We start from the raw sequence: 144,179 nt of genomic DNA, 5'->3' as shown, positions 1-144,179 counted from the left end.
CAAGCACTCATTTTTGATTTAATGAAGACAACTAAATGTAGGTACAAATCTTTAAAATTGTAATCTGAAATAGGCAAAATCCCTAATAATCAGTGTGCTAACTGTTAGGCAGAATAGCAGATGTCCATGTCCTAATCCTTGGAACCTATAAACATGCTGCTTTGCATAGTAAAAGGAATTTTGCAGATGAGATCAAGCTAAGGATCTTGAGATAGGGAGAGATCTTGGATTAGCAAGTGAGCCCAACACAACTACAAGAGCCCTAATAGGTGAAAGAGAGAGGAAAGAATGGCAGAGACAGAGGAGATGCAATGATGAAAAAGGTCAGAGATGTAATGTGAAAAGGCTTGACTGGCCATGGCTGGCCTTGAAGATGAAGGAGCCATGAAACCAGGAACATGGGCAGCCTCTAGAAACTGGGAAAGGCAAGAAAATGGATTCTCCCCTTGAGCCATCACCAAGGAACACAACTCTGCCCACAGCTTGATTTTAGTCCAGTGAGAACTATTTCAGATTTCTCATCACCAGTAAGATAATAAATTTGTGTTGTTTTAAGCTACCATGTTTATAGTAGTTTGTTCCAATAAGAGAGGAATACATTAGCCATTTGTGGTTAACATACTCTTGCATGTAGGTGAGTTCAGGTGTCAAGAAGAGTCTGGGAATGCCTGAGAACCAGTCATGCTGGATTCTAATCATATTGACTAGCTCAGGGATCATGGACAGTTTTGCATTCAAGCCTCTGGGTCCCAGATGTCTTCTGCAAAATGAGGACAACAGCAGCCTCATTTTTCATTTATTCATCTGAAATAAATCCTTATCTGAGATCCTTTTCTGTACTACCTTATGCCCAGGACAGCACGTGCGCATGAGAGAGAGAGTGAGAGAGCGAGAGAGCGAGCTTTGGAGTTAGTCAAACATGTATTCAAATGCCAGCCCTTTTATTTACTAGCTAATGTCTTGGGCAAGCTGCTTAACCTTTCTGAACTCTTTCTTCTTCTGCAAAATGAGAATGATAATTGTGCATGCTACTCATGGGGTTATTTGGAAGATTAAACAGTTCAATGCATATGAAGTTTTTAGAACAGGACCTGACACATAACTTGTGCTCAACATACTCAGTAATTTTGTTTCCCATCTCTTCTACTTCAGGAAATCTTGTACAAAGAACTTTGCCTGTAATGTGGTTGTATGCTACGATATATCACTTCATCGATTATTGGTTAGGGAATAGTGACTAACATCACTGAACAAATTTTACTTCCTTTTCTATTGTGCTTGTGCACAATATGTGGTAATTTCTTAGACACGTGTCTAGAAGAAAGACTTGGATTTGAATGCCATATAATCTTTATGACTTTGAGGAAGTTACTTAACCTCTGTGAGTCAAAGTGTTCTCACCTTTAGGATTTAGTAGTTTAGTCTTTAGGATTATTTTGTGATTTAGAATACAGTGATTAGTATATTGCATACCATAGCAAACATTCATTAAATGGTAGCTAATATGGTAGAGGGACATTGTCTGACTTTTTTGAAGATCAAAAGAATACATTTTTGCATAGTCACTCAATAAACATCAGTTGAATGTAATTACATTTAGAAAATAGTTCTTTTTGGATGAATTCTTATCTTGGGGGCTCATTTGGTCTTTTAAAAAGTTATGTCTTTTCCACGATTACTTAAATTATTGACTAGTGTTATGAAAAAATGAAGGACAGAAAAGAATAAGAAAATTTGAAAAATCCCCAAATTCTACCAACCAGAAATAATCATCAATAATAATTTGGAGAATGTTTCTAGACCTTTATGCAATAAAAACATATGAAAAAATTTGTACAGATACAGATGCACATAAATAGTCCCATGTATGGATCCACATAAACATACCATTTTGTAATTTGCTTTTTTAAATGTTTTACTATTTTATTTATTTATTTACTTTTATTTTTATTTTTGGATATTCATGACAATAATAGAGTACATTTGGACATATTATACACACATGGAATATAACTTCCCATTCTTGTGGTTGTATGTGATATGGAGTTATACTGGCTGTGTATTCATACATGAACATAGGCAAGTTACATCTGATGTAATTTTCTCCCAACAATATGTCAGGACATTTCCTTAGGTAGAGAATATTGATCTTTCTAAGATTGAATAAATAGCATTCTCTTCTACAGATATTCTGAGGTTTGGTAAATCAGGGAACTGAACACTAGATGGCGGTGTTGAAATAAAAATTTTGGAAAATAAATACCTGCATTAACACGAGAACAAGAAGCCCCTGGGACTTTGTTCAGTTGAATCCTGTTATTGACTTTCCTGATAATTAATAACTGGTGAAAGAACATTTATCTGATTAAGATTGTATTACTTTGGAGGCTCCTTATTTCCCCAGGTTGGGCCGAAACATCAGCTCCCAAGACTGAAGGATTTGTAAAACTACATTCAGGCATCCAGGTCTGTTTCAGCATCCATCTGTGACACTGAGAAATTTCACTCCATGGAAGCCATACGGTGCTTGCCATCTCTTTCACACTCTCTCTCCTCTGATGCTCATACCAGACATGGCAGATGGACTGACACTTCAATGCCTTCTGCCCCAAAAACCGAGTCTGATTTTTGTACCATGTTCATCACAGCACGGGAAGCCCTACTCTGTGATAGTTGGGTGAGAAATAGCTTCCTGTCTGGTCCAAGGTACTCTGGGGGGTGGTGCTTCACTCTAGAATTCCAAATTCCAGAGACTTGGATCCTGGGAATGTGTATTCCACATAGTAACTCTGTGCACAGAGATGCCAGGTCAATCTTGACCTTCAGAATCCCTGTCTTCCTTGAGTCAGATTAAGTCACCTTGTGTTTTATAGATACTTTCCACCACTGTCCCAATACCTGCACACATTGTGTACACAACTAAGTATATGGGCAGTGTAATCTAGTGGAGAGAATGTAAGATGCAAGTCTAGAATTTCAGTTTAACTACTAACTAACCACATAATCTTGGTCAAACCCAGTAGAGTGTCTATTGTCTTAGCAAAAACAATGCTTGCCCCCATTCTGAGATTTCAAATATATACATTATACCTGTGCTTAGGGCTTTCCCATATCCACCCATAAAAATAAAAAAAAAATATTTTTAAGGAATTTGATAATTCTATTTTTCAAACATTCATTTTGGAGAAAATAAGAAGTTTGTGAGTTGTTTTTCTTTACATATATTTGTTTTTTATTTTGGACAATGGTGACTTCTAAAACCACTCCAGGGTAGAGGCTTCTAAACACGTAATGCTGTCAAAATATTCTGTGATTTAGAACATGAGGGTATTTCCAGAGTCAGAGCTCAGTCATGTCACATTCCCTGATGGTTACCCCTGGGTCTATTATAGCACTGAGTCATGGGCAAAAAGTTCATCCTATGGGAATCAGCAAGGGGAGGAGAAGCAGCTTTGCTCACACAAGCTCTGTGAAAAGCCAGGTGACGCTTGCTCTGGGAGCTGATTGTCCTGGCTTTAGTCGGACCAAATGGAGATATCCGTTTGAAACTGAACCTGAATAGGATGAGAGGTGGAGGAGATGGTTTGGGAGAAGTTTCCTATATTTCTAAGATAAAAGGGAGAAATAGTCAACCATATATTCCAGAGATTTTTTTTTACCATAGTAAAATAAGAGGTTATATCATAGTTTATCCAAATGGTCCCTTGGTGATGAAAATTTGTTTCTTTACAGCCTTTCACTGCAGTGAATTTCCTTGTTCAGTACTACTTTGTAACATCATGGAGGAGGTTTGTGTCAGTGCTAAGGGATAAGAAGTATAAGAAGATACTCAATCTCTTCAACATGGCAATATCTTAGAACTATTAAAAATACTTGGCAAAATTTCTGGATGCAAGATCAACTTATAAAAATAGACACCATTTCTCTCTAGGCCAGTAATTAGCAAACTTGAAAATAAAATAGAAATAAGATTCTGTTGACAACAGTAATAACAACAGCAGAAAATGACTTGACAATTAAAATATAGTGGATAGAGCCTGAATTAGAAGCTCTGCTGTATCTTAAAAGTGGTATATAAACAGATTTAAATGATATTTAAAGTACATGCACAACACCACATGTTTCATGAGGATATATGCTTATTTTATGACATTTTATGAAATACATCCATTAGTGACTTTGGGGTCAAGAATGAAGAAGGAAAATAAATAGATAAAGTAAGAGAGATGCTTTTCATGGACTGAATATGATAATGTGCTAAGAATGAGGACATTGTATTTAATGAGACGATTCATCTAAGTTAGAGCAAAACAAAACAAAGCCTCTTAAACAGACATCCCTGCAAATCCACAGGGACAAGGCTCACCTTACACAGGGCAAGTGAAGTTTACATAAATGGATCATTAGAAATTGCATGGCATGCTGAGAAGCCGTCTGACAGATTGTCTAAGCATGTAAACACTTTGTTGAAATAAATTCAACAATTTGTTAAATCAAGCCCTCTATGCCTTAACTGAAATGGCAGATGTGATACCCATGACATCTTGTTCCTCCTGAGATCCAATCATAAGAAACTCACTGCATTTTTTTCACATGGGACCTGGTCTGCAAAAAATAGTTTTCTATTATTGTGTGGTGATTTTCACTCCATAGGATTTAAAGTGGGGAGCAACTGTCAGTAACCCTGAGTCACCAAGATTCATGGTTGGAATATTTCTGCCTGCTGGAACATTCAGCACCAGCACCACCTCCTGCTGATGGAATGCACATGGGGCCCCTCTCAGTGACAATATATAGAAGGTGCATAGTCCTACAGAAGGTTGAGTTTCAATTGGTTTATTCCAGTTGTCTTGAATAATGAGCTCTAGGTACTGTGGTCGAAACAAAGGTATCCAAGGAAACTGTGTTCCTTTGACTCATAAAACATTATTTTTAGAAGGAATGTATTAAATGGTCATCCTGTCCAGTTCTCCATTTGATGCTTGGCTCTGCTTAGCAAGATTCCATTAATTACCCATTTGATTATGATTAAATATCCTTGTCTGGAATGCTTACTTCAACGACAGGGATAGTGTTACCTTTTTCATACCTTGATGGATTCATTAGTTCAACAAATATTTATTAAATATCAACAATGTATCAAGTACTAGGCGTACAAGGTTGAGCAAGAAAGATAAATTTCCCACTCTGGGTCTTTCTGGTGAAAGAAGAGTTAATTAACAGGTAAAGGATATGTTACTGAGTAATAAGTGCATGATGATATTAAAAGAGAGGGGGGGTAATAGGGCAGGCAGTGGGATGATTACTTAGGTGGGGTGGATGGAAAGATCTCTGAAGAGACTACATTTAAACTGAGAGATAAACACTAAAGAGACAATTATAGGAAGTTTCAGGGAACATAGTTAGGACTAAGGCAGTGGCTGGCACATACATAATGGTTAGAGTTGGAAAAGCTGGTATGTTGGAGGAAGAGAAAGACCTTGATTTGAGGGACAGGTATGTGCTGGTCATTTGGCATTTCTCTTTTGTAAATCCTCTGTTCATAGTTCTTTACCAAGTGTGGATATCCTTTTTTAAATTTCTTATGTTTTCAGGTGGCCCTGGCATACGGTGGGAATCCATTCCTTGTTGGCTTTTTATATTATAAATATATCCTAATCTGTCACCATATCATTTACAGGTATATGTGCTTCCTTGAACAGAAATCTGGACTTTGATGTAGTCAAATTTCACCAACTTTTCTCCTGATGGATTTTTCCTTGTTTAAGAAATCCCTGAGTTTTAAGATATTTTCTTTCATTTTCCCCTTTTTATTTGCTTTATGAATTTATCTTTCGTGTATCATTATTTAATCCACCTGGAATTTATCTTCATTTGTGGTATAAAGTGTGGATCCACATTAATTTTCTTTCCATATCATGAGACATTGTTTTTTCCAACACCATCTTTTCCTCTTGTTTAACGATGCCACACCTACTATGAACCAAACAAGACTGGGGCACCAGTGACTCTTCTTGTTACTGACATGTTTGTTTATTGTTGAAATTATGAGCTCATGCTAAGGCTCCAGTACCATGCAGCACAACAGATTTTCCTTTCTATCCTCCATTCCATTGCTGTGTCTCCTTTCTTTCACAGTTCGAACCCTGGCTTCCTCAGACTTAATCACATTCACTCAGACTCACATCTACAATAAACACAAAATAGATTCAAAACTATTATATTTTTACCACTATGAAAAACAAAACTGCTAAAAAAGGTTTAGATTTGTTTGGTATTTCCTCACCTCCTACCTTGACTAGACTGATGATTGAGGATTATGGTCAAAATATTGTGTTCAAAAGTGATTATTATGTACAACTATAATGCACCAATAAAAAATGTGGGGAGCTGGTGTGGTGGCATATGCCTGTAATTCCAGTGGCTCAGAAAGCTGAGGCAGGAGGATCGCAAGTTCAAAGCCAGCCTCAGCAATTTAGGGGGGCCCTAAGCAACTCAGTGAGACCCTGTCTCTAAATAAAATACAAAATAGGGCTGGGGATGTGGCTCAAAATAGGGCTGAGGAGTGGTTGAGTGCCCCTGAGTTCAATCCAGAGTACCTGCCCTACCGCAAAGAAAAATGGGGAAAAAGTGATTATTCACTCCTGCCATCCCCTGACCATGCGCCTTCAGTGTGATCATGTTATTTACTTATTTTTTTTATTTTATTTTTTAGAGGAATAAAAGTTTATTTTGGCTTGTGGTTTCAGAGGTTCAGTCCACGGAAGGCCAACTCCATTGTTCTGGGCCCTATGTGAGGCAGGACATCATGGCAGAAGAGTGTGGTGAAGGAACACTGCTCCATTTATGGTGGCCAGGAAGTAGAGAGAGTGTTATTATTTATTTCAAATACAATTGGGTTCATTTGTTTTTGTGTGTATTCAGTTTTAGATCCCCTCCCATTTTTGTTGATTCAACTTTATTATTTATGTATGTAGAATATTAACATGCTTCCAAAAATTAACACTTCACTCAGAGAAGCATCACTTTCTCTTGCATTTATCTTTCTCATTCCTACTTTTAAGTGGCCAATTTCATTGTCTTCTGGTTGCCCTTCCTGTATTTCTTTTTGCAAAAAGACAAAATAGTACAAGTTATGCTTCTTGTCCCCCTAGTTTTTAAAATCACAAAATGTAGCATACTATGTGAACTCTTTAGCATTTTACTTTTTTTTCACTTAACATATCTTGGAAATCACATTTTCTCAGCCTTTCATCAATTAGATGTTATAATGATGGTATATATTTTATGCACCATGCTTTTTTTGCTATTTAGAAAGAATTTCTATTAGCACTTAGTTTTATAATTAGTTCTGATAGTTATCTTTGTTTTAAAATCATTTCCAATCCCCTTTTCCCCTTTCACTATCCACTGACTTTCAGTTGAAGACAGCGTCCATTTTCTGAATCTTTTTCTATTTCCCCCTTGTCTCTTCTCACCATTATTTTAGTTGCACTGTTTTTCTGTTTTGTTCACATATTATTATTCTTCCTTTTCCTAACCTTTATTTTATTCCCAGTTTTATGAATAAATATGTTAAATGTTCATTTTCAGTTCTCTTCCCATGTTTTTCTCAGTTATCCTGTGGTTAAAGAAAGCATTCCTCATAGGTTCCCCTTTGGTGAGTACTAGAAGCAAGCTTGACTCCATATAAAATCCTGGTTCTGTCTGAGACCTCTCACGGAAGCTGTTAACTGTTTCCTTCAGTTTCCCACAGACTTGAGATGTGCTGAGACAATCTCAATTAACAATATTTTGCTGCAGCATCAGACCTGTGTCAGATCACATATTGTACTTTGGGGTTCAATACATGGTCACCAAAGCTCTAAGCCTAGTATAGTTAAGAATTAGTGACAATGAGGTTTTAAGTTAAGGCTTTTGGCTTAAAATTGGGGAAAGGAAACAGTAGCAGGATGTCCAGACCCCATCACTGTACAAACTTTGTGTGGAAGCTGAATTTAGATAGAGTTCCCAGAGTATAAATAGATGGGACACTAATTGGGGAATGCCTGTGGGGTGAGGCTATGTGAAAAGAAGCAGCATTCACAGTTTAAAAAAAGGTTCCATGGCGTCTTGTAACAGCTGACAGTATATTTCTAGCTCCTTCCCAGAATTTACTTGAATAAAAGGTCACCTGTCTCTAAGCTCTTCAAAGCCTTTGAGATTTCAAGGAGACTACTGTGTCAGGGCTGGAAGGGATCTTAGACATGATAAAATCTACCTTTTCTTCCATTAACAGATTAGGAAGCTTGCAGAGTTAAGTCTGAAACATTTGAAACTTCCTTATAAAATGCCAAGCTTATTAAAAATGTTTTGAAAAGAAATTGTGTTGCAGAAATAAATTGGAGCTAAAATATTTTTAATTATTCAGCTCAGATTTTTGAAAAAAAATTAAGAAAAATAAAGAGCTAGCAAAATTGGAGTTCTTATATTTCTCACTCCTATTTATTTTCCTCCGTTTCTAGAGGTAACAATTATCAGGAATTTGGTATATGTTCTCTCCATGCTTTTATACTTTTCATATATGTATTAATAAATATTTTATAATCATTCTAATTTATAGAAATGGTAACATAGTATATAACATTTCAAAATTTGTTTTATTTTCATCTTGGTGGCAAACAATATTTCATTGAACTCCCTTGTACATACCTCTGTAAATATGTGTGAGTCATAGAAGATCATAAAGCATTTTTTAACTTCATTAGATATTGTCTGATTCACTCCTGAAGTGTAATTCTTTCTCATCCCATCTTTATCAATACTCTTTTTAGACATTAAAAGTTAATAAATCTGGGGTGAAAAGTTATCTTATTGCTTTAATGTGCACCTCAATTAATGATGAGTATTTTTCATATATACTTCCTTGGCCATTAAGTTTACTATTTTTGTGAGTTGCCTGTTCATATCCTTTGCCCATTTTTCTATTAGATTATTAATCTTTTTCTTATTACTTATAGGAATTCCTTGGATTTTTTTTTTGGTGGTTTTGATATGAAATTGGTTTTTTTCTTTAACCAGTGGCTTATCTTTTAACTTGGTTTATAGAATCTTACTTTTATAGACATTTCACCATTTTATATAGCCAAAATTAACAATTGTTTTTTTTTACTTGTAACAAGGCTAATTTACAACTGGACACCAAATAAAGGCAAGAGTCAATAAATCCCTATGATTCCATCTCTCCCCAGTCTGTTGGCAAGTGAGGCATTCAGCACAAGTGTTCTGGTAATTGGGATGGCTATGAGTAATTAGCAGTGGTCTGTCCCTATGAGGTGTCAGAATGCGCTTGCATGTTGGCTGAGGAGCCTTCTGTGGCTGGATCTACTCCTTCAGTTGTGACTGGTAGAGAGCAGGGGCATGGCAGGAGGAACCCTGAGCAGACACCGGGAGACTGGACTTCCAGCTCTACTGCTAATTCCATCTGAACCTCATTTTCTGATCTGTAAAAAGGAATGATGTTGTTCCACAGGGCTGTTTGTTTCAGGTTGGATAGTGATGAAAACACTTTGTAAGATGATGAATAAGAGCAAAATACTGTTACTATTAACCTCTGTGGACTTCAGTGTCCATATTTGTAGAATAAGAGGGATACAACTAGGCATTAGAGACCCCTGTCAGCTCTACAATAGTCTGTGATTCTATGACTGGGGGTAAAAACAGATCCTACAAATAAGATGGGGTAGCAGGTGGCCTTTAGCAGTTACAGGGCTCTTGGTAAAGCCACATTCTGGAACAAAGCAAGAAAGATAATGTGGTATCCCCTGCTTCCTCTCTTCATTGCTTCTTCTACCTTCTCCTTCCTCCCTTTCTTCCTTTCTTCCTTCCTCTTGTTTCCTTTCCTCCTCTCCCCTTCTTCCTTCTTTTTTCCATTCTCCAAACTGCTATTCTCTCTGGAGCACTCTTTAGCCCTTTCCTGGTTAACTTTCATTTAGTCTCAAGATATTCTTTTTTTTTTTTTTTTTTTTAAATTTCTGGGAAGCATCTTCTAGGAGGCTTTTCCAGAGCCCTCCCATTTTCTTACGTTCTTGTAGGAGGTCCTTCAAATAAGCCCTTCTCCTTTGCTCCCATAGTGTGCTCACAACCTCCATCATTGTACTTATCACATTCACTTGAATTATTTGCAATCCTTGATAGAATTTAAACTTGGGGGTAGGGAAGGTTCATGTCTTATTCACAAATGTATTTCCGGAGCTGTTCCAGGATACATACCTAGCAGTTGTTCAAATTCTGTCAAATACATGAATAATAATAATAATAATAATTAATAATTAATAATAATAATAAATAGGCACAATTCTAGGTGACATAGGTACAGAGATAATAAAAGACACAGCCTTGGCCCTAGACAGGCAACCAAGTAACTGCAGTACTGTGGTATAAGAACAAGTAACAATAATCTGTTCAAATTGCAGATGTATGAAGAGAAAGATTTGGATGGGTCAAGGAAAAGTCTACATGAGATAGATGAACTAGATTTTTTTTCTTTCTTTTTTTTTTTTTAGTACTGGGGATTTAACTCAGGGTCACTCAACCACTGAGCCACACCCCCAACCCTATTTTGTATTTTTATTTAGAGACCGGGTCTCATTGAATTGCTAAGCACCTTGCTTTTGCTGAGGCTGGGTAGGAACTCAGGATCCTCCTGCCTCAGCTCAGGAATCACTAGGATTACAGGCCTGCACCACCGTTCCCAGCTATGATGAACTAGATCTGGATGGATGAACAGCAATGGGTCAATCTGAGAAAAGTAAAATGCATGCCAGACAGAGAAGCAGCATATTTATTCAATAATTTATTTAACGAATATTTACTGAACCCCTGTTACGTGCCCAGTACTGTTGCAGGTGCTGAGCGTACAGGAAACAGGCCTCCTGGAGCCCCTCCAGTTCCTTGCAGAGGTCCTCTTGCACGGATGACTCATGTCATATGGTGCCGCTTCAACTCTTCTAGAACCTGGGTATCTGCTGCATAGGAAGTCTATGAGAAGTTGACATGCCTTTAATTGATCCAGGAAAATAGAGTCCTGGCTGGTTTTGTGCCAAGGAAGACGTGGAGGCTTGAGTTTCTCAGTGTTTGGATCAAAGGAACACAGCTGTTACATGAGAACACCGTGGAAATGTAATCTGATTGCCCCAAGGCGTGGACTGGGCCTCGCCATCTGTCTCAGGCTACAATTTGACCGAGAACTGTCTTTGACTGAACACCCTTGGCATGCATCTGCCAAGGGAAATAACAAGATAAGAAGAAATAAAAATGGAATAAAGCCTGGAGGAAGTCTCATAAATCCACACACACCATTACACAGAGCCTTTATGGAGAAGATCAATAGAAAAAAATACAGGGTTACATGAAGATGAAAAATAAATCATTTAAGGGGTCATTTTGTGACAAAAGCAGAATTTCAACTTGCAGAAATTTTTGATTCATGTGGCATCCTAGAAAGGAAATGATTTTCTTTCTTGTCTGATTGGATTCTTTTATTTTATCTGAGTCAATCTGATATTTAAAATAACTTAAACATTCTTCTTCAGCTGACTAGCTGAAAGGGCTGACATGAGATTTATAATTTGAGGAGAGGTGTGCCCTTAAATATTTCTTTAAGTTTTTAAGAAAATTTAGTGGTTTAGATTTTCCAATAATATGTGCAATAGTTTAAAGAGACCAATAGCTTTATAATAAACAGCAGCCATTTTCCACTCACTCCAGTCTCTTACCCTGATGACCACCTTCTCCTCTTGGTTCATTCATTTCATGTGCCTTATATAATTGTTTTTGCTTATCATTTCATGTTTACAAATTAAAATGATATTTTTCAAAGACACAAAGATTTATTCAGGAAAGCAGGGACACATTTAAGGGCGAATGTGGCCCATCGAGAGAGAGAGAGAGAGAGAGAGAGAGAGAGAGAGACAGCCTTTATATGTTTTTAAATAAAATATATGCATTAGTTCTTGAATTTAAGTTTTTGATTTCTCACTATGGTAAGAAGAAGCTATTTCTCTTTACTACTTTTCCCTTAAAATCCCAATAAAATAACATTTTAATTTTGTTTAGCTTATTATTCAGCATTTACTTTAGTAATATGAAAATGTTCTTCTTGGCTGAGCAGTGTGATAAACTAGGCTTTCTTTTTCCTTTCCTGGACAAATTGTGATTTTTTTCCCCCTGGGGATGAAAACTGCCATCATTCTGTTGGTTTGGTGACTTTTCTATGTACTTATCACTTATTCAACCCTGAACTCCACACATGCTTGAAAACACCCCTCAAGGTTTTGGATGCATCAGGTTTCTTAGTGGTTTGCATTTTCCTGAAGGCATCTCTTATAGTCTTCTGATCTACTCTAATCTGCACTGGGTTGCCCTTTGTTCCAGATACATAGATGTCCATTTGCTATCATCTTGGGATTTCTTCTGCCTCTTCTGTTTCTTGGATCTCGTGTCTATTTTCATGGCCAACTTCCTTAGGGGCTGAAGCCATTGGAGGTAAATTGTTTGAAACCAAGAGTACCTAAATCTTTATTTTGCCCTTCACTTGGGCATAGACTTCCAAGTTAGGTACAGTTGTCCTTCAGACTTTTGAAGTGATTTTTTCATTGCCTTGTATTTTTCAATGTTGCTCAGAAGAAGTTGGAAAGCAATCTGATTTCTTCCTCTTGCATGTTTTCTTCTCACTGTGTAGTTTCTGTTTCCCACAAATTGCTTTCCTTCTCCTTATTTTGGACTTCCACACTTTATGTTAATATTTAAGTGCATAGGACTAAAAATTTCTAAGACTCTCCAAGTTCATGAGTGAGGCTTAACTCTGTTTCTGTTTTTAATGAACTGTTGGGGCTGTTTCTTTGGGGGGAATTCCAGTGCTGGTATCTTATCCCCTTGGGCTGCTCAGATTCCCCAGGAGAGGTTCTCCAAATCTTCTGCTTGTCACTCAAGTGGAGGTCTAGCTTCCATTCTTCTGAGAATTGAGTGGGAGAAGAGGGCTGAGTGGAAGGTGGACTCACCACACATATATATATATAGTCGCACATCACTTAACGATGGGGCTATATTCTGAGAAATGCATGGTCAGGATTACATTGTTGTGCAAATACCATAAAGTCTACTTACACAAACCTAGGTGTTGCAGTCTCATCATTCTCTGTGGCCTCTTGATTGCATCAAGCAACTTGGTGCGATGAGCTATGAAGCTGCTGTTGGTGTAACATATCATATTGTTTTACAGTAAATTTTTTACAAGTAGAAGAATTACACTCAAATAACAAAAATATAGCACCATAAATACATCATCCCATAACAGTTGTTTATCATCATCAAGTGTTATGTACTGTAAGTAATTATCTGATATACAGATATCACAGACTGGCAGTGCAGGAGGTTTGTCTATACCTGCACGTGAGTAATACCTTGCACTACAATGTTCCCTCAGCTTCTGCATCACTAGGCAATAGGGCATTTTCAGCTCCACTATCATCTTATGGTCCCACGTTGACCAAAACATCAACATAGAGTGCACAACGTCACATTCTTTTAAAACCTGTTTTCAAAAGGACATTTCTGCCTTCAACTGTGCCTGGACAGTCCAGTAAAACTCCAGTCCTTTGCTTCTTAAAGCTAGAGTCAGAAAAGGGATCTTGGGACCTAACAATTTCTTCACAATTTTTCAGTTACTTCTTATTTTAGTCCCTCATCTCTTCTCCCAAGTGCCACCAATTTAAGCAGTGTCAATGGGGTAGGCTCTCAGTTACCGAGCACCAGTTCTGGATGCAGCTGTCTTAGCTTTGCTAAATCAGTTACAACTGTCCTTTTGTTTTATTGCTTCCAGCATTTGTTTGCTGCTTTCTCTTTCAGTTCTCCTTGCTCTCATGGCATTTTGCCTTTTAAAAAATCATCTACTGCCTGGTGTGGTGGTGCACGCCTATAATCCCAGAAGTTTGGGAGGTTGAGGCAGGAGGATCACAAATTCAAAGCCATCCTCACCAAGTTAGTGAGGCCCTTCAAAAAATAAATAAATAAATAAAAAGGGGTGGGAATGTAGATCCATGGTTAAGTGTCTCCGCCTGGGTCCAATCTGTGGCAACAACAACAACAACAACAAAAAAAAACCCATTTATCATTTTAGGTGAGTTTTGAGGGTCTAAAATTAGAAATATTTGTTTAATCTGCTATTATTAGCATACTAACTCAGAAGATCAGAAAACTTTTGAGGGTAAAAAGAAACTATTCCTATTACTGAATCTCAAACTCAGATAACTAGGACATTAGCAAGCAATAGCGAAAGTGTCAGATCTTAGACCCTAGCATCAAACCTGAAGATTGAACGCTGTGTCTGTTATTTGCTGTATGTTTTAGGCTATTTTGTGGTTGCTGTAACAAAATAGCTGAGGTTGGATACTCCATGAAGAAAGAGAGATATCTGGCTCACAATTTTTGTGGCTGGAAGGTCCAAATAGCATGATGCTGGCATCTGGGGAGAGCCTTATAGCTCTGTCACAACAGGGCAGATGGCACCATGACAGGTACTTGTGTAAAAGATGAGTAGCATGTACAGAAGAGATTACGTGGTGAGAGAAGAAGCAAGAGACCAGGGAGGGGTTAGCTAACTCAATATAACAACCTGCTCTTGAAAGAACTAATTTATTCCTGAGAGAATTAACTCACTTCCTTCATGAGGTGGGCCATGACCCAGTCTCCTCCCTTTTAAAAATCCTGCCACCTTTCAATACATTATATTGGGGACCAAACTTCCAGCACATGAGCATCTGGGGAACTAACCATAACCAAATTATAGCACTCAATTTCTGACGTTTCGAATTTTCCCTACCTCTCTCAGCTTTAGTCTGTGACAGAGATAACAGTATAGCTAATCTACATGTTTAAAGTACATGAACATATAAACCATGCTTCTTACATTGTCTCAATTTTAGAACACAGCTATTGCCAATAAATTGATATAACTTGGGTGTCCATGAAAGAACGGTCATTTAGTGAATCAGTCAACATCTTTATGACCCTCTGGCTGCATGTTACCTAGCACCCATTGCACACCAGGCACTGTGCTAGGCACTGCGTTTTTTTTTTTTTCAACCTCCCTATGCTACCTTTTCCTTTCTTCTACAAAAAAGCCATTTGAAGATTGCACATATATGGCCAAACTGAGACCTGGCTTTAGTGGGCTCAAGTGAAGAAGAACAGGATCCTGAGAGTGCATTACGAGACAACCCCTAAATGACCACACTGAGAACAAGGCTTGATCCTGCATATGGAACATGTCTTAGGCACTGAGTTTATAGTGGAGAATTGAACATGTAGAAGATTTGCCTTTAAGGACTTCAGGGTCTGGTGGGGGAGAAGACAATAGATAAGCAAAAAGTAATATATAATTAAAAATCATGGTGCATGCTGGAAAGGAAAGGAACAGAACACATATAAAAGGGAATAACAAGAATTAGTTTGAAGTTGCCTGTTGGGTAAAAATCTCTTAATGAGAGAGAATACTGCATATGTCACACCCAGATTAATGTCAAAGTGTGTTGGTAAAATGCATACACATTTTAACTACTCAAAGTAAATTAATATTAATATGTAACATTAAGGTCAAAGGGATTAGAGATGTGGCCTTGCTGTCTAGTTATGTAACTTGGTTTAATTTTCTCATCTACAAAATAGAAACTGGACAATTGTAATCTCAATTCACCTCCAGTGCTACAAATCTATGCAAATACAAGACAGTAAGAATAATTAACAAGGCTAAAAATAAAGAGAACAGATTTCCCCCCTGTAGTCCTCACTACATAATTTTATTACTGAATTTAATTTTATTTAATAAAGCATAAATACAGTTTAGGAGTTACCAAGCCAGAAGTGAATCATCCTTTCTCCCCCTCCAACCTCTGTCCATAGGGACCACCATAACTAATTCTGTGCCTTTTCCTCTGGTGTGCATTTTTTCATTTGTTCTGAGTATTAGGCATTATATTCTTAGAAATGAAAAGCATAAGTGTGTCTTGGAGACTGGAAGATAAGTGACAAAGTATTAATAATAGTTAACAATGCTATTTTCTCCTCAATTTTTCCTTCTAACATTTCTCCCCTTTTCCAGAATTTGCAAATATTACTTTTAAAGTAAAAGTTACTTTTAAAGTAAAAGTTCTATTTAAATAAAATGTTAGTTGTGATGAATAACAACAAAAGTATTTTATCTCTGTCTTATTCTTTTTAAAAAAATTTTTTTTAGTTGTCAATGGACCTTTATATTATTTATTGATATGTGATGCTGAGAATCGAACCCAGTGCCTCACACAACTTAGGCAAGTGCTCTGCCAATGAGCCACAACCCCAGCCCTGTCTTAAAGAGAGAATAAGAATAGACCTATTCATTTCATTGACAAATTTGCATGGAGATAGTTCTAGCTAGTTATTAAATTTACTCTGTTAGTTTTAAAAAATGTGATAGTAAGTCCATGTTTCCATCTCCAATAACGATGTAAAATATTCATAAAGACAATACTGGCCTCTGTCAGCAAAACATTCTTATGTAATGAGTTCAGGACAGGTTTGTTTGGGGGGGAGAGCTTCTCTAATATCTTTCAGTAAATAGTTGAATTGAGAATTTATCAGCCTTGGAGGAGGGATGGTCAAATCTCCATTATGGTCTCACACTTTTTTTCTTTTTAACTTAGTTTTATTTCAGAGTTATTATTTTCTAGAAGTTAAAAGAAGGCCAGTAGGATGTAGTGGCCTTCCCTCTGAATTATTCATTTTGGAATCTACCAGAATCCAGTTATATCAAGGATATTCTAGCCTTTGAGAAGTTCAAGGGGAGTTTCATGATGTCATATTGTTGATGAAATTTTAATGGACTGAAGCTATTCCATGAATGTCACAGATTGGGTCAATGCTGGGTGTTACTGCTAAAGCTTGTGAATCCATATTCATACTAGTCACAATCTATAGACTGAACACATAACTTTTATTACTATTTCCCAAATATTTGTAGATAGGATTTAATAAATGTGAATTTATTTAGAACTATTATTATTATTTTTTCTATGTGTGTTTTTTCAATAAATATTTTCTAAAAGGTTGGGAACATTTAGTGAAATGAGCACTTGATTTGGAATCTGTTTTTTTTTTTTTTTTAAGTACTGGAAAATGAATCCAGGGCTTCACACATTCTAGGTAAGCATTCTACCATTGAACTACATCCCCAGCCCAGGAATCTTTATTTTGAAAAGACAATAAATACTACTTTTATATATAAAAGTTCATTCTGGGTTGGCCATTTAACTAGCTATGTGGTGCATTTTCCTTTTCTTTTATTTGAAAAATTGAGATAATAATATAATCTGTATTTATTCCTATATGAATTTTGTGAGTCTTCAAGTGCTTTGAAGAAATCATGTTTTGAAAGTTTTAGATGTCTCTATGATGAGAGTTATTATCACAATTATTTATATTGTAATATGAAGTATGCTTGAGGTCAGAAAAATCAGGTTTAATTTCCTGCTTTTTAAGTCCATGAAAGTGCATTTTTTTGCTATTTCCTTCAATAACTTATTTTAAAAATATAAGTAGGAGGAGTCATGTCAAAAGAAATTCAGAAAAACCACCTTCAAGGTGCTACAGGCCTAAAATGGAACAAATTTGAGCAGCAGAAATAATTAATCAGGGGGCTGGGATTGTGGCTCAGAGTGAGAGTGTTCGCCTCACACGCGTGAGACACTGGGTTCAATCCTCAGCACCACATAAAAATAAAGAAATTTTTAAAAAGCCAATGGAAACCTTTAAAAAAAGAAATAATTAATCATCATTAATTAAAACAGCAAAAATAGAAGAAACTCTAGTTCATAAGCATATCCGTGAAATTTATTTGGTTTATAGGGCATTAACCACAGCCATGAACATTGATATACAAAGGGGTTCCTGCCTTCCTGTCTGAACTATGTTTTTTGGATAACCCAACAGAATTTGATGAAGGAGACTGCTTTGTGGAAGAATTTTAGTAAATAAAAATTTGGATATTATATCTACAGAAAGAATTAAAATGTTACTAGTTTGAAATCCCCACTATATAATGTCAGGGCAACTGTTTATTATGGCTCCTAAAGCAATCAGAATTTACTAATCAGTCTTAGATATACTATAGCTGGGAAAACTAGACATCATCTGCCTTACAATTTTATGTCATAAAATGTATATTGCTGCAAAAATGAAATATTCGTTCCAAAAAAAAAATTGAGCCTGAATCTATTCATCAGTTTAGATGAACTTAGATCTAACTAGCATTTTGTGGTAAATACAGAAGATAAAGGAATAAGTTAAATGACATCACAAGGAGAGTACAACCAATCTAGAATGTGGACACTACACAATATATTAGCCCTATTTATCTGACAAATTAATAGTGCACATTCATGAATGCTCAAGAGAGAAAGAGAGAGAGAACACTATTAGAGAATAAAGATATTAACCAAATACAATGTATGAATCTTGTTTGAATACTAATTTATACAAACTGGAAAAAAACATTTTTGAGACAATCAGAGAAATTTGAATATAAATTCTTAAATAGAATTCAGAATACTATTAATTTTGTTAAGAAACTGGTGTGTGGCTGTGTTTAAAAATTTTGTTAATTAGAGATTCATATTTAATGATCATGATCACTGGGCTTTCCATTAAAACATTCTAGAAGAAGTCCAGTGCAGTGACACATACCTATAATCCCAGTGACTTGGGAGGCTGAGGCAGGAAAGGAAGATTGCAAGTTCAAGAGCAGCCTCAGCAAATTAGCAAGGCCTCTTAGCAACATAGTGAAACCTGTTTCAAAATGAAAAGGGCTGGGAATGTAGCTCATGGGTAAAGTGCCCCTCGATTTAATTCCCACTACCAAAAACAAAAAAAGTTCTGGAAGAAATAATAACAGAAGTAAAGAAAGAAAAGGGCGGCTGTGTGTGGGGGGAGTGTGAGGGTAAGGGTAAATGTAAATAAATGTAACAAAGTGTGAGGGTAAGGGTAAGTGTAAAAAAATGTAACAAGATTGGCAAAATTTTCATCATTATTAAAACTTGGGTTCATTATAATTTTCTTCAATTTTTGTGAGTTTAAAACTTCTATTATGAAATATTTTTAAAAGGGGAACAGAAAAATAGATGAGAGATCTTTAAAATAGAGTCTAGGCAAATATAATGTAAAGTGATACCACTAATAAAATACAAAAAGATTGAATGGATAATTTTCTAGTAATATAATAAACGCCAGAGTTAACTTGAAAGGAAATAGGAAAACTACTCAATAAGACCTATAACCATGAAAAATCACGATGTAAGTAGTTAAAAATTTCCTCCAAAGCTCCAAAAAGGTCAGATCCCTCTACAGTTTAATGTTGTATAAAAACCAAAAACCAACCAAACAACAAACAAACCCCAAATCCTATTTTATAAAAACTGTTTCAGAAAAGAAAGACTAAAACCTACCTCTCCAGTTAGCATAATCTGGATACTAGGTCTAAAAGGGTTAATTATAGAAAGTTGTATTATGCCGCAAACTTATAACAGCTGGGGAAGTGTATCTGGGGAGGTGGAAGGAGCACAGAACCTCTGATTTAGTGGGCCCCTGCGTTTATCTAAAGTATTTTAATTCTTTTATTAAAGAAAGACTTGAAGCAATATGACAAAAATGTTAAGAACTACAATTGTGTATGATTACAAACATTCTAATTAGTTTTTGCTTTTTTAAATTAAAAAATTTTCTAAAAAAAAAAAAAATCCACAACGAATTACATTGTTTGCTGCTCAACTTTAACAGCAGAGAAAACCAACCCTTTAAAGCCTATTATGTGCCAACCAAATAAACAGCTGTCAGGCCTGCTTGGTGGTAGGAAGCCCAGAATATGCTATTCTTAGATCAAGAAATTCTGGGTAGTTCAAGTTACTTACAGCTCTGGTAAACATCTGAACTTAAACCCATGAAAGGTTAGAACACTTCATTTTTAAAACCATTCACCGATATGGAAAAAAAAAATTGCTACAACTCCCCAGAGTTTAAAAGTTATTAGTTAACCACTTTACATCCACGTATTTATTTATCTAAGGAATGCTATGGAGTTCCTACCTCCTACTGTGCACTACATGTTTAGGCACTGAGTCCACAGGGGTGAGAGACACAATCCAGTTCCTAAGGAGAGGTGATGGCAAGAAGGCCAAGGTTGACTACATGGTAAAACCAGTAGTGGATATGGCTCCATAGGTCATAGAGGCCTAGTTGTCCTTGCCTTGAGAGTTGGGGAATGTGGCACGTGAACTAAATGCATTTGTCAATCATCAACTCATCAAACAAGGTGGGAGCTGTTGAGGAAATGAAGGAAAATGTTCTGATAAGGGAAAATAGTAAATGCAAATGGAGATGAAAGTTGAGGAACTCTTCAAGTTTGGAATTACCAGAGAGGAGGGCCAGGATTTTGCCTTAGAGGATTCAGAACTTAATCTGGGAACTATAGAAACCATGGTGGGGTCGGGGGTGGAGGGTGGGGTGGGGGATGGGGGAGGGACACAAAACAAACATGTTTTTTATCTGGAGTTCAGAGAAGCTACTTTATACTCGGACCCCAAGTTCATTGGTAGAGACCACGACAAGGCTGCAGATTCTGTGCAGGGATATTATGTGGTAGGGCCTCAGCTGGAGTGCAAGGTGTGTCTAGTTGTATAGTTCCAGATTTGTCAGCAGATGTCTCACATACTAAGAGCAAGCCTGGGCGAAGTTGATATGCTTTGTGAACCTAGATGCCTCCTGAGACAAGGAAAGTCATATCTATTCCTGCTGTGTAGTCCCTGGATGAACTTCCTTATGAACTCCTGTGTGGGAAGATGCTGGAGTGAGGGTGAGGTAGTATTGCTTCATTCTTGTGATGGTGAATTTTATGTGTCAGTTTGACTGGGTTCAGGGATACCCAGATAACTGGCAAAAGTTTTCTGGGTGAGTCTGTGGGAGTGTTTCTGGAAATGACTGGCCTTTGAATAGGTGGACTGAGTAAGAAGATCACCCTCATCACTGTGGGTGGGCATCTAGAATCCACTGAGGACCTGAATAGAACAGAAAGGTATAGGAAGGGCAAATCCTCTCTTTCTCCTTGAGCTGGGGCCCCTGTCTTTTCCTGTGCTTGGGTATCCTAGTTCTCCAGCCTTGGGCTTCTGGGACTTACACCATTGGGTTTGTTGGCTCCCAGGTCTTTGGACTCAGACTGAATTACACCAACAGCTTTCCTGGTTGTAGATGGCATATTGTGAGATGACTTGGCCTCCATAATCTTGTGAGCCAATTCCCAAAATAAATCCCCTCTTACACATCTATAGCTGTCCTATTGGTTCTGCTTCTCTGGAGAACCCTGACCAATGTGGTACTTCTCAGCAGGGTGAAACACATCAAAAAAGAGGCCCACTCCCCACTCCCACCTCCCATTTTGCTCCAGAATTAAGAGTAAGTTTGGTATTTCCAATGGTCCAAAGCATGGAACCCAGCACAGGTGGTGTCAAAGGAAGGACACTTTGTAGGCATGGAAAATACCCCAGGCAAGTTATGGTGGTGCTTGGCAGATGTAATCACATCCATAGAGGGTGCCGTGGGGAGGTGGTGTGCATGTGTTGGTCCTCAGTGGGAGTAGCAGGCCTGAAAGTTTGCTGTAAATGTCTGGGGAGCAAAGTAACATCAAGAAAAGAAGGAGCAGAATAGAAGAAGAGTAAGAAAATTTGGCTAATTGAACTTTTATTAGCACAGAAACTATGCCTCCAAGGATATAATCAGTGGCCTGAATGTGTGGGGTTTTCTCTTTTATTCTGGCAAGCGGGGGCAAGAACCTGTGAAAATGTGGAGCTAGAATAGGGCTGAACTACCTCTCCCCGATGAGGTGCCCAAATTCACAGAATACTAGCCCCTAGCAACCTCACATTTGCTCTTACTGTAAAAGTGTAAAAGGTTAGGTTACTGTCCAACCTGTCGATCAAGTGCCAGATTGCCTTCTGAGATGGCACATCCCTAATCCCAAGGGAAACCAAGCCTCTAGCTTGCATCCAGCTAATTTTCCACATTGCTGCCACCAGGCAGTTCAGTTTTCTCATTACCTTCATGGACAGCAGAGATAGATTTTTATGACTCTTCAAGACTCTGTTCTGTATGCATTAATAGCCAAAGGCTAAAGTCAAATGAACTCTTTCACAGGGAACAAGCAATTTTGTCTGATCCTTATTATTGTTGCTAAAATAGCAATTGTGTTATTCTGACTGACAGATTCTCAGAAGAGATTCAGTGAAAATACTGTTGATCAAATTCACTAAAGAACAGAATGTTTCAAGTGGGCGTGTCTGGCTAGAATCTGAACTGCTCAGTAATAGCACATCCCAGGACTGCTGAATTCTTACTTCCCATCAGAAAAAAATAACAAAGCAATTGAAATCTGGGAGTGTTTTGAGGGCAGATGGTATTAGCCTAGTAGTAAACACATTTTTGGCTGCTTCTTCTACGCCCCTTCCCTGTAGCTATGTTTAATGTGCTGAGGGAAAGCCATTTGTGGGCATAATCTTATTTTAGAGCAGAAATATACTTGTTCCAGAGAAAAGAAATTTAATTGGTTCCAAGTCAAATAATGTTAGCAGAGGTCACCTCACCAATCCAGGACTTAAGATGGGTCATTATAAATAGAAGAAACAAAAATTTCTGGCTCTCGCATACGTCTCTTAACGTTCCTCCTGATTATTTTCCAGCAACTTCAGGGGTGGCTCATGTGCGTTCATGAATAAGTATTGTCAGTGCCTACTGTTTTCTTGCTCCTTAGCTCTGGCTCTTCTCAGCTGCTTATAGAGTTAATATGCTGCAAGTAAGTACTGGTCAGTATCAATGCTTCTGCTGGGCTCTGTAACACTTCAATAGAAGGACAGTATGTTGCTGGTTGCATGGATAGGCTCTGTAACACTTCAATAGAAGGACAGTATGTTGCTGGTTGCATGGATATGCAGTGATCTGCCAGAGGACATATGAAGGGGGAATGTCTCTCTCCAATTCATCATCAGACACTGAGAGTTCTGGAGTTTTGACCCATAGTCCTCTCTCCTCCCAGCAGGGGAAGTTGAATGGGTAGTTTATCATTCTGGAGACTGTGACCACGCACAGTTCAGATCCCACTGCATGGTAATCGAGGCGGGTCCAGTAGCTGGGCTCTATCACCATCATGCTTGCACTGAGGCCACACTTCCAGCAGGCTGCTCCCTGTTGACCATGCAGCACAGGAGGGATACTAAGGCTGACTCATCCCTGGGAGATATGGCACAGCTCTGACAGGTGATTGATTTGAGGTTTCCTGCCAGCTTGTCCAACTTTCCTAAGAGCTGCCTTGTGTTTAACCTGCTTCCACTGGACCTTCCTTCCCTTTTCTGTCTCCTCTTGGGGATGGATCTGCATTACTGTTTGATGACTCTCTGCTCCCCCTGGATTTTCGATTAATCCTTAATACAGTTAGTTCCATCTTGGCATCTGCTTCTCATAAGAGTGTCACGAAACTGTAAAATGTTTTCTTTTTTAAGAGCCTTGAACCAGTCTTCCTTCTTAAAGTTAGAAAAAAAAAAGGAGGACAATTTTTATTTTCTCTGGTCAAGCTAAATACAATTCCTATTTTCATTTCTGTAATTATTAATCGACAATCTTCTTATCTTTGTTATTCTGTGTAATTTACAAGCTTGATATGCAGAACTGTAGATTGCTTGAGGGTCTACCAGATGTCCACCCTCACCAAGCAGTCTGAAAATTTTGATTTTACCAAGATGTGTGAAACTACCCAGCAACTCCGCCACCCCACCCCTCCTTCCCCTTTCCCTTCTGCAGCTCATAATCATGCTTGCTGGGGTGAGGTGGATTTGGCACCTCCCCTGCCTTCTCAGTGGTATCTTCTTGTTTGGTACCTTCTGGATTAGATTAATTTTTCTTTACTTTGACCTCCACTGTTCAGTGATTGCTGTGCATCTGGCATCGGAATTTGATTTGGGCATTCAGTACAGGACCTGGACTAACACAGAGCATTTCTGTAATGTGCTTTGGAATCCTTGTCTTGTCTCTCTGCTGCGGAGCCATGTGTATCTTCTGGATTCACTTCCTTTCAGAAGAGTTTTCCCTCCCGGAGGTTTCTAGGTCCTTTCATGAGTAGATTTGATGTTGACCTCAACTTCTCCACTGGTATTTGCCAGGCACGCTCAGGCATGTCAGGATCTCAGCGGGGTGAGATGGGAGGGGGGCTTTTAGGCCTTTGTTATGCATTTCAGAGCATCTATTTCGCTTCTTGACTGATTCAGTGCACAGGTAGGAAATGAGAAACACAGGAATTGTCTCTGGTGGGAAATTAAAATTCAGGTAGTGAGATAAAAATCACACATGTGCTACAAGTGGATAGTGTAGATAATGACATCTAGTTTTCAAGAAAGATTAATTGATCACCTGTCATGATTCAGTGTATAACCACAGCTAAATTGTATGGAATTCATTTTTCAGTGCCATAGGTTATAGCATGTTTCCAAAATGGGGGGAAAATATTCTCCTGGTGTGAAAAAAATAAATAAATAAAATTTTTATTTCTCTTCCTTTTTAGAATGAATTCCATACAATTTAGCATATTGTATCATATTTAATAATGTTTATTTTGGTGGGCTGTAAAATACACACAAAATACTAGTATGGTAGCACTTACACGTAATTCATAAAAAATACACATATTTTCTGTTGGTGATCATGCTAAATTTTTTATTAATAACGTGTACCATAAAAAGAGGTGGAGGTGGGGCTGGGCTATAGCTCAGTGGTACAGTGCTTATCTAGCAAGCATTAGGCACTGGGTTCGACCCTCAGCACCACATAAAAATAAAAGTATTGTGTCCATCCACAACTAAAAAAAAAAAAAAAAAAAAAAAAAGATGTGGAGGTGTGGGAAGCCACTCCTGAGCTATTTGGCGTCTTTAGTGGGCGTTAAGCCAAGGAGATTTGGGTTTGGCATTGCAAGTCATTTTGTGGCTCCTCCCACTTAATAGAGTACTCAGTGCTCCTGACCTCAGTCTTCACTTGACTAGGAAGGCTGCTCTCCTAGTGCCAGAATTGGATGTGACCCATTGGGCCTGGACAGCCCACCTGCTACCTTATTTGGCAAAAGAACATTCCATGGAAAACCTTTGAAGTTCCCTTGTATGAGTAAACCAAACATGGGCTCTTGTTCTCTCTCTCCCCAGTGTGGAAGCTCAACCCCTAAGGTCAAAGAGTCATCCCACCCCTGCTTTTAAAATTACTTTCTGTGTAGTGTGGTTTTTCGCTGCCTTCTTTTCTTAGCTTGATTTTGCAGCCAGCCCTTGTCACAGAGGAAACCCAAATTCCACCGCCTGCCCACGGTGAATTTGGGTGAGATGGAGGATTTTGGGCTAGAGAATACTTTTATCACTGTACCGACTACATTATCATGTGGTGGTTAGATGTCCAGGGCAGGGTCCAAAGCTGGGTCTTTAAATCTCATCCCTGCCATTTACTGACTCCTTGGACTTTTGTCTAGGTACAGAAATGTTATACCCACCTCACAGAGATATTGTAGGGATTAAATAAGGCAATGCATATTTAGTGACTGCCAATTGACATGATGATGATGATTTATTGTTATTCTAGCCTTAAATAACTTTGTTTTTCTCATTTTGAAGTTCAACTCAAGCCTTCTAGTTGATTGCCCATGAGTTTGCTTCATCTTTAGGACCTTATGTTTACTCTTTTAAGGAAGCTGCTCTGCTTTCTTATCATCTCAGGGGAAAGACATCTCTCTTGTTCTGGAATTCCTACAGATTTTTTTTTTTATTTTATTCTGGTTCCATTTATCTTGTACTGTCTTGTGTCCTATTGTGCACTTAATTTTTTAAAAATCTTACTGTATGGACAACTTACAACTATATATATTTATGAATTCAGAGTGATGTTGTTATGGAGCAATTGCAAAAATCACCCAGCTGATCTTAAAGCAGGAGACGGAAACTTTATTCACCAGTTAGCGGTCCGGATCCACCAGCTGGCGGGCCAAGGGGAAGGCTGCAAGTCTATACCCATCAACGCCCTCCTGGGGTTTGAGTACACCTATTATAGTCCAAAACCACATTAATCATAAGTGGCTGTTGCTATGATTCAAAACCATAAACAAACATCATGAGATCTAAAATCATAAGCAGAAAAAGGAGTGGGCCAAAATGTCTCTAGTTGAGTACAAGTAAAAGAATGGTTACCAACATCTAGATAATCAATCTCTGAAAGGGCACATTGTCCAAGAAAAATAGGAACCAAAGAGAGAACACTTTTACATTGTATAAGAATTGCCATTCTGTGTTGCCAAACAGGCTATGCTAAGCAAGTATTCATGGGTACAGAGACAGGGCTTTCTCTGGGAGAAGCCTTTCTTACATGACATGGAGTCTCAGGGTAAGATGGAATCGGTTTGGTCATTGCTCATATAGCCTGAATAGAGTGCAAGCTAATTAACCAAGCTAACATATCTGTCACTCAAATACTAATTTTTTTTTGTGTTGAGAACATTTGAAATCTATTCTTATCAGTTTTGAAAGGTATACACACTATTATTTACTATACTTTCCACACTGTGCAAGAGATCAAACAACAACGACATTCACTCATCCTGTACCCTTTGACCGTCATCTCCTCACTCCTCCCTTTGCCCCCATCCCCACTGCCCCTTGGTCACCTCTGTAACCACCGTGTACCCTCTGCTTCTATGAGTTCAGTTGTTTTGGATTCCACATGGAAGTGAGAACACGTTGAACTTGTCTATCTGTGACTGGCTGATTTCACTTGGCATAATGTTCTCCAGTTCCAGCCATGTTGTCACAAATGATAGGATTTCCTCCTTTTTAAAGGCTTAATAGTATTCCTTTGTGCATACACACCATATGTCCTTTGTTTGTTCATCTGTGACACTGAGGCTGATGCCATAACTTGGCTATTATGAGTGGTATGAACTTTTATTAGCTTTCTCCTTTTGGGGGCAATGGTCCTATTCTGTGTCATTATGACTTCCTGTGTGTGTCTAGAACACTGTTTTGTATGTAGTAGAGCTCACCTGATACCAGTTGAACAATCACAGGAGCAAAGGTGGAGGTGGTGACTTTGGCCTTTTGCAGTAAACCTTTCCTGCTCTTCAGGAATAGTGGGCAGTAAATGAGGGGCACATGGATGGAAAGAGGAAAAGCCAGGGAAGCCATGCCTGCTTCAACTCTGTATATAACCACACTTATGCTTATGCTCCCTTCATTGGATTTTTACAATAAGTGACCCTCAGCCTATTCTCTTTTGATCCTAAATGAAAAGAGAAGTTTTGCACTTATGTTAGAGAAAGGCGTTCCTTGTCATTTGTTTATTTATGTGTATTTTAAACTGTTACAAATGAAAGAAAAGAAGCCCAGTGTGATTTAACTTATGGGCTAGGCAGATTCTGTACTTTTTTTGTTCTTTCTTTTTTAATTTTTTTGGCACTGGAGATTGAACCCAGGGGTGCTCTACCACTGAGTTTTACTTTTTATTTTTTAGAGACAGGATTTTGCTAAATTGCGGAAGGTGTGAGGCTTGAACTTGAACTTCCCCTGCCTCAGCCTCTGGAGTTGCGCTAAATCTTAGTAGTAGAAGGGAACAAGAGCTTTTACACACTTATCAGTTGGATTCTGATTGCATGCAAATGTTTTTAAAAGCATTGTTAGTATTTTCATCTTATAGATGGGGAAATAGACCCAGAAAGGATAATTTTCTTAATGTCATTTAGTAAGTGGAACATTCGGAATATGGACATAGGTTTTTGTCATTCCAAGGTCCCTGTGCTTTCCACTTTACTACACGGGACTGAGTGGGAGAAGTTTTCCCCAAATGGTAAAAGGCTTGAGTTGGCAGTTCTGTGTAGACTCTGTGGCTGGTCACCCAAGTGCCTTCGTGACCTTTACTTGGATTTTCCCTGTACTTAGAAGGGCAGCCTTACACAATGATTGTAGATAGTGACATGGAGACAACTTCAAGAGATAGAGCCTCTTTTTTCTCTGGACTTGTCCTCATGTGTTTGGGACAGTGAAAGAGAAGAGCAGAAACCCACTTCATTCCTTTTTGAGCAGCTGGATGTGAAGACATGAGGTGAGAGGGCTCCATGATGATCACACTCAGGTCTGTGATGTTCAGAAAGCTTAGCACCTTACATCATGGCCTGGTGAACTGTCCTATCGTGTCATGGACTACAGAATTCAGAGACTGACATAGGTACTTACTTTTTAGTTCTTAAAGTACAAAAGAGGATGGGAATGGGGAGTGACTTAAACAAGTAAGTTCAACAACTACTCAAGCACAAGAGCTTATCACTGCATCTCAGGGGGGTCTAATATTTTATACCTGAAAGTGCATATGGTGATGGTGGTGGGAAAGATAAATGTCAATCAGAGCATTGGTGCCACTGCCAATGTGCACTCTGTTTCCCTGACATTTGTGGCCCTTGGCTAAGTTGTAGATGAATAGGCACAGAAATAATGTCAAAGATTATTTAATATGTCCTCCTGCTGACAGGCAGAACGGCACCTTGAAAGAAAGTTGATATGGAACGAGCTTGGCTAAGTCATGGTAATTGCTCACAGGAAGGAAAGTATCAGCAGAATGAAGTAAGGTTAATGGAAAGGGATGGATTTGCTTTGGCACTGAGGTTTGAAGCCTGGTCATTCTCAGCCTTTTACATGAACGCAAAAATGTTGATTTTTTTTTTTTTTAATGGACTTGCAGATCCTGAGAGCTAAACTCTCCCTGAGGCCTTTGAAGAGTTGTCAGGTGATTTTAGGTGGCCTGCATAATTTTCCCAAGTCTAAGTCAAAGGAGTGACAAGCTGAATTCTGAGTGTAATTCTACCAGAGAAACCACTGAAAGGCAGAAGTTTCTGAAGCCTGGGACTTTGTCAGTGTGCTGGGCACAGCAGTCCCTGTACAATCTAAGATACTCTTGAGCGAGATAAACAGACAAAGTAGCTGACTCATCGATTCAGTGAAAAAACAAACAAAACCAAAAAACAAACACTTGGATGTTTCCTCCAAATTACATAGAAATTAACAGTTTCAACTAAATCGACAGTATTGGCTAGCAGTTCCAAAGATGAATTAACATCTCCCATTGTCTTTTTAATATTTTCAACATTGTAGAGCTAATCAACATTCCAACATGTACAAAATAGATACCTGTCCTGTGAACCCAATACCAACACATGGTATAACGTGAATAATTTGATTCTAAATGAGTCAAAAAGGAAAAAAAAAGTTATTCAAGTGTCAGATTCTTTTACTAAAAATACCCTGGGAATTTGAGAATTTTGTCTATACAGCTCAAAACATATAAATAAAAAATAATATAAAGTTTTTCCTCTCTGAGGTGGTGAGATAAGTGGAATTGGAAATTTTCATATTTTTACATATTTTTGAATAGTCTACAATAAATGTTACTTTTTAATTGGACAAAAAAATAGTTTTGAGTGGTTAAAAAAAAAAAAAAAAAAGGAGAGAGGTATCTTGGTGACCAGGAAAACATTCCCAGTATTTGAAACAATCTGGCAAGAGCTTGGAAGCAAACGGCAGAAATCTGACTACATTCAAGGAGTTTGCCAGATGGCAACAAATGACTGCCAATGTTCAGTTGCACTATAATTGTTGTACACTATCTGTCACTTCAGAGAGCTATCTTTTTACCAGACAAGTGGTGACAGAATGCTGTATTAAGATTACCCAAGAAATGAAAAAAAAATGAAGTGGAAAGTCCTTCTTTTAGTAATAAGCCTGGGGTATAAGGACTTGTGGGAAAGGTTTGGCTGAACACAATTTACAGATAATTTTTTTAATGCCTTCTGAGATTGCATTATTTTGATTGACCCTAGTTGGGAATTCAGAGGGGAGATTTGTTCTTTTATCTATAGAAACTCCTTATCTGGAGTCACGGTTAAAGGGTTAAATTAATCTCATTTCAAGTCCAGTTAAATGTTTCAGAGATTCCATTTACTTTCAAACATCTGATTTGTTGATTGCAAACTCATTTTAGTCAGTTAGGGGTTATATTTGAAAATTACATATTTTATTTCTTTCAGACATATTCTATGTATCTTTATTATAGTTTATATCTCATGCCTTTACTATCTTGACCAGCTCCTCTTTGACCGCCCCCCCCCCATCTACCCCAATGACTGAGTCTTGCTGTCCGATTTCACTCCTATGTTAGTGTACTGACAGAGATATTCAAACCAGGGCTTTCTCAGCTGTTTCCGATGAAACTGTAGATGAATGTGTAAACTTGGAGCGCCTGGCTTAGCTGGGAAGTTATGTGTAGCAGGTGACGGGGGGAGAACTTTCACTGCCGGAATTGAAGTCAGTTTTCAAGGAGTGCCTATGGAATTCTTGTGTGTGGGGGAGACTGGCGGTGTGGGTGCAAGACAGAGACCTCTTCACATGTCAGATAGATAAAGATGTGGGTGGTGAAATGAAGTCACATTTCCACACCTTCACGTGCTGAGTGGGGAGAAGAGCCAAATGCAGCATCGATTGGTTAAAATTAGCCTATTGCTTTTGATTTATGATGTTTTAAAGACATGCTAGAGATATTCATAAAGATGTAAAAGATAAATTTAAAATCCACATAAATTACACTAAAAGGTCACTGTGGGGTTAATACAAGTTGGTAACCAAAGGAATAAGGTCTTAGTCAACACATTTCCATGTCCCCCTGAACACAAATAGCCTCAGACCTTCGGAGGGTGTTCCTTTGAGATGTTTCATCACTGACGTCAGAGTGAGTGCCACCTCCCTCAGACTACTTTAGGCCCTGCCCAGAGTCGGGGAGTCCAGACAGCCTGGGAGAGGAACAGGAGTTGGGGCGCGAGTGGGAGAGAGCAAGGAGAAGTCTACTCAGCCAGGGCGTGTCCTAGACCCTCTTCAGGTAACCCTGAACAGGATTTCCTGCTCAGCAGATGATGTGTGTTTGTGTGCACAAATTACTAATGAGGGAGACAGAGGAGAGCTTCTATATCTCAAAAATAGATGATGCTCCTTGTACATGGCATTTGAAAGTGAATATTATTGATTTTTGCTTTTTCTTTGGTGTGCATTTTCTTTTTCCATATCATGGAAGAAAGTTTATCTTCCATCTTCTCAAAGTTTCTAATGAAAGAAAGCCAATGTCAAGCTTTTTGTACAATCTATTCATAGCCTTTTGGTGTTTGGTTCATGTATATGACAATCACTTCAGATCACAAGACATGAACTTGATGCTGGGGAAGGTTTAGAATGAAGTCAAAGCTGTTTGGTGTATTAACAGCAGAAAAATAGAACACTGCTGATCTGAATTTCTAACTTTGGTCTGTGCTTCTTAAAAGGGTGAAAATAAAGTCTACACCTTACATTCAACACAGACATGGATTGGATTGGGTTCCTTGAAAATTCTCACTTTAATTCTTTATGTTTTGTTCATTTTAAAATACACAAAACAATAAATATTTAAAGATGCCACTGAAGTGCAATAAATTGTAAGAGGTGAACCACAGTAGACACAGAAGTGTGATGGGTAACCTGGTAACCTGTCAATTCAGAGAAAATTGAAAAAAAAACTTGTGGCGTCCATAAACATATGCAGTTTAAACAATAATTATAAGTTTCATCAAGAAACACGTTTTTGCCAGCACCCAAGGAGTCCAATCCTGATCACCCCTCTTCTGCTCCTAAAATGTTAAGATTGTCTTGTCCCTGCTTTTCTTTAAAGTTTTACCATGTCTGTATTCCTATACAATATTCTAAATTCTCTATTTCTGATTTTGCCTAAATGGAGTCATATTCTATGTTCCCTTTGTAAATTATTTTTTTGTTCAACAATTATGCTTGTGAGATCCATTTATCCTGTTGTGTGCAACTGTAGTAGTTCCTGTACTTTCTTTACTCTGTAGCATTCAAATATATGCACCACTGTACTGCTGATGAACATGGGAGATGTATCCTGTTTGGGTTCTCGTGAACAATGTAGTGAACATTCTTGTGTTTGTACCTCAGCACGTGTGTGCTTGAGCATCTGGGGGTAGAAGGGAAATTGTTAGATATTAGGAAGAAAGCATTTTCCACTTTAATTTTTTAAATGTCAAATTATTTTCCATAGTGGTCGAAAATTCATACTAACTTTGTTTAGCCATGGCAGCTAATTGCAATAATAATTTGTTCTTGTAATACGTTGGTGGAGTGATCACAATTCTGATAACTAATTCTAGTCTCCCACTTTTATCTCTATTTCCTACTTTCTGAGAGTCATTACACAGCAACTTCTCTCTAAAAGTTAATTTCTCAGCTGTAATTTTGGCAAAGACAAAAATCACAATAATACTTGCCCTAGTGTACAGGTAACATGAACAGAGCTGTTGGAACTGCTTTTAATAGCATCTTTCTCATTATCCAAGTATATTCCTGTAGAATCACTATCCATAATTCCCTTATATAATAGCTTAATCTAATAAGCAGATTTGATGGGAAAGTTATTTTGCTTTCCCTAGATTGGATTGTTTTGATCATTATAAATAGGGTTTCATAATTTCTGCTTCTTCCCCCTGCCCACCTTTCTTCTCTCTCTCTCTCTCTCTCTCTCTCTCTCTCTCTCTCTCTGGGGGGGGGGGTACAGGGATGAACCCAGGGGTGCTTTACCACTGAGTCACATCCCAGTCCTATTTATTTATTTATTTATTTTGAGACAAGGTTTTGCCAAGTTGCTGAGGGTTTCCCTAAGTTGCTGAGGCTGGCCTTGAACTTGTGATCCTCCTTGGACTTGTCAGCCTGCTGCCTCAGCCTCCTGAGTTGCTTGGATTATAGGCACACACCATTATACCTGGCTGTATCTCTGCACTTCTTGAGAACTTAATCCCAAAGTAGGCATTTGGATCAGGGTTTGATTTCAATTAGTAAGTTCATGAGGAAGAGTCCATATTTGATTCTCATTCCTTTGCCTCCAGCCTCCTTGGCTGGATTCATTCCCTTCCTGCTCTCCTCTGCTCTTCTGTGCATTCTTACACATTCTCTGTTATTTCTTTACCCATTAATCTTCTGTTTACTTTCCTTCCCAAGCAAATCTTTGTAAAGTTTTTCATTGGCAAATTACTATTTCCTTCATGCTGAAGGTCAAAAGATGGATAAAAATTAAATAGGAAATTAAACATAGATTCACCATTATTGGCCATTTAAAAACCCAACTCAACAATCTACTGGTTGAAATAGTCTGGTTTGAACCTATATGTCATATTAACATAATTTAAAATTTGATTATTCAGCTGAAATTTACACAGCTAATTATTTGGTCTATTGATGATATAATAAATATTATTAATAATTGAGTCAGTTTAGATGGTTAAAAATACCATTCAGGTCAAAACCTTGCTAACAAACCTCTCTGTTCCTTGTACTCCTATCCTTAGCAAATAGAATGTCCTTTCTGCCTAAACTTTTTCATTCTGTAGTAGAATTTGGTCCAAGATATCTAAAATATATGTATCTACATAAAATTATTTAACATATAAATCTTCTATTTTCTTGGGCTGGGGCTGTAGCTCAGTGGTAGAGTGCTTGCCTTGCATGTGTGAGGCACTGGGTTTGATACTCAGCACCACATAAAAATAAAATAAAAGATACTGTGTGTCCATCTACAACTAAAAAAATTCAAAAAAAATCTTATATTTTATTTATATTGCAAAACAAAAGCCAATTATAATACATCACTGAAGCTAATAATTTGATTGACTGCATTGTAGATGTTCTTCAAGTTTGATTTCCTGCAGGTACAATCTGTACACACTCTCAAGATACCATCCCTGCTCTTTGAAATGTTTACAATTTAGGCACATCCTGGGCCTAACTAAAAATAGCTGGCACAAGCATTTGTTGAAATAGGAATACCCATTAAGTTAACACATGCTTTTTGGACTGAGTACCTGTTATGTGAGGGACTTTTGTTTGACCCCAGTAGGCTTTGTGCCCAGTGTAGGCTTATACAAAAACCATGCAGCTGTTGGAACTACTTTGTGCTTTCATCAGGGTTAGATAAAGACCTATAGCAGCCTGAAACCTGAAGGATTATGGTATCCCACTTCTAAATGTTACCCAAAACAAGAACAATACTAAATTATAACTTTTTTTTCTGTTTTGATGTTCCTACTTAGTGATATTCAGTTAGTAAAGTGAATACATGCATACACCCGCAGAAATTGAAGAGAGAAAAATGTAATATTTTATATTTTATTGAAAGCACCAATACAATCATCCAAGAAGAAAATCAGAACAAAAGTGTTGGTGTTTATCACAATGGGCAGAGAAACCAGGCTCTCTGTATTAGAGTTCTTCAGAGAAACAACTGTGTGTGTGTGTGTGTGTGTGTGTGTGTTTAAGGAATTGGCTCATGTGGTTGTGCAAGCTGATAAGTCCAAAATCTTCAGGATAGGCTTGCAGGCTGGAGACCTAGGGAAGAGTGATGGTTCTGGTCAATGAATCTGAGGCTACATGTTAGAAATCAGACAGTCGGCAGGGTTGGTTTCTTCGGATACTACTCTTTTTGGCTTGGTGACGTTCATCTTTCTGTGTTTTAACATGGTCTCCCCTCTGTATGAGTCTGTCCTAATCCCCTCTTCATATAAGGACACCAGTCATATTGGATTAGGGATTGCATGAATGACCTTATTTTAACTCAGTTACCTTTCAAAAGACCCAAATACAATCACATTCTTGGGTCCTGGGGGTTAGGATCTCAACATATGAAATTAGAGGAAGACACAGTTCAGCCCCAAACCACCTCCTTTCCCACAATACTTCTATTTCCTTCGGGAAAGAATAAGCATCATCTTCCAGGAACACTTGTTCATCTCCCCATGTTTTCTTTATCACTTTCTGTTAGGAGGTGAGGACAAGCCGGAGGTCTTGCTGTGCCCCCAGAAGTCTACCTGAAGGTCTCATCCAGCCACTCTGAGGATGGAGCTATCCACCCGGGAGCTGTTTCTCAACTTCACCATTGTCCTGATTACGGTCCTCCTCATGTGGCTCCTTGTGAGGTCCTATCAATACTGAGAGGCCATGCCTCACTCCTGGGACTGACTGAGATGCTCTGGAGCTGCCTGCTGCATACCCTGAGGTCCCACTGCTGTCACTGTCATGGGAGGCCATTCTGGACACCCCATGGCACCTCTGATCTGCGCTCACAATGCCTGACATGCCCCAGCACTAGGATTGATTGTTTTCTCTAAGATGCTGCTCTCACAGGCTGCCAAGTGCTTGCCAGTGAGTGTGAGATTTATTCCCCAACTCTTACTGCAAACGTGTCAGACAAGCCTCAAGGTTAAAATTAAACGGGATTCATGATGATGTAGAATTATAACAAGCCCCTGATCTGTCTCACTGCACATCCCTCCAACCCACACTGTCTGCAACCAAACTCTAATTCAACCCTCTAGAAGAAATGTTAGAGGAAGTCTTTGTCAATCTCTCCAGCGATCATGTGAATAAAGTTAAGTCAACCACAAAAACAGCTTTTAGAATTTATTTTAGTTACTAGGTGTGATACAGCATTTGACCCTTGGCTGGGATTGAAGTGACAAATGCTACAGTATTTCTAGCATTTGAGATAAGCCAAGATGCTCCAACTGCTGAGGATTTGAAACCAAGTCAAGTTAGAGTGTCACATTTCAAATAATCCCATTGGTTCAGAGCTCCTCAAAGTTTTCCCTTAACTTGTCCAAGGACAGAAGGAGAGTAAGTTTATTCCACTATGAGATCTGGACCGGAACCTGAAGTGCCCACTAAAAGCAAAATATCTTTGAAGTATTCTGTTTTTTCCTTAGAATTCACAAGAAATGTGTATTCTACCCTGTAGTATCTCCATGTTTGCCTTAGCGTTTTTAAATTTTTAGAATTCATTACCCTATTTTACCACTGAGTAAAACAAAGTCATTTCCCTAACAGCAGCATATTCGGGTTTACTGTTTAGATACAAAGGGAGCTAGTCGATAACTACCATTAAAAAAGGAGGAAAATGGAAAATACACATTACATATGTTTAGGAAAGAGACATGAAATGGGCATTTCTTAAACATGTTGCTAGAATTAGATGTTACTTGGGTCAGTTCGGAGGTGACATTGGGGACAGAGGAATGTGGTTAGGCCTCATCTTTCCTAGCACCCCTCATGGAGGCATTCCTTGCTGTGAACTGGACCTCTCCTGGGGAACTGCCTGTGTCCCATTATGGTTCTCAGGCCTGGTTGGATTCAAAGAAAGTCAACAAATCTAGGGCTGAGTTTTCAAGATCCTGACGCTGGGTTCACTTCAGACCAACCAAATCTAAGGGGGCAGAACCCACACATAAGCTTCATTAAAAAAATACTCCCTGGGCTGGGGTGGTGGCTCAGTGGTAGAGCGCTTGCCTAGAATGTGTGAGGCACTGGGTTCGATTCTCAGCACCACATATCAATAAATGAATAAAATAAAGGTCCATCGACATATAAAAGAAAATGTCCAGAGGATTTAAAAAAAAAACTCCCTGCCCCAAACCCCCAAAGTTCTCTAGATGATTACATTGTGTAGCTGCGTTGAGAGTCACGGATACCCACTAACCATTGCTTCTCAAACTGATGTGATTGTGAATCATCCTGGGGTCTCATTTAAATGCAGATTCCGGTTCAGAACTGATTCTGATTGTCAGAGGTGGGTCCTGTGAGTCCACGTCAAATATGCTCCTAAATAATGCCAGCGCTGCAGCTCCACCGGTCACTACACTTGAGTGGCACCTCAGAATCACCTGAGAACCTTTGGAAAAACACCCAAGCTTGGGCTGTGCTCCTAGGAGTTTCTAATTTAATTGGTCTAGAGGTAAACCTTATTTTTGAAGGGGTCCAGGTGATTCTAATGTGCAGCCAGCATTAAAAACCTGAATGCAGTTAGAGGAAAAAAAAAAATGGGTATTTTGAGAGGTTCTCAACAAAAGTTGGGAAATAACAGTGTATGGTCCTCAATATCTTGGGCCTAATTTTGGAGTTGGACTACACACATGGGTGTACAACTGCTAATGATTCATATACAGCACACCTGCTCAGAGGCACGTGGCTTGAGGGCCCTTTTGATGGTTAGCAGAATCTCCTGGCGTGTGAGTGTTTGAGAAGGTGCATGTGTGCTGGTGGGGAAGGGAATGGACAAGACAAAAGGAGTGACACATTCCCTCCAGACACTGGAGCATCTGATTTTTCCCTGAAGTCTCTGTCCTGGTGCCACATTTACAGGGGGGCACCATTTCTTGAGTCCACTGAATGTAAGCCCCGTGCTGGCCACTTTCCACATATCAGGCCATTTTGTGGATGGGGGAACTGAGGGTCAGACACCTGGCTAACCAGACATAGGTGGTGAAGTTAGGATGGCAAATAGTGTCATCTCATCATTGAGGACTGTTTGATGATAGATCTCCAAACCATTTGACCATGTTTTAAGTTTTATTCTCATATGCTTTAACTTTTGAATACACCAGCCTAATTAGGTAAAGGTGACAATTGTAATTCTCTGTTATTTCTCTTTGTTTATCAATTTTCATCTTTCTTTTCCTAATTTCCTGTGAGTAGATCTATTGATAATTTTAGGTCACATTGTGGTCATCTTTTCAGAGGTAGGACATCCATTAACAATTTTCAGTTGTGGGTCTAGGAATCTATGTCTAATATCTTCCATATACAGGAGTCCTTGTCATTATGGCTAAATAATGACTGACTCAGAAATCTTTGATGCATAACCTTCCCTGGGACTTTGGGATACTCTGAATCATTGCAGTACTTTTTGCTTCCCTCTTGGCTCTGCCCACTCGAAAGGGACCTGGTTACCCTAAACCAAATATTAGTTCTTCTCTAGAACCAGACCTCTGAATCCTAGTTGTTAACTGGAGTTCTAGCCCATGAGCTTGAGTCTACCATAACTTCTTTTAGTTCACTCATTCATTCATTTAAGTACTTATTGTGAACTCATGTAGAGGGAATTGTGTTAGACACTGGGGATAAAATGGCTAATAAGACAGAATTGAAACAGGTGTGGTGGCACCTGCCTGTGATCCCAGAAGCTCTGGAGGCTGAGGCAGGAGGATCATCGAGTGATCAAAGCCAGCCTCAGCAACAGTGAGGCACTAGCAACTCAGTGAGACCTTGTCTCTAAATAAAATACAAAATGTGGCTCAGAGATCGAGTGCCCCTAAGCTCAATCCCCAGTATCCCCTCCCCCCCAAAAAAAGACAGAGTTGAAGCATAGAGCATCTCTCCAACTGCTGGCAGTAATGATGCTTTATGAGGGCTGGTCTCAAGATTCTGACGACATCTGTTTGACTTCCAAGTTGGACCACTGCTGAGATCCTTTGGCACCATGCTTCACACACTGGAAGGGACCTCATACCACCAACAGTTGTTTGGATCATGATTATGTTTACAGAGCGTTTAGACACTGGGCCTTGGACCACCTGGCCATCTCTATTGACAGCAGCCAGACCAGTTCTCCCCAGTACCATCTCACCAGTGGAGCAGCTCGATGCTGGGTGATGTTCTCCTCTTTCTGTCATAAGTCCTGGGATGCCAATACACATCACATTATTGGTTTGTTTGTGCCTCCCATGTGTATTTCTTGTCTATGGGGACTCTTCAGTTTTTAATTTTTTGTTCCTAAAATTGTCTTGGAACTGAGTTGCCCACATTACAATGCCAACCAACTATTTGAATTAAAATAACATCTTTCAGAGCTGGTTTGGATTTTCCTTCCAGTATTCTCTAAACTCAAATAAATGGGACATTTTTAGAAACATCCTGTATTTTTCTAACTATTCTCTCACATTGAAATAAATAAACAAGCTTCTAAATCCATTTCTGGCAGTTCCAACACTATATCTTCCCCCAGATCTTCTCCCTGGGGCCAAAATATGGTTGTCTCCATAAGGTATAAAAATTATTCAAGTAATACCAATACTCTTCAAATTATTTTGTGAAATAGAAAAAGAAGGAACACTTCCAAACTCATTGTGTGAGGTCAACGTCACCCTGATTCAAAAACCAGGCAAAAACACATAAAATTCAGACCAATATCTCTAATGAACATAGATGCAAAAATCCTCAATAAAATTCTGGCAAACTGAATACAAACACATATCAAAATGATAGTGCACCACAATCTTGGTTCAACATCCGGAAATCAGTAATTGTAATTCATCACATCAATAGACTTAAAGATAAGAATCATATGATCATCTCAATAGATGCAGAAAAAGCATTTGACATCATACAACACCTCTTCATGTTCAAAACACTAGAAAAACTAGGGACAACAGGAACATATCTCAACATCATAAAAGCTATCTATGCTAAGCCCCAGGACAACATCATTCTAATTGGAGAAAAATTGAAAGCATTTCCTCTAAAAACTGGAACAAGACAGGGATGCCCTCTTTCACCACTTCTGTTTAACATAGTTCTTGAAATACTGGCCAGAGCAATTAGACAGATGAAAGAAATTAAAGGGATATGGATAGCACTATTTACCGATGATATGATTCTATACCTAGAAGAACCAAAGAATTCCACCAGAAATCTTCTAGAATTGGTAAATCAATTCAGCAAAGTAGCAGGAGATTTCTTGGAAAGCTGGGAATTGAACCACCATTTGACCCAGCTATTCCCCTTCTCGATCTATTCCCTAAAGACTTAAAAAGAGCATGCTACAGGAACACTGCTGCATCGATGTTCATAGCAGCACAATTCACGATAGCAAGATTGTGGAACCAACCTAGATGCCCTTCAATAGATGAATGGATAAAAAAAATGTGGCATTTATACACAATGGAGTATTACTCTGCATTAAGAAACGACAAAATCATAGAATTTGGAGGGAAATGGATGGCATTAGAGCAGATTATGCTAAGTGAAGCTAGTCAATCGTTAAAAAACAAATACCAAATGACCCCTTTGATATAAGGGGAGTAAACAAGGACAGGGTAGGGACGAAGAGCTTGAGAAGAAGATTTACATTAAACATGGATGAGAGGTGGGAGGGAAAGGGAGTGAGAATGATATATAAGAGGAAAGGAGGGGTAAGACAAGATAATACAAATGGAAGAAATGATTTACAGTAGAAGGGGTAGAGAGAGAAAAGGGGAGGGGAGGGGAGGGGAGGGGGGATAGTAGAGAATAGGACTGACAGCAGAATACATCAGACACTAGAAAAGCAATATGTCAATCAATGGAAGGGTAACTGATGTGATACAGCAATCTGTATACGGGGTAAAGTTGGGAGTTCATAACCCACTTGAATCAAACTGTGAAAGATGATGTATTAAGAACTGTGTAATGTTTTGAACGACCAACAATAAAAAAAAAGAATCAATAAATGGGATGGATTCAAATTCAAAAACTTCTTTTCAGCAAAAGAAACAATCTGTGATGTGAATAGAGAGCCTACATTTTGTGAACAAATTTTTACCACATGCACATCAGATAGAGTGCTAATCTCTAGGATATATAAAGAACTCAAAAATCGTAACAACAAAAAATCAAATAACCCAATTAATAAATGGGCCAAGAAATTAACAGACACTTCTCAGAAGAAGATATACAATTAATCAACAAATATATAAAAAAATGTTCACCATCTCTAGCAATTAGAGAAATGCAAATCAAAACTACTCTAAGATTTCATCTCACTCCAGTCAGAATGGCAGCTATTAAGAATACAAAAACAATAAGTGTTGGTGAGGATGTGGGGAAAAAGGCACACTCATACATTGCTGGTGGGACTGCAAATTGGTGCAGCCAATATGGAAAGCAGTATGGAGATTCCTTGGAAAACTGGGAATGGAACCACCATTTGACCCAGCTATCCCTCTCCTTGGTCTATACTCAAAGAACTTAAAAAGAGTATACTATAGCAACACAGTCACATCAATGTTTATAGCAGTACAATTCATAATAGTTAAACTGGGGAACCAACCTAGATATCCTTCTGTAGATGAATGGATAAAGAAAATGTGGTATATATATATAAACAATGGAATATTACTCAGCAATAAGAGAGAATAAAATCATAGCATTTTCGGGAAAATGGATGGAGTTAGAGAATATAATGCTAAGTGAAGTTAGCCAATCCCAAAAAAACAAATGCCGAATGTTTTCTCTGATATAAGAATGATGATTCATAATGGGGTTTTGTGGGGGCATGGGAGATAGGGCAAAGGGGTAGGAGATAGGGCAAAGGGGTGAGAGGGTAGGGGAGGGGTATCGAAGTAGAAAAGATGGTGGAATAAGATTGACATCATTACCCTATGTATATGTATGAAGACACAAATGGTGTGACTATACTTTGTATATAATCGGAGATACGAAAAATTGTGTTCTATATGTGTAATATGAAATGTAATGCATTCTGCTGTCAAATATAACAAATTAGAATAAAAATTAATAAAAAATTATTTAGATAATTCATGTACTAATCCATGGCTCTAAGAAAAGAGTCCTGTGGTACTTCAATACAGAAGACAGGTTCCATAATTACATTTTCATCTTTGCCTCTCTGACTCATAATAGGGGTGTGTGAATATGGTCATAAAATTGTAAAGATTCCATGGTTCTCTAGACTAATTTGGGGCTCTCAATCAGTCTATAAGAAATCTCAAGGAGATAGTCCATTTTTTCATTCTGCTATTTCCTTAGCCCTCCATTGTCCCTTTTGTTCCCCTGGAACATAATTCTTTCTGCCATTCCTGGCTGCCTCCAAAGATGTTTTGGTGCATGATCCTTGCCATTTCTACCTGGCATCCCTAGAACCTTCTTCAGCAGGTGGGTATGTCCATTCTCACCTTGAAATCCCAATCCCCAGAATCCTGTTTTGAAGTCCTAGAGAACCCCAGAAAGTACATAGAGACAAAATAAACTAACCATTTAGTTCTATTACCTTTTTCTCTGATGTTATTTAACATTTTATAACTTTCCTATTTTTAGACTCTGGAAAAAAAATTTTTTTTGGCCCAGAAGACCCTTCTTAGCTGTGCCATGTCTACCTGTAACTTCTCTTTTGTTCACCTGTCCCATGTGCCCCCCTCTACTCTTATTTCCAAATATTTATCACTATTTGTAATTTTCAAGTATGGCCTGGTCTCTTCTGCTGTGGTTTCCTTGTAAGGCTATTCCTTTTCCTGAACTTCCTACTTTTTCTTTTCCTGGCTATCTCCTGATCATTTGCTAAGATTTCAAGTGTCCTTCCCTCTTAGAAGTTACCCCCAAATAATTCCCTTCATCTTGGCCTCATGCCTAAATGCTTTTAGCACTCACCACATTGTGTTGGTTTGTTTGTGCCTCCCATGTGTGCTTCTTGTCTATGGGGAGACTTTTCAATATTTAATTTTAGTTCCTAGCTCATCCATCATCATCGCTGGATAAGTGTCTATTGAACACATCAATGACTGGCCAGATAGAAAAGCCTTTGGAGTAGCCAGGTACCATATCTATGGCTACATCTGTGTCCAACACAGAAGGATTTAAGAAGAGGCATTTAAAAGTTCTATTTCGAAAAGTTCCATTACATTAATGAGCAAACCAAACTTTTTAAAAACTTTAAGCTGTTGAAACAGCTTTTTCAAAGGCAGTTATGAAATATTCATGATGCTTACTTCTTTTTGATCTGTCTGTATCACCCCCTGAACAATTTGACAATGTTTATGAATTACTCATCAAAGTACAATGTGTTGAGCATATTTTCAAGTTCATCCATCAACAGGGTGATACTGGAGAACTCTCCATTTTTCTAGCTGTGTTCAGTTAGAGTCAAAGTTCACAAATATTTACTGCATGCCTACTGTGTGTTAGAAAATTTCATGTCCTATTTTATTTAATTCTCTTTTATCTTGTGAAGCATTCATTAATCTATTTTTTGAGATAGGGTCTCGCTGTGTTGCCAAGGTTAGACTCAAATCCCTGGGCTCAAGAGATCCTCCTGCCTCAGCCTACTGAGGACTGGAACTACAGATTCACTGTGGCTAGAGATAACAAAGTATTTTTGTTTATTCATAATTTAAAAGTGAGAAGACCGAGGCTCAGAAAGGACAAATGATCAGCCATAAAACAGAGAGATTAGAGGTAAATCTCATTTTCTCCACCTCTGAGATCAGCAAATGTACCTTTCTCTAATCATCAAGGCTGACCCTCTGCACTGTAAGATAGGAAATTCTGGGTGGCAAGGCATGTTCTCTTATTCTGGGCCAAAAATGTCCAAAAAAATGGTGTATATCAGAGGCCTTCAGATATGTAGCTTACTGGCTCTGTAGCTCAGTCATACAGGATGTACAACTTGTACAAATTTCTCTGTCCCAGGAGTTTAAAACAAGCTCTGGAAAAATCTTTTCTTGTCAGTCAAGTGAACACTAGATAATAAGAGAGGAGAATACTGATGGCTGATTAGCTATTTTCAGTGTGTCAGTGTTATCTACAGGGATTAAGTGGAAACGACAGTTCCATCTACAGCATTAACTGGTTATACACACTTGCAGAATTTTGTCAGATGGTAATTTTCGTCTCCCACTCATTAAATTACTTGAAAATATTGCTTTGGAAAAAGCTTGGTCTTTTGGATTCACAGACTGAATTTTGCTTACTAATATGTGACCTCACACAAGTTGCTGAACTTTGATGGGCCTTAAATTTCTTAGTTGTAAAAATAGAAGAAACTGGTGTATAGATGAGTGGTAGAGTGTGTGTTTAACGTGTGAGAAACTCTGGATTCAATCCTCAGCACCTCATCCCCAAAATAGAGAATAATACCTTCTACATAGGGTCACTGAGTTAAATTAGATAATGTTTGCAAAGTGTTTAGCACAATGCATGCCAATTAGTAAATGCTTACAAATGATGGTTAATGTTATTACAAGTAAAGTGTTAACAATGCCTGGTACACAGTAGGTCCAAAAAGTGTTAAGCATTGACAGTATTGTGGCTACTGCTATTTCAAGAGGCAATAATGAAGCATTTTGTGAAAGTTTTTTTGTGTGTGTGTGTGTGTGTGTGTGTTCAGCACTAGGAATAGAAGCCAGGGCCTCATGCATGCTAGGTAAGTGCTATACAATTAGCACAATTGAAAATACATTTTAAAATATTTTGTAGTTGTAGACGGACAGAATACCTTTGTTTTATTTGTTAATTTTTATGTGGTGCTAAGGATTGAACCAAGTGCCTCACATATGCAAGGCAAGTGTTCTGCCACTGAGCTCCAGCTCAGCCTGGAAATATATTTTTTAAGCAGGGGAAAGAGGTGAATTGGAGATTCCTTTGCTCTGAAAAATACACCCTGTTTCTCAAAATGTAAGCATGATTGAATTACAATATCTGAAATACTTGTTTAATTGCAGCTTCCTGCACCAACCCCAGATCTACTGAAAGGGAATTTTTAAGAGAGGGTTCTGGATTGCCACATTTTAAACCAGCTCCTTGGTAATTATTAACTAAAGTTTAAGAACAATTAATGTACAGCATCCTAACATACCAGCTCTCAGGATTTGCACTTCTAATTATTATCAAGGATTTGGGCAGTGGTTGGACTGAGAAGGGCACATGTTTCTACATTCTCAGAGGGATCACAGAATTCTTACTCCCATTCCTTTACATTCTTCCAGAGAAAGCTCTCTTTGCATCTTGTACCATTCTTCCTAGTCAGTTTCCACGCTGGCTCTGTGGATTCCCTCCTAAACAAGTTTCTGTCTTTGCACCTGCATATTCAGACCAACCTCAGCTCTACTTTAAAAAAAAAAAAAAGTTAACATTTTTAAAACTGAGGTTATGTAATGTGTTATCTTGTAGGTAAAAGTTCTATTTTGACATTTTCAAAGAAGATGCTGAAACTGTCATTCAAATTTTAATAGCTTTTAAAACATTAAACATCAAAAGGTTTTTCCCATTGATGTCTCCCTTTGACCCTCACTGTTTTCCCTGCATGTCAGACAGGTAATGTGCCAACCTAAGCAATAAGGTCTGAAGGAAGCACATGTCACACCATGATGTGAAAACCTAATCATCATACTATAAACCACAGAAGGATCTGACTCTTTATTTTATTCCTCCCGGCAGCTAGTCTACACCCAAGAATAAAAACAAACAAACAAAACAAAAACAAAACAACAAAAACTCAGCATAGAAGTCTTTACTTGAGACTCAGATTTTCAAAATTCAGAAATGTGTTAGCTTCTCAGTAGATGAGTAAAGTGAAAATAAATTTAATTAATTAATTTTTTTAGTTATAGATGGACACAATACTTTTATTTACTTTATTTATTTCTATGTGGTGCTGAAGACTGAACCCAGTGCCTCCTACATGCTAGGCAAGTGCTCTAACCCAGAGCAACAACCCTGGCCCTGAAAATGAATTTTCTCAGCAGCAGAAATTTCATTCTAGTCTGCATGATGAGACATCGTTTGGAGGACAGCGTTCACAGGCCTAGCCAGTACTGTGGCCCATATCCTACTGTGAGTTGTCTCTTTTCCAACTGCTTATCCACTTTATATTCCTCTGACACAGCCTCAAAAAGGACAGGGAGAAAAGAGTATTTTCAACAGATGCTGAGTCTCTAATGATGACATACATAGTGATACTCAACACCCAGGGATTCACATACACCTGCCAATCCAAAGCCAATTTTTCTTCATAATGGCAAACTTTTCAGATATCCAAAGGTTTCATGGTGATTATCAGACAATTCAACACAAAAGCTGCTCCTGTCCTTTGCTGCATCCCTATTGGGCTTTCCATTCATCCAGAATGACAAGGCCATCAGAGTGCTTTACAACCAATTTTAAGATTTCTCTTGAACATAAAAGACACACTTGGAATCAGGTGACATTGCAAAACCTTTTTTGAAAGTCATTACTCCCATCCCACCCTACCCTGTCAGAATGACAGGGGTTACATTCAGAATACAGACCAACAGAGTTAAGTGGGAAGTTGAACTTGTAGGATTTGATTTGGTCACATGATAATTTCAACAAATCTTGACTTTGGGAATGAGAGACAGCCATATACAATTTGATAGACTGCCAATCTCAGATACATTATGCATTATACCATATGTCACTGACTTCAAGGATGATTTTTGAACCAGCTTGTTTTGAATGCCACTTATGAAAGATCACATCTTTGACATTTGATATGACTGATGATTAGTCTCTGAGCTATAAAGCATTCCATTCTAGAGAAAGATGTGTATAGTGAAATAAAAATGTTTCCCCTGAAGAACTCTGCTTGGTTCTATTTCTCCTTTTCCATCTTTTCATGATATTTTTAGTGTCCCAGATATGCTTATTCTGACACAGTCTTGATTGACATAGATTTTCACCCGAGGTTCTATCTAATCTGCAAATAAATTCTCCAGAATCAAAGGACATATTTCTATCTACAGTGAAAAGTAAAGCAAACCCAATTTTCCAGACCTGTCTGTACAAACCGTATAGTTACTCACTTCCAGGGATGAGAATACAGGGATATCTCTGCTGGGAGAAAATGATGTCTTAGTATCTGGAAAGCAGAACATATATTTTGATGGGCCCCATTTTATTTGCAATTCAAAACTGGCAAATGTTCTTTTGAATATTAGTTCTGATGACTTGAAAAAAAAAAAGACATCAGAATTTTTTAAAAAGATACCAGAAGCTGTGGGCCCTCCCTCCCCTAGTTTGAGTGTCAGTCAGAAAAGAACTTTCTCCCAAAATATAAATTGCTCTGAGTTACTGTGCTGTTTTAATTACAAATGATTATAAACCATCATGATAATATTTTATATTTTCTGGGGAGAGAAAAATCGATTAAATTGTATTTGGCATAGCCAAATCTGTGTGATTAATTTTCATGAAGAAATAGGGAAAGAGAAGAAGTGTGGTCTATCATTGCCTATTTTAATGTGGTGGACCTTTGAACTTATGGAAAATGTGGAGTCATTTCAAATGAGTGCTTTACATGGACAGCACCCAGTGGCAGTATTTATATCAGACCACCTGGTGTAGGCATAAATTGCAACAGAGAGGTAGAAGAAATAACACTGTAATAATTGGGGGTTAATTTCAAACAGGAAATAATGTTTCTGGGATATTTTTGCTAGGGGGAGATCAAAGATATTTAATTCAACAGTGAAATTTTATTGAGAGGAGACAGGCTGAGAGAAGTTATACAACTACTTATGATTTATTGATGGCAATGCTGGAGTGAGAAGCCAGATTCCTAGGGTTAGGCCAACATTTTCCCAACTGGCAGCTCTGAATAATTGGATTCCTCTACTGGAAGCTGGCTTCACAATTCTTAGACGGGAAGAAAGGGAAAAATCTGGTTCCCTTAGGTTGTGTCCCAAAGATTGTATCCCGTTCCACACATATGGTCAGAGGTGTGTGATTATGTAGTTTCCCAAGACCATGTTTCTCTTGCAGTGGGCTGGAAGATGGGTTGACATTTGACCTGACTGGCTGGATATCCAGGCATCTGTACTGAAGATTCAGCTTTTTAATAGTTTGGTTACTTGGAAAAGGTGTGCACAGGGTGCTGGAATCAGAATCAAAGGACATATTCTCATGAATTTCTCAGAACCCTTTCTTATGGCTATTTAATAAGGGACATTTTAGCTGTCATTAGGATGAAAAGTGGAAAAGAAATTTAGCAAGGTTGAAATTAGCTGTGGGAAGAAATAAACATCTCCCATGGCCTCTGAGAGTCCCTAAAACATAGTTGGATGGTTTTCTTTAGAACTTTATTTTCAACTCTCAGATGTTAAAACCAGCTGCTTACCAATATCTTTCATGTCTTTCTCTACTCTCAAGGAACATGATCTAAATATGAATCATCACAGGCACCGAGATCTTGGCTAGAAAAGTCTTCCTAGTGACACAGTATCCTATTCCTTGAGAAGTGCCAGAGGAATTCTTTCCATTGCTTCTTCCTCAGAAGAGGCAATGGGGTGGAGTGGAAAAAGCACAGGTTTGGGTGATAATTAGACTTGAGTTTTAATTTTGACTCAGCTGCTTAGTGATTGACCTGAAGTAAATTAAACTCTCTGAGTCACAGTTTTCTCATCTCAAAATGGAGATAATGTTACCTACTTCAGAAGGTAGTGGCAAAAGTGGAAAAAGTGTTTATAAAAATATATGTGAAGGGTTGAGATTGTGGCTCAGTGGTAGAGTGCCTAGCACCTGTGAGGCACTGGGTTCGATCTTCAGCACCACATAAAAAATAAATAAATAAAATAAGGGTATTGTGTCCATTTACAACTAAAATTAAAATTAAAAATATGTGTGAAGTACCCAAACAGTAGATTCTGAATAAAGCATAACTTGCAACTATAAATTTTTTTAGGTTAAGCGTGGCTAACTACAGCAGAGCACTGACTTCCTGTATCACATAAGCTTTTGAGAGTTTATTGCCCTATGAATTCCTAACACTTGCCAGTGTTGGTATGTGTTGGGGGTGGAGGGCTGGATGAGAGCAGACAAAGCAAGACATTGGTTCTTATCTTTCTTACTAAAATTTTAGTACTTTTTAAAACCTTTTTCTTTCTCATTCCTTTGTTTCTCATTTGCCTTTTAATAGTATTTACTTTTCAAATAGAAACAATACATTAATACATTCTTGTTAGGAAATGTGAACAGAAGCACCCCTGTCATTCCTTTTTTCTGACTAGGGGTGAATCAAAATAGCTGCTGCTATAGAGATGAAATGCTAGCAAGTAAACAGTCAAGGCTGGCTCTTCCTGTGAGAAGTCAAAATTGTCTTTAAGTATTCTTGTGGGTTCATTTTTCCATATGAAGGTTAGAAGCAGTTTTTCAAGTTTTGTCAAAAGTCCTTTGGGATTTTGATTTGAGTTACATTGAGTTATAAGTTGATTTTAAGGGAATCAGCACCATTAAAATGTTGAATATTTTCCATTATAAGCAGAGTTTTTCTCCAAATTTTCTAGTTTTTTTTTTATTAAAAAAGCTCTTCAGTAATTTTTTTTGGTTTAATTTAAAAATTAAAATTAAATGTGAATATACATAAAGACCATGAGATTTTTTCCTATGTACTTTGTAGTTATTTTGCTATTAGAAGTGGAATTATTATCTATTAATTTATAAATATTTTAAAAATAGAAAAATTAATTTTGATATTAACAGCATATTTTTATAATAGTATGTTTACTTTATATCCAGCCACATGACTAAATTCTTTGTTAGTTCCAATAGTTTTATGGTTGTTGCTTAGGAATTTCTAGGTGGGCCAACACATTGGGCAAATGGGGCAGATTATTTCTTCCATTCAAAGTTGTATAACTTGTGTCTTCTTTTGTTGTGGTTCCTGTGGTGTTGGCCAGATTTTCCAGTAGTAGGTTGATGAACAGTGATATAGATCCTTCTTACTTTATTATTCTTAATTTATTATTCAGTAATTCTTCCTTACTTTAGTGAGAATGCTTCTGTTTTTCCCCACTAGGTATCATTTTGACATAAATTTCTAGTAGATAATTTTTATGTGATAAGAAAAGTTTTCTTCTGTTCTGAATTTGTGAATTTTAAAAAATCAGGTTGTGCTTTTACCTCTATTAAATGTTTTCCCAGTATCTATTGAGATCGCCATGAATTGTCCTCATCTGACCTGGTAACCATCCTACTTACATTTACTTGATCACACTATATTCTTTGTACTATCAGAGTCAACTAATATCTTATTTTGGATGTTTGGTCTTGTTCCCATCCCCAAGATGTCTATTATATATTTGTTAATATTCTAAAATCTGAAAAATCCCAAATGTAAAACTTTGGGATATAATTCACCTTCTACTTAGGGCTAATATTTGACAATTCAAATGAGGAATAAAGGGAGGCCCCTTTATCCTCCTTTCTTTATATTTGCATTGTTGGATGTATATTTCATCTACATAATTAACACCACCACAGGCAATGTAATGGTTTTTCTTTCCATAGTCATGCATGTTTTAAGCAACGTAAGAGGAAAAAATAGTCTACTTAAATATTCTTTATTCATCCACACATTCCCTTGGTGGGTGTCATGTGTGTCATTTTCCTTCCACCTGAAGAATTTCATTTAGTGTTATTTAGAGATAGGTAGGCTACCAACAACTTCCCTTAGTTTCCTGTCTCAAAATGTCTTTATTTGCCTTCATCCTCAAAAGGTGTTTTCATGAAATATGGAATTCTGGGTAGCCTATTGTTTTCTCCCAGCACTTTATTCATCTGTCTTGTGCCCTATATCTAAAGTTTTATTTGTCTCTGGTTGATTGCAAGCTGTATTTATCGATCTTGCTCCTTTTCATGATTTCCCTGATATTCTCTGGCTCTCAAGGGCCCCCCTTTCATGGTCTTTTGATAGAAAGCTGGTGTTTTAGCCTCTCTATATTGTTATATATTTCTCATAACTGGGTCTGCCTCAGCAGAAGAGGGTAGAGAGAAAAGAGAAAGGAAACACGTAGGAGAGATTCCCCAATACTCTCCAGAGCACAGGGACTCCCTTTTCAATTCCTCTGGTAATGAAGGAGTTTCTCGGAGTGCAGGTGCCTGCAAACTCACCACTGCTGCTGCTGCTGTTGCAGTTTCATGACTTGCCATCAGGTGAGACCAGGGGCTTAATGAAAGAAAGAGAAAAGGTACACTTAAGATCCTGCCGGGCTCCCCACCTGGTCCTCTGGCTAGAAGAAAAAAGCCTGTCTGTCCGTTCCCTCCTGCTGTGCAGTTCCAGGATTTGGGCTACCCTAGAGTTATATGTAGAAAAATAAGAAGCAGGAAACTCACTCCTGTACTGATTGTTCTATGAGTTTTGAGGAAGAGATAGAATGGAAGAATTTTACTCGTTTTAGTCAAAGCCAGAATTCTGTGAGACCAAAATTTGAATAATCTAGGTCCCTGATTACATATGGTGATAAAAGATTGTTAGTGCCACCGAAGCTTGCCAAAGCATATGAAAACTCTTGGAGAAAGGTAACAGAAGCCTAGGCTCAACTTACTAAAATTTTCATTTATAATATCTGGTACTGAATAAAATATAATCAGACATAGTTCCAGAATCCACAGAGCACTGTCAGTTGTCTGTAAATTTTATTCTTTGAATTTGGTAGGCAAGACTGGAAAGAAGTTGGCGGGGAGCTGCTGGGGTCTCTGCAACACTGGAGGGCATAGCCTGCCCTGAAGAGGTGCCACACACCACTCCATAGTAGTGGAGAAGAATCTGGCTTTGCCAGCTGTGACTTTTAAAGCTGAGACTGGCAGGCCTCCCCAGCTTGATTAACTGCTAACGCCAAAACAGGCTTTCTTAGCTTGAGAGGCCTGAAGCTTACATATTCCCTGCCTGCCAGAAGAAGTGTAGAAACTCTGATTTCAGTATCTGCTAATATAGAAATTTCGTACCTTTTCAGACAAGTATATTATTTTAAATAATTTGGTAAAAGATTAATTGCAATATTTTCTGTCTGCTGTTTAAGTATTTTCTTTATAGCAATATGAATAATTACATCATGTAATCTGATTTATAAAAAATGTAACTACTATAATCTGTAAATTTCTTTACTCCCTAAATTGAGAGACATCTATATTTAGATTCCTGTAGATAAAACTTCAAGTGATGGACATGTGCCATGTATGTAGTTGCTTCCTCCTCAAGGGGACTTATGCTTCATCTACTTTACCATCTCTATTTCTTACTACTTTATTACTTATAAAGGGCTTATTTATTATCTAAACAAGACAAAAGCCTGAGACAAAATATTTTATTTATTCAATAAACAACACAGGTAGCTGCAGCTATAAAGTAAACCTGCCACAATTATAGCACTAGAGAGGGGTACAGTACTCTTCAGTTAAGGTTATGGATCCTTTGCGTGGAATGAACCCTTCTGTGAACTTTTTGGGGGGCTTCCTTAGGAGTTGCTCTTCATACACAAATGTGTGATCAGACACACACACAGCAGAGGGCGCCACAGCATAACACAAGAGCCCTGGGGCCACCAAATAGCTCTGTGATTATTGGGCCTTTGCTCAATTCTTACCCTTATGGTTTTCTTTCTTTCTTTTGTACCAGGGATTGAACTCAGGGGCACTGGACCACTGAGCCATATCCCCAGCTCTATTTTTTGTATTTTATTTAGAGACACTGAGTTGCTTAGCACCTCACTGTTGCTCATGCTGGCTTTGAACTCGCAATCCTTCCTGTCAGCCTCCTGAGCCTCTGGGATTACAGGTGTGCGCCACTGCACCTGGCACACTTATGATTTCTTGACCAGCATCTGGAGAATGTTTATAATGTACAAAGCAGATTGAGATGCAAAGATGAATTTGATTCAGTTCCTGCTTAAAAGAAGCTTATCTGCAGTCAAGTAGAGGAGATGAATGTGTATGTTAACTAACTAAAATAACAACAGCTTACTTTCCACAATGTTTTGGGCACCATGCTTAGGGCTTGGCCTTTATTATCTCAACTCTTCAAACTAAGAGTGCTTCTAATTAGGTATTATTGATAAGTCTAGCATCATATCGAGAAGTGCAATAGTAGAAGAATGAGAATGCTTGGGAAGAAATAAGAATCTACCTAAGGAAGTTAATAGAAAGGAAGGAGGAGGTGGCATTAACTATTTACCTGTTTGCTTTTTCCTCATCTGTGAGCTAGTGGGGTGCACATACTATCTTGTTCAGTTTCAAACCTCAGTGCCCAGCCTCAATAAATACCTGATAGATAGATAAACAATGTTTGAGCTGGATCTTCAATGGTGAGTAGATTTTCATGAGACAGAAAACAAAACAAAACAAGACAAACAGACAAAAATATCACCCCCTCCCTCAGGCCTACTAAGCAGAGGGTGCATCATAACAAAGCCATTGAGATAGGATGTGAGAGTCAGAGAATATCAAATAGTTTGAATTAAATAGATTGAATGAAGTGGGGGAAGAAGCTGGTTGGTTTCTCAGCAATCGCATAACAAATATCCTAAATAGAGTGGCTTAAACAACAAGCACTGAAAATTGCTTATGAGTGTACAGGATAGCTGGGGGTGAGGGTTCTACTGATCTGGGGCAGACCTGATTTTAGCTGGACTTGGTCATAGATATGCAGTGATGGGGTGGGTAGTGTGGGGCTGGTTTGCTTAGGATGTGTGGTGGTTGACTGATGTTGGCTGGGTGGATAGAAGCAATTGGGCCATGAGTCTTTCATCATTGAATATGACAGCCCTGGCTTGTTCATGTGGCAGTGCAAGGGTTCCACAGAGGTGGGTAGATATGGGCAAGGCCTCTTGAGATGTGGCTTGGACGTGGTACTTTCTCTTTCTGCCACATTCTACTAGCCAAGGAAAGTCACAACCTGGTTTAAATTCAAGGTTGGGGGGATGGACTACATCCCTTGATACGAGGAGCTACAAAGTCAAATTGTAAACATGGGGTGCAGGGAGGGGAACAGGCTTGGAGACATGTTTGGTTTCAAGCTATTTTAGTTGAGGTCACATACGGTTATGGTTTGGATCTGAAATATCCCCCCAAATCTTATGTATTGAAGGCTTGGTCCCCAATGCAACAATATTCAGAGGTGGGGCTTTTAGGAAATGATCATATCATGAGGGCTCTGACCAGTGATTAATCAATTCAATGGGTTAATAATTTGAATGGACTACTCGGAGGTTATAGAAACTATAGGCAGGTGATGTATAGGTCAGAGGGTTGGGGGTGTAGATATAGTTCAGTGGTAGAATGCTTGCCTAGCATGTTTAGGGTCCTGGATTAATCCTTAGTTAATAAAAATGGGCGTGGGGGAGCATGCCCTTGGGTACTATATCTTATTCTTGGTCTCTTCCTCCTGGCTGCCAGGAGTTAAGAAGCTTTCCTCTACTAGATCCTTCCACCATCATGTTTCTGCTTCAGAGACAGTTGACCATTGACTGACCCTCTGAAACCATAAGCCAAGATAAATCTTTCCTCCTCTAAGTTATTTTTGTCAGGCATTTTGATCACAGCAACAGAAAGTTGACTAACACGGATACCAGAGGGTTATCACCATCTGAATGCCAAGTATGCACTTTATTTTGTAGGAATTGGAAGCTCTCAAAGGCCTGACATAGGTTTGCATTTTCAAAAGATCTCTCTGGCAGTGGCATGATAAAAAGTTCAGAGGGAGAAAGCTCGAAGGCAAAGTTCCTTTGAGGAGCCTAATGCAACTGTACAAGATAATATGGGTTTGAACAGCATTCATGACATTAATTTATTCCATCTAGTCTGCCGAGTTAGATCAAGATCATCTCCTCTATTCTCTGCCTCCACTAATTCATTTCACACAGAGATTTACAGAAGTGAGTTTAAACATGTGGGTCTAGAAATTAATTTAGATGGTCTCTAAGTTTTTTTCCCTATGTTATATTTTCATCATTCTGAGAATCAAAAACTTGTCTGTGGTTGTTTCAAATGCTTTCAGCATGAAAACTCTCTTAAAGTCATTATTTTACATGAAAGAATAGTTTGTGGAGAATCAAGAAAGTTTTTTGAGCTAGAGAAAAATGTGATCAGAGCTGCTACCTTTGGTAAGTTAAATTTCACACTGGAATAGGATGGATTAATTGGGGAAGTTGTATTGGGGGACCTATTTTGAGACTGCTTTGGTTTGGATCTGGAATGTCTTTCAAGGGCCTGTGTGTTAAAGGCTTGGCCCCTGGTCTGTGGTGCTGTTGGGAGGTGGTGAAATTTTGGGGGAGGTTGGGGCTAGTGGAAGGAAGTTGCGTCACTGCGGGCATGCCGCTGAAGGGGATATTGGGACTCTAGCCTCTACCCCTCCAGCCCCTTTGCTTCCTGGCCACCATGAGCTATGAAATCTTACCTGCCACTTACTCATACTATGACATGTTGTGCTACCACAGACCCAAAACAACATGGCCAAGTGGCCTGAAACATCTGAAACTGTGAGCCAAAGAAACTCTTCTTCCTTCTAAATTGACTCTCTCAGGTATGTTGTCATAATGATGGAAAGATGGTGAATACAGAGACCAAAAGAATAGTTCATATATGAATTCATAAGGACCTGAATTAGACAGGGAGTGGTCAGTGGAGGGTGAGCTGTAAGAGTGGGAAAGGAGGAATGGTCTGCATAGTAGACCTAGTAAGATTGAATACTAGGGTAAACTGTGGTTGACAATAATTATTTGCATGTTTCAAAATAGTAAAGATGATTTTCAATGTTCCCAACACAAACAAATAATAAAGGTTTGAGGTGATGGATATGTCAAATATCCTGATCTAATTATTATACATTGTATCCATGTATTAAAATATCATTCCATACTCCATAAATATGTACAGTTGTTCCATGTTTTATTCAGATTATACTCCAAGCACTGATTCTGAGAAGGTGAATTACACGGTTAAAAATTCAAACATTCTTTTGGGCTTCGTGGCCTCGTAATCTGACTTTCTTGTTTGGCTGTCCATATAAATTAAACAACTAATCATGAGTCTCCACTGTGTGATCTGAACCTAGGAGACTCAAGCCTGGCTCTAGGCCAAGCAGAGGTGAATTAACATTCACTTTGTCTGTTCTTTTCATCCCTTTCTCTTTCTTCATTCCTTGATGAGTCTGCAGAGAATGTGCTATGCAGGCACTGTTCTGGCACTACCTGAACAAAGAAAGCTGAATTCCTGGCCTGGAGGAGCTTCAAGTCTGGGGAACAATTACAATTTGGTGACACTGTAAAGGACAGGCGCTGAGCTGAGCTGAGCCGAGGGAATAACAGAGAACTTCTTCAACCAAGACTTGGAGGTTCAAGGATTTTCAAAGGAGCTAAAATTTGAGTTAAGGCAAGCAGAGGAATTAGACACTGGCATGAAATTGGCTCCACCATTGCTATGTACTAGATGTAAGACCTAAAGCAAGTTTTAAGCTTCACTGAACCATAGTTCTCTCATACATAAAATAGGGATAATTACGCCTACTCCACAAATTGTTGTGGAGGGCACAGAGAATGCTTGTCAAGTATTTGGTACTTAATGATAATAGTAAACAATTGTGTAGCATTTACCTGTACCAACCATTATTCTTATTCAACAGTTATTTGAATTTCTCAGGCAGTTATTCTCAGGCAAGTAAGATCATCAGATCCTTATAAAAACCCTCTGATGTGGATGCTTCTTTTCTTCTCATTTTATGAATGAAGACACTAAAGCCAAAGGTGTTAAATAAGCAGCTAGCTTTTTCGTCACTCATAAGTGGTTAGACTGGAATTTTTAACCTATGCTTTTAATTGCTATCCTATAGAGTCTCCATAAAAAGTGCAAAAATAATGGGTTATTAGTAAGAAGAAAAAACACACAAAGCAGAAGAAACAGTATGTTCTAGCACAGGAAGTAAAATATAACACTGTGGCTTATGAATAAGACTGGTTCTGGCGGGATATTACTGTATTCAGTTAGGATTTTCATTAGCCAGATAAGGAAACCAACTCAAAACAGCTTAAGATAAAAGAGAATTTGTTAATAACGTCAGGGGCTGACCTGATGGATAGGAGGTTGAAGAACCAGGCTTTAGAAACATTTAGGATCCACAGAAGCCTATGGATACCAATAGGCATTGTGGGAAGGGAAGAGTTTAATGAGCAGCACCTAGAAAGAACAACACCTACCCCAGCCCAGCCGGCTCAAGTTCAAAGCCCTTGGAAAATGCCCTAATGGTCGAGCTTATTAATGTGTTCTAAGAATGGGGGAAGGAAGATCTGAGCTTCTCATCTTCTGCTAAGGGAAATGGTTTCCAAGAATTATCCTCTCTCCAAAACACACAGTGAAGAGTTATCTCCCACCAGAAAACTGGGCGCTATTGGCATGGACTATTAGGTTGGGATGAATATCAAAAGCTTGGTCATGACCTGGAGAAGTACGGGTATTCAGATTAATGATAGTTGATAGAAGTGTCATTCCTGATGTCATCGAATAAGTATTTATTTGAACTCTGAGGCTTTGAGTTCCCACAAGAGACATTTGATCATTTTTTCTCACAGTCATAAAAGTCGACATGGCCTCATTACTCTTGGAGGATTTGAAACATTTCTGGAAAAAAGATAATACCCAAAAGATTATTCTTTTTTTTATCATATTTGAAGCGTAATATGTATAGCTCCCTCATCCTCAGCTTTGAAATGACAGTTTTTTGGCTTTTTCTCTCTTCTTACAGTTCCCTGGTAAAGAGCTGATTCTTTAACTAAAATTAAGGTAGATGAAATATCCCAGAAATTACATGTTCTGTTTTATGGCTGGGCTCTTTAATACAGAGTGAGAGAATTTTTAGAAGAGGAAATGTTAGAAATTGCCTAATGTCTTTATTTTCTAGATGAGGAAACTAAGCTCCAAAGACTTCTGTGGCCAGCCCAAGGTCAAACAGAAACAAAACTCAGGTTGTTGATTTTAACTCCCTACTTTTTCCATTCTGATTCAGATTCTTCAGTAAACTGTCTGAGCTTCAAAATTTTCAGGGATTATATTCTCTCTGGGGATTATAAAACGGCTTCTCTCCATTTTTCCTGCATCCCAACATTGTCTCTTTTTAGTTTCTACCTCATTTAGCTCTTGCGTCTGGCCAGTGAGTATTTGATTGTATCGGAAGGATCATTATGTTCTCTACACTCTCAGTATTAGTTTCTTCTCCTCTGCTCCTTTATTTTTTGCCCAGATACCCTGTGCCACATAACAGTATTTCAATACATGTGTGAATGGAAATTTGTAGATTGACTAGTTTGATTTCCCAGTCACTCCCCACCTCCCCCCAAATTCTGTACTTCAAGCCTCAGGCTGCCCGCATGCCCGCTATGGCAACCTATTCAGGCTACAGCCATGTGTTCATCTCTTTCCTACTCTGTTTCTAACCAACAAAATGAACCCACTATCTTGGGCTTAGTTACCCTTGTTAACTTTGATAACCTCATTATTAGGCGTAAATGGAGAATGTCAGTTTCAGATACCTACAGCTGCATCATAAAACGCCATGGAAATTAGTGGCTGATAAACCCAATCATTTATTATTTCTCATGAGTCTATGTTTGGATGCTTCTGCTGCTGTGGTAGAGCCTGGTTAATCTCGGCTTGTTCAAGCATCTGCCGTTGACAGACCAACCGGGGACGGGTTGATCTAGGATCACTTTGATAAAAACAGTGTGGCTTTTACCACCTGGTCTTTGGCCTTCTGGAAGGCTAACCTAAACTTGTTTTCATGGTAGTGGCCAAGCTCAAATAGAGAAGCAGTGGAAAATTCAAAGGTTCATTTTCAAGCCTCTGCCTGTGTCATGTTGATACTATTGGTGAAAGGAATGCACAAGACGAGCCAGTAGTCAGTGGGGGAAAGTAGACAGATTAAATTCAGGAAATTGTGAAAATTGGGATGGTCTAGTACAACATCCAAATTGAATTAAACATCAAATTGTGTGTGTGTGTGTGTGTGTGTGTGTGTGCACGTACCCACACTCTGTTTTAGTGCAAGATAATAATAGTAATCGGTGGAGTGTACTTTAGTTGTTGCTTTGGCCCTCTGATCCTCTGTTCATTTCTACCATTCCTTGCAAAAGTACCTGTTTTCCTCAGTGACTCCTCCTCTTCGTGGTGTATGTAGTTTGGGAGAGCGGCACATGACCACATTTCATCAATCAGAGTACCACCTCCCCCTAGCCACAGTGTTGTTCAGGGATGGACATACTTCTCAAGCAGGGCTAGTAAGGGTCTGTATTCAAGATCTTTATTTGAAGCAGCCTTTCCCAACAAACTCCTTGTCAGGGCACAAAGCTAAAAGTATCAAGCTTCGTTGCTTTAGTTACTGACACCGTGGAGCCAAGAGATGGAGACAAACTCAATTCAGTGATGTTTTCTGAACCGTTAGATGTATCTATATCTGAAGCTAGATGTATGACTTATTTTTTCAGTCATGTGTGTAACCGAAAAAATGCCAACCCTAACCCCATTTTCAGTCATGTGCATTAATAAGTCTTGTCTTTTTATCTAGATGAGTTCAAAGGTTAAAAACACGTAAGTAATTAGATCATTTATTGCAATAATAAGCACTTGATATGTGTTATTGCTTGTTTATACCAATTTGAGTTGGGTTTTCTGTGGTTTGCAGCACAAAGAATCCTAACTGATGCAACTAATGAGAAAGATGTCAAAAGGATCCATTTACAAAAGCAACAGGAAAAAAACTTAAAAACCAAAGCTATAGGGATTAACCTACTGAGAAATAAGAGAGACAAAGGTGAAGACAATGACAACACTTTATTTAGGGACCAGAATAAGACTTAAGTATTTGGCCTGGGAATGTGGCTCAGTATTAGAGTGCTTGCCTGGTATACATATGGCTCTGGGTTTGATTCCCAGCATCACAATAAATAAATAAATCTGAATGAATGAATGAATGAATGAATAAATAAATCTGAATATTTGAAAAGAAGCAACCAGAGCCTGAATAGGAAATTCCTCATTTTAAATAAATCAAATTTCCATAAAATAATCTACAAAAAATTTTCTTTATTGGCGCCTTCTTCCTTTCCTATACCCTGATCCACCTACCCCAACTCTTTAAACAGAAACTCTTCTCCTTCTGTAATCATGGACTAATTCCTTCTGATTTACTCTTTCAAACATTTTCTGAGTCTGTTTCTTCTTCTGCATGCCTGCCCCAAACTTCCAGTTTGGGTTCCTATAAACTGTCACCCATAGTGCAATATCAACTTCCCAACAATCTTGCAGGCACCTGTTATTTTTCTAAAATTTTTACTGGTTCTTTTTAGTTGTACATAATGTTAGGATTCTTTTTGACATAATTATAAAAACATGGGATATAATTTGCTCTAATTCAGTTGCCAATACTTCCCCTTCTCCTCCCCTGCCCCTCTCCTTGTTCCCTTCTCTCTATTCTACTGATCTTTCTTGCAGACTTATTTTTGATGCTTCAAATTCACCCTCTAGTCCCAGCTCTTTAACAAAGCATTGAAGACCTTCATCATCATGGTTGTCATTCTTACCCCATACTCCCTGGTGTCTGACAACACTCAGTGGCTTGCAATGCTCTGCCTAGACTGCTCTTCCTTGCCTTCATCCCTTAGTTCATGTTGTCTCTGAGAGTGGCTTCTCCCACGGCACCCAATGTTCAGCAACAGACATTCCAGTTGCCTCCCTGAAGGGCAATGGCCTGTTTGTGTGTCTACCTCCCAGCTTAGCTTGCAGGTAAAGAGTGTCTGTCATTCATTTTGGTATCCTGGTGCCTAGTACAAGGCCTGGTAAGTAGCACACCTTCCATTAAGACTTGCTGATGAGTAGATGAAAGAATGCATCTACTCATTGGCTATCCAGCTCTCTGATTGCACAAGAGCAGAAGTGACTATCTCTTTGATGGATTTTCCAACTATATAATAGGACCATAAGGAAGCCTCCTTCAGGCTGTGAGTGGGAGGAAACAAAGAATATTCAGGGTTGAGCAGTGAGTTGGAAAATGAATGTGGTCACTTGTGCTGAAACTGTCATTCCGTGCAGCAGCAATAATAACAAAACATAAATATTCATGTTCATTATACAGAGAGTTATGAAGTGTTGGCAGGGATGTGCTGTCTGGAATTTTTGCTTCAGTACCTGAACTTATTACTGATTAAAAACAATAACAAAACAAAACCTAAACTAAACCCAGTGGTCTCTGAGAGCCAGCAAGGTGATGAGAAACCCTCCCAGTAATGGCTGAGCAAAAGGAGGCTCCTGGTGTGCACCATTCCAGAGGGCTCCTGTCTGCCAAGACTTTTATTGGGAATATCATTAGGGTCAGCCCCAAATCCTGGTGGCAACTGGAGCCTGATTGTTTAAGACAGTTACTTCTTGTCTACCAAAGAACATGCATACATGTTGGCTCCTGAAGCTATTCTTTCTTTCTCAGAGAGTATTATTTTATTATTTAAATGAAAAAAAATTTAAAGATTATAGGCACTCTATATACTCAAGGAAGAAAATGTTGAAAAAATAAGATGTATAAGATAAAAGTAACCGCTAATCCTTCTACTCAAAGATTACTATTTTAGCATATTTTCTTTCAGTTATTTTTCTAAAAAATACAGAATTTAACTGCTGAACTGGTGGGATCTGGTTTTGTCTGGAGAGGGTTCAAAAAGCTGGTTTTGCAACATATTCTTGCCAGTTGCTGGCTGAAAAACTATGATTGGGGCTGTTCCCATTATCATTATTTTTAATAACTTAAGTCATCTAGTGTCAGAAGCCATCCCATACTCCTCCCTATATTGTATCACTAGAACCAAGAGTTAGCAAATTCTATTGTTCTCACATAGTTTGTTCTACTCAAAGAAATTTCCTCCACTTTGAGGGACACAATCTTATTCCCTCAATCTCTTTGGTTCAGGCCCTTGAACCAAACCTTGACCTAATACTTGACCTCATAATTAATGCAAAAATTAGCTCAGAATGTATCACATATTTAAATGTAGAGTATGAAACTATAAAACTTTTAGAAAACAAATGGAAAATCTTCAGGTCTTAGGGCTAAATAAAGAATTCTTAGGCTTAGCCAGGCAGGGGATGCACACCTATAATTCCAGCTTCTCAAGAGGCTGAGAATTGAAATTTTGAGGCTAGCCTGGGCAACTTAGCAAGATCTTGCTGAAAGAAAGAAAGAAAGAAAAGAAAGAAAAGAAAAGAGGTATATAGCTCAGTGACAGAGTTCTTGCCTAGCTAGCTTGTGCTAGGACCCTGTGTGTGATCTTTAATAACACACACACACACACAACAACAACAACAACAACAAAAAACTTACACTTGACACCAAAAACATGATTCATTAGAGGTACATTGATATATTGGGCCTCAATAATTTAAAATATTCTGTTTTGAGAAAGACTTCCTTAAGAGGATGAAAAGAAACTACAGACTGGGACAAAGTATTTGCAAACTGAATACCTACCTGACAAAGAATTAGTATCTTATATATACATAAAGAAATCTTAAAATTAACCAAACAATCCACTTAGAAAATGGGCAAAATCATGAACAGACATTTAACTACAGAGGATATAAAATGGCAAATAAACACATGAAAAAAGATTTAAAATCCTTTGTCATTAGGTAAGTGCAAATCAAAACCACAATGACACATCCCTGTACCCCTATCAAGGGATTGGAGATTGAACCCAAGAGTGTTCTACTACTGAACTACACCCCCATCTCCCTTTAAATTTTTTTTTGTAACAAGGTCTTTTTTAGTGGCCTCAAATTTGTGATCCTCCTGTTTCAGTCTCCTGTCTCAATTTTCTGAGTTATTGGGATTACAGGAATGTGCCACCTACCCAACTTCCTTCTATAACATTCTTGAATTGATCAAACACTAACAATGGAGTGGTTGCCAGGGCCTAGAAACAGGGACTGAAAAAGGAAAATACATACAGGTATAAAAGGACAGTGCAAAGCATTCATATGGTATTGGAACCATTCTAAATATTGACTGTGATGGTGATTGTACGATTTGTGTTTGTGTGTTTTTCAAACATGAAAAACACACAAACACAAACACACACTTCCAAATTAGTACATGTAAATTTGGTAAAATCTGAACAAGACAAATGGTTTGTTATTGATGTCAATTTTCTGGTTGTTATATTGTAGTACAACTATGCAAGTCATCATTGGGGAAAACAGAACAAAGGGTAGATGAGATCGTTTTATGTCATTACTTATAACTGAATATTGTATGAAATACAATTCTTAAGAAGTAACTTGAAAGAAAACATGCTTTCAAAAGTTGGAAAACACCTAATTAATGTGATTAAAAATGTTAATCCATAAAAACAAATAAACCCACAGAAAATTAGTGGCATTTTAGATAGATCCTGTTTAGATGGTCCATGTATACATACTTTTGTGTAAATGGAGGTGATTTTTAAAGAGAGGACCCTTCGCATTTATGTAGTTTATTCATTCATGTGAATTCAGTTTATATTTAAAAAGGGTCAGGATTTAAATGGGTAAGAATGAGCAGGGAAAAGACATCAAGCCAAGAAATTAGCTATGTGGCTTATAATAAGGATACATAGAACCTCAAATCTATAGCTTCATAATGACGTTTAAGTAGCTTTCTTGTAATTGGCATGTGTTTAATATTGTTTTAAGTTCATCATCTTTATTCTAGATCATGAAAAAAGGTTCAGATTATTGTTATTCTGTGTGATACTCTTTGGCTTATTTAAGAATGGACTCTATCTTGTTCTGCAAATGTTTTGTTCCTCTCTTAAAATAAGGTCAGAACAGTTGAACCCTCAGAATTGCATTATTTGGGTTGTATTGTTGCCTTTAAAATTCCTGGGTTCATTCTAGCAAGCACAGGGCTTTTGAAACAACTTCCACGAATAGTCACTTTTATTGACTGAATTAAGCCCCCCAAATCCAATAAGATATATTAGAAATAGTTATTTGGGGCAAATTAAGGAAAAATGAAGTCATAAAGGTGAGGCCCTAATCTAATAGTATTGGTGATCTTATAAGAAAAGATCTCTTCCTCTCTCCTCCTGTCTCCATATGCATGCAGCGAAGAAAGGCCATGTGAGCACAAGGTGAGAGGTTGCCATCTGCAAGCCGGGAAGAAGGCCTTCACCAGAACTTGACCATGCTGGTCCCCTAATCTCAGACTTTCAGCTTCCAGAATTGTTAGAATGTTGTTTGAGCCACCCAGTGTATGGTATTTTGTTATGGTACCCTGGGTAGACTCATACAGTTGTCATGGTACACCTAGGTAGTTCTATTCACTGAGAGGAAAACTTTGACTAACAAGAGTTTGTTTTCTCCAGCATCTAGGAGGCTGGCCATCCTGACAGACATCTTGAGAGAAGGAAACTCTTTGAGAAAGGCCATCGGTGGGAATCTGTACCTGGGGCAGCAGCAGGTTTGGCTATTATAGAAAGGTTCCTAAGAAACATTCGAGGTGGGGAGGCAGCCCATCCTCCAAGGCTGGTGTCCAGGGTGATGGCCATCCTCCTCCATGCTAACTTGTCTGCACCTCCAGAGATGAAAATAGAATGCACAGTGCTTCTTTGTTTAGAGGTAGGCACAGGGTCAAGTTACACTAACAGTAAAGTTAGGGAAAACAAAGGGTATGTTTCATTCATTTCTAAATCATTAACAGCTAAGGCCAAACCTTGTCAGGTTTCAGTGGAGAGCAACCAGATCAATATTCTCTAAAGCAGTACTTCTCAATTTAATGTGCACATAAATCACCTGGTGAGGATGTTAAAATGAAGATTCTCGATTCAGTTGGTTTGAGGAGGGGCATGAGGTTATTAATTTCTAACAATGCTCATGCTGAGGGGACAAAGACTAGATTTTGAGAAGACCCTAGACTATGAGGTCCCTGAGTACAAGGCCAATATCTTGTTTCTAATTTGATCCTCAGATTTGGCACGAAGCCTGGCATGAAAATAAATTTTTGATAAATATTTGCTGAATTGAAGTAGTGGGGACACTGGCTATAAGGACAAATTCTATAGATTAATTTTCTGTTAGAATAAGCTCCTAGCAAAAAATCAAATGGACAAAAACCAAACCATAATTAAACATACATTTATTACTTTGGAGTTTCCCAAGCACTTTAATTAATAATACCTTATTTTATTTTTGCTGTGACCACAATCCTTTGAAGAGCAGCTGTCGTTATTATTTTATTACGGATGGTGAAGCAAAGTCAGAGAGGTTAAGTCAGTGACTTAAGGAAGGCCAGAGCACATACACTGACCAGTACATGTTTTTTGCTGTTGTACTCTACAGAAAAGATAAAACTTGACCAAACATGACCAAAAAAAGATACTTTTGGTATCCTACAGTTTGAGTTCATGTCTGTATTTTTTTATATGTTATACACTTGGTGCAGAAGAGCTAACATGTCAAAAATGTAGTGTGGTGTGAGGAGATTTGTCAAAAATAGCCAGTGTGCTCTCTGGGCTACTTGGGCAAACCAGCTGCCACTGAAGCCTCCTTTCTCCCAGCAGAGTTTGCACCGGGACTTAGCTTCCCCTAAAACCAAAGAATTTCTTCCCAAGGGCAACATCCCACAGACTAAGTGTTGGGAGCCACTCTGGACAGGAGCTATGTATATACCTTTAACTCCTGAGTGGTACTGAACTGATATTGCACCCATTGCAATGCAGTTGCACCTTACCTCCACTTGGATAAAAGGGGTGCAGCTCCAGGAGGGGGCATCACCTGATGGAGTGTAACCCTACCCCTTGCTTCATTTGAATGACTTCTCCCTAATAAAACCCTGTGTGCTCTTTCTCTTTCTTGCCTACCTTGCCCCCCTCGTGGGAGCTGTGCTTGAGGAACAGTCACTGAACCCAAAGAAAAGGTACTTTCTGTGTCTGCATCTTTATTTAGTCAGCCCAAATTCACCTGGAGTGACCCTGATTGGTTTAGTTGTCCCCCATCCAAGGACTCCAGGTGCTGGGCTCCACCTGGTTTCCAACCAGCTGGAGGTAGGTCCAGCTCGCCTGGCTCATCACTCCTCTGACACAGCTGCTTTTCTGCTCACCATAAAAGAAAGACAAGTGTGATATGTCTCTCTATACCTGAATTCATATCTGCTGTTAGAGTTTGGATCCGAGGTGTCCCAGAAAGCTCCCCTGTTAATGCAGGAGGTGAAGTGATTAGATTAGGAGAGCGGTAACATAATCAGTCCCTCTTAGTTTGAATGAACTAACTAAGCAGGGAGTGGTTGAAGGAGATGGATCTCGGGGGATGTGCCCTGGAAGGGTTTATCTTCCCTGCAGCCCCTTCCCCTCTAACTCTGCTTCCTGGCCACCATGAGGTGAACAGCCCGTCTCCGCCACCACCCTTTCACCATGATGTTCTGCCTCATCTTGGGACCAAAGTGATAGGGTCAGCTGACCTTGAACTGAGACTTCTGAAACCATGATCCCAAAATAAACATTTCCTCTTCTAAATTGGTCTTTTTAAAAATATATTTTTTTAGTTGTTGATGGACCTTTATTTTATTGATTCATCTAAATGTGATGCTGAGACTCAATCCCAGTGCCTCACACAAGCTAGGCAAACGCTCTACCATTGAGCCACAACTTCAGCTCTCTAAATTGGTCTTTGCCTGGCTTTTTGGTCAGAGTGATTTAAAGACAATACCTACAGTGTGTCTAGTACAGTACCTGTCAAGCCTTGGGGCAATGGAAAGCACTCATACCTTCCTCTCTTGCTGATTCTGACTTCAGAAATTTCCCTAAAAAAGCCTGTTTCAAACCTGGAGCCCCGTGATGCTGCAGAATGCATCTGAACCCATGTGTGCTAGGCAATCAGAAAGGGACCCTTTACCTGGCACTGCACAGGGGGGGTTAATTATAGTTTTACAAGTTTAATTTGTTTTCCCTTCTCTTTGACACACTTTCCTAATTGCCATAAACCTGTCTTCTATGTCCCAAAGCATAGCACAATCCTAGGTAACAGATAAAAATAGCCAACATTTCAGTCTTGTAACCTTGCCCTGACCCTTATCTTTACCATCTCTGCTGAGTTTCCATGAAATATCCCGGGGAATTAAGGACAACACCATTTCTGTTAGTTTTTCTGATTAGCAGCATTCTGGAGGTTATCTTAGGTCGATAGGTCACTAGAGAGATTTTCTTTCTGAAGAGTGCACCTGTCCAAAGCCCCTGTATTTCTCTCCCCACAGAAATGCCCTGCAGCATCTGGCCTGAGGATGCCCTCAGCCAGGCTCCACAAACCTAGCTTGATGAGGTTTCCCTCCAGGGAGCAGGAATAAAATATGCAGCACTACCCCACCTGCCTGGGAAGGCAAGGATCAGGAGAAAGAGCTTAAAATATTGTCAAAACTGTCGTGTATCAAAGGGAGGAAATTCTGATTAAAAAAACAATGTGGGAAGTCCTGAGGAACAGTGAGGCAGCATTTGTGATCTGCAGGTTTGAATTCATCTTGCAGATATCTGAGCAAGAAATATTTATTAACACACATATTGCTTGGGGCAGTATGGTGTGTGTGTAAGTGTGTATGTATGTTTGTATGTATAAGCACACACATGAGTGGGTCTGAGCATCGTAGGTGTTTATAATCCACCAGTCACCTGGAATAGTGGAGAAGAATTCTAGTTAGATAGATAGTATAGCATAATGATTAGATGTCTGGGCATAAGGTCATTTGTCTCAAGGTCTAGCTTTTCCCTTTACCTTTCTCTTGAGACCCTTAGCAATAAGTCAAGAAAAGAAAGTAAGAGTGCACTACCCACAATCCCAAAGACTCAAAAGCTGAGGCAGGAGGATCTCAAGTTTGAAGTCAGCCTGGGCAATTTGGTGAGGCCCAGTCTCAAAATAAAAAATGGAGCTCAGTAGTAGAGTGCTCCTGGGTTCAATTCCCAGTACTAAGAAAGAAAGAGAAGAAAGCAAACAAAAACCATTTGATTTCATAGATTGTCAGGAGATGACACAGTCCTGGGACATGGCATAAGAGCTCATTAAATCTTAGCTCATGAAATGGAATCCAAGCCAGCATCTTTTCCTTCTTCTAGGACTTCAGGTTGTCTCTGTTCTGCTTCCCTGCCTTTTGTCTCTAGATTAGGGCCATTATCTCTGTTACTTCCTGGAGAGTTAGAGGCTTGGCTTTGATACAGTACTTGCCACTATGGCTCAATTTCCCACATGTGGATGTGGGCTCGCTGTGCTGAGAATTTTAACTTTTCTTTTTGTCTGTCCCTTTCTCTTCTATCATTTCCCATCCCCTGTCCTCACACTGTACCAACTCTGGTCCAGTCCTCACTCCCAATTTGAGTCTGGTCCCTTATGTTTTATGGGTCAATGTAATTTGTAGCCATGAAGTTGGAGTGCCAAGTTTTATTTCCCCATTACTAATTTTGGCACAGCTTTTGAAGTTGAAATTGTCAGCACAGTCTAAGCCCATACCTTTGAAAGGTCTCTATGATTTGGGGTAGAACCCTATGATATACTTCTCTTGCCAGAGATCAGAAAGTAAAAAAACAAGGGTTGTATTCGCCTAACAGAGTTGAGTGGACAATTCTTACTTACATTGATCTCTTGGTCTACTGTGGTCACCTAACATCACAGTTTCTTAAACTTCCCAGTTTACCTTGATGTACTAAAGAAATTAAGAGCATCTTCTTTATCTCTCAAAAGTGACCTGGCTTGGAAGATATGCTATAAAATTCACTCTGTCTTTAGGAGTTGGTGTATAGTTAAGTTTCTTTTCAAATATAGGAGAAATGAAGACTTTTTTTTCCCATTACATTAAAATAACAAGAACTGTGAGAAGGAAAGTCAGGTTGAAGTCTCAAGTTCCAGAAATGGTGCTTCAAAAAAACATTTTTTTTTCTTTTCCTGTAGTCCAAGCTGGAATATATTTTAATCATAGCAAGCAGTGTTTGAAAAACACTTGAAAGAAGCTTGCTACACAATTTACATTTTACGTGGTCAATCCTTGTTCAATGGAATAAATATAAGCAAGCTAAAAATACTCTGGGGAAACACATGCGCGCGCGCGCACACACACACACACACACACACACACACACACACACACCCCACATTTCTGGAGCTTTTGGAAGCTTCTCTTTCTCACCTTACTTTGTGTTACTGGGTAGCAAGCATCTTCCAGAAAGAGGTGTGAATGAAAAATCTAATAATATTCAGAACTAGGAGGAGTTGGCAGAGCTTTTTCAAAATTGTGCAGCCATGTTAAGAAACAACAGAGAGACAGCATTAAAGGAGCTGAGAGGGGAAACTCTTAGCTTTGTTAATGTCAACTATCTCTACCTGAACAGAGGAGACATGAGCCGGTGTAAGTGCCACACACTATCAAGCCATGGCAGTGACACGGGACCACAGCGGATAGAAAGAGACAGTGCCCACATGTGGCTGACAGAGGCTGAGCTGCATATACAATAATGCCTTCATCTCCAGCAGCTGCAGCTTCACTGGCAATTGAGCATTCTCAAGACAGGCTACTTAGGAGGCTTGCCGTTTCTCACTTCCCTGGAGAGGAATACACATTCTTGTCATTACTCATGATATGCATCACATGTTAACCAACTCCTTCTCCTCTGCATTCTAAGAAAGGGCAAGGGATTCTAACAGAGGCAATGCAAGATGCTGCCACCAGGTACAGGATCAAAAAAAGGCAGAAGATGAATCACACCGTCCTGGAGGAACTAGATTAGGAGAGGAAACAATGGGTAGTATGTGTTTTCCTCAGCTGTGGCCAAGCAAGATGGTATAGGAAATAAGGAAGAAAAATCTGGATCTTAATCTTTCATTAAAGCACCATAAGACCTTGAAAATAAAGAAGTCTTTCAGAAATAACGCATGCTAACTCACACCCAGTTAATCTGAAAGATGGCATGATTTACAATCAGCTTCAGGTCATCTGTCTTTGACATTCTACCCGATCACATATTTGCATATTCAGAAGCTGTACGAGCACAAAAATTATTAATATGAAATCCACTCTCCGTTACAGTAGAATGACATGTAATTTATTCATATATCTGACAGTTAGGCAGTACTCAAAATTCATTTAAATAAGCAAGTGATTACACAAACATCTAATAATACTAAAATTGATAGTCTGAAAGTATAAAATACCATGGGTATGAAATGCCATGGTAAATACTATTCAACAGACTACAATCATAATTCCAAACTAAATCATGTTTTTTAAAAATGATTTTTAGCAGTTTTGGAATGATTTCACTTTACTTTTTCCAAGCAATTTACTTCTTCTACTGGTAAGATCATTATTTTCAAGAAATATTGCAGAATGACATAGTTTTGGTTTCTCTCTTGCAACACATTTTCTTGCAAATTGTTTTTTAATATTGCCCATTGACATAGAAAACAAACCAGTCAGCACTCAGTTCCCCAAGCGAATGTTTGGATGACTTGGATCAGAACAGTGCTGGGGGATAACTCTGAGTTCAGCAAGAAGAGGCAGGCAGTGAAAAACCTTTTGCAGCTTTTGAAATAGGCTTACTTCTCTTCTGAGGCTCCAAGCATCATGAACATATTTAGACATCCAAGCCAGTGAAATTATGAGAATAAAAAAATCATTTGATCGCCAGATGACCATGACACAATTGCAACTGGGGTTAAGTTACAAAATAATTCTGCAGAACTTCACACAAAAACAGCTCCTACCTAAAGTTACTTCTTGTAAGCCTCATTACATTTTTGTGAAGCACAGCTATGTTTGCAGGAAGAGTTTGGCTTATCATGTGTCTGTCTGTATTATGTTAAAGTCTTATACTTTATCAGAAATGAGGTCCAAGCATGAACCTGGCTTGAAAAGCTAGCAGCAGTAGTCATGAAACATATCAATAAATTAAAAGGCTTTCACAGAACAAGATTCAGCTAAACCTCTTACATACAAAATACAGCTAGTGAAATACAAGTCTTTAATGTTGAGTTATGAGGGGGAGGAAAAAATTTAAAAAAATAGAAAACTCTTTCCATACCTGGGTGTCAAGGCAAGATGTAACACTGCATAATGCCATAATATAAGCAGTCACTGGAGGACAGATAGTCCAGAAATAGTGATATTTGGGGATCTTGGAATTATGACCAAGAGATGAAAATACTGTATCAAAAGGCATGCATATAATCACTGTGTGCATTCAGTGAGTGAGCTGTGACCTAAGCAGAGACCTAACACGACAATGAGGCAGTGTTCCAGGGTATCCATTAAAATCAGCGTGGGCGACTACATGTTGATTAAACCTTCAGAGGCAGCAAAATGCGGGCACAGCGCCATGTCTGGATTTTGCAGCTGTTTTACGATCCTCTTGCGGAATTTCTCCCTCACACGATTAAATTCCATTATGTCCATGGGATCTTCTTCAATCCAAAACTTGTGAAATTCATGCATCAAATAGCCTGTTAGAGATAAGGCGGTGATAAGAACACAAGAGATAAAGGTTCTTAAATGTATTAAACAACCAACCTTGGTGTTAGAGTCAGTTGCTTAGTGTGCTTGAGGATGTGGGGTTTGATAATCAGCACATCAAAAAGATTCTTTATTCTTTAAGACCAGTGAGGCAGAAGCTAGCGATTGATTAAGATTTTTACAGTTGGTCTTAGAATTATTCTCAATTTCAGGAAGCAGGAAGACAAATCAGTTCTGCCATCTCTTGAATATGGATCACATGGGGAATATATTCTGAAAGGCCAACAGTGACTACTTCATCCTTCTCCTCCTAATTAAATTAATATAATGGTTCAATTTTTCAAAATTACTCTGCTCCACCTTTTCTGTTTTGACTTTTGATTTAACTGCTTTTCAAATTACCCTGACAAATCAAACAAATGCATTTTGACAATCTATTATGAGACAATAAGAATGGTAAATCAACTCTGAACAACACAGACTGGTCATTAAACTATGTGAAATTGATAATAAGACTTCCTTGCTCTGAAACATAATTTCATATTCGAATGCTTTTGTGTCTCAAAAATGTTATCTATGAATGATCTGGAGTAGGAAAATTTTGGAAAAAATGTGAAGACCTTGATACAAGAATCTACTTATTGTGTCTGTTTCCCATAGTGCCCCCTCCCCTCCACCACATTTAAAATTGAAATGTGGATGGTTTTTTTTAAAGACAATTATAGGTATTTGTATGTAATAAATTCATTGCAAACTCTCTTAGAAAAGAGTATTTAAGGAAATAATCCTATCAAAACAAACATTACACAAGCTTTTTTGTTTGTTAACTTTAGAAAGTATTTGAAAACAGGAGCCAAGACTGGAGTAAAACACCTGGTTTAAATATCAGCTCTTCTACCTCTTTATGTGAACAGAAATGAAGAATCATATTAGAAAGAATATACTCAGTTTGAATATTAAAAAATTAACAACTTTTGTTTTTCTGGTAACTAGCAATGATTGGGAATCCTTTTGACAAAATTCCATAAACAGATTTAAAAAATCTTTATTCATATATATAATACAAATTAGAAGTAACCTCCCCCCAACATATATGGCCAGGTGTAGACCCACTTGTACTCCTGTTCCTCCCATCATATTCTTCTCATTATTTTTGTTAGGTATGCTCATACATCCATAAGTACAGGGTCTCTACACAAATATAGGACAGGGAAAGAGAGTATTTATTTTATGTTTCTTTTGGGTTCACTGTTCCATTTCTTTTAGGATAGTCTGTCTTTGGGCTCTTCACATGCAGTAATTGACATGACTGCTTTTAACATTTCTGATAAGAGACACAATCCACCCTCACCCAACTGGCCCGTGGTTACACACACTAGGGCTGACAATCAGAAAATACTCAGATCAGTAGTATCAGTCACCTGGGAGCCATCTTCTCTGTCTATGTTCATCTGATGCTTGGATTCCCCAAGGCAGCCCAAGGTGGCATCCAGGCTTGATGGTTCCATGGATGAGAAGCTTGTCTCTTAAAACGGTTCTCACATGGAGCCTAAAGCTTTAGGTTTTATGGAGCAAATTCAATCCTCCGTCAGATCCTTCAGATCCAAGTATCTGAAGTGTGCTTTAAGCCCAGTGCTTATCTCATCTCCAGGCTGGGCATCCCTATTTCTCCTCACCATTTCCACATACCCTGTTGGAGTTTATTTATCAGCCTGGTTGTTTTGGTGCACACCAAAGAGAAACTTGTTTCCTCTAACCTCAGTCTTATCCAATGAAAAGAAGTCAATAATCTGCCCATTTCAGTGACTGAACAAATTCTTAAAATATCCCAGGAATGATTTGGGGTACCTGTTAATAATGCAGGTCCTTCCAGATTCAACCAAACTTGCAATCCATTAAGAATCCTGTGTTACTAAAGTTTGAGAACCTATAGTCTAGAAGATGACATCTTTTTAAGTTTCCTTGGCTTCCTTCTAAATATTAAGATTTCTATGGTTCTAAAAGAAATCTATGATAATGTATAATTTCTTCTCTTTTCTTAGTATATAAAATCCGCATAATTTTCCTGACTGGTTTTTGAGCTCAAATAAACATATCTGAGCTATTTTGCATGGAAAGTCAAGTTTCTAATACTATGAATTAAAAATGTCCATGATGTATCTCATTAGTATCTTATGAGTGACAGCATCTTTACTCCTGTTGACAATGATAAATACGTACTGTGAAAAGTTATCTTTTAAAAATTTTATTTTTAATTGCACTATTTATAGGGTACAATGTAATAATTTGATACTTGTATACAGTGTGGAATGATCAAATTAGTGTACATAGCATTTCCATCTCAAATGTTCATCATCATCTTTTAATAATTCATTTTTCTGCAACATACATAAAAATGTTCATTCTTCTATAATGTGTAAATATATTTGGCAAATACTCTAAAGATGATGTAGTGTGGCATAGAGTTCTAAAATAACGCAGTTCCATTTAGTTTTTTTAATAATGCTTTCATTTACAGTATCTTTTATATATTATATATATTTTTAAGTTGTCGTTGGACCATTTATTTTATTTATATGCAGTGCTGAGAAACGAACCCAGTGCCTCACACAGCCAGGCAAGCACTCTACCGCTGAGCTATAACTCCAGCCCAGCTCCATTTAGTTTCTCCTGTTTTCTACTTTATGCACAATTACAGAACAACATCTTGGAAGTTTTAAAAAATTGGCTAGATGAAGTGGTTCATATCTGATACCACTCTCATGATACCTCCTCTTAATGCTACAAATTCAAACTGTAGAGCTTGTAGACAGATTCCCTGGGATTCTCTCTATCCATTAGGAAAGCAATTAGAGATCATATAACATGATTGTAATAAAAATGCAGAAATGGTGGCCCAGAATCCCAGGTACATATTACAGTCATAAAATTCTTCTCATTTTTATATAATGTGGGGTGTTCAAAAATTCATTTGGCCAATTGGTCAGGTAACCCATCCTCCAATTACAAATATGTAACTGATACAACGTTAGGTGCTGAGGATGAAGAGAAAGGTCGAGTTCTGTGTTTCCTAATTTCTCAGTCTCCTGGAGAGAGGGAGACAGGTATGCAATTTCAGCTGATGATCTGTTAGCTCAGGAAGCTAACAAAGCAGTGTGGAAAGCAGGAGAAAACAGAGGCCAAGGTATGGCTAACAGTCTCTCACTTAATTCTTACAACAGCTTTGTAGGGTAAGCAATGGAGATTTTATATCTCTATTTTACACCAGAGGACACTGGGCTTAGATAAGATTCTTGAAGGGTGCATAGTTACACAATGACAGCAGGAAATCAGGACCACAAACCAGTTGATTTCCCACAGCGGCAACAGCCAGCCTTTCCTATGCATTCTGTTCCTCTGGTTCTTATTCTTATTGAATAGTTCTTTTTCTGAAGGTCAAAGAAAAGAAAAGACAATTCCTTTTCCTCTTCCGGCCATTGTGTGTTCCTTTGCTCACTAGCCTAACCTCACTCCATTTTAATGGGGCTGTGTGTTCAATAGAGCTTTAGATTGAATGCAGTTTCTGTAACATAGTCTCTTAGCGGTGCAGTGTTCACCGAATAATGCTGTGAAGTCATAATGATGGAGCCATTATGTTCTTATATTTTTCCACCTAGATGAAATACTTATTTTGAATACTAATTTGGCTTTCCATCTCAAGCCTGCAGCAAATTTATTGCTGCTTCAATGTGTCTTGGTTTTGCTTCACTGCATCAGGTTACTGGAGAGCAGAGACATGTGCAAGGACACAGGTAATTGCAAAAATATTACAGAGAAGACGTGCAGAACTGATCATAGTTGGTGAAGGAATAATGAAGCTAGGGCACAGTTTGCTTCCTCTAAAGACTCCCCAGTTCCTCTGCCTATGAGCCAATCCACAGGGAACTGCTGCTGTTTCCAAAACCTGAGGAGTGCCTTGGGAAATAAGTAATCCTATGGCATGCTTACTCATCTGCTCTGGGACTCTCAGAAACATTTCAATCCAGGACAAGGCTAAAATTTTCCAGATCATATAGTGTCCCCTTCCCCTTATAAAGAACATTGCCCAATATTGTAGCTTCCTTTCCATTCACCCATCCATTCATCCATGCATCCAATAAATAGTTACTCAGTGTTTACTCTGCACGAGGTTCTGTGCTGAGGGTATGGCAGTGGACAAAACAGAAATGCTATTTCCCTATAATTTTAACTTTGATTATTTTCCCGGGAAATGCCCTTCTCTGTGTGGCACTGATTTTCTTCCTCAATGCTGATGAATTTCAAATCTGTAGCTTGTGCCATTCAGATTCTTCAGAGCTCCTGAGCCTTACATTAGAATGTCCATTCTGTGGCTCTACATGGATTTCACTCTGCTTGCCTAAAATTAAACTCATTTTATTTTCCCTCAGAATTTCCCTTATTTCCATAAAGAGCATGGAAAACACAGAATAGGCTAAGTGTAATGGACTAAGGAAATGTAGCATGAGGTTTTATTTAGCTACACGTTCATGCTCTTTAATGTGGCCTTCAAAGCTCTTTGGGATCTGGCCCCATTCTACTCTAATATTCCCAGTATCGCCTCTAGTCACGCTCTGTCTCCTCCCCGACACTCTCTGCTCTACTACTTGATTCCACTTTCTTCTGTTTTGTGACCTTTGCCCTGCCACTTCCTCTGGCCCAACCACTCAGCTACTATTGCTTTATTTTCTGCCACTTGTCCTTCACGTCTCATTGAAAGTGGCAGTTGCTTCCGGGAGCTGTCCTTAATTCCCAGACTTAGTGAACTTTGAAAGCCATAGGTGTTTGCAATTTTTAAAAACTAGCTTTACTTTCTCAATCACAAAAGTCTTCCCAGAATGTTTTACTTCCTTGTTTAGATGTCTGTCTTCTTCATCCCAGAACCTGACCTGCAGTAAAATCTCAATATTTGTTAGAGATGGTCAGAGTTATTACAGGAGTACATATAATCATCCAATTGTCAAAATAGGAGCTGTAATGACATTATATGTGGGACTCACATTTTCTATGGACAAGTTATAAAGTATATGCGTCTTTAAATTTCCTTTTAGTTTCTAATCTAAGTTACACATGCATATTGTTCAGAGTCAAATAGTTTAACAAGTCTAGTTGCAAAAAAAGAGAACAAAACAAAACAAAATATTCCTGTCTCACTTGCCCTAATTCTTGCATTTCAACTCTTTGAGCTGATTATTTTGACTACTGACCTCTATAGTTCTAAATAACAAGATTTCCATTGCTTGATTTTTTTAAACTCCCTTTTATAAGAGATGAAGACTTAGCTCCCTTTTACCCACCTAGACATATGACCATTTATTTTCTCATCTCTTCTTAGATTTTTTAAATTGCCTTATTTTCTATTTGCTTAGTTTTCCACTTTAACCTTAAACCATCTCTAAAGTACGCTAATGTCCTCTTAATGTGCTTGAACGTGATAGATACTATATTTTTTTATGGTATTAAGAATGGAACCCAGTGGTGCTTTACCACTAAGCCACATCCCCACTCCTTTTAATTTTTGAGAAAGGGTCTCACTAAATTGGTAAGGCTAACCTCAAACTTGAGATCCTCCTTCCTCAGCTTCCCAAGTTGCTGGGATTACAGGTGTATGTCACCATGCCCCCCAAAAAATATGGTAGATAGTCTATCAGTTTTATAGTCTTCAAACAGTCTACCAGAGCCTTCTGTACCTGCTAAAATACAAATTTCTTAGAGACTATTGCACAGACTTTATCTTGGGCTTTCTCTTCACATTACCCTAAAAACCCCCTTCACTTCTCTCATGGGATAAATCCTGTCTTCTGGATCCATTTATTCATTTTAAGATTATTTTTAGGTCTGGGGATGTAGCTTAGTTGGTAGAGGGTTTGCCTCCCATGCATAAGGCCCTGGTTTCAATACCCAACCCCACACACACCAAAAAAAAAAAAATTCTCTTATTGTGTGGAATTACATTCTATTAGGAACTTCCTGATAAAAGTACCAGGAAGTAAACTGTTCAAGATCTTGCATTTTAAAAAGTGTTTATTCTATTTCAGTATTATCTGGTAAGTTAGACCGGAACTAGAATTATAAACTGGAAATCATATTCCCTTTATGTTTTCTTATATATTTGCAGACATTATCCCATTGTCTTCTAGACTACAACATTGCTATCGAGAAGTCCAATGTCATCTCTAGTCCAAATTCTTCATATGACAACTTTGGAAAATTTCAAGATCATATCTTTCCAGTGTCATGATATTTCACAGTGGTATTTTGGTGTGGGTCTATTTTCATCCACTATGTTGGTGCTTAGTAGTTTAAATATGAAAGTCCATTCTTCAGTTCAGAAAATTTTCCTGATCTATTTCTTTGGTTCCCTTTCCTTTGTTTTCCTTTTTTCCAGGACTCCTGTTTTTCAGATATAAAACTTCCTGGAATAGTCTTTTCTTTTTCCACCTTTATTTTCTATTTTTTATCAATGCCTTTTGTTTGTTTGTTTGTTTTTTGGGTTTTGTTTTGTTTTGTTTTATTTCTGGGAAAGGTTTTCAACCTTATATTGTAATCTTGGAGATTTCATTTCTGCTAAAACATAGATCTGGCAGTCAACTCAGGCTGTGTAGACAGCTGTACTCTTGAGTGCTATGCCATGTGGGATCAGAGGGAGAGAGGCACTTGCAACATCTTTAAGTCAAACCAGAAGCTGACACATTGAATATCATGCAAAGCTGGAAAGAGTAAAATTCATGAAACCTAAAAATATGAGTATAGTTTCTGAGTGAGAAAATAATCTGTTTTAGTCAGTTTTTTTTTTTTTTTTTTGTCACTGTGATCAAAAGACCTGACAAGAGCCACATAGAGGAGGAAAAGTTTATTTTGGCTCATGGTTTCAGAGATTCAGTCCATGATTGGCTAACTTCACAGCTCATAACAGAAGGGTGTGGCAGAGGCAAGCAACTCAGGTTATGGCAACTGGGTAGCAGAGAGAGAATTCTGTTCACCAGGAACAAAATATAAACCCCAAGGTCATGCCCCCAATAACCTACTTCTTCTAGTCACACCCTGTCTGCCTATAGTTACCACCCAGTTAACCGACATCAGAAGTTTGATCCACTTGATTAGGTTGCAGTTCTCATGATGTAATGAGTCATCTCTGAGTATTCGTTCTATGAGTGGGGGATATCAAATAAAAAATTCACAACCAAATAAAAAATTCAAAACCAAAGGAAAGATTTCAAAGGGCCCAAAACAGCACAAAGATTTCTCAGCTTTGATCCTTTTCTGGAGTGCTCTATAGACACTTGTATTGATAATTAAATGACAGAACACTTACAGAAGGTTTGTTGGAAGTGAGACAATGTTGGAGCTTCTGGAGCGATGTTGTAGAAGTGGGTTTTTAGTGCTCCACTGACCAGTAGATTATATGCCAGATCGGTTATATTGATGCCCACAATTGCAAATGAGTACCTGTGAGGTGAAAACCACAAAACCAATAGTGTTGCATATATGGGAAATAAGCATTTCAAAAAATGATAACTTGGGTTTTCAATTCCTATTACATTATCAGAGTGGAAAATTGCTCTTTCTTCTCCACCCCATCAAAACTTTGACTTTTATAATTGATCATATGGTTTAAATAATGCATACCCAAAGAGTTGAGAGTTCATATGGTTTGACTTGGTAATTCTACTTCCAAAATATCCAAAGTGGCCTGGCGCGGTGGCACATACCTGTAATCCCAGTGTCTCAGGAGGCTGAGACAGGAGGATCACGAGTTCAAAGCCAGCCTGAGCAATAGCAAGGTGCTAAGCAACTCAGCAAGATAATAAAATACAAAATTGGGCTGGGGATGTGGCTCAGGTATTGAGTGCCCCTGAGTTCAATCCCTGGTACCACCCCCCAAAATAAATAAATAAAAATTTAAAAAGCCCAAAATATACAATGTGGGCTAATGTTTACACACAGATATTAATCACAGCATTATTTATAATAGCAAGATGTGGAAACTATCCTTAAAAATAATGACTAGAGAAATAGATTACAGTAATCTCATATACCATATTACAGCTGACTAAAACTATGTTTTTAAATCCTATTTAAGCAGGATATAAAACTTTATGGATTTAACAAGCCAAGTTTAAAATATATACAAATGTGCATGAAAAAAAGGCTAGAATGAAATGCCACAAAATATTAATATGGATACACAAGAATAATAAGATCAGGGTGATATTTTGGTTTACTTCCTTTGCTTCAGAATAAATCATATATCATTTAAGTGAGAGAAATTTAAATAAGCATATTATCACAAAATGTATTTTATAGTCCCTTTTCTACATGCTTATTTAAAATGAAAGGAGAAATAAGTTTTAAATCCTCTTTCTTATTACAAACCTGCACAAAAATATTTTTGGATGAAATGGGCATTTTAAAAAAGCTTCTAGAGTAAAATTTTATCTAATAAGTTCAATACTTTGTAAAAATCCTTCAAAGAAAACTACCAAATCGAATTCTGAAAATCCTTCCTATACAGTTATAACTATCTAAACCTCATCAGTTGGTTCCAAAGTGGTATAATGAAGTCACAGAAATAAATCCCAACACATATAAATAGTCCTTTTTAAAATTCAACAGGCTTACATATTTCCATCAGGACAAGTGGAATTCCATCCTTGTCACCTTTCACAGCACTCTTGGGGCACTTTTGCTCTGTTTGTGGTTTAGTCTGTCATTCTTTGTGTATGAAATTCTATACTCACCCAATTGCTTTATCCATCCTTTTCTTCTCCCATTCTGTTTTGCTGAATTTGCTGAATGAATGAATGAATGAATAAATAACATTTAATCCTTTATGGGTTCTTGCTTTCTTTTATTGCTTATGTTAAAGTTGCTAACTGTATGCAGAAAAGTCTAGAACTTGAATCAATTTGAGTATTGTCAACTTCTAAAGCAACAGTGAAATACAGCCTTAAAGGCCAAACATTAAGTACTCCTTTACACACTGTCATTACTTACCAAGTACTCCTCCTCTGAAAGTTTGCCTGGTATCTCCTTTCCCCTAAACAGAGGTTGCCTTACACACTCATGTTTCCCCACCGAATTTTGGTGAATCTCATGGTATTCATCCTGCCCAGCCCTATATGTGATGCCTGGTTCACAGTAGGTGCCAAATAAATGTTAGTAAGTAAATGATTGAGTTAGTAAAAGAAAGAAAAGAAGGAAAGAAGAAAGGAGGGGGGAAGGGAGAAGAAGAAGGGGAAGAGGAAGGAAAGACAGTAGATAGGTTTTAACAAATTCTGTTCTCCAAGTGCGATGATACTTCTTCTGGTTGAGCTCCATTTTAATCTATTTTATAATTTGAGATCCTGAATATGACTGTTTGAAGAATCTTCTGAAAATCCTGCCTTACATTCTATTATTTTGCATACTGTATATCTGCCCCTTCCCAACAACATCTTGTAGGCAGAATAATGTTCCACTTCTCTTCTTGAATGATGTAACCTTCATTCAATGTTTTGTGCTGAAAACTGACATTAGCACTGGAATGAAATAAAATGTAAAAACTAAAGACATGAATACTTAGCTTCTATCTAAGCAAAAGAAAGGAGAGTTCTTTCAAATACATGGCAAAACATGCAGATAATACACACAGCACACAACCACAAAAACATTAGGCAAAACTGATATTTAACTCTGTATGCTTTCTGGCTATGTAAATGACTGGCTATAATTAAAAATAACTGCTTTTAATTCATTTAAATATGCCATCTGTTTTTAAAGTATAACTTCTATCCAACAAACGAGTCAGCCAGAGAGGCTTCAGAAGATTTTTCCTTATAATACTCATATACAGCTGTGCAAAGTGGCATACACCTCTAATCCTAGTGACTCAGGAGCCTGGGGCAAGAGGATTGTAAGTTTAAGGCCAGCCTCAGTAACTTAAAGACCCTGTCTCAAAATAAAATTTAAAAAAGGGTTGGGGATGTAGCTGCATGGTAAAAACACCCCTGGATTCAATACCTAGTAACAAAATAAACAAGCAAACAAACAGAAAAAAAACTCATTCAAATTAAAAAGAATTTTATGTGAAATTTTAAAAAATTGTATGAGAATTTATAAGCATCATTTCCTCTTTAACAAAGTCTTTTTAGCAAATAGTGTCTCTGTTTGTTAAATTAAATCTTTATTTGCATTGGAAAGTATTGAAAAGGCCGATATCTTCCAATTATTTGATTATAGAATACAATCCTACAACCAACAACAAATGGGATCATTTTATTCAGAAAAAATAAATCAACATAAAAGCTCACAGTTATAATTCTCCTTATAAACTGATTTACTTGTATCCCTCAAGTTCTTTCTAGAATCTAAAGGTAGATATTTAGGACAGCAGTATTACATCATGCTTGCTGAAAGACAGGGAAAGAACTTTCTCTAGTGTGTATGTTGACTTTTCACTGTTGAGCACCTGAAATATTCAGGATCTGACAGAAGCTACATTGATATCATAATTGACTTCTTTCAGACATCACTGAAGAAGAATAGGAATATTTTCAATACATTTTGATTTGTATCCAGTGACATTTACCATCAATCTGAAACAAGAAATACACAAGCTTCCTCTATTCAATTGTATTGTAACTTGAGGGATAAAACATGGTAATTTTACAAATAAATTTTTTTTAAAAATTATAATTCTATCTTATGTTTAGCAAGCACAGGACACACTCACTAGTCTCTTCTTAAATGAGAGTAGTCACATAAACCTGCAAGTAATTCCTCTCTGATGGTGGATACAGGAGTTAACAACTATAAAGATTTTTTTTGAGAATGGTTCACAGACAAAAATCTCTTTTCAATGGTTAATCAAAAATATTTTAAGCTTGACATGAGTCAACACAGAGGAAGGGTGGTACAGTTGGCATAAGCTCTTTTAAACAGATGTATGAATGCTGCTATAAAAGATGTAGGTGTTCAACCTGAAGACATATCCTATGTCAACACACATGCTACTTCCACACCATTGGGAGATGCTGCTGTAAACAAAGCCATTAAACATCTTTTTAAAGACCATACATAGGCCCTTGCAGTTTCTTCGATGAAGGCAGCCACAGGACATCTTCCGGGAGCTGCAGAGGCAGTTGAGGCAGCTTTTGCTGCATCAGCTTGTAATTACTGAAATCTACCATCTACTTTAAACCTGGATTACACAGAACCAGAATTTGATCTCAATTATGTTCTGCTAAAGGCACAGGATAGAAAACTGATAAACGATGTATTGGACCCATCAATTCCTTTGGTTTGGGGGATACTAATGCAACACTTTGTATTGCTGGCACACAGTCATTTTTAATTAAACATTGGTTTTTAAAATGTTTTTAAAAAATATTTTAAGCTTATTGTTACTTTCCATGAAGGGTTCATGTCTTCTGGCTCACACTTCTCTGGCACCACAGAGCACACACAGACTCTCAGCCAATTTAATTACAGAAATATAAATTCAGATGAAGTTACAACCGCTTGATTTTAACCATCTAACAAATCAAGAAAGAACAAAGTAATTTTAGTGTTTTCTTAAAATAAATAAAAGTAGGTCTCTCATTCTTGAGCTAACCCACATTCCACCTGGAGTGTGCCTACTTTCACTTTTCACTTTCTAATAAAACTCTTCTTCCTTCTTTTGCTAAATAAATGAAGCAAATGAATTTTCAGTCTTAGAAAAGATTATAAATGTAAACCTAGGAAAGTGTAATGTAATTTCATGAACCTTCACCAAATGGAACTGTAATGAATATAATAAGGAGTGGGAGTCTAAGCCACCCTCTCCTGAATTTTGAGAAAGTTATGATAAAATTTTGATTTGTTTAACCAACATGAACACTAACAACTAACCTGCCATCATGCTGAGGGAAAAAAAGTGATACAAAACCATGACTGCAAAATAGTGGAACTACTTATAAGAAGAGCAACTAATAACACACACAGATACACACATTAGCTGTTATATACAATCAAATCAGATACATAAAACATAAGGGAAGATTTGCTCTATGTAATGAAATTCCCACGTGAAATGTCCTTCCTGGGGTCAAGTGTTCCCCCTCGCGGTAAAGGGTTTAAAACTTCCTGAAACCGGGTACAGTTGTGGCTATCAAAAGGCACTTTGATATTTTCCATCAGATTTGTTTAATCAGATTTTCAGCTCATTGAGACACAGCCCCCAAATAATTAATTATAACATAAAAAGTTGAAAAATGTTTGCTTTTTAAACATTTTTCATAAATTTATATTTCCTTTAAAAAGTCTTACCACTAATCATTCTCAAATAAATAAAAGCAATCAAACATGAAAGCAAAGGGGAAAATACCTTATTTCTTCCTTAGTGATATCCCTTCATGTAACGAATTAAAGAAAAACATTTAGAAAGGTAAATTAAAATGCAAATAAGTTAGAATCCTAAAATTTACAAAAAAATAAAAAAAAATTAAAAAGCTTCAATAATTCCAGACTTCCTCAGTTGGTTTCTTACTTCATGACTTCTGTTCCTTCTTTCTCCCACCACACTTGCTTGTTTCTCTGAATTCTTTTCTTTCTCCCAACCCCGAACTTCTTCCTTGCCTACCTCTCAATCTTCCTGGACCCAGTGACATTATCAGTCTCTTTAACTATATATCTTGCTTGCATGGTGCCACTTTCCAGCCTAAATCCTGGAACAGTACCTGAAGTTTTGCTCCTCCTATTCAGCATTTGTCAAAAGGGCTTGTTTGAGAGAACTTTAAATCTCATTCCTGGTGGGCTGACTCTCCTGGTAATCTTTATCTACAGATCCATGTAAGAGGTCACCTTTACCTAATTCATAAAGCCTAATCCATCTTTTATTTTCAACAGTTACCTGCATTTTGGATGAAGAGAGTCAGAGAGGACCTGCTGAGCTGCTGTAGAATCCCTTTCTGCAAAATACCTGCAGTTGAAGAAAAACAAAACAAAACAAAACAAAAGCCATAATTCTGTACCGGCAGAATAAATTCACTTTTATCGAGTTTGAGGATATTTTGAACTCAGAGATGGGTACTAGCATAAGATTATTACTAGTTTCAGTTCCTTTAGAGAATAGTTTTTTATAATAGGTGCCCCCCCCAATCTGACATGGCAGGGTGGTTGTGAGAGCCACAGTTTCTATGTGTCAACTAAGGCAATGTAAATTGCTGTGGGATTTAATTTGCAGAAAACATCTTTTAAAAAAGCATAAGAGGTTGAGGTTCATTGGGATTTTCAGAGAAAAGGAAAAAGGAAGCTTGCCCTGATGATTAAGACCCCACTCAGCCAGGTGCAGTTCAAAGCCAGCCTTAGCAACAGCAAGGCACAAAGCAACTCAATGAGACTCTGTATCTAAATAAAATACAAAATAGGGCTTGGGGGATGTGGCTCAGTGGTTGAGTGTCCCAGAGTTAAACCCCTGGGACCTTCCCCCACCTCAAAAAAAGAAACCACTCAGCATGTACTTTTCTGCTCTGCTCCCCCTTCCCCTCCCTATGAAAGTCCATTATGTTCCTGGGTCCCCCAAGATGAAGCTGTGAGGATATAGCCCCTCCATCTTCTTCTGGGCTGGCCCTTGAATAGACCTGATTCTTTCCTGCCAACTCTGGTTTCCTGAGTATTAGCCTTTGAGCAGCAGCAGCACAGACCTTGTCCTGGTTACACTGTTCCTATTTCTTTATCTAATGTATCAAAACAATTCTCAAATAATAAGACAAACAACCTCACAGAGAATAATGGGCAGAATGGACCCTTCATCATTTAGGTGAGTGCCAATCTTGTCTCATTTCACTTTCTCTTTTAAAAATGTTTTTATTTATTTTTTGTTCTTTTTAGATATACATGACAGTAGATGGTTCATTTCACTTTCTTTAAAAAAAAACAATTATTTTTTTTAGAAGTAGTTGGACATAATACCTTTATTTTATTTATTTATTTTTATGTGGTGCTGAGTATCAAACCCAGGGCCTTGCACATGCTAGACCGGCGCTCAACCCCTCATTTCACTTTCTTTATGGTGGCTTGGCTCACAAAAATAATCAATTTTAATATGTGAAAATTTTTAATCTTTTTTTTCAGTCAATACTTTTCTTTTTGTCTGTCTGTAAGAGATCCCACCTTACTCATCTATCTTAAAGATTTCCTCCTAAAGGTTAAAAAACCTTGTTTTCACTTTCAATTTTTGAATTGAGATGAGGTAGAGATTTAACTTTTATTTTTTCTAAACGGAAGGCAAATTGTCCCAGTTCCACTTCTTCAAAAACTCAGCCTTCTACAGTGGTTTGTGACATCACCTTTGTCATTAAGGTCTGCTTTCTATTCAGTCACTTTACATGATAATGTAGCATTTCAAACATTTTATAAGAAAATAGGTGATGATTAAACTTCCTAAATTTAAATCAGAGGGAAGAATCTAGGGAGAAAATGGGATGACACAAAAAGTGACTAAGGTTTCATTCCTTTTAAAAGTATATTACTCCCTCTCCTCACTAATAGGGTTGTGTCAAAAGACAGAAGAACTTATTCAAAAGGACTCTCTTTGTCTTGAAAAATAATGACTAGTGATAGCTGAATTTAATCATAAAAAATATTAAGTACAATTAGTCGGATCACAGTAAACATATAAAAGCACAGAGTTAAGGAGCAATATTCTAAAAAATAGAGAAAGGAAAAAAAAATGTCAACCACTAACAAGGGAATGAAGACACCAACTTCCCACCTGAGAATTGGCAACTAGATAGAAAAATCAACCATCTCTCCACCTGTATTTTAGAGAAACCAAATAGCTATAGTTAATAAGAAAAACTTCTTACAGAATTCCAGGCAACAATTGTGGGAAAAATAGCAGTAGAAAGGCTTTTTTTTTTTCACAATAAATTAATTGGTTCAGCAAAAACCATGGAAGGAGGAAAGGCTGATGGGGGATATACAATACAGCCATCAGGCCATGACCCATCCCAGCACAAGGGCTGAGAGTGCTGGGATGACACAGACTCCTGCTGTGATGTCAACCTAAATCTCTTCAAGCTTTTCTGAATACCTCCAATTTTCAGGAAATTCAGGGATGGTTACAAATGCAAACAGACAAATCTGGACCATGGGACATTTTACGGGACAATTGACCTGAAAGCTTCTCCAAGTTAATGACAGAGGAGAAGAGGTGAAAGAGGGAACAGTGGAGAAGAGACTATTAATTTATAAAGACCCAAGGGACATATTCACTAAGTGCAATGCATAGGTCTTATATGGGACTGCATTCGAACAAAAACCGCTGTAAAAGACATTTTTTTTGAGCTGGGAATGGTGGTGCATGCTTGTAATCCCAGTGGCTCCGGAAACTGAGCAGGAGGATCAGCAAGTTCAAAGTCAGCCTCAGCAACAGCTAAGCGCTAAACAACCCAGTGAGACCCTGTCTCTAAATAAAATACAAAATAAGGCTGTGGATGTGACTCAGTGGTCAAGTGCCCCTGAGTTCAATCCCCATACCAAAAAATTTTAGAGAATTGGGCAATTTAAATATGGACTAGTTATACATTGTTAGCAGTGATAATGGTATTTTTGTTAATGGAATGCTGACACTTTTTAGAACTACCTATGGAAATACTGAATAAGATTGGATAGGTAATGGTCCCCAATTAGGGAATTATTCAAATGTAAAGGCCATCCCATGAAAATGATCAGAAAAAATTCCAAATATTCCAATCAAACCTTTGTCCTAGGGTGGAGGTAGGAGGGTGGGGGTTTACAGAAGGGAGAGGGAACCTGAATGGAGGTTACAGGAAAGTTCAAACTCAAGGTCTATAAATGCACAGCCAATTAGAAGGTCATGGGCAGAACCAATACAATTGGTACTTTTCCAATACCTGTTTTGCAAAGATTTTGACCATTAGCTTTTGTACTTTTCCAAGACCTGATTGGCATAGATATAGATCAATCCCCCTACCCAGTAGCTGTATCAGCTCCTAGCCTAGTATGCTTAAGTGGCAACTCCTACTGGGTCCCCTCTCCCCCTGCAAAAGCTCTCTCTCTCTCTCTCTCTCTCTATCCGGTATGGGGATTGAAATCAGAGGCACTCAACCACTCTGATTCACATCCCCAGTCCTATTTTGAATTTTATTTAGAGACAGGGTCTCACTGAGTTGCTTAGCGCCTAGCTGTTGCTGAGCCTGGCTTTGAACTCGGTGATCCTCCTCCCAAGCCGCTGGACTTACAGGCCTGCACCACTTGCACCCAGCTTTTTTCCTTTTCACTTGAATAAATCCTACTCTTTTGCCTTACTCTTCCTTGTCTGTAGATTTCATTTTTTGAATTCAAGATACAAGAACCCCGAAAGATGCCACTCGCAGGTGGTTGGGATCTGCTGCAACACTACAGTAGCAGAGGCTGAAAATCCAGTTTCAATATGAGGGGTGAAATGACAAACAGTATAGGATTTTCATTAACATACTTCTGTCAGAAAAACAGGATTGCAAGTATTTCAAACCTTGACAATTAATGAATCTAAGTGGTCGATATAAGATGTTATAACATCTTCCTTATTTTTTGCATATGCTTAGAGTTTTCATTTTAAAAAAGTAAAAAATATATTTGACATCATTTTTAAAAATATGTGAAGTCTGCTGAAATGGAAGAAGATGCTAGTAACTTTTTAAATTTTATCAATGTGAATTACCTCTGAGAGAACTTGAGTGTTTTCTTGGACTTTTTGGAAAGTGACTTTTATAGCAGTAACTCCACTTTGTCATTTCAAAACATCACTCTAACATTCATCTATTCTTCATTTTACTTACTGCAAATTGTATAGTCCCAGAAGTCCCATTCCTCGAAAATCTGTCTTAGGATCATCACCTTGGAAACCTATTTCACACCACTGCTTAGAAATGCGAGATTCCAGTGGAGTATTAGGCTTCAAGAATTTCCATAACTGAAGACAAAAGAAAAGAGAATTTCCCTGTTGATATGCACATGTAAATATCCTTTCCTACTGGTTTAGATCATGAAAACTACATTATGAGAAAGGAATTTGCAAAGCTGAATATGTGCAAATATATTATAATTAAAGATATGACCGTCTTTCAGTTATCTGCAATAGCAGTTCTCTAAGTATGGTAAAGACTCCTTGGAAGTACCAAAGACCTTTTCAGCATAGGTAGTAAAAAATCAAAACCACTATTCCCTAATAAAAGTAAGAGGTTAGTTACCTTTTCACCCTCATCTCAGGAGTGCTCTGAAGGCAATAGAATGTGTACTTGTGTATTTTAGCATTTTAAACCTTCCTGATTTGATTTCTTAATGGAAATTAGGTAGGTGACAATCTCCCACAAAATAAAGCTCTTTGGAGTTCTCTAAAATTTTCAAGAGTATAAATGAAAACGTGAAAATTTGAAGCCATTTATTATTCAACTCCTCAGAAAACACATTTCTAACATTAAATTAAGACATTTAGCTACATTGTTAACAAAAAGAAAAGTGAAATTACTTGAGTTTCATTTATTAAGTTTTACCTCTAACAGGAGTGAGTTACGTATTATTGTCTAGCTGAACAAAGGAATACCGGTGAAGTTCATGATTAAATCTCAAAGGATATTGTCATGTTTAAGAGTTACCAAAAAGAATATCAATTAAAATCAATTATATTCTAGTGGAAAACATAAATTATAAACATTTTATACTCTTTACTGCTTACTAAACTAGTTTTATTTTTCTAAGTTTTCTATAGAAAACCAGATTTAGCACATATCATTATGAGAGAGGGAGAGGTAAAGAGAGAGATTGAGACTTACAGTTATATAAATATATAATACTTAAATTATTCTTTATTTAGAGAACAGTAATACAAAATTACCTTGCTTTACAGTGAATTGTGCCATGTTACACAGCATAAACCATACTATTCAATGACAGAAAGTATTAACAATAGAAATTTGCAGTTCGTTTTCCTTTTTTAAAAACTCATTTAAAATGGATTCATGACTTTAATCTATCATCTTCTCTATTTTTGTGTATGCTGAACATTTTTCACAATAAAAAGTTTTTTAAAAATTACATAGGTGTAGGTTGAAAGAATATTTAACGCCAGAATTTTTTGCTTATAATTGTAACTTAGTACCCATTGATCAACCTTTCCTCATCCTTCCCTCTCTTCCCCAGCCTCTAGTAGTCCCCAGTCTATTCTCAACTTATGTCAGATCAATGTTTGCAGATTCCACATATGAGTGACATCATGCAGTACTTGTCTTTCTATGTCAGGTTTGTTTACTTAACATAATGATCTCCATTTCTGTCCATGTTGTTGCTGATGACAAGATTTCATTCTTTTTTATGGCTTAACAATATTTCATTGGATATATGTCCCACACACTCTTTTATTTCTTCATCAGTTGATGGACACTTTAGTTGTTTCCACTTCTTGGCTATTGTGAATAGTCACAGTGAACATGAAAATGCAGATGTCTCTTTGACTGATTTCATTTTCTTTGGATATATACATACTAGTGGGATTGCTGGATTATATGGTGGTTCTATTTTAATTTTTTGAAGAATATCCATACGTTTTTTTCACATGGCTGTACCAAATTGCATTTCCATCAACAGAGCATAAGTATTTCCTTTTTTTCCAGGTTTATGCCAGAACTTGTGCTTTAGTCTCTTTAAAATTTTTGTTTAAAAATTCTAATCTGCTATATATGACAGTGGAATGCATTACAATTCATATAGAACACAACTTTTCATATCTCTGGTTGTATACAAAGTATATTCACACCATTTGTGTCTTTATACATGTTCTTAGGGTAATGATGTCCATCTCATTCCAACATGATTTTTACCCCCATGCCCTTTCCTTTACCCTCCTACCCCTTTGCTCTATCTAGAGTTCATCTATTCTTCCCATGCTCCCCTTCCCTACCCCACTATGAATCAACCTCGTTATATCAGAGAAAATATTTGGTATTTGTTTTTTTGGGATTGGCTAACTTCACTTAGCATTATATTCTCCAACTCCATCCATTTACCTGCAAATGCCATGATTTTATTCTCTTTTATTGCTGAATAATATTCCATTGTGTATATATACCACTTTTTTTTTATCCATTCATTTACTGAAGGGCATATAGATTGGTTCCACAATTTAGCTATTGTGAATTGTGCTGCTACAAACATTGATACAGCTGTGTCCCTGTAGTATGCTGTTTTTAAGTTCTTTGGGTATAGACTGAGAAGAGGGATAGCTGGGTCAAATGGTGGTTTCATTCCCAGTTTTTCAAGGAATCTCCATACTGCTTTCCATATTGACTGCACCAATTTGTAGCCCCATTAGCAATGTATGAGTGTGCCTTTTCCCCCACATCCTTGCCAATATTTATTGTTTGTATGCCATTCTGATAGGAGTGAGATGAAATCTTAGAGGAGTTTTGATTTGCATTTCTCTAATCACTAGAGATGATGAATATTTTTTCATGTATTTGTTGATTGATTGTATATCCTCTTCTGAGAAGTGTCTTTTCAGGTCCTTGGCCCATTTATTGATTGGGTCATTTGCTTTTTTTGGTGTTTAGCTTTTTGAGTTCTTTATATACCCTAGAGATTAGTGCTCTATCTGATATGTGAGGGGTAAATATTTGCTCCCAAAATGTAGGCTTTCTATTCACCTCACAGATTGTTTCTTTTTCTGAGAAGAAACTTTTTAGTGTGAATACATCCCATTTATTGATTCTTAATTTTAATTCTTATGCTACAGGAGTCTTATTAAGGAAATTGGGGCCTGATCCCACATGATAGAGATTAGGGCCTACTTTTTCTTCTATTAGACAAAGCGTTTCTGGTTTAATTCCTAGGTCTTTGATCCACTTTCAGTTGAATTTTGTGCATGGTGACAGATAGGGGTTTAATTTCATTTTGTTACATATGGATTTCCAGTTTTCCCAGCACCATTTGTTGGAGAAACTATCTTATCTCCAATGTATTTTTTGGTGCCTTTGTCTGATATAAGATAATTGTAATTTTGTGTGTTAGTCTCTGTGTTCTCTATTCTGTACCAGTCTATTTTGGTGCCAATACCATGCTGGTTTTGTTACTATTTCTCTGTAGTATAGTTTAAGGTCTGGTGTAGTGATGCCACCTGCTTCACCCTTCTAGCTAAGGATCGCTTTAGCTGTTCTGGGTCTCTTAGTTTTCCAGATGAATTTCATGACTGCTTTTTTTATTTCTATGAGGAATGACATTGGGATTTTGACTGGAATTGCATTAAATCTGTATAGTGCTTTTGGAAGTATGGTAATTTTGATAATATTAATTCCGCCTATCCAAGAACAAGGTAGATCTTTCCATCTTCTAAGGTCTTCTTTGATTTTTTACTTTAGTTTTCATTGTATAGGTCTTTCACCTCTTTCATTGATTCCTAAGTATTTTATTTTATTTTTTTGAGGCTATTTTAAATGGGGTAGTATTCCTCATTTCCCTTTCAGAGGATTTGTCATTGATATACAGAAATGCCTTTGATTTATGGGTGTTTTATATTTTATATCTTGCTACTTTGCTGAATTCACTTACTAGTTGTAGAAATTTTCTGGTGGAACTTTTTGGGTCTTCTAGGTATAGAATCATATCATCTGCAAATAGTGCTAATTTGAGTTCTTCTTTTCCTACCCATATCCCTTTAATTTCTTTTGTCTAATTGCTCTGGCCAGTGTTTCAAGAACTATGTTAAATAGAGTGGTGAAAGAGGGCATCTCTGTCTTGTTCCAGTTTTTAAGAGGGAATGCCTTCAATTTTTCTCCATTTAGAATGATGATGGCCTGGGGCTTAGCATAGATAGCCTTTATGATGTTGAGATATGTTCCTGTTATCCCTAGTTTTTCTAGTGTTTTGAACATGAAGGGGTGCTGTTTTTTGTTGAATGTTTTTTCTGCACCTATTGTGATGATCATATAATTCTTATCTTTAATTAATCTATTTATGTGATGAATTACATTTATTGATTTCCATATGTTGAACCAACCTTGCATCACTGGGATGAACCCCAATTGATCATGGTGCACAATCCTTTTGATATATTTTTGTATTCGATTTGCCAGAATTTTAATTGAGAATTTTAGTATGTACGTTCATTAGAGATATTGGTCTGAAGTTTTCTTTCTTTGATGTATCTTTGCCTGGTTTGGGAATCAGGGTGGTATTGATCTCATAGAATGAGTTTGGAAGTGCTGCCTCTTTTTCTATTTCCTGAAATAAATTGAAGAGTATTGGTATTAGTTTTTCTTTAAAGTTCTTGCTCTTAAAGAACTTGGCTGTGTATCTATGAGGTCTTGGGCTTTTCTTTGTTGGTAGGCTTCTGATGGCATCTTCTATTTCATTGTTTGATATTGGTCTGTTTAAATTGTGTATATCCTCCTGATTCAATTTGGGCAAATCATATGACTCAAGAAATTTGTTGAAGCCTTTGATATTTTCTATTTTATTGGAGTACAAGTTTTCAAAATAATTTCTAATTATCTTCTGTATGTCTGTAGTGTCTGTTGTGATATTTCCTTTCTCATCACATATGTTAGTGATTTGGGTTTTCTCTTTCCTTCTCTTCGTTAGCATGGCTAAAGGTCTGTCAATTTTATTTATTTTTTCAAAGAAACAACTTTTTGTTTTGTCAATTTTTTCAATTGTTTCTTTTGTTTCAATTCATTGATTTCAGCTCTAATTTTAGTTATTTCCTGTCTTCTACTGATTTTGGTGTTGATTTTTTTCTTCTTTTTCTAGGGCTTTCAGATATAATGTTAGGTCATTTATTTGTTGACTTTTCCTTCTTTAAGGAATGAACTCCATACAATGAACATTCCTCTTAGTACCGCCTCCATAGTGTTCCAGAGATTTTGATATGTTGTGTCAGTTTTCTCATTTACCTCTAAGAAAAATTTTTAATCTCCTCCTTGATATCGTTTGCAACCCATTGTTCATTCACTAGCATATTATTTAGTCTCCAGATGTTGGAGTAATTTTTATACTATTCAGACGTCCCAGTCCTCAAAATCCTAATTTATGCAAAGTACTTGGTTTCACATGTGTTGGGGATGTGAGGGTGGCAAGAATGGATGGGGAGAAGAAAAAGAGAAAGAATAAAAATATCAAAGGAAGAAACCAGGATTGTTAATTGTTTTGGTTGGAGATCAGTATTTTTCCTGCTTCCCTTTTCATCCAATAAGTAGGGTTGTCTGTTGTTAGCTGGTATCTCTGCACTCAGGATGGTGAAGGTAACCAGGGTGAGAAGGCTGGTCCTGGTGCAGGGCATCTGGAAGTGAGGTGTGGCACCTGAAGGGAGACTGTACCTCAAGGGTCTGTTTTTGTATCTGTATGACTTAAGCAACAGGTCCTATCTCCCTATCTTGCCTGAAGATTTCCAATTCCTGGTCTTTCTGTTAGTCTCCAAAATGTTGAACTCTCTCCTTCTCCCTTACTAGTTCCCAATTAAGGGACCTCTCTCACTGGGGCTCCCATGGGTGGTGCCCTGGTTGCACTGCGCACCATCCCACTGAGAGCTGTTTTGTGTTGGGGAGTTACTGTGCTGGGTTTCAGGCCGCTGGGGTGAGGGGGGAGTTGGAAACTGGGTACCTGGCCAGCTGGAGTTCCGATCTGGGAGCTGCCCCCACCAAAGATGGTGAGGAAGTTGACCCCAGATGGAGGCAGGCTGCTTCCAGCACTGCGGTGTCAGGTCAGGTGGGGGGAGCCAGGCGATGGCGTGCCATGTGTTCAGAGATGAGCTCTGTGGCATGCAGTGTTGTGGCTGTTGGTTGTCTTCAGAGCCTGTGGGATGTCCCCAGGTACAGGCAGACTACCACACACAGGGGACTATAGTAGTAGCTGCCAACTTGCAAGATGGAGGCACCTGGGGAATCCTTGGTTGATAGATAGGGGTCCACAGGGGAGTGGCAGCCGGAGTTTTTGTGGGTGGGTAGCAGCTGAGTGTCCTGCGTGGAAGTGGAGCGGAGTCTGGGATTTCTGCACTGGTGCTGAGGCAGTGATCCTGCTGAGGCACTCGGGAACTGGGTGTCAGGAGCCAGGAGTCCTGCTCCAATGCTAAGGCGCAGGGAGCACAGCACTGGTGATTTCTGCGCGGGATCAGCTGTGTAGGGGTCTTCTATCACTCTCAGAGAAGCAGTATTCCCACTAGTTGAGATCCGGGTCATGGAGTGACACAGAATGCTGCCTCCCTCTGGCCTGCCATCTTGGATTCCCCTCATTTTCTTTTATTATGGTTATTTTAGACATTAAACAAAATTACTTACTATTCATATTATTCAATATTTTATGTTAGTGCCACAATAGGTAATTTTATCCAAAGGGTGAAAGAAAAACCTTAGAATAAACTTGTCATGCCTGAAAACAAAATTCAAACATAATGTACAAAATATACTTATATAATCCAAATAAGAATTTTCCAGTGCTCTACATTCATCAAAACAAAATGTTTGAGTTTATTAGAAGACACCAAATAATGGAAGACCAGGTAATGACCTTAAGAAAAAGATCTCTTTAAAAAATTTTTTCAAGAACTGACTTGGTTACTACCATAAATGGAAGTCGGGAGGGGAGAAAACAAAACTATATGGAAATAACGTTAATTTGAATATTACTTTGAAGCAATCTCAGGGTCCTACCCAGTTTAAAAAAAAATATGTGGTTTCATCCAGTGATTGGAGTAAAATGGCAAAAGGAAGCAATTCATTTCGTAAGTAGGTTACAATCCTCATCTATTAGGTAAATGCTTAGTTTGGGAGAATTAAATTTTAAATAATAAAATGCTTTAAAAAGAAATGCCATTTTCATAGTTTATTGCTTTGCTATCAAAGGAGAAACATAGAAACTTCCTTCTCAAAGGCTGAGATTCCTCTCATCAGGGGAAATAGGGGTTTTTTTTTTGTTTTCTTTTTTTTGGTTTTTGTTTTTGTTTTTTTTAAAGAGGTGATCCAGAGGAATCCTCTTTCCTCAATTATGGAGGGGAGCCTCAGGGAGGAGAGAGCTTTAGGGAGGAGAGGATCAGCAAGGAGAAGGTCAGGGAGAAGGCTGGAAAGAAGAAAGGAAGGATATAGTCAAAGTACAAAGTGAATCACTGTTATAATGGCAGACTAGACTAGTGGCTAAAATGTCTTCTTGAATAAATTGTTAATCCTATTTGCTTTGGTGAGGGTCACTTTCTTGGAAGATGAAAGCCAGTTATGTTGAAATACTTAGATGACGTATCTCTCTATGCATTTGTATATTTCTGTAAGAAACCTTGAGCTTTTTCTCTTCTAATAGGCTCTTCCCTGAAAAAGTAAGGGTAGGTGGCAGAGCACTCTTGCAGGGTGAGCTCATTTCTTGCACTAGGAAGCCAACTTTACACTCAAACTCAGGTGATGGGCCTTTTCTATGGGGGCCCTGAGGAGTCCAGTCATCTAAGACTGCGCTACTTGGAGTTGAGTTATTACAGAACCACCTGCCAAGTGCAGGAGACCAGGGGCTAGAAACAGTGATGCTCACAGCAGATGACAAGCTACAGATGTGGAGGCTGTCCTCTGAGTCAGACTATCAGGCAGCATGGGTTGTCCTCTCTGTTGATTCCCCTTCTCTTTGAATGAAGCCCTTACACAGGCTTATTTGGACGCTTCAGGTGTCTCTCATCTGCTGCAGAACAGAAAGCATGAGGTGGTTCTTCCACCCTGGAGCCAGAGTATTCAAAGAGAAGCAGCTTTTCATGGAGGCCACCATGGGACTATCTCTTCCCATTAGTAAAGGGCTTTTTAATTCTGGCTTGTATGTTTTCTAGTACATGCATGAATCCACCTAAATTTCTGCCTTTATTCTTAACTTGGTAGAAAACTTTAAATAGAAACACATCTGCTTGAATAATTCATAAGGGCAGTGGTGTATGAATATAACAATATTATTCAATTTAATTCCAGTCTGTGTTCAAATGATCATAAAATCTAGAATTTTTGTACTTAAGGACTCTAAGTAGCAACATTGATAATTCTTACCTGTTCTTATAAAGCAAAGCACTTAAACAATGTGGCAATATATTATCTGAGCTTATAAATCAAGGGGTCACCAAACTTTGGAAAGAACCAGCTGGTAGAGATTTGGGGCTTTGTGATTCATATGATCTCTGTAACAACTATTTAACTTTGCCTTTGTAGTAGGGTGGCAGGCAGATACTATATTAAAACAAATGCATGTGGCTTTGCTCCAATAAAACATTACTTATAAGCATGGATGGAAATACAAACTTAGCCACAGACCTTGGATTGCTGGCTTTTGCTCTGAATAATTTTGTGAAGTAGGTAGCAAGGGTATTCTTATCCATCTTGAAGATAAAGAAGCCAAACTTTGGGCCATTAAACACAAGCCATGGGTCAGCCCCCAGGAAACAAAAATGGATAAAACATGGTTTCTCTCCCCAAGGACTAGTCCAGTACTACAGTTAACAACCCTTCCTAAACATGTGAGTTTGCACAGTCACTCAGCATTCAGCCTCAGTTTCCTCATCTGAAAAATGGGAAAAGTACCAGTTATATCAACAAAGCTTGTTGTGACAACTAAGTAAAAATGCTATAATATTAGGCTGAGGATATATCTCAGTTGGTGGAGTGCCTGCCTTGCATACACAAGGCTCTAAGTTCAATCCCCAGCATCTCCTCCAAAAAATTTGGTCCACACCAAACACTCAATAAATGTTTTATTTTCACTGCATAAATATCCCACTCCTATGTTTGCTTAGAGAGCTAGAAAAGGTCTCCAAATTTGGGGAATGAGGATTTAAAAAACAAGCTGGCTTCTGCTGTGAGAATAATGGGTAGCAGAGGGAACAGCATGAACAAGTTCATTGGCATATGGGATGGCACGTCCCATTCTAGGTCATGGTGACTGACAGAGCATGGCAGAAATGCACTGTCTGTAGTGGAGATGCATAAGATGTCGCTAAGGAAAATATAGTGAAAAGGGGCCAAATGCCAGGCTAAGGTTACATGGGCTTTCCACTATAAGACATGGGAAACCAGAAGGGTCGATGTAGGTAATTATATGGCTAGATCTGTATTTTAGAAAAATCCCTCCAGCAGTATTTTAGAAGATGGAAGGGAAGAATATAATGGTTAGTGACATAATTAAAAGGCTATAACACCCCACTTGGAGATGATGGCTAGAATAAGACAGCAGGAATAGAAGACACTTGAGAGATATTTGGGGATGCTCTATGGAAAAGACTGGGGTATTTTTGTAGATGCAGAATGTATCCCAATTAGCCTGCAAGTCATTGAAAGGCAGAAAAGAAGCCTTTCCTCAAAGTGCCTAACTCAGTGCTGGACATCACTGCTTTATCATTTATTAAATTTGTGGATTAGAACCTAGGCTAAAACACTTACAGTTTTCTCATCCCCAAAATAAAGATAACAATCATTCTACTGCTTACCTAGCTGTAACAACCAAATTAACACATACATAATAAAATTATAACCACTGATAAAAGTCATGTCATAAAAATTCTTGACATGAACTAGAATACCTCAAACATTCACCTTTATTTGTTAAAAACCTTCTAGATGTGAGCCCACATGCAATAGATCAGCTAAAGATGCTGCACAGCAGGCACCTACACCAGAATTTATTAATTCTGAGGCTGTCTTAGCCTTTTTAATGTATTGTTCAGGCACTTGTGACCAGTCTGCTAATTATACCACCTCTTCTTTTTACTTTAATTCACCTGTTAATTCTCACTGTTAGATCCTTTCTTTGAACTTGACTACCTGAATCCGAAAATGGTCAGGGAAAAGAAGGCAAAGAAATAAGATGGAATTCATCCAGTGAGTCAGCTAAAATTAAGCAGCAAAAAAAAAAAAAAAAAAAAAGGAAGAAGAAAAACCATTGCCAAGAGTGAGATTTCCTCAATTTTTAATGATTCACATTAGATACTACACTAATTAGTAAAGACAAATGTGTCATTTGCTTAAGTACTTATAGACACAAAAACATACGCTCCTTCACACAAAACACAACAGAATACATTTTTAAAATTATGTCTTCTATTGACATTTTTCAGTAAAGCAAAATTAAGGCAGCTAAACAATGCTTCCTTCCAATTTTGTTACTATAGTTTATAATTCTAGGAAGAGGCAAAGAAGCACCCTAATTCTTAAAATCATCTATTTTCAGAAGTGAATATACCAAACATTTCAGATAACTAGTTCTAAAGGTTGGTCTGAAACCTATCCTTTGGTCTTAATTTCTTTAACTAAGAATTCATTTTTGTTAATGGTTCTGGGGATTTAACCCAGGAGCATTCTACATGACCTTACCAAGTTGCCCAGGCTGCCTGCTAACTTGTGAACCTTCTGCCTTATTCTCCCAGGGAAAAAAAAAATGTGTGTGTGTGTGTGTGTGTGTGTGTGTGTGTGTGTGTGTGAGTGTGTGTGTGTGTGTGTATAAAAGGTATAATATCTATAATATATATAGGTATACATCACCATGCCCAGCAAAAATTCAGCGTGTTGTGGGAAAGTTTTATTAATGTTTCATAATGCACCATTGGGGGATGAATTTTAGTGGTAGAGTGCTTTTCTAGTATGTTGAGGCCTTGGGGTCAATCCCCAGTAACAGAACAAAACAATACATTATGAGATCCTCTAAGATTTTTAAGGTTTTCTTTGACAGCCAGGAATAGTTATTACTCCATATTATTTTCCAACAGTTTTAATATGCCAAATATAAACCTTTACCTCCTCTTTGAACACTCTCCAAGTCACATGAATAAATAATCAGCATTAAGATCTTGGGTAATTTCCCCAGAGAGCTGTTGCTGAAGTAGAAATCAACTTCATCTTGTTTGATGTGTATTAAAAGTCATAAGTGAAAATCTCAGGACACTCTTTGATAAATGTTATTTCTCCTATTGACTTTCAACACACGTGAAACAATCTAAACTTGAGCCAAACATGAGAGCTACAGAAATCACCTCTAATGCTTTCTCAGATTACAAAGTAAACTGGCTTTAAAGTCAACTTCTCATATGACTTTTCTGACAGGAAATTTACCTCCAACCTCTGACCCAGAAAGAGAACTCGGTCTTACCAGCCAGTCACTGTGCCCATGTCTTACTCATCCCCATATCCCCAAAGCCCAGAGTAATACGAAGCACATAACAGGTGCTTGGCCAACGTTAGCTGACTTACGTGATAGTGTATTCAAAGACTAACCTTCAAAAGCATTTCTTCATGTTGGGGATTATCAGAATCATAAGGTTCCCTGCGAAGTTTTTCCACATCTGCGATAAGGTTTCTGTAACCAACGATTTGAAGAAGGCAAGCCTGAAGAGAGATTCCCAACCTAAGGTGTTCAAAAAGAGAGGAAACACCCGTGAGGAAGAAATCAGACACATACTTTGGCTTTTGCTCACATGACATATACATAATAGAACTTTTCATGTAAATAGAATATTCAGGAAATTGTTCAGATATAACCTATTTAATAGAAGCACAGTATTTACTGAAACTTCACACACAGGCTAAAATTTGGCTAAATATGGCTAAAATTTGTCTCCCATTCTGACTTTTTCTTAAGCTACACTATGACAGTTTGGCTTAAATACAAGGGCACTCTTAATGAAGGTGACTTGAAAGTATGTAGAAAATATAGGTAATGATAATGTAGATAATAGTGGGTTCTTAGGGATCATGTAGACCCCTAGGTGAGTACATCAAAATCATTTGAGAAGGATGTATATGAAAGGGTGAGGGAAAAGGTTAAGGGGGAGAGAAGAGTGAGAGAGTGCGAGAGCGCCCCCTACAGGGGCTTTGGGGGCAAGAAAATTTCAAAATGAAACAGAAGGAAACAACCCTAGCACCACTGCTATCTCTGGGGAGTATACCCAACAGATGAGCCAGTGACAAGAGAAGTCACAGCTTTACAAGATTTCCCAGCACATTCAAACCACTCTTCTTGTCTGAACACACAATCTGCTTTGCTTATTATCAAGTAGTTCAAATTCTGTCCTCTGAGCAGATTCATTTCTACCATTCCCTTGCTCTGCCTTCTTATTTTCAAATAGTTTCTTCTAATCTCATTTCCAGGACTCAAAACAATTCTCTATTCCTTCAATGTTCTCTCATGGGACATGGTTTTTAGATGCCCTGTCATCTTGCTGAGCCTGCTCAGAATGAACACTACTTGGTTAACAGTTCCCTTGAGCCATATCACTGAAACAGGAGGCAATCTGGCCACACACAGAGGACCATCACTTCCACCCATCAGAGCACCCTTTCCCTTTCCTACAACATAGGAGGTAAAACAGGATCTTTCTAAGCAGTCACATAATATTATAAGTTTCATTAAACAGGTGACTGACTAAGCACCAAGATCTGTTAGACATAAAAATACCATCATATAAATGATCCTCCTATGCAGCCTGTTCTCATTTGTGACATTTTAAAATCTAAAGGTAATACTTCACATTTATTTGTTATTTTTTCTTTCTTTCTTTTTTTTTTTTTTAACTGGAGATTGAACCCAGGGGCACTTTATCACTAAGTCATATCCTGAACACTTTTTTAGTATTTTATTTAGAGACAGGGTCTAAACTGAGTTGCTTAGGGCCTCACTAAATTGCTGAGGCTGGTTTAGAACTTTTGATCCTCCTGCCTCAGCCTCCTGAGCTGCTGGGATTACAGGGGTCCACTACCACTGTTGACTTCTTTATTTATTCTTTCTAAATTCTTTTTTATTTTTATTTCTTTCTAAATATTTTTTTAGTTGCAGATGGACACAATACCTGTATTTTATTTGTTTGTTTATTTATTTTATGTGGTGCTGGGGATTGAACCCAGTGCCTCACGCATGAGCCACATCCTCAGACCCTTCTTTCTAAATTCTTTAGTCATGTATTTTTTTTGTGGTTCAAAAATGACTGAACGTTGGTAATTTAATCTGATGCTGTCCAATATATTCTTGCTCCTACTTTATTCAATCTGAACATTTTTGTCATAATAGAGGTGGTCATTTTAATCAAAATGATGGTGACATCACCATCATCATCATTTCGGGGGGGGGTAAATGAGATGCATAGAGTTAAATCTAAAATTGGGGCAAAAGGTCTACTTCAAATATAGAGGGTAATGTTAGAAAATCCAGGAACACTAATCTCAAAATTATGTGTTCAATTAAATGGCCTTCATCATGGCACTTGTTACCATACTAACAAAAACTAAAAAAAAAAAAAAAAAATCAAATCCTTGGGCACTTTACCCCTGAACTGTACCTCAAGATCCTCAAGATATTTATATTTTTAATTTTGAGATGGCCTCACTAAATTGCTGAGGCTGGCCTTAAACTTGCAATCCTCCTGCCTCAATCTCCAGAGTCACTGGGACTTCTGGCCAATGATAAATTACCTGTCAAGATATTTAAATTTAGGAAAGGACACAGTAGCATTAGTCATTCAGAAAATCAGTGTAGGACTGAGAAGAGAGTTGCTTTTGAGGGAGAGAAGAGAATGAAAGAGGCAGGAACAAGGTTAGTTAATTTTTTTTTGTAGTAATTTTTAGTACCACTGTGAGCAGCACTTAAAAGAACATAATTAAAACAAAGTGCGATTAACAGTAGTAAATCTTTGTGATTTAAAAATGTTTTCCCCAACTCTAACCATGTATTTCTTTATTGGCTTGGAAAAATATTTAATTTTTTTTATATCTGGCTCTGTTAATCATAGTACAGGAGAAAAGAAAAGGTTCTGGAAACCACATTGAGATATGAAAACAAACAATGAGACAAACCCTAATGAAAAATGCCTAATGCCTATTCCTTTTTCTAAGGGACATGAAAAGAACAGATACAAAGAATGTTTTCCAATGTAACTTATGTAACTTTCACAGGACAGATAAAGAAAAGACTTGCTAGTCAATGTAATCCAACCTCTAAATATGATTAGAGGACTAATATATCCTTTATGCCCAGTTGTAGTCTTCAATTTTTGGTTCAATCTAATTTAGAATGAACTGCCTTTTTATCACCTTCCCAAAGGAATAAAATACATGGCAGAAGGCTTAAAATACATTTATTGCCCAATTAAGTCAACCTTAATGGCCGAATAAGGGAATGGCAGATAATAAGATGAAGTGGCTACAGAAGAATGCTACGGAGAACAGGTAGAAATGGAATTTTTGTGATGAGCCCCTGGACAGCTAGTATCTAGAATCCTTACAAGAGGTGGACCTGTGCCAAGCACACTCCGACACTCCCTTCAACTCCACTGGTAATTAAAAGCCTTTCCCGGAGGTAACATCTAAAGTTCTCATGTACATAGATCTAAAAGACAGTTTGATTGTTACCCACCTAAAACTGTCTCTAAATATATCTGAATTTGAAATTTATTCTAACCAATGTCCTAAGCCCCAAATTTTACTGAAAAATTGCTGTTCCCCGTGGAAAATATAAAACTAATTTTAAATGTCACGAACACTGCCAAATGCATTTTAATACTTCCAAGATGAGAGGAATAAATTATAAAGTTCTGAAGTCTTCATACAAAAACCATCTCTTCCGCCCACACATGCCTGTCTTCTTGACGAGCAGGTAGGAACTGTCTCCAAGAATATCAGCCTGTTGTGAAGGAATATTCATGAGGGACCTTAAGGAATATTCTAGCAGAATCAGTTTAGGTATAGTTATGATTTGAATGTTTACTGTTAATGTAAAACAGGCATTGAATAGATCAGATGTCAATGAATGGGATTCCTTTGTCTCACAGTCCCACGCCAGGAGTATCCCCCACCCCATTCTCATATTCATTGTGTCTCAGAAGCTAAGCATACACCATAACTGAACTGTCAAGTTCCTGCCAGTTACAAACATGAAAAGGCACCTTTTTTTTTTTCCTTTATTTTCATCTGAAAGTTGACACACTGCAGATGATTACTTTAGGATGAGAGGGAAGGACAGGGGAGTGGGAGAGAGGGAAGAAGAGAGAAAAACAGGAGGCCACATGATTCGTGTTCCAATTTTCTAACATACGAAACATATTCTTACTGTGGATTTATGTCGGGATTAATTTTTTTCAGTTCCATGATGTCGTCTATAGTTTTTTCAATGGCATCAGGGTGAACACTCACTGAAGTCTGCAACAGCTAGAAAAGACACTTTGATCAGTTCCCTTTTGGTTAATGGCAATGGCTTGAACAGGGTCTACTGGGATAAAGGCTTCAAGTGCTAGTTCAAGCTTTTGTATGAAGGTGTAAGCTAAAAGCAAATACTGATTTAACCTATTTGAATTATAACAAATTTTAACTTTTCATGATAAGGTTAGTGCCATTTTCCTGAAAAAGGTAATTGACGTAAAGCAGAAATATATAAGACTTTTGTTTTGTTTTTACTATTGTCATCAGTTTCAATGTTGTATTTTCTTTTCCTCCCTCGATAAAGTCCCCACTGTTAATGGGCATTCTATGAGTAAACAGGGAAGAACATGGGAAGAAGTTCTTAAGGATGCAAAAATTAAATATTAAGATAAAATAACCAAAAAACTTGAAAAAAAGCTTTTTTTTTTTCTGTTATGTGGATGCTCAACTATGTGCCATAAAGGCTAATGAAGTGACTTCTTTGATTTTACTGGGAGACCTTAAGGTTAGTATAAAGTTAAATCATTTGAATAGTGAGGAAATCCTAGAGAGTTAATATTGTTCCTATATTCAAGAAATATTTCACAATGTGAGAAGACATATAAAAAAGGGTTCATTCAGCAATGAAACTATAAGTGCCTCACAACTCTGCCTAGAAATTCAAATGTAGAAAGTACAGTGGTTTGTGATGGGCAAATGATTCTTTCTTTTTAACTTGCATTAGTTTTCAATCAATTGTATAATTTTGTTTCTTAAAATTTTTACTTTTTATGATAAGCCTCCTACGCACAGTTGTTGAAAAATAAACAATTTTACTTACCTTACTTTTAGAATCCCTCAGTGATGTTTCTGTTAAAAAAATAACAAAAAGTCACTCAAAAATCACCCTTTACAAAAGGCTTAAAATTACTATAACAAAATTAACATTGTGTCCTCACTCCCGTCAACTCTGCATTTTTCTTTTTTCGGCTTACCAATCTTCATGGTTCTAGAAGCTCCAGGTTTGGTATTGTAACAGATCCGTTGCAGTTCACATCTTCCAGTTAGCTTCCTCATTACAAACTTCAGGCAGCGCCACAAAAACTTACAGTAAAAATACAGGCACACCTGGATCAACATTCTGTAAAAAACAAAAGAGGGCACCCTTCCAACAGAACTCTGGAAGACAACAGAAAGCAGCCACCACCAGCAAGAAAAGCAGCCCACAAGAAAATCAGCAATTAGATGTAGGGGTTTGCAAGTGTACATCTGTGACTTTATTTGCAGGAGCTACACTTTCTGTATGAAACTCCAGAATCCCCCTTTCTAGAAAGTTTGATATTCCAACAAACTGAGGATGAAGCATTGGAATACTTTGTCCCTCCCTCTGCCTAAAATGTTTTGGAAATAACTAAGTGCCTTGCAAACAGAATTCTTCAATATTTCTGTGCTAATGCTGTATCTAATGTTAGAGCGGGGGAAGAAAGTCTTTGCCTTTCCCTTGAGTGAACAGCCTCTCAGCTCACCCTTGTTCTTTTCTAGCCCTTCCTCATGGCAGTTATTTATTTAGCCACTACCTGTATTTGTTTCTTCCCCCACTTTCATTCTTTCTTCCTTCATCCTGTTGTCCATTAGGCACTGCTGTCCTCCCTGAAGACTTGGCTGTGTGGCCACCTTTTTCTGCCAACCAATCCCAGCATTCCTTGCACTTGTAGGAAGATTTCCCTATCAAGTCACTGAATGAGCACTGCTGACCTTCAATTCTCTTCAGAAGTGACAACATTCCTTGATTAAACTTTTCAGAAACTATTAAAAAAAAAAGTCTGTTCTTGGCTCTTATTATGTGAATTTGTCTTTTATGCTGACTTTTCGTTTTAAAAATGTAAGCGCCAACTACTTTATGGAGACTACTGGTTCCAGAGCCTCAAGTGACTCAAAGTTTTAGAAATAAAGAGGGCTTGTCACTCAGGACCTTACATTCAACCCATCTTCTCTTTATACTATTCATTCCTGGGAGGCAGAAATATTTCTATTACTTCCTGTCAGTGTCATTTCTAAAAGATTTTTTTTTCCTCAAATGCTCACTGAATTCTACCTTCAATCACTGCCCTGCCTGGGTTCTGAAATAAAGTGATCCAAGGCCATTTAGATTAGTTAGAATAGTGAATTAATAGCCTTGACAATGTGATCCATCCCCCCCCAAATGAACCAATTCCTTGGTTGCTCAAATTGTTCTGGTTCCAATATCTTTAATAGCCTGGTGTTAAAAATAAAAATTCCAACAGTCTTATTTGTACAAAAGCACAGGGTCTATATCTTAAAGTGAATGCAAAGAAATATATGACCAAGCTGATACATTAAGATAACAATGCAGGCAATAACAGTGTCCTAGAATGTCTAATAACATGAAAATGTGCAGGATATGTTTTTCAAGTAAAAAAAAGTTACAAAAAGATATGTATAGAATGATTTCTTTCTTTAAAAAGCAAAACAAAAAAGTTTTAATAGTGATATATAAATACAGGGGGAGAGAAGGATAGGATACCCATCAAAACTGTTAACAGTGGTATCACTGGGTAATGGTATTCTCAGTAATTTTTATTCCCTTTTTTTGATTAAGTATATTTTCTTTTTTATATAACATATATATTATTTTATTGAAGAAAAAAATGAAAGTTATAACAAAATTTAGAATGCATAAAATGATCACCCAACACCATTACAATAGTACATATGAAATTTCTATGTGTAGTCAGTTACTATAAAATCAGTTGAATTCTGCTCAGACAAAAAATGAATTTACTATGTTATAAAGCCTAACATTCAACTTCTCAAGTCAAATATGTTTTAAGATCTGTTAGGATTTAGGTTAACAGCTTAAAAAAAAAGTAACACTAAAAATAAATTTCGTGGAACATTTTAATTAGACAAGTGAGAAGATTTATAAAATCTCAACTTGTTCTCTTGGAAAATGTTCTTCATTTTTCAACTATTGGATAGCTATGCCAGAAAAAAAGATTGAGCAGTGTCTTTGTTAACTGGTCCCCTGCCAAATGACAATGATATTAATTACTAGGAGACATTATTCCTATTATTAAGTCAGGGATAAAAGCTTTCCACGATTATCTCTTTCATATGCAATTTTCAATAAAGTCAGCCTCACACATGAGCCAGAAATCAAATGAAGCCATGTTTCAAGTCTGTGGATTAGAACTCTGGCACAGGTGGGATCACACGATCATCCGGTTATTGTAGTACTAATTCTTCCCAGAGGAAAGGGTCCTGACAATTGTTTATGGAGCGCTACATGGATCCTAAATGTCCCTCAAAGGCCCATATGTTAAAGGTTTGTTTCTCAGGGTGTCACTATTGGAAGGTGGTGGAAACCTTTCAGATGTGGGGCCTACACATGAAGGGGCTGTGGAACTCTGGCCCTCTCTTCATTCTTTTTTGCTTCCTGATCAAGAAGGTGAGTGGTTTTTCTGTCAGGTGCTTCCACCATGATATGTTGCCTTGCTACAGGCCAAAAGCCATAGGGCCAAGCAGTCATGAACTAGAACCTCCAAAAATGCCTCAGGTACTTGCTGTCGTAAGGAAAAGTTGACAAACACACAGAACATGTTTGTATTCATCCTACTTAGGATACAAGGCACAAACTATTTTATAGTTTAAATTAAGCTATAGAAAAATTTCCCCCACGATCATTATATCAGATCTATGCAAAGATGTGGCTTGAGGCTTAGAAGGGTCATTCTCGGTGGCAGGAAGTGCCTATAAGTAGAATGACCTATAATTTCTCCCACTGACCTCCTTGTGTATGGGAAGAAAATTCCTGTATTGCTGTTTTTGCATCAATACAGTTTGACATGAAGAGGGAAACAAATTCTGTTGGATTTTATCTTTTTCTGTTTTAACTCCTCTGAGGATGTTCATACCATGAGATGGGAAAAGTGGTGCAACCCAGTAGAAATCCAGTCAGGGTTAAGAATGCAGCATCATTTCTGAGGGTTCAAACACTCTGTGAAAAGTATGACATCCTCTCCCATAACCACATAAACATTACAAATCATGGAAGAAAAAAATGCCCATTTTATTGATGCAATGACATTTATATACTGTTACCCTTTTGTAACTTCTAGGCCAGCAGTCCTGATAATGCTATTTATTATCCAAGATATATTTAAATTTTTTTCTTTATTTTTCTAATGGGCCAGCATGCCCACACATATTTCATTAAAAGAATGGCTTGCCTTGCTGGGCATTGTAGTTTTTTGTTTGTTAAGTACTATACTTTTTCAATTCAGATAATTAGATTAATGTTTTGACAGACATAATTTCTTTTGCATTTAGGTCATAAGCCTGGTCCAGGAAAGACATGGTCAGAGATGGAAACACCAGAGTCATCTTTTATGTATTTTTGATGACAGAAACAATACTCAATTGACTCCCTCATGAAAGGACGAGATGAGCAAATTTGCCATATGCACAACTCAGGATATTGATGCTCACCTACACTGCCAGGAGCTCGCTTCTTAAATTATTTGAACCTATTTGGCTCCCTAAGTCATAAAGTTCACAGGAAAATTGTTACAGATTGAAAGCAGAACAATAAGAACAATTAAGTATTGAAAGACTGATAAGTTGGTTTGGTTAGTTTACCCTGAAAAGGAAGAATCTAAGAAGTAGAGTTGCAAATGCTCTTGACTAGTTGGTGTTGGAAGGAAAGAAGGAGGGAAGGGAAGAAGGAAGAAAGGGAGGAACAGAGGGAGGAAAGAGAAGAGGATGGGGGGAAGAAAAGACACATCTCTTTGGAAGTTTCGGATTCACTGTACCCTTTCCTCCCCCTAATTTCCTTTGTTTTACATCCTGATCTTTCTGACTGTGTTCTCCCAGAGGAGGCTTTTCAAATAGACCTTGAGACAGACCTCCTTGGCTTTCACTTGCACAGACTCTCACCCTGTCCTGTTCCACATCCTCTCCACCTCGGCTCTGCTCCTTTCTCCTCCCAGCCTGAATCAGCAGATCAACAAAGCTGAGTTTTAACTGGGGCAACTTTCGCTCTTTTTTTCTTCACAATTCTAGTCTAAGTGTTTTTAGTTCTGTTGGAGGTTTTCCACTCACTGCTGATAAGGTTAATTGTTAGGTTTCATATGAACAACAATTACACCCGCAAGTCTAGAAGGAGAAAATACTGACCACCACTTCATATTTCTAATCACTACATGCATAGGCAGTGTCTCTTCTACATCTGTTTCTGCTTTTTTAATCACAGCTTTTTGACAGTGTTCCAAAAAGAGTTGCTGCAGCTTCCTGAGATGAATACCACACTTAAGCACTGGGAGAATTTGATTCAATAATAATAGCTACTACATGTCCCATTTCCAATATTTTCTGTTACTGCCGTTTATTAATATGCTACAGAGTGAAGTTTATGGCTGAATTCACACCAGCCTTTTTCCAGAAAGCAATTAGGATCACGATTATTATTTAACATCCATTCTCTAGCTTGAAGCAGAATAGCCACCCAAAGTAAATTATTTAAAATGGATCATATCTCTGCCACCAAATAAAAGCGACCTCCTGTCTTGTGCTGCTTTATTAACAGAATCCATTCATCAGGGATGGGTCTGGAAAACAGGACATTCACCTAGAACCATGAGGCTCCTTGCCTGAGGGTGAGGGGAGTGGGTACCTGTAGTGCAAACTACTCCATCATCTTAAATTTGTGATTCAGATGTCTTCTTTTGGAAAAATAAGAGAAAAGTGGCTTATTTTGAACAATTTCAATGAATGTGCTAATGAAAGTCAATTCTTGCTTGAAGAAATCCTGTAATAAATAAGAAGTATACTATTGGTGAGAAAGGAGACATACAAAAAGAAAAAAGAAAAAGAAAAGATCACATTTCTTAGCTCAAATCAGTTTCCCAAATGAAACACTTTTCATCTAAATTGCCAAAAAAAGAAGAGCAAGGTTCTCAATGTTTCCAGAATTAAATACACTTTCAAAAATGACTTTTTAAAAAAAATTTTAGTTACTCCATTGAAGTTCCTTATTAGGGATACTGGCAATTGTTAGGAAATTAATGTATCAAAAAGTGTTTGGCCTACTAAATGGAGCCATCTCTAGAAAGAGCTCTCGACTGGGAAGAGATGCTTCAGAGAACTGGACACATGAACTGGAAATGTAAAATTCCATAGAGAAACATCTAAGAGCCGCCAAGTCAACAAACATTTCCCTCCCATAGAACAGGGCTGAGGCACCAAGACCCTGTGCCCAGGTATATTGAAGTCCCAAAGTCTTTCCCATCCTTCTTTATCTACAGAGATCACACTGCCTTCTGATAAGCAAAAATTAAGGGAGTTGAAGGATAAATATCTATCATAGACCAATATTATTCCAATTCTATTGCTATAGCAAAGGGCACTATCTTTACATTCCTGGGAAATTTTATCTGTGGGCATGGAGAGCAACAGTGGATTGTGGGATAATTAAAATAATAAGTTAATGATTTATCTTTTTCCGCTCAAGGAAAAGGAGACACAGAATAATAAATTTAATCTATTAATGACATTATTATTCAAATTAAAAATCTAATGCTTGGATACATGTATTTTATAAGATTTGTTTTTAAAAATCAGATTTTTTTTCCTTTTTGGATAATATATGTAAGGGAAAGCAGCAAACACATTATACTTTCACATTTATAAAGTATTTAAGTACAATCTCAAATGTACACTTTTATTGGTAAATAAAAAATATTTTAAAAACAACCAAAATTAAATACATATGTAAATAAAGGGTTGTCACCAAAGAGTAACATTAATCCTTCATCATCCATTATAGGCCTCAAAATAAGGGATAAGGGGAATAGCCCTGTTATTATTATAGATTTTCTACTTAATTAAAAAAATTTAAACCACCAGCTTAGAGGAAATTAAGTTAATTTCTGTCTTAAAGACCTAAGGAAGTTGAAGGAAAGTGATTATGAATAAATTGAGGAGAAGCTGAAAGAAGGTAACTGGAAGGTAGTTTACTTATTCCTTCACGGAATGGAAAAAAAAATCCAAAATGAAACTGGCAATGACATATAGAAGAAAAAAAAAAGCAGGCACTATGGCAGTTGGAAAAAGGGAACAAGAGCCAAGGACCTAATTTTACTTCAAGTCATGTGATGCTGCCTTAAAGGAAAATGACAAGAAAAGCTGATGATTTGAGAGAGAGGAGGTGAAGTACCCTCCACTGAGACTGGACAGGAAGGTAAACTCTGGATTGTCCTGCAAGGAGGACCCTCCTGGAAAATCAGCATGCCTTCTCACTTCAGAACAAGAGGGAAATTGTAGATACATGAATGAAATTCAAAGCAGCATTTATTGAGTGCCATGGCTTTCAATGATCTTGTTAATGCTCTGCAGGAGGGGCTTAATAAACAGTTACATGGCCAAAGAGTTGCCCCTGAAAAACTGAGGGAAAGCAAAGGGCAGAAGAACTGGGATGTAGACGACAGAGCTCTAACAGCATCCCTGGCATCAGCTCGGTGGCAATAAGCAGGCTCTGGGGAGGCCACCTGCAGTAAATTGCCTAGAAAGAGATTTAGGTGAATGGATTTTAATGAGTGTGAAAACAGTTTTTGTTTTGCTGCAGGGAAAATAATTTGAAGTATATATGTGTATGCATATGTGTATATTTGTGTGCATGTCTATATAAATGTATATACACATAGTTTGTGGGGGTGTATAAATGTGTGTTCTATATGCACACATATAAATATAGTACATACATGTGTATATTTGTCCTAAATGAGAAAACTAACTAGTGGAAACACAGTCTACAGTGACAGACGAACTTGAGTGCACAGGCCAAAAACTTTGCCCTTTTCAGGATTCAGCTTTTACATCTCATAAACTCAGTCAATGTCTCAAGCAATGCTAATCAAAATCTGGGGCAGCTGCACAGGCATAATATGCCTTCTGCACTTCAAAAGCAGTGGTGCTGAACAGAAAGTATGACTAGACAGTCTAGAAATCACACTTCAGATATAGTCCCCACTTGCCACTATTGAGCTATGTGACTTTGGACAAGCTACTTTGTTTCTCTGGTGAGTTGCAGGGATTGGAATCGATTTCCGGCTCTAAGAGAAGGCTAGATGTGTTGAAACAGAAAAAAGATTTTTGTCTGACTCTCCCTTCTCTTGATGAAATTTTTACCACTTTGAAATCGGGGTAAAAATGCTACCATACTTCAGGGCTATTTTATTCTGGTTGCTAAGGTATCTAAGAACTTGAACTCTGCAATGTTTTCTACTCAAGTCTATACAGAGTCTACATCCCACAAACCTGGACCATTTGTGCTTTGGCACTTAGTCATACTTTCTTTGCTTTGTTCACAGTATCTTTACCTCCCATGCCCTCTATCCTTATTTTAAAATATTAAAGTTCTAAGGGGCCGTGCATGTAGCTCCCTGGTGGCCCTGGGTTTCATCCTCAGCACACACACACAAAAAAAGTCTTAATCCTCTTTATCCCTCAATGAAACCTCTACATGGACATTCCTTCACAAAATGCCTGTAACCTGCCATGGATCACACTATGCTTTATGTCTTAGTTTTGAATGTGTACACTTCATCTCCTTATCAGACAGTGTGTTACTTTGGAGCAGAGACCATCTCATATTCATCTTTGTATCACCCACAAAGACTCCCAGTGGGCACACAGCAAGAGAGTAACATGAAGCACAATGAGAAACAGGCCTGTGTTCAAATATCTTGTGCCTTTGAGCAAGTTACTTAATTTTGCTATGCTTCCTTGTCTTGCTCTGTAAAATGGGCTAGTAAGTCCTATTTAATTACGATTTCTATGAAGAGAAAATAAAAGTAGCATAATACTGGCATTATTAGCAGCAAATGCTTACTGAGTGAATCAGAGGACCAAGATATTAGTCGAGTGTGAATGACTTATAAAATCCCATTTACAGTTATTTTTGCTAATGATATGCCTTTATTTACCTAATCATAATAGTAAAATACTTTCCTCCCTCAATTGCCAGGATGAAGGGATAAGTCTGCTGTATGGCTCAAACATTCTCTCCCACGGAGGTTTGAGCTTGACAGATGTTTTCCTTTATTTGCATCTGCCTGAGGAAGGAAAATCGGCAAAGAGGTCCTTAGTCAAGAAGTTGAGGTTACAAAGCTGGAATGGTTGGTAGCAATTATTTATATGGCATTACTTTCAAATTCCATTTATTAGAATTTTCCAAAATTAATAATGTTCTGATTATTTTAAAAAATGTATCTTGGTCTGAGGATGTAGCTCAATGGTACATTGAATGTAGGTAGGAGATAATGGATAAGTACCTCATAGTCAACCACTTGACTTTAGCCATGTTCTGCGTGAAAGGAAAACAAAGTATAAAATGGATAAGAAAATGTGCTTGTGGTTGAGAATGGTGGCACAAGCCTGGAATTTCAGCAACTAAGAAGGCTGAGGCAGGAGGATTCCAAGTTGCTTAGACAACTCAGCAGGACTCTGTCTCAAAATAAAAAAATAAAAAGAGCTAGAGATGTAGTTCAGTGGTAGAGAGCCCCTAGGTTCAATCCCCAGTACTAGGGGGAAAAAAAAGGAAGAAGATCTTCAGTACGAATCTGTGTCCTATCTATAAAAGTGTATCAATTGAATTAAAATTCATAAAATATACTATAAAAATTAAACTCTACCCTTAGTTATATTTGGGGCTTAAAAAGTGCCCTCTCACCACATAAAATAAAGATAAAAATTTCCCTCTCTTTTACTGATTACCTGTAGGCTCCTTCCCCCCTCCTCCTCTTCCTCCTTCTCTACCTTCTTCTTTTCTTCTTTCTATTCCTCTTCCTCTCCTCTTCCTCCTCCTCCTCTTCTCCTTCTTCTTTTTAATTTGTCCAGTACTGGGGATTGATCCCAGGGTCACATTTCCTGTGATCTACATCCCTAGTCTTTTTTATTTTTGAGGGTCTTGCTATGTTGTCCAGGCTGGCCTCAAATTTATGATCCTCCTGCCTTATCCTCTTGAATAGCTGGGATTATAAGCATGCGTCACTGTGTCCAGCCACAGGAACATTTTCTTATCTATTTTATCTTTTGTTTTCTTTTCATGCAGATCTGGCTAAAGTCATATTTGGTTAGTATGAGGTACTTATCCAACATCCCATATGTACATTCAATTTGAAACACGCTCTGGCCGGGCACAGTGGCCCACACCTGTAATCCCAGAGGCTCACTCGGGAGGCTGAGGTAAGAGGATCACCGAGTTCAAAGCCAGTCTCAGCAAAAGCAAGGCACTCAGCAACTCAGTGAGAAACTGTTTCTTAATAAAATACAAAATAGGGCTGGGGATATGGCTCAGTGGCTGAGTGCCCCTGAGTTCAACCCCTGGTACCTGCAAAAAATAGAAACAAAAACAGAAACAACCCACATTCTTTGAGCCAGTGTGTTGGCTCACACCTGTCATCCCAGCTACTCAGGAGGTTGAAGCAGAAGAGCAGGAGTATCACAAGTTGAAGGTCAACATGAGCAGCATAATGTACTCCATCTCAAAAACAAAGAGCCATACACTGTAGTTGAGTGTACTAAGATTGTAGTATTTGCTTCTTTTATCTCAGGTAATTCTTTTCAAACACCCTAAATGTTTTCTCCATTATTTCATACTCACTAATGTATCTAATGGTGGCAGTGAGCCACCGTTGGTGAGGCTTGAATGGCCCCACCAAAACTTATATTGAAATCTCATTCCCATTGTGAGGTATTTAGAGATGGGACCTTTAAGAGACGATTAGGTCCTGAGTGCTTTGCTTTCGTGAATGGATTAATTCACTCACAGATTAATGGATTAATGGGTTATCTTGAGAGTTAGTAATCTCTGGTTGCCCCTGTTATCATATGATACCCTGCATAGTCTTGGGACTACAGAATTCCCACCAGCCAGTAGGGCTTCACCAGATGCAGCCCTTCAACCTTGGACTCCCAGCCTCCAGAGCTGTGAGCCCAACAAACCTTTATTTATGAATTCCTTGATCTGCAGCATTTAGTTATAGCAACAGTAAACAAACTAAAACAAGCACCACAAATTTTAAAGTGAATTAAATCTCATTCTTTCCTGCAACCTGCTTTTTTTTCAGATTAGCCTAGTTTCTTCTGAGGCTGGGCATACAGCATTTCATTCTAGAACATCTCAGAAGTTGACAGATTAATTTCTCTGTGGGTTTTTAAATAATGCTGATTTCTCAGCAAAAGTCAGCTTCTCATTCTTCATAATATATTTGCTGAGTTCAGGATTATCACCCGATTTATTCAGGCCATGTTTACATAACCTTCTATGTGGTTCAGATGAAAAGATTGCCAAGATTGTCCAACATCTGTGGGAATGGACTATAGGGAATAAATGTCAGTCTAAATCTGATGGAGTCAGTGAAGCAGGATTATTACTTCTTGCCCTCTTATCCTTCCAAATTCCATAAACATTAACATATAGTGAAACCACATATGTTATAACTTAATAAAAATACTAGAAACAAAAGCTAAAGGATGGGTAATGACTGAATCTCCTTTTATTACTTTAAAAATCAATGGTCAATTAAAATCCTCAAATGTTTTTCTTGATGCAATGTTATCCTAGCTTTTGTTTCACATAGTCAATGCCAAATAATATTTAGAAAATGTGAGTGCCAAGTTAAAAGAGAAAATTTTGTATCAGAATACATAACTGATAGGATGTACTGGTTCTATTATCCTTGGTGCTGGTCTATGCAAAATTGTAGTGGTAGATTTTCACTATACCAGTTCTAAATCATTATATACAAATTGATTCTAAAATATAATCTCTACTAAATGTACTGTTGCCACTATTCAACAACAACAACAAAAACTAACAGAATCAAAAGCTACAGTCTCTCCTAAAATGGCTGGTTCTGAGTCCACTCAAGTTTTTCTAAAACAAATGAGACACTGAAGAAGAAATTCAAGTGCAAGGCTTGGCACAAACCTAACCACCACCATTACCTCTTAGACAGAGCACTCCTGACTTCTAAGCTTCAGCTAACACTAAAGCTTTCTGTTAACATGCTTCTACAGTGAAAAGACCCACATTGACATTGGAGAGGCATTCATAAATACAAATTTTTCACGGATGTGTAAACAGATGGGTTAATTACCATGGCAACCAAAAACATAACAGGTCAAATACTTGGCTGGCAAATGTCTTAGTGATATTTCAAGTACTATCCTTTAAACATAGCTGAGATAAACAGGCTGGAGAGTATTCTGTGCAATAAAACAAACCGATGTCTGGAAGTGGTTTCACAGTGACCTGCGGATAGGTTTCCACAATTCTAAGATCCAGTAAACACCAGCAGCCATATCAAAGCACAGTAAATCTACACAACCTGTCTGTGCCTCCAGAGACAAGGGAACCAAGATCAGTGGGGAAAATAAAATCTTAGATTGCAGCCACTGAAAGAATCAATTTCCTAAAAGAAACAAGCCCACTAATGATTTCCTTAGAGAAAAATCAGAGCAAAATAAGAATGTGCATTAAGGTAAGTCACTATCTTGAGGCAGAGAATGTCAGTCTTCTGGAAAGTGTGTTGAATTTTCTAACATTCAGGATGAGAGTGACTTTATTTTGTTATATTTTAATATGATATAAAATTTCACAGGGAATTCCATTAGTCCTCTTGAAAATCATCCTAAATACAAGTCTCAAAACAAAAACACCATAAACACACCATCATACAACATACTCAAGCTATTCAGTCTTCAGAAAACCAATCATAAATACATATTTCAGAAATATCATTGAGGTAGCAAGAGCAGAGCCTAGAAGAAACTAGGCTAATCTTGTTCAGATTGGCCAGCCAACCAAAATCTAAATTAAGGGATATTTAAAATTAATTATTTCAGGAAATAATTTTATACAAATGTATTAGTTGGTTCCTTGACTGCTGGCTCCTTAAACCTCAGCTTTCAGCCCAGCCACATACCATACCATTCTTTAGAGACACACGCCATCAAGGTTGTCCATACTACTCATGATTTTGTGCCCATGTTCTTTTGTCTCCTACAAGTGCTCTGTCACAGGATCAATGTGCATTGAGGGTTGCCAGAGGAACTTTATGATCAAATTATTCTTGTCCAAAATGACAAAACAGCAGACCTGGTCATAGGATTACAGATGGTGAACAGAAATACTACCCTAACTGGCAAAAAGGTTTCTTGGCTTTAGTGGGCTCATCCAGGAAGCCACAGTCACTTACCTCAAGAAGTGCTTCATTGTGCCTCTGTTGACTATCCAGATGCCAGGCAAACCGTGCTTCCAAATTTGCTTTTGTCAAAGTAAGTGTGATCTGTGGGAAGAAATTAGATATATTTACTAATTAGGGGACAAAAGACCTTAAACCAAAAATTTCTGCTACTGAGGTAAGTGGACCAGAACACCATCCACACAGTTCACAGAGTAGACAGTTCAAGGGATGAAGATTACAACTATAGCCTCTCACTTTATAATTATATAATAAACCTTACATTTTAAGTCACTCGCTGGAGAAATTATTAGTTTCATGAGCTTCAATACTAAGGTTTTTTTCCCCTCTATTTTGGGCATTATTCTTGTATCTTGAGGAAGGGTATTTATAAGGAAAATAAAAATAAAGAACAATAGATGTAACTAACTATCTTGATTTCCAGATACCCACCTTGGCAGCCTCAACCTTTCAGAAGTACTATTGAAGAAGAACTAGAAACAACTGATAATGTTATTAAGCTCATACTATATGCATATTTGAAAATATCACACTGAGCCCCACTAAAAAGTACAATTAATACAATATTAATAAAATAAAAAAATAACTATAAGGAGTCAGGTATTCCAAACAAATAAATGATTCTCCCGGTGCTATTTTCTGGGGCATGGGGTGGGCAGAGCTATAAGATTTTTATTTGCACAGCACTTCTAAGTTTACAATTTGCTTTCACAAAGCTTACAACATCAGTCTTCTTCATTCTGAGATGGGATAAGACAGACTGGAGAACACAGAGTGTCTAGGAAGTGACAGCAGAGAGGAGAGGAGTCACCTTTGGAGAGGAAAGACAAGTGGAACAGCAGCTCTAGGAGGATCGTGAGGAAACGCTTATATGAACAAATGGCAGAAGACAGACACACAACTACCAACTAGAATAGCCCAGAAATGGGGGAACTCAGCCCCAATCAAAGCCAGTTTTTCAATAATACATTTTTTTTTCTGCAAACATTCCATGCATAGTTGAGAGAAATGTCTATACAGCAACTTAAGATTGCGGTTGGTTCATTACCTTTGGGAAAAGATTCAGGGCTTAAGCATAGGGAGAGCGAAAATAACCTTTAATTTTATGTTTTTTTTTTCTTAAAATAAAAATGTAGGAAAATAAAGAAGGATTATTCATTTTTGGTGGTGGGAACATACATTATTTTTTGCGATTTTGTGGCTTTTAAATATGACTCTGGATTTTCATTTAACTTGGTTAGTGCGCACCCAGCACTCTGATCATGGCTTATAATACATTCAACAATAAAGGGACCCAAGGATCCTTGGACAATAGTTTATTTAGGGCCGAGGGAGGGCAAGATGAACCGGAAGTGCTCAAAACAGACAATGTAGGGTATGTCAAATAAACACAGCTGCAAACTGAAAGAGCTCTCAATGCCCCCAAATTAGAATAATCTAAGCAATGAAAATAAAGTAGTATCTGATTATGGCCCAAAGCATAACATAAAGATTCATGGTTTCAAACTGATGTAAATATATGACCAAATAAATAAATGTGGAGAATATATAAATCTCTTATACAAAAGAATTCAAATAGTTTATTTATGTGGATAGTCTATACTCAAGGAGGTGAAATGTAACTCTTTACCCTTTAAGTGAAGGCAGGACTTAACAGATTTTCCCAGTACAGTATGCAAATTGACACCCCCCCACAAAAAAAAAGCAAAGTAGAGAAATCTGACAGGTACTGCCTTGGCTAAGTGTTGAAAGCTAATATCACCAGTGAGACATCAGGTCAACAGCAGGTAACTTGACATGATATGATGAAAATAGTATTTTACCCCTATGGTTTCCCTTAATGAAGCCCCCCAAAATCTAGTCTAATCATGATGAAAACTTCAGATGAATTCTAATTGGAGAACATTCCACAAAGTACCTATTTAGTACTTCTCAAAACTCTCATGATCATAAAAAAAACAAGGAAAATCTGAGAAACAATCAAAGGAGATATATGCCTAAGCAGATAAAACTTTTAAATGTTATGTATCCTGAATTGTATCCTCAAACAGAAAAAAGGCATGAGATAAAAACCACGGAAATCTGAATAATGTATGGATGTTAGTTAATAATAAGGTGTCACTATTGGTCTGTTAGTTGTGGTGAATGTCTTAAAGTTAACAATATGGGAAGCTGGGTGCCAATATAAATCTAAACTGTAAATCTAAAACTATTCTAAAATAAAAAAAGTTCATTAAAATGTGTTAATAACTATTATACTCTAGACACAGAGTTAGGCACCAAGGGTCAGGGTGAACTGAAAGGGCATGACTCTATCCTTCAGATTGAACTGTCTTGAGGAAGGATGGTAGAGAAGATGATATAGAAAAGCAAACCACATGTAAAAACAGCATTAACCCAGGAAATGGGTGACAGTGAGAAGGAGAGATGCCAATCCTAGCTGAAGGGCTTAGGGTATCCCCAGACAACATATGCAAAACACTAGAAGCAAATCAAAACACAATGTGTGCAGGGAGAAATGTTCAATGTGACTTAACTCATTGAGAGATACAGGGAAAAACAGGGATGGCAAAATATGGAAAGGTAGACACTCCAGAAGACCCCACCTACAACTGTTGAGAAGAGAAGCTGAGAATAATTTGAACTGCAATGGAAATAATTCTTTAACTTTCATCAAAGTTTATTATTATTATTATTATTATTATTATTATTATTATTATTATTCACTGTTTAATTGTGACCTTAATGCTACATGGACGTTTATACAGTTTCCTATTTTTTTCTTCTCATCTCTAGCATTTTTGAAGCCAGTTATTTTACATGGATTAGTTTTTGTAAACTTAGGATGTCTGATTAGTATAGTTTAGTTTTGTTTTATATTCTTTTATTTTTATTTATTCTTGGCAGAGCTGGGGAATTATTTTTTTATTTTAATTTAAATTTCTACTTTATGTAAATATTTTTCCTGCCTATTTCCTTTGATTCTCTCTTTTCTTCTTCTAACAGTCAATCTGTATTATTTCTTTCTTTAACTCTTCCTTTAACCTTTCACTTCAACCTTTCCTTCTCCCTCATAATCATCACATCCTATATCACTTCTGTTCTCTCCCTGTATACCATTTGAAAATGTAAACCTTTTGCACACTTGCTGTTTTTATTATAGGCATAACTGATCATATCATTTCTGTTTATTGTGATAATTAACATTGTAGATGTCACAGTAGGAACTATTTGGTTCAATGCTGTAAATTGTTTGCATTGGTTGTTATTATTTGTCTCCCCCTAAATAGAGGCATGGAAAACCTTCAGGAACACTATAAGTCCACAGGGTAGAAATTCTACTGCTTCAGATTCATACTGTTAGATGGGTAGACACACAAACAACATGAAAAAGCAAGGGAACAAATCGCCCCAAGCAAACCAAGATACTCTAATAAATAGAATCTGTTGATACCACAGTGGAAGAAATGTCAGAGATTGTTGAGAGCCACAGCCACTTTTGACAAGTGGCTCCTGAATCGTGCCCAGCCAGACTGCAGACATGGAGTTTAGAATGTACTTAATTAAACTGATCTGCAAAGTAAAGGATGATGTAAGAGAGCAAACACTGGTAGCAAAAGATCACTTCAACAAAAACATAGATATTCTGAAAAAAAAAGCAAAACAATGAAGAAAAAAATAAACCAAGTTAAAAATTCGATAGAAAGCATCATCAACATGCTAGACCACTTGGAAGTCAGAACCTCAGGCAATTAAGACAAAATATATAATCTTGAAAATGGAGTTGACCACAGAGAGAAGATGTTAAGAAACCATGAATAGGACTTTTGAGAATTATGGGATAAAGAGACCAAATTTAAGATTTATTGGGATAGATGAAGGTGTGGAGATACAAACCAAAGGAATGCACAATCTTTTCAATGCAATAATATCAAATTTCCCAAATCTAATGAATAAAATGAAAAATCAAATACAAGAGGCTTACAGGACCCCAAATGTACAAAATTATAACAGACCCACACCAAGACACATTATAATGAAAATGCCTAGCATACAGAAAAAATAAGGATAAAATTTTAAAGGCTGTGAGAGAAAACCATCAGATTACAAATAGGAGGAAACCAATTCGAATCTTAGCTGATTTCTCAACCAAGACCCTCAAAGTTAGGAAGGAGGTCCTGGAATAACATATATCAAGCTCTGAAAGAAAATGGATGCCAACCAAGAATCTATTCTATATTTGGCAAAATTAAGCTTCAGATTTGAAGATGAAATAAAAACCTTCCATGATAAAACAAAAATTTTTAAAACTCACAGCCAGAAGTCCTGAACTTCAGAATATTCTCATCAAAATACTCCATAAAGATGAAATTTTTTAAAAAAATGAAAATCAGCAAAGGGAGAAACTACACTAAGGAAATATTAAATCAAAGACAGAAACTAATTCAAATTAAAAACTAGAAATAAATCAACATGACTGGGAAGACAAATCATATCTCAATGATAACCTTGAACATTAATGGCCTAAACTCATCAATTGGATTGGATTAAAAAACAAGACCCAACAATATGCTGTCTCCAAGAGATTCACCTCACAGGTAAAGACATCCACAGACTGAGGGTGAAAGGATGGGAAAAAAGGTATCACTCACATGGATTATGTAAACAGGCAGGGGTTTCTAACCTCTAAAATAGACCAAGTTATGTAAGCTATGTAATTGTAATTATATAATTGTAATATTACCTTAATACATTTTTAGGGGTTGTTTTGATAGCTTCCTTTCCACTGATATTAATTTTTTCTTGATTAGACTTATTAGATTTTTATCAACTTTTAGCTGTGTTAATTCTTTTCTATTTCACATATTTCTGCTCCTACTTTTTTTTCCTTCCTTACTACCTAATTTGAAAATAATTTGATTGTTAATATAGCTTCTTTTTGATACAAATACTTTAAGTTATAAGTGTTCATCTGAGTACTATTTTGTTCCCAGAGATTCTGATATTTTAAGCTTTTATTATCACTTAGTTCAAAATACTTTTAATTTACTTTTCTTGTGCTTTCTTCTTTGATCTGTGAGATATTTGTAAGTGTGTCATTTAATTTTGAAGTAGTTGAGATGTGAAGGGGGGTTCTATATATCTTAAAGTGATTGATTTTCCATGGAATAAATCATGCAGGAAATAGTCTACATGCTTTCAAACTTTTTAAATTTCTCAATGCTTATTTTATGACAGAATATAGTCTACCTTATTAATTTTCTACTTGTCATTTTTGTGTATAGTTCTCTGTAATAACAAGTAGGTCAAGGTGGCTGATAATGTTTAGCCTTCTATATCATTACTCCTGCTTGCAAAGTGAAGGGACTTACAATCTCTAAATATGATTGTGGATTTGACATTCTAGTTTTAATTTTTACTTTATGTACTTTGAAATTTTGTTATTAGGTACATACACATTTAGGATTGTTATACTTTCTTGAAGAAGTTTCCCTATTCTGGTTATGAAATGTTCCCCTTTATCTCTGAAAATAGTTTTTCTTGAAATTTATTTATATTAATAGCTCTCCTTCAAATTTTTCATGCTAATTTTCCCCTTCTTTTGCTTTTAACCCATTGGTATATTGATATTTAAAGTTTGACATGTAGTTATTGTTTGCTTTTTACACATATTGAATATTTATACCTTTTAATTATAATATCTAGTTCATTTATATATTCTTTAAAATATTTTCTTAGTTGTCAATGGACTTTATTTTGTTTATATATAGTGCTGAGAATTGAACCTAGTGCCTTATTCATGCTAGGCAAGCACTCTACCATTGAACCACAATCCCAGCCCTAATTCATTTCTATTTATTATTGATATTGTTGGAAATAAAGAACATCTGACATGAAGGTCAGTGAGAAATTGGGTAAATGATAGGTTTGGTGATATAATATTTTGGAAAATGGGTTGAATAGTCCTCCTGTCAGGTTCAGAGAGAAGATTGTTGGAATGCTTTCGTTGCAATTGTCATTCTCTTATTTGTCATTTGGTACACAACAACAAATTTATTTTATTGTTTGTTAACACTTTTTATTTTGCAAATAAAAATAATATATACAAAAACTTTAAAAAATATAGAAAGGTAAAGAAGGGTCAGGTCACTTATTTCACAATGTCAGGAAGTTTGAACCTTATTCACTGTGAAGGAGGAACTACTGAAAGCTTTCAAGCTGAGATGTGAAATGATTAGATTTCTACTTTAAAAAAATATACTCCAATTGTAGTATATGAAGAATGAATTGTACTATCATTTTTGGTAGCGACACCTTTGAAAAGCTTGCTACAGTACTATAGGCAAAAATAATGGAAGGATAAATCAATGGACAAAGAGTGTGAAGGATCTGACAAATATTTAGAAGGTAGGATTGATGGGACTTTTAATTGACTGATTAATTGGTGGGTGGTGAAGGAAAAGGAAGAATCAACATTATGCCCATGTTAATGGATGGCAACTGGATAGATGTAGAATGAGTCACTAAGGAATAGAACTTTGAAGAAATACTTATGGGGGTCTGAGTATATTAGATATCACCTAAAAACTTTCATTTCATAATGATATGAATAAGGGAAAAAATATAATCTTGAAGTTAAAAAAAACACAAAGCTTGCTTTTTTCTGTATGATGGATTCTAAATTCATCCATTTTAAAAAAAACTTTCTTGAATGCTTATGTGCTGGGCACTGTGGTAGTAATGCAATATGATTTAAATACTGCAAGGAAGCTGTACTACTCAAGGTTAAAAAAAAATTGGCAAATGAGCAGGGACTGTGTGTGGTGGTTGAGAGCACTAGTTTTGGAGACAGAGTTTATGTGTCGGATCTATTACTAGCTAACCAGTAGCTTTAGGCAAGTTGCCTAATCTCACTAAGGCTAAATGGGGAGAGTAATTATAAGTACTTTGCAGGGTTTTTCTTAGGGTTAAATGAATTAAATAAAGCATATAGGGTACTTAGCATAAGTACAGGCATGTAATTGGCACTCTGTGAGTGGGTACTCATTGATATTATTAGTTTGTGATTCTTATTATATCCTCATCTAAATTAAAAGACGATTTGTTCAAAAGTCACGTAGGATTGTCAAATTCTGACAAGTTGAAGTGACTTGAACTGGGACAATGAAAGAAGTGAGGAATACAAGTGAACAGAGGTGAAGAAAATTTAGGAGGTAGAATCAATTGAAATTACTGACTGGCTGGGGAAAGTGAAGGAAAGGAAAATAACCATTAGCTTTAATTATCTGTCTTCCAAACAGAAAACAAAGATAACAATTAGATGTAATGTCCCCCAAAGAAAATAAAAACAAAAAAATAGCTTTGGGAGATTGAAGACATTCTGTGCAAATGCTATTTAATTCATTTCTTATTGGAAACTCACTACACAACTTTGCTAAATGTTTTATGTAGAAAAACAAAAAATAATTTAATTTAAATTATTGGGGGTTTTTTGTTTGTTTTGTTTTAGAGGAGGGTCACTTGTTAATGCCCTATATGGTTAGCTGGATAATTGGTGTAATAAATCATAGTCTGGGTGCAGTGTATGGTACTCTGAGCCATTATTGTTAAGAAATACCCTTTGATACGCTTTTCCATGAGTGGTGTCACAGTTTATTTACTCATTTGTGACCAAATCGGCATTTCCCAAGTGGCTGTGCAGGACATACAGATGGGGAGAATTCAAATTTGCTCTTCATCTGTACCATACTCTAACAACAGTGTGGCCACATAAACTTCTTAAGCACTTTACATACCAGCTTGTTAACTCTAACTTGGTTAAATGTAAGTTACTTACCTGGTTTATATCTGTTTCACTAATTGAAAGATACAGATATTAACTTTGTTTCATTAACAAAAGTTATGCTACCTGTTTCCTAGTAATCAAGGAACACTGCTGTGTGCTGTCTCTTCTGCATGATGTCCTCTCCAAAGGGATTTTATCCTGGGATGGACATCAGAATTATGGGCTCTATTTTAAATCTCTAATAGTGTTCCAAAATGATCTGTTTTGTTTCTTTCTCCTCTGGACTCCTGTGGACTGGTGTAATGCCTGGCACAATGAGAACTCAATATGCATTTGTCAAAATGAATGTTGTATCTTTTTAGAAACGTACCTTCCCAAATGGAAGAAAAATATGTGTATCTTCCTTTAATCAAAATAAAGAATACAATCATAATCCTGGGTTTCCTAACCCCATCAGTGTAGTGTAGTGATTTCTTTCCATGTGTGCGAAGACATTGCCCTGAACTCATTCAAAGGGAAGGATCAAACGATCGGGCTTGCCAGATCATACACCCCTAGAGATCAGTTGACACTTCAGTGCTGGGCTGCCGTTACCTACCTCTTCATTATTTTTTTTTTTTCCAGCTGAGAGGAAAGAGACAGCAATGAGTGGTCTGCTACTTCTGAAAACTCATCCTCCCACCTGACATCAGGGGACTTGCCCTGTCTCCTTTGAGCAAGAAGCCCCCTGAGGTTCTTTGCAAAGTACCACGTACCTCAGGGTAACCCTACCTCTTAGAAGTCTATCTATCTATTGAACACCCCAGGGAATGAATCAGAGACTCAACTAGAGGGAACAGAGCTTCTTTCTTTAAAATCTTAATTCCTACATGAGAGAAAAACCTCCTTTCTATAGAGCTTTTCAAATTCTGTATCGTTGGTAACAAGCAAAATATTTGTGGACTCAATATGTTTAAACAAACCAAAAAAGACAATCTACAAAGTAAATACTGTTTCATTCTATAATCTGCCTGATTTGGGATTATCCCAGAGTTGAAAAAATGTTGTATAAAGAATATTTTTAAAAATCTAATTTGAAACATTCTCAACTTAAGGTTTTGTGAAATTAATAATAACAGTTAATGTTTACACAGTGCTTGCCAATGGGCCAAGCAATATCTTATGGACTTGACTTATATTGGCACAGTTAATTTTAGCCACTTTATGAGATGAATAGTGATTATTATCTTTATTTTTCAGCTGAGGAAATGAAGACACAGAGAGGTAAGGAATGTTCCAAGGTCATATGGCATAGCTAGTATTTGGCAGAGCTGAGATCAAACCCAGGCTGCCAGTTTCATAGGCAGTGCTACTCATCACTGTCATATGCTGCCTTGGGAGACCACTGAGGTATACTTCTGGGTTGATATCAAAGAGTGGAGAATGCATAGCATATTCACTTTAAACTAAACTGCAGAGCTAAGGATAATCAAGGTCTGAGTGTACACCTGCACCTCAAAACCTAGTGTTCTCTGGGAGCTACCTGGGGAACTCCTATAGATACTTATTACCTGGTCTAACCATATGTACTTCTGGTACTTTTATAATGCAACAAGATCATGGTGGTGGAATCTCTCAATCGGGCCATCGTGTAGAGGTTTGGGAATCTAGCAGAAACATTTAGGCTTCTATCCTGTTCCCCAGTTCTTCAACAATGACTATGTCTGGGTGGAGAAGGTAAGATGAAAACGAAAGACAACTATCCTGGTAAAGGCCAAGACTAACAGATACCTTAAGCCAGTGTAGTTTAAATATGTATTTAAATCAGCTTCCAGTTCCCATTAGCTCTTTATCATGCCCTGCATGTGTGCATGCCTGTGAAAGATTTTCAGTAAATTTGAAAAAGTTCTTCCAAACAAGCCTGCCAGCAGGAGACACATCTGTGTGGGCACACAAGGCAAGGACACAGATGGTTTGTGGATAAGCAGTACTTGGGAAGAGGCTGGGCTCTGGCTGAGGCAAACCACAAACACAAAAGGGTCAGTCTTAAATCAGCTCTGTCTAGCATCAGACTCAGATTGGGTGAATAGATGGGTCTGAATTAACACATTCAGACAGTGACTGTTTTCATCTTGCTTCATATTTCATTAAGTTCTAAGGAGCACTCTGTCTATGCAAGGGAAACCAGAGAGCTGAGGAACCTATGGTCTTCAAGGATATAATGCAATAAAACTTTACCATATGAAACAAAAAGACAAAGAAAGGAGGGAAAGGGAATGGAAAAGAAAGGAAGAAAAACATTTTCTAAGGCTCTGAGTGTTTGAAGCATGTATGAAAGAAGCATAATTTTTGACTTTATACAGATATGCACATGAGGAAAAGTATGTAAGCATTAAGAAAAATTACCACCCCAGAGAAATGAAAAATCTTTCAAATTGTGTATTTACAGTTCAAACATGCTATCCAGCACATCACATTAGAGGTATAATGCTCCTACATAATGATCTCTCTCAGGCCACATTCCAGAACCTTCCATTTCTCCTTGTCTGACAATTAGCTTGAAAAACTCTCTGCTGGTATGCACTAAAATGACATCTAAGAGGGTTATTTTCCTCCTTTCTTGGGGAATAAAAAACTCATCCAGAGTTTATTTTTGTGGTTTATAGCAATGGAAGTTCAAGCCAATCCTAGAAATCAGGGCTGCCTGTAAATTTACTTATGATCTGCTTCAAAAGTAAAGTGGTTTTTCTGACTTTCCTTGTGGTCATCCACATCCAGACACTGGTTTCATGGAGGCAGCAGAGTGTGGGGTGGCAGGGGGAGTAGGGCTGATGAAATGTGTTCTGATCTACAAAAGAACAGGATTGATAACATCAATCCATTTGGCACAAAAAAATAATCTAGATTTTATATGTTCTCAATTATATATTCTAGTTTTAAAAAACAAATTTCTAAATAAAGTCACAATATAAAATGGTAAACTTAACATTGGCATAAAAATTAAGTGGATTCAGTCTTGTTGCTGTAGAATGATGTTTTGGTAAGATTTTTGCTTTTGTATGATCAGAACACATTGGAGACATTTATATAGAAACATCTGACAGAAAGACTAAGTAGACTGGGTCATCTTCAAGACCTTGGAGGCAAGCAAGGTACCCTGCTCTTAAGGTACCTGCTAACCCTGACCACACAGAGGAGGTCATAGAATTCATTTATGAACTAGATTATTAGATGGGGCTTTGCAATGAACTCCTACTGTAAAACCAACAACAACAACAAAAAAATAGTTTTAACTCACTTTAGAGCTATGATTATGCGTGACTTGATAGATGTTTTCTGAGTGATTTACAGTGTTAAGAAACATTGAATATTTATTGAGTAAAAACAGTGATATTGAAGAAGGAAAAGTGGATGCATATAAGGTGTGAAAGGTAAATCTTCATATCTGTAGTAGATCAGTAGACCTGATACTTTAAAATATTGAGAAGTAGCAGTCAGAACACAGGAGACAGGATCACATGTCTGTCTGAGGCTAGCCTCAATAACTTAGTGAGACCCTGTCTCAAAATAAAAAATAAAAAGGACTGGGGATGTAGCTCAGTGGTAAAACATGCCTGGGTTAAATTCTTAGTACAAAACAAAACAAAAACCAAACCAAACCAAACCAAAACAACAACAAAAGAGCTGTCAGTCAGTATAAATGCTAGAACACAGCCGAAGAAACAGTTAAAATAATTAAAATGGGTTCTCTTGAGAAACAGAAATCTGGAGATGGATTAGACCCTGAAGATTGCTGTCTTTTCATTGTAAGTCCTGCAATACTATGATTTTCTTTTTTATATTGGGGACTGAAACCATTGACCTACACTCCCAGTTTCCCCCAGTCCTTTTTTAAGTTACTGAGGTTGGCCTCAAATGCATGATCCTCAGCTCTCAGCTTCCCAAGTCACTGGGATTACAAGTGTGTGGCACCATACATGGACTGTGATGTTTTAAATGATGTGAAAGTGTGATTTTAACATAAATAAAAAGTAAACTTAAAAAGAATGCCGCTGGGTATGGAGGTCCACACCTATAATCCTAGCTACTTGGAAGAATGAGGCAGGAGGATCACAAGTTCTAGGCTAGCTTGGGCAACTTACTGAGAGCCTGATTCAAAATTTTAAAAAGGACTGGGAATGTAGCTCAGTGGTAGAGTGCTTGCCTAGTGTGTGTGAAGCCGTGTGTTCAATCCCCAGTAACATACAAACATACACACACACACACACACACACACACACACACACACACACATACACACTTCCCACCCAAGCAGAGGTACTAGAGATACAGTACCAATAAACCTCTTGAGATACAGTATCAATAAACCCTTACCCACTGTTTTCAAAAACGAAGAAACTAAGTCTCAAGGAAGTTGCATGCAACAAATGGATGAATTACCAAATGCAAGCTACTTCTAGAACAGTATTCAGCCAGGCCACACATTGCAGAATTGTGTTGGATTTGATATAGAAGAGGCATGGGAAATATTTAATAGGAATGTGGAAGAGTTTGAGTTAAGAAACATTGACATGGTTCAATGTGATAAATACTCAGTAGCTACCAAAATGTCCATGTAATCAGATATAGTAATTATGAATCCTCCTTTGGGGACCAAAAATAATCAAGTGAAAAAATATGTCTTTTCTGGAGAATACATTGGAAAGAGCAAGAGTATTATTTACATAAATCCTCAATGAGAGAATATAATCAAAATAAAGTACCAGAATGAAAATATCGAGATAAAATAGAATATATCAGATTATTGCAGATCTGTGATATAACTTTTCAGTATCCTACAAATTTCATAAATAGAAACCAGTGGATACTGAAGTAAACCTAATTCAGTGTTCCTTTCAAAAACCTCCATACATAAAAATGAAGCTTAAAACCTAGTTAAAATAAATGAAAATTTTGTTTATTAAAAAAGTACCACAAATTATAAGTATTTTTCCAGAGGTTTAATAAAGATATTGTTATTATGTATTTTTTATATTTTGCAGTGCTGGGGATTGAATGAAGGACCTTATGTGTGCTAGGCAAGCGCTCTACCACTTACCTACATCCCAGCCCCATGACTAATTATACATATATTTTAAAGTCCTTTAGAGACTTTACCTTTTAGAGATACACACTGAAATGCATACAAATGAAAAGATGATACCTGGGATTTGCTTCAAAATAAAATGGGTGCAAAGAGGGTAAGTTTATAAGAGATCAAACAGCATTGGTTATGAGCTAATGATTTTTTGGATATTGGGATCTATCACACTAGTCTACCTATTTGTGTGTGTGTATATATATATATATTTTTTCCAAACATGAAATAATCAAAAAAGGTGTTATCCACAAAATTGAGAATCATTGCAAGTAAGCTAACATTTTCTACAACCAAGAAAGATTATGATGAATTTGTTCATAACAAAAGTTAAAGGTAAATTGATTACTCTTTAACCACTTTGTGAAACTATGAAACACAATAAAAATATTTAATTTGTGTTTAACTCACATCATTTCCATGATTGACTTAGTTCTGTTTAGATCTCTTTGAATCCTCTGGTCTATAGCTCTCAATATGCTGTTTGGCATAATCATTATTTAAACAATTACTTAATGAGTTTATACTTAGTGGTACAAAATATAATAATATATATCAATGACATCTTAGGTTCAATGAAATATAGTAGATGAGTTGAATAGATAAAACTAGCAATTAAGACGTGACACATTCTAACAATATTCATAATTTTATAAAGTTAAAAATGAAAGAAAAAATGTGCCTCTTGGAATTGATGAAGCATAATATTTATTTATGAAAAATATCTTTTATTATTCCAAACCTTTACCTCCACACTAAATCAATCTTTTAAATCAATTGAATTATAAATTAATATTTATCTCCACCTTAAGTTTGCCAGTGGTATCCCTACCTCCTCCTACTAACCCCATATCACTAGTTTGAAGATACTAGCTTTGTATATCTCTCTCCTTTTGTCCAACGCCAAGCAAGGTGCCTTATCTCATAAATAATTAAGAGAATGAATAAACACAGACTACATTTCAAAGTGCTGTGTGCTCAGTAGGTCCTAGTGACTGACAAATATCCCTCTGTAAACATGGACGTAAACCTTGTACCAGTCAGGGTATATTATTCAAAAACAGAAACTAGCTCTACCTATTCAAGCAGAAAAGGAATTTCTTCTGGAGATGGGTAACCCACAGAATCTAGGTGGGCTAGGGAACTAGGTTTGCAGGTTATGTAGCCAAAAATAAGGCTTGAAATGATGACACAGAAGAGTCCAGTAAAGACACCTCTACTGCCACCACCAGGCACAGACTGGTACTGTCCCCATTGACCCTCCAGCATTGAATAAGGGACTTTACTGACTTGAACATGGGCCATGAAAGAGTTTGGACTGTGGGCCCAGGTCTGTGGTACAAGGATGTCTAGGAGGGAAACATAGGAATAGGTTCTGTCTTATAATGCAGGAGAGCTGGTTAATTTTAGGTGACAGGTAGATTTGCCATGGAGTACCCAGATTCAACATTACTTCTGAGTAGTCTGTAAAGGAATTTCTGGATGAGATTAGCATTTGGATTGGTGGACTTGGTAAAATATATTGCCTTCTACAATGTGGGTGGGCATCATCTCATCTGTTGAGGGCCCCAAAGAGAACTAAAAACTGAAAGAAGGCAATAAGGAGAAATGAGCTCCTTGCCTACTGGTCTTTTCTTACCCTTGGACTAGAATTACTCTGCCAGCTTTCCTGGATTTCCAGCCTGTACACAGTGTATTATGGGATTTCTCAGCTGCCAAAAATGAGCTTCTCAGCTGCCAATTCTTCATAGTACAGTTCTTCTATACATATCTCCTATAGGTTCCCTTTCTCTGAGAACCTTGACTAGTAACAGTACTTAACATGGGACAGGGGTTCAGATGGCAGTGTTGGAAAGAAATAACAAGTGTCCACTCTACATTATAAACAAATACCTTTGAAGCCAAAACACAATACAGAACGATGATAGAGTACACATAGAGCACACTCAATAGCAAACACATATTCACCTGGTATACATACAAATGAAAAGATGATACCTGGGATTTGCTTCAAAGTAAAATGGGTGCAAATAATTTGTATGAATTATAAATTAATATTTATAATTTAGTGATTAGGTGCACTGGGCAATTTATTTTAGAACTAAGACACTTAGCTATTTTATAGCTAATCAAAATAAATATAATCATTTGCAACTAAGAATTTAAAATATGATCTTAGATAATTTTTTAAATGTCTAGAAATTGACACTTTAACCTAGCAGTAGTAGTTACAGAGTAGATGCATTTATTTTAAGTTATAATCAGTCAATTACCTAGGAAATAATTCAGTGGAAAATAATGTTTTATATTCATTATAAATCAAAGAAATGAAGTACAATAGTTACATATATGTCAATAAGGCTTAATTAGATATTGTTTGTAGGTGCCTGGAAACTCAATTTAAACTGCATAACCAGATTTAGAAGTGCTTTTAAGATCATCAAAGTTAACATCCCACCTAGTAAAGGCATTCTTTCTTACTATATCCCTGACAGGTGGTCCAAAATGCATCACTTTATGGACAACATGCTGTAATTTTTGTTGCTGACCTTCTTTAATCTGGACTTTATTCATCTATGAGTCCAAATAAAGTATAACACTAATTTCTTCTCTACTATTAGCTAATATTTAAATGAACTAAAATTATTTTTAACAATCCAATTGTTTTTAAACTAGGACTTCAAAACCCAGTTATTGGTGACTGATTTTAGAAACTAAATGGACCTCACATCTATCCCTTTGAAAATATAATCTTAGCTTCAGTTCTTGCTCTAAGCTAAGAGACATCAAGTTTGAATCTGGTTGTTATTCAAATTCAGGTTTTATTTGAGCTTTTTGAGATGATTTCTGCATATTTGAATCATTTAGAAAATTTTAGAAATGTTATTATCAAGTAAAGAATTCTAAGGCAGGTCAATAGAAATCTTCTATGTTGGCTTCCACCTCTATGAACATTCTTTGGATACAGATGTCCAGCTATGAGATGACATCTCAAACCTCATTTCTGCATTTCACTCACAAAGATTATTTAAGAGCCTAGTTGATAGCTTTGCTGTTTATATGTAAAAATTGTATGAGTCTGACTATATTTTAAATACTCTAGGTTATCTTAAAGTTAGAGGAATAGTAGGGGAAATACTTGGTCCTTTACAGAACTCTTCAGTGAAGCAAAAACTATAACCCAATCCATCTATTTTATAAGTCTTGATTTTCATTTGGGCTCACACATTGGGTTATGTACACACACATCATACATGAGACAGACTATAAAGTCAAAATTTCATGCTAGGTATTTGAGTGAAGGTTTTAAAAATGTAAATACATGTATATACATTCCAATTGAAATAGTTCTGATAAATGTTTACCATTTTAAGAGATTGTAAAGTTAAACTTCTCAATTAAAAGCATTTATTTATATTTTTGCTAATTTAATGGATTCTAAGGCCAAAGACAATCTGAAATTAAAATGTAAGTGTTCTGCTGAAATACAGAATCTTTAGAAAATCTGGCTTGAAAATGATGGAGGGGTAAAATATTTCTCTGCTCCTTTTAAAGAAAAAAAAGAAGAAATGTATAGTAAATTAACTCCAGAGATTGATTTACATTTTAAATATTTATAAGGCCAACTGGCAAGTGAAAAAGATTTAGGGAACAGAGTTTATGTCGATGTTGATATCTGTGAAACTAAAATACAGCTGTAGAATAAATAAATTATTAACTTCATCATGAATGAAACCTTTAAAACATATGGCAGATTTTCACCAAGTACTTACACAAAGAAAAGTAGGAAGGAGAACTACAGTAGCTGAAATAAACTCTTATACCAAGCATTTTAATTAGTCAAGTCCTAATCCCAAAATTAAAATAAAAGCTACAGGGGCTGGGGTTATGGCTCAGCGGTAGAGCACTCATCTAACATGTGTGAAGCCCTGGGTTCGATCCTCAGCACCACATAAAAATAAGTAAATAAAATAAAGCCATTGTGTCCAACTATACTTAAAAAGTAAATATTAAAAAAATAATAAAAAGATAAAAGCTACATTAAAAAGCTATGTAAAGAACTTTGAATCTGCAGTCACAAACTTGTTTGACACTGATTATTTTTTTTTTTTTTTGAGAGAGAGAGAGAGAGAGAGAGAATTTTTAATATTTATTTATTTTAGTTTTCGGCGGACACAACATCTTTGGGTTTTTTTTTTTTTTGTATGTGGTGCTGAGGATTGAACCCGGGCCGCACACATGCCAGGCGAGCGCGCTACCGCTTGGTCCACATCCCCAGCCTCGAGACTGATTTTTAAAAAGGGAATTTAATGAGCTTTCCTTAGAGATTTATCACAATCATCTCACTTTGCATCAAAAGAAGAAAAAAAAATAATTTGTAAATTATTTCAATGGCATCTGAAACATCGTATAGAGCACACAGACATTATACAAACTCTCTAATTTCATTAAGAGAGAAGCTCTCCATCCTTAGAGCCCTAGCAACATTTAAAGCTCATTTTATAGATATAGATATTGGAGTTGACACAATATTATTATTTTTAATGCTCATATCTTCCAATCTGTAACACAAAACTGACATTAAATATGATTTGATTTGTTCATGGTTAGCATAAGTGAGCTGAAAGGTTAAATCTCCTTTCAAGAACATTGTGTCTTTAGGATCTTTAAATTCAAAGTTTTTACTAAGGACTTAGAATGTGAACTGAGGACACAATTTCAGTTGAGGCTTTCCCTGGCTGATGGTCCATATAAATTGTCATTTGAGATCAATAAAGTAAGCCCTTCTTTAGTAAGCTGTATCCATATGAAACCTTGTTGAAAATAAAACCAATGGTCTTTTTGCCTTGAAATTTTAGCAACTTGAATATGTCCTGATCACTACTGTTTTTTACATATACTCTCAAAATTATTATGTAGGACATGTTTGGCTGATACTGCAAAGAGGAACCATATAAATAATACCTTCTGTATTTTGAAAGATGATTACTTGATAAGAAAATCCCTGATGGGAGCAGTGGTGCATGCCAGTAATCCCAGCGGCTTGAGAGGCTGAGGCAGGAGGATTGCAAGTTCAAAGCCAGCCTCAGCAACTAGTGAGGCCCTAAGCAACTTAGCAAGACACTGTCTTTAAATAAAATATTTTTAAAAAGGGCTAGGATGTGGCTCAGTAATTAAGTGCCCCTAAATTCAATCCCTGGTACAAAACAAAAACAAAAACAAAACACTGATGACAGCTTATGTGGACTATCACCCAGCAAGAGCCTCAACTGAAATTATGTGCTCAATTCATGTTCTATGTCTTTAGTATATACTCTGAATTTAAATGATCTACTCATCAGATATTTTGCATAAAGTAATTTTTATGATTTCAAAAACTTATTGTAAAACATGAAGTAAAAATTTAACCATATATATAGATACTCAAGTATATGATGAGGGCCTTCTGAAGGATGGTCCCTATTCCAAATTTGTTGACAGCAGTATATTCTAGAATGGTACTCTATTATCAGTTGTTGTAGTTTTCCCATTTGGAATCTTCAAAAAAATGAGTTACTGTTCTGTGCCTAGTCTGTGTTGGTCTGATCTTCGACTTCCCTGGAATCTTCCTATCATGAGTAATTGTGAAAGTACTTCTGGGTCTTCAAAGACACAAATGTAAGTGGTGTGCTACTGCTTTGGAATTAATTGCATTTGGAACACTCTAAGTAGGTACTCTTGGATACTACAAGCATATGGTCGTTTTCACATAGTGCTATTTCTGTAAAATATACATTCTTCCCATCATCAAAATCTGCTTCCTTAAAGATGGATCAACCAAATCAGAAAATGATAGCAATTTAATGTTTTTTATCTACTTGAAGCAACAGATTTGCTAACATCAAAACATCTGCTTATCTTATTTCAGGAATTTGTACTAGAAGTAAACTGAATATTGATCAGCATCTCAAACATTACATTTAAATATCTACTTTTATACAAAAGTAATAAAACTTTTAAAGAATACATTCCCATATCATGTCATCACATCATGACTTTCCCTGAGGAAACCAGGATAGTAGTGGAATAGTGAAAGAGCACTCAGTGTGTTCATCAAAGGGTAGATCAACTGCTTTTTTGAGGTGAGGTGGGGGAGGGTACCAGGAATTGAACTCAGGGACACTCAACCACTGAGCCACGTCCCCAGCTCTATTTTGTATTTTATTTAGAAACAAGGTCTCGCTGAGTTGCTTAGCACCTCGCTGTTGCTGAGGCTGCTCTTGAACTTGTGATCCTCCTGACTCAGCTTCCACTGGGCATTACAGGCATGCACCCAGCCAGTACCTGCCTTTTAAAATGCAATGAGATGCATTCAGCTAAGCTCCAGTACCAGTCCCTGCACTTTTCCTTTTCTTTTCCCTCCCATCAGCAACTACTTAAACTTTTTCTTTTAGATTCTCCTTCTCCCTTCCCTCATTCTCAGCAAACCTCTGTGTCTTTTGAGACCATCAGGTAAAATTCTTCAATTTCCAGCTCTACTCCACTATCCATAAACCTATGCCTTTTTTTTTTTTTTTTTTTTTTCTTCCAGGATAAGATCTCACACTTTGTTCTAGGCCAGCCCAGTCAAAACTGCTGGGCATCTCAATTGTGATTGGAGCTGTCCAGCAGAATTCAGTGTCTCTCTCAGGCTCCTACAGCAGACTCCCTTCCTCTTACCTCCTGCTTTTAGCATAGCAAATCCCCCATCTTATGTTGTAAATCCCTTTCCCACCCCACTTCTCAACTTTGCATCCTTGGCACCTCCCACAAAGCCTAGCAAACAGAGGTATTCAGCAAATATATATGGAATGAAACTACTCATTTTTAAGCATGGGTTGTTTTCAATAGCTTAAACCAGCACTGAGCTTGTCCCAGATTGTCTACAGAACAGCATATGATTTCTGCTCTACTCTATTTTTTTCAACCCATAAGTGACCCAAAAAGGAGGAATAAAACATTTCCATTAACTAGAGTTGCTAGGAAAAAAATACAGGCTGTCCTGTGCAAACTGAATTTCACATAAACAACTAATTTTTTTGCATAAATATATCCCAATTATTGTATGAAATATATTTAAACTAAAACAGTATTCACTGATTTGAAGTTCAAATTTAACTGGGTAGGGTGGATTTTTTTATTTGTTAAATCTGGAACCCCTACTAGTAACTGTTTAAAAATTCTCAAAGGACTCAGGTATTGCTTCCTTAAGACACCTAGAAATTTGTAACTGAGCTCCTCAAACTTCTCAGATAGCTAGATTTTATGTATGTTAATGCAGCTGTGTTTATATCTGAGTAGCTTAGTAATACACTTTAGGAAATGCTGCTTATTATGTAAGATTTTCACTTACTGTGTTAATGTCATTGATTCCTTTTTAATACCATCTATCAATTATTTTATACAAAGAATACTATGATTTTGGCTCAAAATCCTTGAAAAGGTAATATTTATAGAGTTATTACTAACCTAAGTTAAGTCGTGGCTATATGTATTAATAACAATTTTTGAAAATGTCCTATTTTCAAGTAAATCAGCAATATACAATAAGAAATGTATCTAAAGCTCTCATTCTGGGATTTCTTTTCTTTATTAATCAAGCACAGCAATACATACTGTTCTCACTAACAGACTCGGAGAAACAGTCTGGCAGGCGGAGGTGGAGCCAGTGATGTAACTGCAGAAGGTCTTTGTTGGGAGAGCTCTCCCTCAATGTGAAACATCTGTAAATGGGAGAGCTTCAGCCTCACTATGTTGGGCTGGCAAGAGAAAAAGAGTTCTTCTTTGATCATCCTGTCCTGGGAGGTGTGATATTTTAGTTAACAGAGGAAATCCTCATGGATCTTTAAGAATATTAAGTGGACAGGGGTAGCAAGGAGTACCATTTTAGAGTACTGACTGTGTGTCTGTATGCCTGTTTTCTGATTAAGGTAATGGTGCAATGGAAGTTATATTCTAAAGTGTAGGGGAAAATGACTGAACCTGTTTCTATCCTGAAGTTCCCTACAGTAATGGGTTCTTTTCTCAGTGTTCTTGACAGTGATGTCGTACAGAGAAGGCATCCATTTCTTATTCCCATGAAAGAGATTAAAGAGAGAGAGAGAGAGATATCTCCCAATGTAGAGGGATGTACAAGAGTGTGCCTTTGCCAAAATTTCAACTAGACTGTCCTCAGAGAAAACTTCTAGAGAGAGAGAATGACTAAGTCTGCTGTAACTACATGGTGTTGTAGGATGATAATGAATTAAGATGTTTATCCCAATACCAGCACACTACCTTCTTTCCACCATAATGGCAGCACCAGTAAAGGACGGTTGTCAAGCGACGGACACAATACTGCACACACTGCAGAGATGCAGAACAATGCCTGGAAGTCTGCCCAAAATTGGTCTTTCTAAATGACAGGTTCAATTTATGGTACCAATCTAGAGCTCACTGGGTGTCAGTGACATCTTTTTCCTCCTTGATGAGGGAAAGCGATAAAATTTAGAAGGCTCACGGCACTGGTTTGGGGCTTCCACCTGCCTGTACAGAGCAAAAAGGCTGACAAACATACTCATTAAACTTGATCTGAAGCAAGTGAGACCGTAAGGTCGTTTCTGAAATATTCATAAGGCGTGTTACCGGACTCGCCACTTAGAGGTCGAGCTGAAACACCGTGAGCCGGAGCAGCGAGTGCCCACACTTGGAAAAAGCACTTAGAAACACAGCAAGACCCACGGCTACACTCCACTGTTCGGGTTTTAACAGCTCTGTCCCCCACTCGCCTGTTTAATCCTACCTGCTCCGGAAAGAGCTGTTTTAAGTGCAGAGTTTCCCAGCAGTTGGAGGAGGCGCCAGCCCCTCATCAGCTCCTCCAGGTAGAAGCGCCAACGACCCTAGCCCGGCGACTCCACTCAGCTGCCTTGCCCAGCCTTAGTGACCAAGCCCACAGGGAAGAGGGTTCCTCGGGATCCGGACCGGCCACTCGTCCCACCCAGGCAGCCCTTTGTCCCGGCTTCCCATTTTGTCCTCTGCTTTGGATCCCTCCCACCCGATTCCGGCGGCGTTCAGTCGCTAGGCGACCTGCGCCCAGGCCGAGATGCAAACAGCCTCTGCGCTGACCTGCGGCGCGGCTGGTGTAAATCTCAGGGGGCAGGATGAGGAAGAGGATTATGATCCCGGGTGATCCCAGAGCTCCTGCACCGAGGTAGTGTGCACTTTCATCCAGGTCCCCTCTCTGCCTCCAAACCTTGGAATTTCTGCTTCGCCCCAGACAGCGCAGCTCGCACTATGCCTGACGTCCTCGCAGCCACCTCTCTCCTCTTCAAGGGCATTAATCTTGCCCCGTGGATCTTCTGGGGTCACTACTCACCTGAGCTTTTGACAGTGAAAGGCTCAGCAGCTCCCAGCGCTCAGCAGGGCGGTCTCCATCTCTGCTTTTTCCAGCGCTCGGGCGGCGCGCTGCGCGGCCCTAATCAACGCGGTTGGTCCCTGGCGCCGAAGCTGGACAGAGGCTGCCGCGGCTGCCGCACTGGCTGCGGGCGCAGGAGGGGCGGGGGCGGGGCAGGAATCTGGGTCGCGTGGAGCTGAGCAAGTCGGGATGCACCCTGGGCGACCAGCTCCGAGGAGGCTACCAGGAGCAGATGGGGAGGGCGTGCAGAGGTTTCCCTGGGAGCACCAAGCGGGCGGCGACTGAGCATGCTCAGTCCGGGAGCCCGGGGCGCGGGCGCGGTGCAGGGGGAAAGAGCGCGGCCCCCAGAATCAGAGTCTTGAGGGAAAGGGTTAAATCTGCGGACCTGACTTCTGTGGACCCATTGGCACGGTGTTGGTTGCAGTGGCCCAGTTTAATTGTGCCTGGGTAGTTGAGTGGAGGCGTCCACGACTGGAAGATGGGTGAACTCGGGGAGACTTGTCAATGGGAATTTCCAGCAGTTCAGCGCAAGGTGTTTTCCCTACCCGCTTTCTAGAGAATTGTCCAGAAGTCAAAGTTTGTTTTTAGTTTAGCTTCAGCCTCCGACATCCCACCGAGCCCCAGGCACTTCCCCATCCAGATGGGTATCCTCATCTGTTTTCCTGTGACAGGAGACCTCAGACAGACAACCTCCCCCGCCTTTCCCTGACTTCTGGACCTGTCAGGTCAAGTTGTCAAAGAGCCAGCTCTTTAATTAGGAGTAATTAAAGAGAGATCGTGTCAGTCTTCCCAGGTCCACATCTGCGTTTCAACCAGGGCTTATGAAACAATACCTTAACCCCGCGGTTAATTATAATGGAATGAATTATAGGCACAGTGGTCTGGGGGCTATTTGGGGAACATCGTTTCGCAGGGCAGTAGGTTGGCCCTAGAACCCACTTCCTCCAACCCCACCCGCATGCTCGTGTGTGCATACTTGCGCACGCACAAACACACACACACACACACACACACACACACACACACACTAGGAAACTTGACCTTCTTTCTTGGGGATTGTATTTCGTGTTTCATGAGACAGCACTGGGTTGGGCAAAGAGGATGAGCTTTGAATTTAAAGTTGATTTCAGTCTTATTTTTCACCCTCAAGCAGATTATTTGGTTATTTAGCCATTCTGCACCTCTGCCTCCTCATCGTGAAATGGAGGGTTGTAATAGCTACCTCTCTGAGCTGTGTGGAGAATTACCCCAGGCAGCAGGCTGCCAGAAAGCCACAGAAATCAGTTCTGGTAGAAAAAGCCCCTGTCACATAGTAGATGTTCACTGAATAAAAGTTTGTGGGTTCTACTTCCACTATTCTCTTTTTATGAAAGTTTGGTTTAGTGAGGTCCTTAAATGGTGAATGTTTACCTACCATCCCACACAGTGAATGGAAAGTGATGGGGGAGGGACAAAAAGTTTAATCTCCATACTAAAATATTTCCTTTCTCTATACCCAAGGACAGCATTTCTGTAATTGCCAGTGTCAACCTGGATTCCTGGACTCATGTCCTAATCATCTCTTCCAGGATCTTATACCACTTGTAGTCCCTTACCTTTACCCAACTTTAGCCTCTATTTTTGTCAATAGTTATTCCCTCTGTCATATATCTACCTACTGTTTGAATAACTTAAGTTTTTCTCTCTGATCCTCTTATTGTCTGACAGTGAGGCAGACTTGGCACCACTTAGAACCAACTTATCCAAAGCATATCTGTCTACATGTACTCCATAGCAACTAGTGATTACCTTGCCATTGTTACAAGTGAGCAACTCCAGGCCAAGGTCTCATTCATCTTTGTATTACAGAACTTAGAAGATGATCAGCATGTATGCATGTTCTCAACTCTATTTGCTTCCTTAGACCATAGTTCTTTTCTGATTTGTCTTTATGTTAACTCTAGAATTAATTCACTAGCATTGGGCTCTATTTTTTTCCTTTTCTTGGTCTGTTAATTTCCTTCTAGTCATAAATCTGCATGTTTCTTTACATCTGGATGCTGAATTATTTTTGTATAAAAAATCTTATTTAGCAGATTAATGCACAACAACAGAGATGGTAATTGTAGAAATTGAGATTATGTGATCTAACATTTGCAAGTAAAAAGTAAAGAATCCATAGAGGAAGATGTTGTGCCCAAAGTTAAATCAGGAAAGCGGAAGAGGAAGGGGAAGACTTAGGAGCTGCTGGGCTGTGTCATCCACTTTGACTTAACATTGGCTCATTACAAGTGACACGGAGGTTGAACATCATCCTGAGGAATTTATTTGAATAAAAATTTGTCCACCCAGAGATTTATTTCTTTAGTAAGTTAGACTGAGCAACAGGCAAGTAGGAATTTCCTGTTTGAATCATTTTGTGGGTGGGGTAGAAGTCGTGACCCATTTTTATTTTCAGTCTAGCTCTGATCCTAAGCATTGTGACTTGGGGAATTTGTAGTAGGAGATTATTCTTTAATGCATTTGTTTGATAACAAATCTAGAAAGAAAGCCTCTGGATTTAAAAAGTATTGAGCCTTGTCTAATTTTATTTAATTGTGTAAAGTTTAGAAATTGATATAAACCTCTCTATCTTCCAATAGAATGAATTTTATAGACCTATGGAGTTCTGGGTACAAAACCGAAGTGGCAGTTGGACTCAACATGCCTATTAATTAAGCTATAGTGATAAAATTGTGACTGGGTTTACATGCGAGTTAATCATCACTTTAGAGAGCAATTTAAACCAAATAAGCTATGACTCTTAGACATGCTGCTGTGGCAGTAGTTCTTAAAATGTGATCTAGAGATAGGGCTTTCCAGTGGCCCAAGGACTGGTCCAAAATGCAATTCATTTAATCATATATCCCCAAGTATATATGCCATGCTAGATGTTGGAAATACAAAATGGGTAAGACACTGTCTGTGATCTTGAGGTATTCATATTTGGAAAGTTGCATCTCTCTCTCTCTCTCTCTCTCTCTCTCTCTCTCTGTCTCTCTGTCTCTCTCTCTCTTTCACTAAGTGTGAGATTTTCCTTAAGGTTTGTTTCTAATGTAGAACTAAATTCGTATTAAACTCCCTTATCTTCTCAATTCAATCATCTAGACTCTTTTGTGTGTGATCTTTGTTTAAGATATCATTCTCCCATAACAAAGACCTTAGTTTTTAAACTCAGTTGAATGTTGGTATACAAGTTTCTACTCCTGCCAGGTAAGTTTAAAGGAGTATAATTCACCTTGAAAAATAACTGATCTTGCAAGAATATAAAGAAAGAAACTGATGTCAAAGAATGGGATAAAACTTTAAATACTTCGTGACTGACACTGTGTATGATGTTCCTGTTTAGAAATCATAATGGACCAATCCTTTATTAGTCTTTACTAATGGGAAGCTACTGAGAAAGGCATTGATATTTATAGGTGGAAGCTCCTATATCAGAATTTATTTTTAAGGAGGAAATTTACATTTTTAAGGCATAAAGTTTAGTCAAGTCTAGCATATGGGATAAAATTTAGGCTTCTGTAAATCTATGAAAATCAGGCTACAAATCAGATCCAGAAGCTGTATTATTTCTTCCTGAAAATAATGCAGTGTTGACATGAAATCCTTTGGTGAAACTCTGGAATGTTTTGATGCCAAGATAAACTTTGGGGACAGTGTAAAATTCCCACAAAATATTTGGCATGACCAACAAATAAAAAATGTATCTCTTGGGGCTAGGGATGTGGCTCAAGCGGTAGTGCGCTCGCCTGGCATGTGTGCGGCCCGGGTTCGATCCTCAGCACCACATACAAAGAAAGATGTTGTGTCTGCCGAAAACTAAAAATAAATAAATAAATATTTAAAAAATTTTTAAAAAAATGTATCTTTTGAAAATAAAGAAACTAGATGTGGTCGAAAATATACAAAACTAATCAGCTGAGCATGGTGTTGCACTCCTGTAATCCCAGCAGCTCAGGAGCTGAGGCAGGAGGATCACAAGTTCAAAGCCAGCCTCAGCAAAAGTGAGGCACTTAGCAACTCAGTGAGACCCTGTCTCTAAACAAAATATATAATAGGGCTGGGGATGTGGCTGGGTGGTTGAGTTCCCCTGAGTTCAATCCTTAGCACCACCCCCTCCCCCCCAAAAAAGAAAATATACAAACCTAGGTGGGACTATCATTTACTTTGTAAATGGTGCTGGGCTAGACTGGCTGGCTGTGATATCATTTCGCTTAATGGTCCAAAACGCAGCCAGTTTCTTTGACCTTAGCAGTGGTATAAAGGAAGCTCAAGTACTAACATTTAAATTGTTCATTGCTGATCCTAAGTCTGAAATTATCCCAGCATTGTTTTAGGTGGAGTAGTGAAATGTGCTATCATTGTCAATGCCATCATTAGTGACTACTGAGAACTAGAACTCACGGCCTCTCTGGTGGTCAGGTTTGAAGGAATCAATGCCTTGGAGTCTCAGAATGAACTAAACAACATCCAAATTCCCTTTACTTCTGTTGTTGACTTGAAGAATAGAGTTAAAATGGTTATGGCCAACATGGCAAATAAATGGCCCCTTCCTTCTAATCCACTGGGGAAGGAAATTTTCATCCTACAGAAAGGGACAGGCCCCTTATCACTGGGAAGACAATAGTTATCCACTAGGTAAAAGAAAAAAGAAGGGAAGGGTGGAGGAGAGTTTTTAACGAGGAATGAAGGATCTCATATCTATTCTTTTCTCAGGAATATATATCTAGATAACCTAATAATTCTGATTTTACAAGTAGTCTTCATGACCATAACAACCTCTTTTTTCATGTTATGGTCTCTATCAAAGTAAACCTGTCAGTAGATCATACTTTGCTGACTTTTGGCACAATTCATATAGTCAAACAATGAGAATATAGTGAAAAATTAGAATCAGGTCATTTTAAAATTATTTTTTTATTGAGGGGGATGGGTACTGTGGCTTTACATTTCATGGCATCATGTATTTAAATGTATTAATTATAACATTGAGCCACCTGGAGTGAAGTGCCTTTGAAAGTCTGACTTTTCAGCTTTTGAAATTCCATAAAATAGATGTGTTTAGAGTACCTGTTCTTTCTTTTGTTGTTGTAGAAAGGGGTTTCTTCTATGTGAAGCATCTAGGAAACTCAACATTATGACTGCACAAGCATTAAATTCCTTCATTTCAGCAAGCATTTCTTGAGTGCCTACTACAAATAAGACTCACTTCTAGGGAGGATTCCACATATTTAGGTTCTAAAAAATAGTCCAAGGATAATATTAACTGAAGATAACTTAAAAATGTTAAATAACTAGTACTTATACATGTTCTTACTAT

General features: G+C 37.6%; 2 protein-coding genes and 1 non-coding gene across 7 annotated transcripts; 1 reads left to right on the top strand and 2 right to left on the bottom strand.

Moving 5' to 3' along the window:
- The first annotated feature begins 30,947 nt into the window (after positions 1-30,947).
- On the top strand, positions 30,948-35,644 carry Sln (sarcolipin). Its single transcript, XM_078045131.1, has 2 exons — positions 30,948-31,044; positions 35,020-35,644. Exon 2 carries the CDS (start codon positions 35,094-35,096, stop codon positions 35,187-35,189), a length of 96 nt encoding a protein of 31 aa, XP_077901257.1. The 5' UTR covers positions 30,948-31,044; positions 35,020-35,093; the 3' UTR covers positions 35,190-35,644.
- A 9,459-nt stretch (positions 35,645-45,103) lies between these two features.
- LOC120890211 (small nucleolar RNA U13) lies at positions 45,104-45,207 on the bottom strand. The gene has a single exon (XR_005734453.1). It is a non-coding gene; the product is annotated as a small nucleolar RNA U13 (small nucleolar RNA).
- A 24,444-nt stretch (positions 45,208-69,651) lies between these two features.
- Positions 69,652-139,120, bottom strand: Elmod1 (ELMO domain containing 1). Of its 5 annotated transcripts, none has more exons than XM_005329074.5 (12): positions 138,800-139,120; positions 116,519-116,608; positions 104,234-104,379; positions 104,080-104,108; positions 103,171-103,268; positions 99,348-99,477; positions 87,924-88,057; positions 83,990-84,058; positions 83,465-83,488; positions 79,857-79,907; positions 78,431-78,564; positions 69,652-71,069 (listed from the first exon to the last, which is right to left on the bottom strand). In XM_005329074.5, the coding sequence occupies exons 2-12, from the start codon at positions 116,533-116,535 to the stop codon at positions 70,897-70,899; spliced, it is 1,005 nt and encodes a 334-aa protein (XP_005329131.1). In that variant the 5' UTR covers positions 116,536-116,608; positions 138,800-139,120; the 3' UTR covers positions 69,652-70,896. The 5 variants fall into 5 exon arrangements, with proteins under 5 accessions (XP_005329131.1, XP_021584626.1, XP_040141091.1 ...); XM_021728951.3 differs by lacking the exon at positions 138,800-139,120 and adding an exon at positions 138,227-138,550; XM_040285157.2 differs by lacking the exon at positions 138,800-139,120 and adding an exon at positions 108,931-109,065.
- Positions 139,121-144,179: the final 5,059 nt, after the last annotated feature.

This window comes from Ictidomys tridecemlineatus, chromosome 4 (assembly GCF_052094955.1).
Source record: "Ictidomys tridecemlineatus isolate mIctTri1 chromosome 4, mIctTri1.hap1, whole genome shotgun sequence".
Lineage (NCBI taxonomy): Eukaryota > Metazoa > Chordata > Mammalia > Rodentia > Sciuridae > Ictidomys > Ictidomys tridecemlineatus.
This window is presented reverse-complemented; position numbering and strand designations above follow the sequence as displayed.

What these genes read in the sequence shown, in the direction of transcription:
- Sln (XM_078045131.1), top strand. Translation starts at nt 35,094, where the DNA reads ATGGAGCTATCCACCCGGGAGCTGTTTCTCAACTTCACCATTGTCCTG.
- Elmod1 (XM_005329074.5), bottom strand. An exon ending in TCTCTTCATCCAAAATGCAG is followed by an intron (nt 83,489 to 83,989) that starts GTAACTGTTGAA and finishes CGTTACATGAAG; the next exon opens with GGATATCACTAAGGAAGAAA. An exon ending in AGGATGGATAAAGCAATTGG is followed by an intron (nt 78,565 to 79,856) that starts GTGAGTATAGAA and finishes TTCACCTCACAG; the next exon opens with GTACTCATTTGCAATTGTGG.